The sequence below is a fragment of the Phasianus colchicus genome, unplaced genomic scaffold (genome assembly GCF_987193195.1).
Source record: "Phasianus colchicus unplaced genomic scaffold, bPhaCol1.hap1.1 HAP1_SCAFFOLD_44, whole genome shotgun sequence".
In the NCBI taxonomy this organism is placed as follows: domain Eukaryota; kingdom Metazoa; phylum Chordata; class Aves; order Galliformes; family Phasianidae; genus Phasianus; species Phasianus colchicus.
Window position 1 is genome coordinate 836,019 of NW_028325224.1, and position 136,955 is coordinate 972,973.

At 52.8% G+C, this 136,955-nt stretch overlaps 8 protein-coding genes, 3 long non-coding RNA genes and 3 pseudogenes across 15 annotated transcripts in view; 8 read left to right on the top strand and 6 right to left on the bottom strand.

Moving 5' to 3' along the window:
* The first annotated feature begins 12,849 nt into the window (after window positions 1-12,849).
* Window positions 12,850-16,920, top strand: LOC149912048 (uncharacterized; annotated as a pseudogene).
* A 53-nt stretch (window positions 16,921-16,973) lies between these two features.
* Window positions 16,974-21,621, top strand: LOC149912049 (uncharacterized). The gene is made up of 3 exons (XR_016462443.1): window positions 16,974-18,199; window positions 18,278-18,992; window positions 19,203-21,621. It is a non-coding gene; the product is annotated as an uncharacterized LOC149912049 (long non-coding RNA).
* Window positions 21,622-21,703: 82 nt separating this feature from the next.
* Window positions 21,704-23,932, top strand: LOC149912050 (uncharacterized). Its single transcript, XM_090132802.1, has 2 exons — window positions 21,704-21,712; window positions 21,844-23,932. The coding sequence occupies exons 1-2, from the start codon at window positions 21,704-21,706 to the stop codon at window positions 23,113-23,115; spliced, it is 1,281 nt and encodes a 426-aa protein (XP_089988928.1). The 3' UTR covers window positions 23,116-23,932.
* A 7,026-nt stretch (window positions 23,933-30,958) lies between these two features.
* On the top strand, window positions 30,959-44,464 carry LOC149912051 (uncharacterized). Of its 2 annotated transcripts, none has more exons than XR_016462427.1 (7): window positions 30,959-32,704; window positions 32,959-33,076; window positions 33,241-33,331; window positions 34,232-36,665; window positions 37,529-38,062; window positions 39,343-40,928; window positions 41,727-44,464. It is a non-coding gene; the product is annotated as an uncharacterized LOC149912051 (long non-coding RNA). The 2 variants fall into 2 exon arrangements; XR_016462428.1 differs by having other exon boundaries at window positions 39,343-39,588; window positions 40,704-44,464.
* A 1,584-nt stretch (window positions 44,465-46,048) lies between these two features.
* On the bottom strand, window positions 46,049-50,536 carry LOC149912052 (coiled-coil domain-containing protein 81-like). 3 transcript variants are annotated; one of them, XM_090132821.1, is made up of 6 exons: window positions 49,624-50,104; window positions 49,176-49,432; window positions 48,890-48,975; window positions 48,285-48,379; window positions 47,657-47,768; window positions 46,049-47,358 (listed from the first exon to the last, which is right to left on the bottom strand). In XM_090132821.1, exons 1-6 carry the CDS (start codon window positions 49,901-49,903, stop codon window positions 46,806-46,808), a joined length of 1,383 nt encoding a protein of 460 aa, XP_089988947.1. In that variant the 5' UTR covers window positions 49,904-50,104; the 3' UTR covers window positions 46,049-46,805. The 3 variants fall into 3 exon arrangements, with proteins under 3 accessions (XP_089988947.1, XP_089988949.1, XP_089988948.1); XM_090132823.1 differs by lacking the exons at window positions 46,049-47,358; window positions 47,657-47,768 and adding exons at window positions 50,199-50,260; window positions 50,416-50,536 and having other exon boundaries at window positions 47,790-48,975; window positions 49,624-49,777; XM_090132822.1 differs by lacking the exons at window positions 46,049-47,358; window positions 47,657-47,768 and having other exon boundaries at window positions 47,790-48,379; window positions 49,624-50,112.
* Window positions 50,537-53,996: 3,460 nt separating this feature from the next.
* Window positions 53,997-58,471, bottom strand: LOC149912053 (uncharacterized). Its single transcript, XM_090132803.1, has 8 exons — window positions 58,363-58,471; window positions 58,146-58,207; window positions 57,571-57,724; window positions 57,123-57,379; window positions 56,837-56,922; window positions 56,232-56,326; window positions 55,604-55,715; window positions 53,997-55,305 (listed from the first exon to the last, which is right to left on the bottom strand). Exons 1-8 carry the CDS (start codon window positions 58,469-58,471, stop codon window positions 54,753-54,755), a joined length of 1,428 nt encoding a protein of 475 aa, XP_089988929.1. The 3' UTR covers window positions 53,997-54,752.
* Window positions 58,472-62,703: 4,232 nt separating this feature from the next.
* LOC149912054 (uncharacterized) lies at window positions 62,704-64,716 on the bottom strand. The gene is made up of 3 exons (XM_090132805.1): window positions 64,183-64,716; window positions 63,555-63,666; window positions 62,704-63,256 (listed from the first exon to the last, which is right to left on the bottom strand). The coding sequence occupies exons 1-3, from the start codon at window positions 64,376-64,378 to the stop codon at window positions 62,704-62,706; spliced, it is 861 nt and encodes a 286-aa protein (XP_089988931.1). The 5' UTR covers window positions 64,379-64,716.
* Window positions 64,717-64,783: 67 nt separating this feature from the next.
* On the bottom strand, window positions 64,784-66,434 carry LOC149912055 (coiled-coil domain-containing protein 81-like). The gene is made up of 5 exons (XM_090132812.1): window positions 66,314-66,434; window positions 66,097-66,158; window positions 65,522-65,675; window positions 65,074-65,330; window positions 64,784-64,873 (listed from the first exon to the last, which is right to left on the bottom strand). Exons 1-5 carry the CDS (start codon window positions 66,432-66,434, stop codon window positions 64,784-64,786), a joined length of 684 nt encoding a protein of 227 aa, XP_089988938.1.
* Window positions 66,435-70,650: 4,216 nt separating this feature from the next.
* LOC149912056 (uncharacterized) lies at window positions 70,651-74,369 on the bottom strand. The gene is made up of 8 exons (XM_090132806.1): window positions 74,261-74,369; window positions 74,044-74,147; window positions 73,469-73,622; window positions 73,021-73,277; window positions 72,735-72,820; window positions 72,130-72,224; window positions 71,502-71,613; window positions 70,651-71,203 (listed from the first exon to the last, which is right to left on the bottom strand). The coding sequence occupies exons 1-8, from the start codon at window positions 74,367-74,369 to the stop codon at window positions 70,651-70,653; spliced, it is 1,470 nt and encodes a 489-aa protein (XP_089988932.1).
* Window positions 74,370-89,430: 15,061 nt separating this feature from the next.
* Window positions 89,431-94,853, top strand: LOC149912057 (uncharacterized; annotated as a pseudogene).
* Window positions 94,854-98,786: 3,933 nt separating this feature from the next.
* On the top strand, window positions 98,787-100,296 carry LOC149912058 (uncharacterized). The gene has a single exon (XM_090132811.1). It carries the CDS (start codon window positions 98,825-98,827, stop codon window positions 99,881-99,883), a length of 1,059 nt encoding a protein of 352 aa, XP_089988937.1. The 5' UTR covers window positions 98,787-98,824; the 3' UTR covers window positions 99,884-100,296.
* Window positions 100,297-113,484: 13,188 nt separating this feature from the next.
* Window positions 113,485-121,289, top strand: LOC149912059 (uncharacterized). The gene is made up of 3 exons (XR_016462424.1): window positions 113,485-114,875; window positions 116,156-117,741; window positions 118,552-121,289. It is a non-coding gene; the product is annotated as an uncharacterized LOC149912059 (long non-coding RNA).
* Window positions 121,290-122,874: 1,585 nt separating this feature from the next.
* Window positions 122,875-127,349, bottom strand: LOC149912060 (uncharacterized). The gene is made up of 8 exons (XM_090132807.1): window positions 127,241-127,349; window positions 127,024-127,085; window positions 126,449-126,602; window positions 126,001-126,257; window positions 125,715-125,800; window positions 125,110-125,204; window positions 124,482-124,593; window positions 122,875-124,183 (listed from the first exon to the last, which is right to left on the bottom strand). Exons 1-8 carry the CDS (start codon window positions 127,347-127,349, stop codon window positions 123,631-123,633), a joined length of 1,428 nt encoding a protein of 475 aa, XP_089988933.1. The 3' UTR covers window positions 122,875-123,630.
* A 5,658-nt stretch (window positions 127,350-133,007) lies between these two features.
* LOC149912061 (uncharacterized) overlaps window positions 133,008-136,955 on the top strand; it is a 4,200-nt pseudogene continuing 252 nt past the window's right edge. Inside the window, exons 1-3 of the transcript XR_016462429.1 lie at window positions 133,008-133,094; window positions 133,456-133,816; window positions 133,923-136,955. The exon at window positions 133,923-136,955 is cut by the window's right edge and continues 252 nt beyond it. The product of XR_016462429.1 is annotated as an uncharacterized LOC149912061 (transcript). The remainder of the gene's footprint in view (window positions 133,095-133,455; window positions 133,817-133,922) is intronic.

Here is a 136,955-nt window from a genome sequence, read left to right on the forward strand (position 1 = left end):
TCATACTTGAAAGGTTCAGGATAAGAAAAAGAGAGAGAAATATCCTTCTGAAAGTCCTGCAGCTGTAGTAATTATGGAAATAAAAGATCTCAGACAAACATTTGAAATTAAGACAGGATACAGGGATGTGAATGCCTGGGTAGAATGGATTAAGTAGACTGTCCTGAGTCTCAACCATAGCAATTGCTGTGCTTGCACATCAGGACAGCCTGTAGCTCAGGTAGTACCCCTTCCTCTGGGATGGACCAGGGATTCCCAAGGAATGCAATGTATGATCGCCCTGTACGAGGAGAAAACCGCCTGGGGAAATGAAGCCTGAAAACCACTCTCCCTATTGTTTCCCCCGATATTGGAGATGGGTGCCAAAATCCCTCCTGCATTCTCTATGGCCATAGGTAACCATACAGCTTGTCTCTCAAGGCAGGGTGTGAGGGCTACCAGGCCTATATTTCTCACTATGCAGTGAAACCTTGGATGTTACGAAGGATTTAGCGGGAAACTATTCAAGGCTGGAAATCCCTAGAGCGGATCTCTGGTGGTATTGTGGTGGGAAGATCTTATGGTCCATTCTCCCATCTAATTGGGGAGGTACCTGTGCACTTGTTCAACTGGCTATACCGTTCACTTTGGCATTTGAGAAGGATCTATCACACATTCAAAAAAGGAACAAAAGGATCCTGGGAGCCCCATTTGATGATGATACAATATATATGGATTCAATTGGGGTGCCTAGAGGTGTCCCTGATGAATTTAAGGCTAGAAATCAATTTCTGCAGGATTTGAATCTCTATTCTGGTGGGTGACAATTAACAAAAATGAAGATCGGATAAACTACATCTATTACAATCAGTAGAGATTTATAAACTATACAAAGGAGGCAATAAAGGGAACTGCAGAACAACTGGATGCTACAAGCAGGATGGCCTATAGCCATATAGAATAGGATCGCCCTAGACGTGATACTAGCTGAAGAAGGGTGTGTGTGTGTAACTTTGGGCACTCATTGCTGTACTTTTATCGCAAATAACACAGCCCCAGATAGCATGATAACTAAAGCATTACGGGGCTTACTACTTTGGCTAATGAACTAGCTGAGAACTCCAGAATAGATAGTTCGCTCACCGGATGGCTGGAATCCTGGTTTGGGAAGTGGAAAGGAATGGTTGTGTCTGTATTTACCTCTCTGATTGTGGTAGCAGGAGCCCTAGCAGCTATCAGTTGCTGTATCATCCCCTGTGTGAGAAGATTGGTACAGCGGTTAATTGAAACTGCCCTGATGAAGCAAACAGAGCCCACATCATATTTCGGTAGAATAACGATATTAGAAGAAGAGGAAGACGAAGAAAGTAAAGAAGGTTTTGTAATTGTACCTTAGAAAAGGATTGCAGAAATCAACATTGTAAAAGAAAAAGAGGGGGGAATTTGTGGAAAGTGAAAGTGTTGTTTCTGCAGTGAACAATGGAGAAGGGCAATTGATCTAAAGAATTAAGTTGTAGCATATTCTTAGAAATAATTAGTACGAAAAGTAAGAATAATATACACATATTGGTAACATTTTTAGAAACTTAATTACTGAATTACCTAACAAATTCGTTCTCACAGCAGATTTTGAATGTTCTAAACAATGTGTGTATAGTGTTTGGAACTAGAGAATATATTGTAACGTTGTTCATTAGACCGGCAGAAGTGAAATACATTTAACAAACTTACAAAGAGTCAGGGCCTTTACACAAAGCAAAACTGTCACACTCTGTGGGAATATCGGGATGCCATAAACAGGCTCCAGAATACTCCCTTCTATCCTCCTTCCGAGCTTATCTCTGGAAGGACAGATGAATGACCAGAACAATGACTTAGTGTAAAGGGGTACAAATGTTAAAGGGGGGGGGTCATAAAACAATCAAGGGGCTATGTTTATGTTATAAAACAGATATCCAAAAACCGTGACCAAATGTCTGTTGAGAAAACAACTGTTAGAAGGTAATTAAACAATTAAGATATATGTTTAGGCGTCAGGAGATTTATATTTACTCGGTATTTGTATAACTAGTGGAGCGTCGCGAAGAGTGTGAACCTGCAGTACTCAGCCAATGAGGAACCAGGGCAGAAAGAGATAAGCGTCGGGCAGTAGGGGATAAAAAGATGTAACCTTTTTTCTCGGGGCTCTCCTGCTTGCAGGAGGCCCGCCATTGCAATTGCGAATAAAATCTGCTTTATCAGAGATACCGTCCTAGAAAATTATTTGGATATTTCCTACAATTTGGGGGCTCGTCCGGGATAATTATCGCCCCTCGGGAGTTTCCCCCGCTGCCTTGGACAGGATAGGTGCACCCCGCTGATTTCAGTGGTCCTGTCTGGTTGGTGAGGTGACTCCTTGGGACAGCCGATAAGTAACCGAGGCTGTTACATACAGGACGGGCTCTGAGAAAGCCAAGGGGCAGGTAGGCACGGGTATTGACCCCTGGAGACCCGGTACCTTCGTGCACGGACCAAGGTAAGGGAGTTTGATTCTTGCCTTGGGGGTCGGTGGAGACTTGGGTGAGTCTCAGCAGGGAGCTGTTGGTGTGCGGTACCCTGTGCACTTGACGAAGTGCCAGCAGTACACCCCTATTAATCCAGGAATCTGAGCAAGATGCTCCAGAGGGATTGGCCCTAGATCTGAGAATCGGAGTGTGGTAACCTGTGAGCTGGGTAGTTCACAGCAGCATTCCGAAGGGATGGGGAATAGGAGCTCCGTAGAACAGGGGAAAGGGGTCCCCAAATTCGTGCCTAGAGATAGCCTCTTGGGAAAGAAGCTTCAGAATTGGAAAATAATCCCCAGACTGGGGAAAAGAACAGGGAAAAGATGTTTGAATACTGTATATAGACATAGCCTAGAGAGCCACTACAGGGAAAATCATGATTTTGACCAAAATAGGGGTCTGACAAAGATTGGGCCTGTCAGACTTTGTATTTATACGTAAACAGTAAGATTCCTTTTTCTGAAACAGAATTGGCTTATGTTGCTGAATGGGTGCAAGAAGTAAAAATAAATAAATAAATAAATAAATAAATCCTCCTCAAAAGGAGGAGTCATATTTCAAAAGAAAAAGGAAAGAGAAGCAGAAAGATCATACATGAGATCCCTTAGATAACTCCCGCCCCCCCCTCAATTTCTAAAGCAATGCAAGCGACAGAGAAGATGCACTCTCGATTACTGAGGGAGTTAGAGTAATGTGAATGGGACCTGGAGAGTTTTCCTTTCTCTAACACTAACCTTACTAATACTTCACTTTATCCTTTATGGCAGTCTCCTTAGGTCAAAGGAAAATAGGATATGCTCATGCTTGCTTTTTTTTACTAGAAGAAAAGTCAGGAATTTCAAGAATTTCTTAATTAAGGATCCTATAAGTGTCGCAGAACAATTAGATCAATTTCTAGGGCCTAATTTCTACTTATGGATGGAAATGATGTTTATCATTGATATGTTGTTTATTGGAGAAGGAGGTGGGCAGCTATGCAAGTGTGGGAAATGAATACAGAGGGAAGGTTGGACCCTGGAGGGAGGCAAAGAGAGGAAGGATCCTGAGGATAAACTGTACTGATTACTGTCACTGTCTTTGTGATTGTTAAATGTGTATGTCGTGAAAGTGTTATGTCATGTTATGTTACGTTATGTTATGTCGTGTATGAGGTTGTTATGGAACAGAGGGTGTCTAAAGTGATACCAAGAAGACCCCCTGGGTTGTATTTAGGCTCACTGGAGGAATATTGCTGGTGAGCCAGGGGGAAATATTGAATTAAAAAAAACAAAAACAAAACCCAACCAGAACATAAATGAGTAATGGGACCAGTTTTAACAATTGAGTACCCTAATCATGAGACCAAGTGCTGGGTGTTTGTAGAAGTTGAAGAACTGTATTGTTTGATTTGTGGGTTTTGAAGGCAGTAGGAGAAACTGTCTCGATGCTGTATGGAAGTGCATTTGTTAATGGTACATGGAAATGTAATTGAGGGTACAAATAGTGGAATTGTAAAAATTAACAAACAAATTGGCAACAAGGTTAAGGAAAACAGTGAGTTTGAGATATTAGAGTTTGGGTCGGCACGAGGACACATCCCCCGCACTAACCCCCCCACTGCGGTTTGTAAGAACACCTCGGAGTGAGAGAAAGAGCTGAGGGCGAGAGCTTCCCGCTGTAACTGTGCAGGGTGTGTGACTTGTGAATGGGGATGGGACGGGACAGTGAGAGTGAGAATAGCCGTCATCTGCAGAGATCTCGGGAAACCCGACATCCCACTGTAAGCACCGGAATCCTGGGGAGGGAAGGGGGTGAAACAGAAATTACTAACATTGTATTTCAGTAATGATGAAAGTCTGGAAAGTGAAAAGGGTTTGGGAAAAACACGGGCTGAGGAAGGCAAAGTTGAACAAGGTGTAACAGGGATGTCCTTACCTAGAAGAAGAGGTAAGGGGGAGCCTGGAAGGGCTCAGGGTGAGTTCCACCCCCATTGGACCGAAAGCAGCTGGGGAAGCAGGGTAAAGAGTTTGTTTTCTGATATGGGTGCCTCTTAACTCTGTGCTACATCAAGAATTATTACCCGTAGATGATTTTTGTAATAGTTGTAGGAGCTCTGGCAAGAGAAGTTTACTTTTTAGGGACTAATTAAATACAGGCTAGGAGAACAAGTAGGAATACATAAATTCTTGTACATGCCAGGTTCTCTAAAACCATTACTTGGGCATGATGTATTAGAATAGTTGAATGTAGAGATTAAATTCAGTAAAAAAATTGGAGCTAAGTGTCAAGCAAGGCCAATTGACTGAAAATTTTAAGTCTGGCTTTAACACAAACTGGGAAAAGCAATGTTGTACCCCCAGAAGTTATGTAAATCCTAAATCAGGTATATACAGGATTGCAGGCATCAGGAATGCCTGGCAGAGAGAAAAAAAAATAATAATAAAAATAATAATTAAAAAAAAAAAAAAGGCAAGGCAACTCAATAAAGGTTAAGTTATAGACAGGAGTCAGCCCAGCCAGGGTAAAGCAATGCTCTTTTAGGATACAAGATTGTAGGAGGGAAGATAAAAGAAATAACAAATAACTTTTTGGATTGGCAAGAGCTATAGTTTGGTAAAAGACTTGAGGGCAATTAATAGAAATGTTTAAGATATGCAACCCATGGTGGTAAATCCATGCACTTTATTAACCAAGTTGAGGAATGAGTGGGTGGGGTTTGCCGTTCTGGATTTGGAGTACACCTTTTTCTGCCTGGTTTTGCTAAAGAAAGTCAAAAATTATTTGCCTTTGAATAAGAAAACTTCAATATGGGGAGAAAAATAAATAAAATAATAATAATAATAAAATTAAAATATATATATATATAAATAAAAATTCAGTTAACCTGGACAGTGTTACCCAGTGTTGTGAGAACAACCCACTGATTTTTGAGAACTGGTTAGCTTGTGAGCCTGAGATTTGAGTTCCTCTATCCCACGGTGGAACTTTACTGCAGTACGTGGATGCCACAGTGACCAAGGAGGACTGTGTACGATGGACTGTGGGTTTGCTGAATTTCTTGATTTAAATGGCTATCAAGTTTCTCAACAGAAAGCACAACTGATCAAAGAGAAGGAAGCAGTTTGCTGAACACCCAGAACACCAACAAAGAGCTCCCTCCAAGCCAGCAGTGTGCGACTGCATGAGACTGTTTGTGCCAGTTGGTCGGACCTACAGGAGGAACCACTGGACGGCGATGGGGATTCCTGGATTCACTGACGGAAGCAGCTTTGTGAGACAAGGAAACTGTAAGGATATGCAGTAACTGCTACTGATAAGGTAAATGAAGCAAAACCATTACCTGTGAGGACTTCCGCTCAGAAGGCTGAGGGGACTGCCTTGACAAGAGCCTTAAATATATGGACAGATGCTAAATATGCTTTTGGGGTGGTACCCACTCATGGTACCATCTGCAAAGAGCGAGGGTTGCTTACACACAAGGAAAACAAATTCAGCATGATGTGGGTCTACCAAAGAGCAGCATGGCTGTTATCCATTGTGGAGGACATCAGAATAGTGATACTGTACAGGAAACTGGGAATATGATAGTGGATCAGGTGGCAGAACAGGCAGCTACGGGAGAAGAAATTGGTGAACTGGCTTTAATTACAGATGGTAAACTTAAAATATCTGAACCCCAATCAGTACCTATAAGGTATTTTAAAGAGGATAGGAATCTAATTAATGATTTAGAAGGGAAGAGAGCAAGCTGACACATGGGTGTATACCCAGATGGACACATTGTTGTGCCCTGTATTATTTTATGGAGATTGGTTCTAAGGGAACATAATAAAACATATGGGGGGGTAGAGACACCAGAAAGTAACTGTATAATCCTAGTACCAGGAACAGGGTACAAGTGGGGTAGAGAGAAAAAGGATGACCTGCAGAGGGGAGCAGGAGGATACCCTGTTAAGATGTGGGTGAACGTAACAAGGAGAGAAACGCCTCAGACTGTCACATTTGATGCTTGCAGTGTGATAGCCTGCAGGGACTTAAGTGCCCAACGACAACTGAGTCACAAAGAGAAATACCTGTGTCCTGAATTAGGTATGAATAAGAGATCCCCTTGTGGGGGATGGAATAATGTATGGTGGACAACTGCCTATCAAGGCTGGACATGTATCCCATTTGATACAATGCAATCACGCACCCTAAAAGAACGGATTAGTATGTTTAGGGGAATTGTCCAACCAGACTGCCAGGCCTTGCAGTGTAATTCAATGACAACAATTAGCAAGGCCGATAGCCTTGTTAACATCACTTTTGGGATTGGAATAAACGTTTGAGGAAGAGACCCAGTAGCTAGATTCAGAGTAGCTGTATGGGATTCATTGCCTGATCATACTTGAAAGGTTCAGGATAAGAAAAAGAGAGAGAAATATCCTTCTGAAAGTCCTGCAGCTGTAGTAATTATGGAAATAAAAGATCTCAGACAAACATTTGAAATTAAGACAGGATACAGGGATGTGAATGCCTGGGTAGAATGGATTAAGTAGACTGTCCTGAGTCTCAACCATAGCAATTGCTGTGCTTGCACATCAGGACAGCCTGTAGCTCAGGTAGTACCCCTTCCTCTGGGATGGACCAGGGATTCCCAAGGAATGCAATGTATGATCGCCCTGTACGAGGAGAAAACCGCCTGGGGAAATGAAGCCTGAAAACCACTCTCCCTATTGTTTCCCCCGATATTGGAGATGGGTGCCAAAATCCCTCCTGCATTCTCTATGGCCATAGGTAACCATACAGCTTGTCTCTCAAGGCAGGGTGTGAGGGCTACCAGGCCTATATTTCTCACTATGCAGTGAAACCTTGGATGTTACGAAGGATTTAGCGGGAAACTATTCAAGGCTGGAAATCCCTAGAGCGGATCTCTGGTGGTATTGTGGTGGGAAGATCTTATGGTCCATTCTCCCATCTAATTGGGGAGGTACCTGTGCACTTGTTCAACTGGCTATACCGTTCACTTTGGCATTTGAGAAGGATCTATCACACATTCAAAAAAGGAACAAAAGGATCCTGGGAGCCCCATTTGATGATGATACAATATATATGGATTCAATTGGGGTGCCTAGAGGTGTCCCTGATGAATTTAAGGCTAGAAATCAATTTCTGCAGGATTTGAATCTCTATTCTGGTGGGTGACAATTAACAAAAATGAAGATCGGATAAACTACATCTATTACAATCAGTAGAGATTTATAAACTATACAAAGGAGGCAATAAAGGGAACTGCAGAACAACTGGATGCTACAAGCAGGATGGCCTATAGCCATATAGAATAGGATCGCCCTAGACGTGATACTAGCTGAAGAAGGGTGTGTGTGTGTAACTTTGGGCACTCATTGCTGTACTTTTATCGCAAATAACACAGCCCCAGATAGCATGATAACTAAAGCATTACGGGGCTTACTACTTTGGCTAATGAACTAGCTGAGAACTCCAGAATAGATAGTTCGCTCACCGGATGGCTGGAATCCTGGTTTGGGAAGTGGAAAGGAATGGTTGTGTCTGTATTTACCTCTCTGATTGTGGTAGCAGGAGCCCTAGCAGCTATCAGTTGCTGTATCATCCCCTGTGTGAGAAGATTGGTACAGCGGTTAATTGAAACTGCCCTGATGAAGCAAACAGAGCCCACATCATATTTCGGTAGAATAACGATATTAGAAGAAGAGGAAGACGAAGAAAGTAAAGAAGGTTTTGTAATTGTACCTTAGAAAAGGATTGCAGAAATCAACATTGTAAAAGAAAAAGAGGGGGGAATTTGTGGAAAGTGAAAGTGTTGTTTCTGCAGTGAACAATGGAGAAGGGCAATTGATCTAAAGAATTAAGTTGTAGCATATTCTTAGAAATAATTAGTACGAAAAGTAAGAATAATATACACATATTGGTAACATTTTTAGAAACTTAATTACTGAATTACCTAACAAATTCGTTCTCACAGCAGATTTTGAATGTTCTAAACAATGTGTGTATAGTGTTTGGAACTAGAGAATATATTGTAACGTTGTTCATTAGACCGGCAGAAGTGAAATACATTTAACAAACTTACAAAGAGTCAGGGCCTTTACACAAAGCAAAACTGTCACACTCTGTGGGAATATCGGGATGCCATAAACAGGCTCCAGAATACTCCCTTCTATCCTCCTTCCGAGCTTATCTCTGGAAGGACAGATGAATGACCAGAACAATGACTTAGTGTAAAGGGGTACAAATGTTAAAGGGGGGGGGTCATAAAACAATCAAGGGGCTATGTTTATGTTATAAAACAGATATCCAAAAACCGTGACCAAATGTCTGTTGAGAAAACAACTGTTAGAAGGTAATTAAACAATTAAGATATATGTTTAGGCGTCAGGAGATTTATATTTACTCGGTATTTGTATAACTAGTGGAGCGTCGCGAAGAGTGTAAACCTGCAGTACTCAGCCAATGAGGAACCAGGGCAGAAAGAGATAAGCGTCGGGCAGTAGGGGATAAAAAGATGTAACCTTTTTTCTCGGGGCTCTCCTGCTTGCAGGAGGCCCGCCATTGCAATTGCGAATAAAATCTGCTTTATCAGAGATACCGTCCTAGAAAATTATTTGGATATTTCCTACAGGGGGGTTATGGGGTAATGTGGGGGAATATCAGGGGATGTGGGGGAGTGTCGGGGGATGTGAGGGTATAGGCACTGTGTGGGGAATATGGGGTTGGGGGGCTCTCAGGAGGGATGTGGGGCCATGAGGCGCTTTAGGGGGGCTTTAGAGGGATATAGGGCTGCGTGGGTGATAGGAGGGTATGGGGCTCTAGGGCTTCGGGGGCCTTAGGGGTGGATATAGGGGTTTGTGGGGCTATAGGGTGCTTTATTGTGGCTACAGGGAGATTTGGGGCAATAGCAAGCTGTGGGGACTCTAGAAGTGGTATGGGGGATATGGGAGAAAATGGGGCTATGAGGGGGATAGAGGGGGATATGTGGCTATAAGGCACTGGGGGGGCTTTAGGGGGTGTTTTAGGGCTGTTGAGGGATATAGGGTGCTATGGGTCTATGGGAGCTGGGGGGGCGTGGGACTGTCGGTGGCTATTTGGGGAGCTATACAGTTGTAAGGGAAGATCATAAGGGGATATGCATGGGCTATCAAAGTGTTACGGAGGATATGGGAGTATAGGGGGCTTTATTGTGGCTATAGGGTGTTATGGGGCTATAGGAAAATGTGGGGGGACTATAGACGGGTTATAAGGGGATATGGGAGGGGTATAAAAGACTGGGGGGCTCTTGGGGGAGTCTATAAGGGGTAGTGGGATGGCTATAGGAGAGTTCTTATGGGATATGGGACTACAAGTCGGTGTATGGGGGATATGGTTCTCTATGGGGCTGTGTGGGGCCATAGGGTGATCGGAGGCTCTAGGGTGGGCTCTAAGGGCTGTGGGGCTAGAAGGCTCCCCCCTTCCTTTCATAGAATCACCAAGGATGGAAAAGACCTAAAAGATCATCCAGTCCAACTGTTCACCCACTACCAATAGCTCCTACTAAACCATGTCCCTCAACACAACATCCAGTCTTTCCTTGAACACCCCCAGGGTCGGTGACGCCTCCATGGGCTGTCCATTCCAGTGCCTGATCACCCCTTCTGAAAAGTAATACTTCCTAATGTCCAGCTTGAATCTCCCGTGCCATAGCTTGAAACCGTTCCCTCTGGTCCTATCACTAATGACACGAGAGAAGAGGCCGACCCCCAGCTCACTACAACCTCCCTTCAGGAAGTTATAGACCTTTAGAGGGTTAATGGGACTATAGGGGTTTGTGGTGGGCAGTGGGAGGGTCTATAGGATGATAGGGGGCTGGGGAGGGTCTATAGAGAGGGTTGTTATGCTATAGGAAGTTTTGGGGGGACGTAGAGGGGCTGAGAGGGGCAGTGGGGGAATATAGGAAGATATGGGCCTATAGGAGGTGTATGGCAGATGTGGTTCCATAAGTGGCTGTGTGGGACCATAGGGTGATGGTAGGCTATAAGGGGACGTTGGGCTATAAGGCTTACCCTCCTCTCCCACCCTATAACCTATCCATAGGTTTAACCTATCCATAGCAGGGTGGCTGAAATGCCAGTCGTGAAACTTAAATCAGAACTGAAGTTTGATTGGAATGGAATAGCACTGTTTTGTGGTCTTAAATCTGACACGTGTTTTCTCCTTGGGCTTCAGGTACAGATATAGTTTCATAATGGCTTTGGAGAAGGTTTCACTATCCAGTCTCCTGATCAGGAAGAAAGAAGAAGGTTTTTGGAGGACTTAATCACGAGTGGAGCTGCTGCTGAACCTCCACTTCCAAGAAGCAGGCAGGTGAGGACGTTGTGCATCTCAGCCTTTGCTCACTGCAAGGTACCAGCGACTCAGTCTGTGCTGTGTGGTGATTTTCCATCAGCACTTCTGCTTGTGCCTGAGCACCAGGCATCCAGGCATCTGTATTTCCTCCCTCAGACCTCCCTTACCAGCTCCACAGCCCCCCTGGGATCTTGTTCCCCCTCCAGCTGGATCTGAAGAGCCCTTCCAATGTTGAGAAGGCTGCGAGTTTAGTTCAGCATCTCCTGATGTGTCACAGAGATTCAGGGCGTTCAAGAAGACGCTTCTTTAAAGTGCTTAAGATGGTGAATTCTGCCAGACAGAGCGCTTGTCTAATCAACCCTCTTAACCGCAAGGTTTCTTCTGCAGGTCCCGATGATGGCACAGGCATTAAACAGCACAGAGCTCGTCGCTGGGGAGAGGCTGTGCATTGTGTATGAAGGGAGAGATGGAGGAGGGGTTTGAACAGCGTTGTGCAGGAATGGAAAGCTGGTAAGAGAAGCGGTGTGTGTTCTGAGAGCAAGGGCTGTACAGCTCATCTCTGTGTTCTAACAGGAAACGCACGGCAGAGCTCTCTGCTCTCTGTTCTTTCTTGCAAGGTTACTGCCCTTCAAAGTGCGCTGTGGATGGGCAGCACAATGACAACCCAAGGATGGCAGCAGGAGATGCAGCACAGCCCTCTCCAGCAGCAACGTGCATTGATTCATCTTGCTAATTCTCAAAGGAGAAGGTGTGTGTAGCTTCCAAAGTTGGTGGCAAGATAGCATGTTTTGAAGGCTTTGGGGCTCTTCCTCTTCCGCATCCTAAGGCAGTGAAGGAGTTCCCTTGCTGTGTGGGAATGGTTCCTGTGCAAGGGCACGGTCGTCAGCCTGTAACAGATACTGAAGGTGATGGTTTTGTGTCTGCAATTATGGAGTTGGCCTTGTAGTGGCAGTTGCACCCACTAACATGCAGCTCTTTCTGACACAGGCAGCTGAATGGGCAGCGGTACTGCAGCTTCTCTGGCAGTCTTGCAGCTACGTCAGGAAGTAGAAGATGTGGATTTGAAAGAAGAACTCAGTTCCTGGGACGTTCCCCTGTTCTTCCCCTAGCTGTCCCCTTGCCCCAGCCCAGATTCCCCTTGCATTCCTGCAGGTGTTCCTTCCATCCCCCGTGGCTGCCCCTTGCTTTCCCCAAGATAACCCATTACCTTTCCATTACAGCCCACCCATAATTCCCTCAGAGCCCCGACACCTCCCTCCTCCCTCAATACTTTCCCTGCAAGATCCCAGTAGCCCAGCACAGACCCCATTTCCTCTTAATGACCTCATCAGACTAGGAACTTCTCCACTACAGCTGGCCAAAAACCTCACATACCTCCATAGCCCCCAGCAGCACCCCATATTCCCCACTAGACTCCAGCTGACCCCCATTATTTCCTCCCTCAGATCTCCCTTATCGTGTCCAGGGCTCCTTAGCAACGTCAGAGACCTCCACAGTCCTTGACAGAACCCCTGCCACTATTCCAGGACCCCAATAGCCAACCTGGGCCCCTCCTCACCCCCTTCTCCCTCCAGAACCCATACAACCAAATAATACTGGGGCAGGGGCAGCTGCTGCTGGAGAGGAATGTGGAGCTGCAGCACTTCCTGCACAACACAGATGTGGGTGAAAGTGATGTGGGAGCACTGGGGATATGGGCCACAGGCTGCAGGAGCAGAGTGCTGCGCAGGAGAAGGCAACGTGTGAGGTAAAGGTGGGACTTGTGGGTGTGGGGACATGGGGTGGCATGGGGATGTAGGGGGTCTGGGGGCATGTGGGGAAGGGTTTGGGGTGAGAATGGGGGATGTGGGGTGGTGCTGGAATGCATTTTTTGATTTCTTCCTGAGAGGGGATTGGGGTTCCCTGTGGCCCTGATCTATAACCCCACATGACCCCAAAACCACATAGAGCTCGGCATGACCGCAAGGCTCCACATGACCCATATCCCTGTGAGCACCATAACCCCGGATGAGGCTGTGGACAGTGGTGGGTCTGTTCTGGGGTCGTTCAGGGGACGCTACAGGGTGGCTCTGGGGTCGCTGTACATCAGCTGCCTATAACATCTGCTGACCCCCGGCTTGCTCCCATCTTGCTGGGCAAGCTGGGAGTCCAGGGGGCAGCAGGGGGCTATGGGAGAGGTTCCATGATCAGAGCAGATTGACCACCAGCTCTGTGTGCGGGAACATCAACCCCACTGAGCTGTGGCTGTGTCCCATAGCTGCCCCATTTCATAGCAGCCCCAGAGCCATCCTAGAGCAGCCCAGAACAGCCCCATCACTGCCCACGGCCCGTGGCCAGCAGCAGTTCCACCACCAGCGGTGTGTTGGGTAAAGGCAGCTCCTAGGTGTGGCTGTGCCCCATAGCTGCCCCAAAGTGCCCCTTTGGTTCCTCCCATCCGTGTCCTTTGTCTGTCCCACAGCTTTGTAGGGCTTCCCCCATCCCAGCAGATCCCCCCAAGTGCCCGTGGGCTGTGTGAGAAACGCTCTCATCACTGCTCTTCCATCAGGCACAGCTCTCCCTGCAGCAGCAAAGCTCATCTGTTATTGCTATGGCTTCTCTGCACTCTGCCTCCTTGTGGTGAGGGAGAAAAGGCGCAGCTGCTCACTGAGCTCCTTCTGCTCCTGTAGCTCTCCTCCCTTGGCAGTCCCTGCTCTCCTGTTCCCTCTTGGCTGGGGACTGCAGGCTCACAGTCTAGGCCACGCATCCGCTCTGCTGTTTCTCTAGGTGAGGTCTGTGGCCAACCTGGTCCTTTTGGTGTTATTGTTTGCTTTCCTATGCAGACAGGCAGTCAGGATTTCTGACAGCTGTTGCCATTGCATTGTGCATTGTGTCTCATGCTCTGTCCTGCACCTGTGCCTTCCCTCGTGTGCAGTCTCCACCTTACTTTGGTCCGAACAACCTGGCCCTGCTGTGCTCTGCTCAGCATCTGTCTGCTGAACAACAGCACAGCTCTCACTCTGATCCTACTTATCCTGCTATCCGTGCAGATGTTAGAATGTTTCCTGACCGCAACAGCTCAGATGATTGCCAGCAGCACCCAGCTGACACACACAGCCGTGCTGACCACAGCAGGGTGCAGCTTCTTGTTGCAGAGTCCCGTAGCGGTGGGTGACCGTGCAAAAGGGGAATCCCACCGCTGCTGTTCTCCATCCTTCTCCTTCTGCACCACCATGCATTCCTTCCTCCTCGTGCTGCGCTGCCATCAGAGCTCTTTGTCCATTTCTCGGGGTCTTTGCAGTAATTGCTCCAAGACCTGATGTTGGAGCCATTTCTTTACCACTGTCCCAACTGCTCCAACGTCCCCAGTCTGGGACGCCTTTTTGTAAGGAGGTCTGCTGTTCCTTCTGCAGCTGACTTGGATTTCTTCTCCCACTGTCGCCATTAAGGAGTTGATTTCCTGCAGTCCATCCCAGCTCCATCCCTGGTTCAAGTCTTCTTCATTGCCACGCAGCACCCAAGCTCCAGCCCCTTCCTCAGTCTCGGTGGGATCGCTTTGTCACCAAACCTTGTGACAGGTGTTTCCCTGCAGAAGCATTCATGTCCTCCTTCTGGCTCTTTTGGACAGTTCCCATCTCTCCAAACTGAGAGAAACGGCTGCAGCCCACCCCATGTCGCCTTTGGGGCAGCTCTGGGGCAGTCCCACCCCGAGGAGAAGATGCCTTTTCCCCACACACAGATGGTTCTATGGCCACATGGGGTTAGCACAGGGGGTCGTGGGTCACAGGGGGGTCCTGCAGGTCACAGAATTATGGGGTGACGTAGGGTCAGATGGCACTGCACAGAGTTATGTGGTCAGATGGGGTTCTGGGTCACAGCAATGGGGTCAGAAGGGATTGTAGGGTCAGGTTGGGTGATAGGGAGTTATGGGTCTCAGAGTGTTATATGGTGGGGGTGAGGTGGGGGCAGGGATCCCAGAGTTCTGGGGCCACATGGCAGTGGGTCGCAGCGTGATGGGGGCAGGCAGGGTCAGGGAGTGCCAGGGTCGTGTGGGGGTATGGTTCACACAGGGCAGCCATGGGGTCACGCACGTACAGGGTTATGTGGTCATCTTGGGGTATGGCTCATGTGGGGTCATGGATCGTGGCCCCACCTTTGGGCTACAGGGACCCCCAGTCCCATCTCAGGAAGAAATAAAGGCATTCCAACACCGCCCCACCTTTTTACCTCAGACCACTCCTCACATCCCCCCCTTCCCTCTATGTCCCCATACCTCCCCATATGTCTGTGTCCCACCTGCAGTGTATATCTTGCCTTCTCCTGAAGAGCATTCTGCTCCTGCAGGCTCTGTTTCCACATCCATCCCATGTCCCCCACATGTATATTCATACAACCCCCCACAGATCTCCATAGCTCATTAAGGACCTCCTCAGACCTGGTACTCCTCCCTCACATCCAGCCCAGGACCTCACAGCGACCCACAGTTCCCATCAACAACCCTTATCCCTGCTCTGGGCTTCCTCCTTATCCCCTCCCTGTTTCCTCCTTCGGACCTCCCTTACCCATTCCAGGACCCCCTTGGATCTCACAGATCCCCACAGTTTCTGACTGGACACCCATCACTGTCCCAGGACCCCTGTAGCCCACGTGGGGCTGCTGAACCTGGCGTCCTCACTGTATTGTGCCACAGTGCTGCACCCTGAGCCCTTCTGCAGTGCTGCAGATCCCAGGGCAGCGGGCACTGCTCTGTATGTCTCCGCCCGGCCCAGGAACGCCATCCCTGCGCTGCCTGTGGAAGTCTTTTCTTTGCTCCTGGCACATCTTCCATCTGCAGAGCACATGAGGAGTGTCCCTCAGACTGCGCTCCAGGTTAACCTGCAGCGTCCAAACGAGGAATCCCGCAGCAGCCCTCATCTCAGGATGGGGCTACAGCTGTGCCCCAGTGCCTTCATTAAAGAGAGGAGATTGAATTAGCGTAATGGGGCATCTTTCCTCCTGACATTTCCCACCGTCTGCGTGTTGGCTGTGTCCTGGGAGTGGCATTTGGTCATAGAGCTGTGAGTGCAGGTACGTGTGCAAACAGGGGTGTGCAGAGATCATAGAATCATAGAATGGCCTGGGTTTTTAGTTTTCCATGAGTGTGTGTGCACATGGCTGTGTGCAAGTCTGCAGCTGCGCTCTTGTACTCCTGCATGTGGGTGTGCAAAGTGATGGGTCTGCACACGTGTATGTATATGAACACTGATGTGTGCATCAAGGTCTTTGCACACGGCTGTGTGTTTTTTCACACATTTGCATGCACATGGGTGGAGTGTGCATGCAGGTGTGCAAGGATGTGCTTGCATGTGCATGTAAATGCACAGGTTTGTGTGCGGGGAAGTCTTTGCACATGGGTGTGTGGTTCTGCACACCTATGTGCATGCAGATGTGTGTGCAGGGGAGCAGCTGAGGTTCCTGGGAACAGGAGATTCCTGGGAGAGGCGGAACTCACACGAGAGTGCTGGAGAGCACAGGGCCGGGAAGCAGAGCTCTGCAGCTCTGCGCTCTGCACAACAGCCTGCAGGATGGCCTGGAGCGCTGATAGAAGCAGGATAGAGTCACAGAATCACACAGAATGGCCCAGGTTGGAATGGACTTTGAGCATCATCTCTACCACCTTCCCACCACAGGCAGGGCCACCAACCTCCACATTTCATACCAGACCAGGCTGCCCAGGGCCCCATCCAACCTGGCCTTGAACACCTCCAGGGATGGATGGGGCATCCACAGCCTCTCTGGGCAGCTGTTCCAGCACTGCAAGTAAAGAATGTCTCCCTGACATCCAACCTAAATCTTCCCTGCCTCAACTTCAAACCATTTCCCCTTGTCCTGCTGTTCTTTACCCTTTCAGAGAGTTGACTTCCCTCCTCTTTAGAGGCTCCCTTTAGGTCCTGAAAGGCTGCCATTCGCTCACCCCACAGCCTTCTTTTCTCCAAGCTGAACCAGCCCAGCTCCCTTGGCCTGTCTTCTTAGGAGAGGTGCTGCAGCATTCTGATCATCTTTGTGGCACTCCTCTGCACCTTCTCAACATCTCTCTGCCTTCCTTGTATTGAGGGCCCTAGACCTGGATGCACTACTCCAGATGGGGAATGTGCACCGCCTCAGCTTCTACAGGTGGGTGTTTGGGGGGATAGGGGGGCACCAAGATGGGGACTGGGGCTAAGGGAGCCAGGGGCCGCGTGCTGCTCTGCTTTGCCCCCGTGGGGCTTCTGTGTCACTCAGGGCCTCAGCTCGGTGGCAGGAGGTGCTCTGTGTCCCCCCCAGTGGTTTACCCACAACCCCCCAGTCCCTCTTTCTGACCTCCAGGGTCATACCCTCCTCTGTGCTCCCCTTCCCACCTGAATACTGGAGCACCCTCCCAACTCCAGTTCCCCCATTCTGATCCCTGCAGTCCTCCTCCACCCCCCACCTCACTGCCCCCTTCTCAGTTCCCTCCCCATTCCCCATTCTGACCCCCAGGGTGCCTTTCCTCGTCCCCTTCCCCTGTCCCACCCCTTCTATTCCCCCATTCTGATGCTCCCCTCCGCCCCCTCCGCCAGTGTACCCCCTGAATCCCCCATCCAGAATCACACCATCACACCATCACCAGGGTTGAAATCACCAATAGCTCTCACTAATCCGTGTCCCTCAACACAACGTCTCAGTGTTCCTTGACCACCTCCAGGGCTGGTGACTCCACCACTCCCAGTGCAGCCCATTCCAGCACCCAACCACTCTGTTGGAGCAGTAATATTTCCTAACGTCCAGCCTGAATCTCCCCTGGTGCAACTTGAGGCCATTCCCTCTCGTCCTATCGCTGTTACATGAGAGAAGAGACCAGCCCCCAGCTCACCACGGCCTCCCTTCAGGAGTTACAGAGGGCAGTGAGGTCTCCCTGAGATCCTTCTTGCAATGAGGGGCCCAGAACTGAACACAGCGCTCGAGCTGCAGCCTCACCAGAGCTGAGTGCAGCGGGACAATCACTTCCCTGCTCTGCTGCCATCACCATTTCTGATACAGGCCAGGATGCCACTGGTCTTCTTGGCCACTTGGGCACATTGCTGGCTCAGCTGCGTGCCAACCAGTAACCCCAGGTCCGTTTCCTCTACGTTGACTTCCAGCTGCTCTGCCCCACGCCCATAGCGGTGCCTGGGGTTGTGGTGGCCAAAGTGCCTCTCCAGTTGACCAGGAAGGCTGACAGATGATGGAAAGCAGCTTGGCTTTTCACCTCCCCCAGCTCCCCAGCACGCTTGGATGAATCTCATCTGGCCCAGTGGACTTGTGGCAGTCCAGGTGGAACAGGATGTGAACTTTGGTTGGAAATGCAATGCCAAGGGCTGCACAAGCGTGGGACAGCTCTGAGTGTAAGGAAGGGCATCTGCTGGGTGAGTGCTTTGCTGGGTGAGCATCGCCCTGCTGAAGAGCAGCCGTTGTCTTTGCAGACAGCCACATCCACGGGGATTGGAAGCTTTTTCTGCCTTCCGGCTCTTGGCTGTTGCTCTGAGAGTGGAGGTTCTTGCCTGGAGAGAACCACCAGCAGAAAGGATCCCACGCGTGGCCTCTGAGCCCCTTCAGACAAAGCAGCTGGATGAGCGTGGCCTGTGACCTTGGCTTGGAGTTAAGCCAGCAGGCTTTGCCCAAAGCAGAATGACCTGTGGGCACAGCGTCCAGCAGGGGGAAGTGACCAACAGCTGGAGACAGCAGCAGCTTGAGCAGCGCTCTTGAGGGAAAGCCTCACTGTGAACACAGGCCCAGCAGAAGAGTAGCTTGTCCCTGTGCTCACATAGTAAGGTCTTCCTTTCTGACCTGTTACCTCTCAGCTGGTGCCTACAGCTGTGTGATGTGCTCTGCAGGAAGTGCTGACGTTTTGCATTTCACCTTGTCTTTCATCTTGCTTAAAAGCTTAGAGGCCACCTTAATTTCCACAGCCGTGAGCTTCGTGCCACAAGAGCTCTCCAGCTTCTACCTGTGATGTGAGGCTGTATTGTATCTACTTTAAGTCATGCTCTTTTCCCTTTTCATTTTAAGGTAGGAAAATTCATTTCTGGGCCGGGAGGAGAAGAAATGCAACAATCTTCCCTGCACTGTTCAGCTTGCCTGAGTTGCCAAGTGTTCCTCGTTTTTCTTGTACCCTTCAATTCCAACTCCAGGTCAGAGGTAAGCACCTACAGTTAAGTAAGCGATTTCACTATTTATTTCTGACTGTGGCAATTCAGATCACAAGTCACACTTCATTTACAGTGCCTGCCTTAATTCTGACAAAGCTTGCAGTTGCAGCTGACTTCCCAAGGCTGCAGTACATGGTGGTGGCACAGCCTTGGGCTTCTGCATTTGTGCTAAGGCCACATTTCCTTTCCTGTCTTGCAGGTCAGCTGGCGCTAGAAGTGGACGGTATCCCAGTGTGAATGAAGGTCAGTAGGAGCAGCTGCTGATGGGAGGAAGGAAGTGCAGGCTAATGGACCTGAAGCATCTCCCGGTACGGTAGCAGAGGAGGCGGTAGTGATGCTGGGGGGCAGTTGCAGAAGAACGGGAGGAACTCCTCAGCAGGAAGCCACAACCCCTGCAGCAAGCTGCAGGAGACTCAGCACGTGTGGATGCCCAGGAAGAAATGCAGGCCCGGTGTTTGAGCAGCGCTGGCCACGGAGTGCTGCAGCCCAAGAACAAAGCTATTCTGCCTTTGCCGAGATGGCTTTTCAGGGTGGACTAGTCTGTTCTCACAAAAACCAGAGGGCTGACTCATCCAAATGCTTGCTGGTTGCTTGGAAGCCCAAATCCTTCAGTCTCCAAGCTGGGGGCAGCCTGGGGGCAACATCTCCTGCGTGTGATCATGCGGTGCCTGAGCGAGAGGATGAGCCAGGCTGCTTACACAACAGGCATCTTAATTTCTCTGTTTTGTTACTTCAGATCACGCCATTGGGTGGCCCTCGTGTCGTTTTCTTAAAATTTGGTACCAGCCCTGGTGACTCTGGGCCAGAGCCCAAAAGGCAGGAACCAGTCCAGGAGCTTAAAGTCACGGCCCCAGTTAGAGAGGCTGGCGCCAGCCCTGGGACATAAAGATGCTGCCAGAGAAGCCAGCAGTGGCCCTGGGGCCTACAAACAGAGCCAGAGAGACTGGCCCTGGCCACGGGACCTGAAGCCACAGCCTGAGTGGCCAGCACCGACCCTGGGGATTAAAGCCCAGCCCCAGCCAGAGAGGCTGGCACGAGTCCTGGGCCTAAACCTGAAGCCACAACACAAGAAGCCAGCACCAGCTTCGGGCCTGAAGCCACAGCCTGAGAGGCTGGTGCCGGCCCTGAAGTCTGCAGCTCCAGCCAGAGAGCCCAGCACCAGCCCTGGGGCCCAAAGCCAGAGGCAGAGGCCGGCACCGGCCCTGGGGCACACAGATGTGCTTCCCACTGGTTTCTACTCATTCCTATAGGACTCCACTGACCACTCTGAGCCCATACTGGTCCTCACTGGGTTTTACTTTGCCACACTGGACTTCTCTGGTCCATACTGCTGTGCACTCCTCCCAGTTCCCACTACTTCCTCTGGGACTCCTCTGACAACTGCGAGGCCATACTGCATTTTCACTGGGCTGCACAAGAGTCATCTTCACTTCTCTGTTGCTTTCCTTCAATTAACCCCCATTCAATCACCCCCATTCACCCCACTGGGTGACCCTGGCGTTGGTTTCCTAAAACGTGGGTCTAGGAGGTGACCACTCCCTTTGCCTGTGATGAAAGCACAGAAGCGATGCAGGCACTCGCTGAGGTCACAGTCGGTGCCAGGGTGGGAGCGTTTGTGCCACAGCTGGTGAGCAGAGCTGGTGCTCTGGTGAGCGTGCTGCACGCAGAGACTGAGCTCTGTGCTTTTCTTGAGAGAGATCACCCTGTGAGAGCCCACTGGAAGCAGCGCTGCGGCGTGTGTGTGAGCTGGGCACAGCTCGGGCTGAGCAGTGACCAGGTGAGCTGGGTTTGGTGCTGGCTGGTTGCCGGGAGGTGTCTCAGCAGAAAAGCTGGGCTGGGGAGGAGTTCCCAGCTCCAGCAGTGCCCTTCTGGCTGTATCCAGAGGAAATGGGTTCTTGTTGAGATTCCATCCCACGATTCGGTGAGGATGATGAAATGTCATTCCTCCCCTGGAAAACTGCTGCCGAGCCCCCCCTTCATGTCAGACCTTTCCAAGGAAGCAGAGCGCAGACTTCACAGAGTGCAACTTGTGGCTCACTGCTCCATGGATTGCTTGGTGTGCCATACCCAGCAGGTTTTCACCACACCGCGCTGCAGTCACGGCAGAGAGCCAGCTGCTCAGCTGTGGACATGGACGCTCAGCACAGCTGTGGGGGAAAAGGGGACCGGGGGGCACTTGCTGACAGAAGCCATGGCAGTCAGACACAAGCTGGAGCTAGTGATGGGCAGCTGTTGCAGCCAGCTGATGTCCAAGCATTGCCCTCCTCCAGAGACTACATTGCATGGCAGAAGAAAGCTGGGACAATGCTTCTTCCTTGTGACTTTTCACTTGTTGATACTTTCTGTAGGGTTCCTGTCCAGAAGGAGAACTCAGGAGTCAAGGCAGCTGAAGATTGCAGTTGCAGTGCTGTAGGCGATGTCAAGTAAGCATCCGTTTGGAGTGCAGGAAGGGGCAGTGAGAAGTGTTTGTGTCAGTTTGTGTTTGGGCTATCAAAGTAGCACCTTTCTGCTTTCCGGGGGGACATGGGCTTACTGGACAATACTTCTCTGCCTGCTGGTGTCTGTGAAATCAACATACAATCTGTTGTTGTAGGGACAAAAGCAGTGCATCTGTGGAATGGTGCAGGGATTTACGGTTACCTTTCCTGTCCTGATTGATAGTGGGAAGCCAGTGTTTAGCCTAGATCCCTTACTGTGAACATGGTACGGGTGAGCTGGCATTGACTCTTTGGGATTTTGTTGCTTTTCCCTGCAGTGGCGACCAGCTCGGATGTGCTGGAGGACATCACGGACATCCAGGGTTTGCTGTCTTGGATCAACGGTGAGTTTGGGGGCTGCAGAGCTGCAGGTGCGTGTTTGCACAGAGTGGGTGCGGGAAGGCTATCATCACCATTCTGGGGGATGTTCTTGCATTTTCAGATGTGGCAAGAGCTGTAGAGGTCCCCCATGAGAACCCCGGCAGCCCTGCCCCAGGATGCTTCGTCGCTGAGCTCCCTGACAACCCCAGGGACAGCAGAGAGCTCAGCACACAGCCTGCCTCCGGGACGCCCGCCGACCCCTTCTGGGGGCTCCCACCATCCCCCGGGTTCCTGCCTGAGCTGCAGTGTGGGTTGTCGCAGCTGCGCCCCATCACGCCACCTGCGAGTGCCCGGCTCAGTCCACGGCCGACCACGCTGGCTGTCACCACGCCTCCCTCAGCCCAAAGCGCACAGCCCACCGAGGAGGTGCAGCAGATGGAGCCCCAGGAGGTTCAGGCTCACTCGCCCCCGTCACCGGGCTCTGTCCCCAGCCGGGCGGCCGAAAAGAAGAAGAGGGGCAGCACCAAGCGGGCCAAGCGCCCTGCGCCTGCCGGCACCCCCCAGAAAGGGGAGAGCTCCCAGCAGGAGCAGCCCACCACCAGCGCTCCAGCCAAGAAAAGGAAGCTGCCGCCGCGCAGGGAAAGAGCAGAGAGAAAAGGCCGCAAGCGCCCGTGCCAAGCGGAGCTGTCTGGGGCCAGCGCAGGAGCCAGCAGCAGCGGGCAAGCGGGCACTGCCAGCGAGCTGCGCGTGCACTTGTGTAAATCCATCCAGGTCGTGCACCCGCTGGGGCAGAGGGTGACTGTGGTGGGCCCGGTGCGCCAGCCACCCTCTGCGCAGCCCCAACCCTCGGCCAGCACCGGCCCTGCTGCCCTCCGGCCCCAAGACAGCGGCACAGACAAGGCAGCGCCGGCATCTCCAGGCAGCGCGGGGCAAGAGGGGGGCACTGCCGAGAAGACGGCGCCGAGCTGCCTGCGCCCGTCCCCGCAGAGGAGCTCACCGCTGCGGAGGGACCCACCATCACCACCACCACCACCACCACCACCAGCAGTGCTGCACCAGCAGCAGCCTCGGCCGCAGCGCCCCGGGGACTTTGTGCCCTGCGTGGGGCCACGGGCGGGCGGCGGTGCGGTACCCATAGTGATGGAGGTGTCGCTGCCCATCACAGCCGAGCAGCGGCCCGAGCGGGAGCGCATGAAGAAGCTGGCCCAGGAGGAGCGGCAGCGGGCGGCCCAGCAGATGAAGATCGGCCCCGTGCAGTTCCTGGTGCAGCGGGAGATAGACATGGCCATAGCCGACCAGTATGGCTACCCGTAACCCTGCGCTCCTCGCCGGCCCCACAGCACCAGGCAGCAGCGGCAGCGTTCCAGAGGCACCGCCAGCGGCCCCATCCCTCCTTTCCAGAACCAAGCTGTCCTCCGGAGTCATCGCGGCAGTGGGATGGGACGTCATCTGGCAATGAACTCTTGTGGGATGGGAATTTTAGGATTATCGTCCTTCCTGTTACTCCTTGTTTTCTATGATACGTTATTAAAAGCTTTGTGTTCCCTTTGCTGTGTCCCTGTGCCTGCAGTCATTTGGGCCCTGTCACAGCCCCCAGCTCCTCATACCTGCCTCTGGGGCAGGATGGGGCACCACAGATGGCCGTGTCCCTCTGCTGCCACCACCAGCCCCAGCCTTCCTCTCTCCCTGCAGTCCTTTGTGCAGCGGGATGCAGAGGGTGTTTCACACAGCTTCCTGTGCTGCCCAGTACCATGAATTGCTGTGGGGATGGGCAGCAGGCACGGGTAGATGGAGGGGAATTGCCCTGGCCAGAAGAGACTCCGACAGGGGCAGTTCCCATGCAGGGGTGAAGCAGGAGCAGCAGGGCCTGACGTGCAGAAAGGCATAAAGACAGCTCCCAGCCATGGCTCTTCTGCCCCCACGTTGTTTGGGTCCTGCCGGTTTTGTCTTCAGACAGGGACCCAACCAACTCTGTACACACACAGCAGGATTTGCCATCTGGCTGCCGCTCACGAGTGCTGCCCCCCAGGGCTCAGTACTGGGGCTGCTGCTGTTGAACACCTTCATCAATGATTTGATGAGGGGACTGAGGACACCCTCAGTGCCAAATCTCACATTCCAAGCCCACAGTCAACATCCCAACCCCACATCCTACAGCCCACATCCCAATCCCAGTTCCAAACCTCATTCCCAGGCCCTCATCCCAAGGCCATCACCCACCTGTCAATCTCAATCCCTCATCCCAATCCCATCCCCTATGGCAATAGAGAGCACCCCAAGGCCCCGCCCCCACAGCCGCTCCACCCAAGTTTAGTTGCAGTCAAGAAAAAACAGTCACAATTAGGGATTGAGAAAGAGCGCACGGCCTGATTTGTCCAGCGACATTCCATGAGCTGCTGCACTACTACTGGTCCGGAGTAGAAACTGTGCAGCTTTGGACCACCAAGCTGCCATCCTGGCACTGCTCTTGTTGGAGGCAGTGCTCCAAGTTCTCCTGCTGTTGCTGACACCTGACGTTGCCCAGGGAGGACTCGGCCACTGCGCTCGGCTCCACCCCCTGTGCCACACACACGTGTACAGCCCACCACCCTTCCACCTGCTGTGCAAAAACACCATCCCATCTTGCACACTGCGGCCATATTGCCTTCCTCCTCCTCCCCCCACCAGTTCCCATTCCTGCTTCTCTTCCTGTGCCCCCCCCGCTTCGTTGCTGTGGCCCCAATAGCCTGCCACCCCCCTTAGCCCTCCGGTTTGCATGAGGCTTTGCATCGCTTCCTTTGTGCACAACCCCCCATTGCTGTGCCCCTTCTTGCACCCCTCTTTTGCAGCACCGTTTAGCCATCCCCCCCTACTAAAAGCACAGCTAACTCAGAAATCCAGATTGTTTTTAATTAGCGTTTTTAATTAAAACACAGCTTGCAGCCAGTGCTGTGAATCTTTATCACCGGACTGTGAGCTACTCCTGGCAGGGAATTCTCTCTCTGTACCATTGGTTTTGTAGCAGTCACTGTTACCTTTGCCTCAGTATCCCTCTGGGTTCTCTGTACGTGTCCCTTTCTGGAATCTTACCTCTCATTGGGAAACCCCTCACAACCTTTCCTCTTTGCTTTTCTGTACGGAACATCTGTACTTTATCCTCCTTTATATGAACTTTATTATAACCTTTGGGCTGTAATACCCCTGGCAATGAAACACAAATTGCATTTTAAAGTGACGCTGCTGTGTTTTGTACCAATTTCCAAATTTTTACTTTATTATTATTATTATTATTTTTTTAATCAGGACACATTATACCTGTTGCGGAGCACTGTGGCTCCGCAGCTGCACAGCACAGCATCTTAGGGACAGCTTTTATTGAGCTGGCAGGCATAACTGCCGGACGCCGGACAGGCGGTACATCCCTTGCACCACGCCTTGCTGCTCAGTGAATGCAGCGCCGCCCTGCAGGACCTGGGGGACTACAGAACAAGCGCCAGCCTTCAGCTGAGCTCGTTAGTCAAGACCTGGTTCAGGCTGCGCTCTTCTCTCATAAAAAATCATACATCATAAAATCAATTGAGCTGGAAGGGACCCTTAACGGCCACCTGGTCCAACCCCCCTACAGGGAGCAGGGACCCCCACAGCTCCATCAGGTGCTCAGAGACTCATCCAGCCTGACCTTGGGTGTCTGCAGGGATGGGACAACCACCACCTCTCTGGGCAACTTGTGCCAGTACTGCACTACTCTTACCATAAAACAATGTTTTCCTTATATCCAGTCTAAATCTCCCTTCTTTTCGTTTGAAATCATCCCATCCACCAAGCCCAGCCGGGCTACTGCTTGGTTCTTCCTCGGAGGAGAAAGCTGTCAGAGATGTCACTGCAGGAGCTGGTGAGAAAACTGGACGCAGATGTGTACTTGGCTTTAAAGAAGTGCCAGGACCTAGGAATCAGCCCGGAGAAAGTAATTCTGGGGAAGCCAGAGACACTGCAAGTCTCAACGCAGCTCCCACAAGAGCGGTGGTGTTAAATCGCACAGAATCATAGAGCCATAGAATTGCTCAGGTTGGAAAAGACATTAGAGATCACCGAGTCCAACCGCAACCTGACCATACTCCCCTCACTCTAACAACCCACCACTAAATCATGTCCCTGAGCACCACAGCCAGACGTCTTTTGGACGCATTCAGGGACGGTCAGGGACACATCCCCGCTTAGCCAGGGCTGCTGAAGGATGATGGAGAGCGGCTTTGCAGCCACATCTGCCAACTCCCTCAGCACCCCCGGCTGCAATCCATCCGGCCCCATGGACTTGTGGGTGTGCAGCTTTCGGAGCAGGTCCAAAGCCATCTCGCCGTGGGTTATGCCTATTCTGTTCCCCATCCCTATCTACCAGCACAAAGGGCTGTGTGCCTCACTGGGAAGGACTGAGGCAAAGAAGGCACTGAGTACCTCAGCCTGATCCTGATCCTTGCTCGCTGCGTTCCCCCCTGCGTCCAACAGGAGATGGAGATTCCCCTTCCCTTTCTTCCCTTCCCCTTCCCCTTCCCCTTCCCTTTCCCTTCCTTCCCTTCCCTTTCCTCCCTCCCTTCCCCCCTTCCTCCCTTCTTCCTTTCTCTCTCTCTCTCTTTCCTGTCTTTCTTCCCTTTCTTTGCCCTTCTTTCTTCTCTTTTTCACTTTCTTCCCTTCCTTTCCCTGCTTCCTTTCAGCCTAGCTCTCACCGTGTTGTCCAGATCCCGGTGCTCCTTTTTCCATATCTCCACGTTCTGCCCGGATCCCAGCGTTCCACTGCGTCTCCCTGCGGATCTCCCACCCCACAGCCCCACTCCCTCCGGGCCGCCATCCCCGGAGCTCCGCCCTTCCCCTCCCCCAGCTCCGCAGGAGATCCCTGAGAGCTCTCCGTTCCCCCCCACTCATCTTCGCCCCCCGCCGTCCCTCCAGCCCCACTCCGGCTTCAGGCCGTGCGTGCAGGCCGCGTTGCCGTGGCGACGGCGCATGCGCGACGGCGTCGCCGGAGCGACGGCGCCTCAGCGCGCCTGCGCCGCTCCGTCGCCGCGGCGCCTGCGCCGTCCCCGCCGAGTGACGTCATCAGCCCCGCGACCCGAGCGGGAGGCGGCCGTGCGGAAGTGGTGCGGGGCACCGCGGGGCTCCGAGCGCCGCCTCGGCTTCGACGGGTGGGCGTTCGGGGGGGCACCGGGGCGGGGGCCGGGGTGAAGGGGGTTTGGGGCCGCGTGCCGCTCCGCGTTGGCCCCGTGGGGTCTCTGTGCCGCTCGGGGCTTCCGCTCGGCGGGGGCGGCTGCCCTGTGTCTCCCCGCCTCCCCCACCCCGTGTGTTTCACTGCCCTCCTCCCCTCCCCCTGCCGCTGGTCGCCCACAACCCCCCCGTCCCTCCGTGTGACCCCCGGGGTTGCACCTCCGCCCCCCCGTTTACTCCCCTTCCAGTTCCCCCGTTCTGATCACTGTAGTCCTCTTCTACCCCTCCCCTCTGTGCCTCCCCCATTCTGACCCCCAGGGTCCACCTGTCTGCACCTTCCCCCCCCGATCCCTCCCCAGCCCCCCGTTCTAAATCCCTCGTGTCCCCCCACCCCCTCACGAGTCTCCCCATTCTGTCCCCGAGAGTTCCCCCACTTTCCCAGTCCCCTCTATCTGACCCCCAGAATCCCCTCTCCTCCCCCAGGTACTCCCACTCCAATTCCCCCATTCTGATCCACAGAGCCTCCGATTATTCCCCTATTCCCCTCTCTTTGACCCCCAGGGTCCCATGTCCTCCCTTCTCCCCCCACCTCCTGGCCCCTTTTTCTGACCTTAGAGCCCCCTGTACCCCCCCCGTGTACTCCTCCCTGACCCCTGGAGTCTGTTTCCCCCACTTGGACCTCCATTCCCCCCAACCGGACTCCTTTTCTGTCCAGTAGAAGCCCCCGCAACCCCTGGCTCTCTCCTCCCACCCCTCCCTCCGGCCTCAGATGCACTTCCTGCCTTGTAGAGGCTCTGTTCACCCCTTTCCCTTCCACAGCCCACTAAATTCCCCTCCAACTCTTTTTCAACCCCATAGGCAAGCCACTCTCCTCTTCTCCCCCCAGTACTCCCCTGAGGTCTACCCCAGACTCCCCTTCCAACCCGTAGAAGCCCCCCACAACCACCCAGATTTCCCCTGCCACCCTCTCTCCACTCCTATACCCCCTTTCCTCCCAGTAGAGACCCCACTCACCTTTTTTTTCCCCCTCACAATCCCCTGTCCACTCCCAGACCCCCCTTTCTGCCCTACAAAAGCCCCCTTTTCCCCTTTCAACCCCTCAAGTTCCCCTCCAAAATATTCCCCACCACAGTGTACCCCTCCACCCCCAGATCCCCTTTCCACTCACAGAAGCCTTTCTCCCCTTTTCCCCCTCAAAATCCCCTCTCTCTACCCTCAGGCCCCCTTTCCACATCACAGGGCTTCGGGCTCACTACAATTCCCCAGTTTCCCTGTTCCACCCTTTCTCCAACTCCAGACCCTGTTTCCACCTGATAGAAGCCCCACTCACACCTTTCCCCCCATAGATCCCAGAGATGTCCCAGAGGGGTACTCTATGTCAATCTCATACTGTGTCAATTTTGTTGTATTTTTTCCCCGCTTCCTTTCAGAAATGGATGGTTCTCGCCAATCCCCCGTGCTAGGCACCAAGGAAACAACTCTCCCCAGGGCCACCAGGTGACACCAGGACAACCACTGGCGGTGCCAGCACTGGGACAACCACCTGTCCCCAAAGTTCTCACTGTCACTGTGACCGTGGAACCCGGGGCCGTACCAACGTACCTCGAGAGCCCCATCAGCATCCTGCAGCTCCTGGAGCCGGGTGACGCTGTCACCCTGGCTGTCCAAGACTGTCCCCAGCTGTCTCCCCTGCCATGGTGGCACAACTGCAGCGCGGTGACATCCTCATCGAAGAGGTGGCGAGGAGGGGTTCAGGGAGGGGGGCTGGGGACAGTTGGGGGACACGTGGGCTGTGACATGGGGTTGGTGGTGTCACCTTCACTGGATGGCACTGGGTGTCACTGAGTGTCACTGTCTTCAGGGGACACCGTGACACAGGGTGACCTCGATGTGGAACAGCCGTGACGCTGTTCCACATCAAAATACAACAGAATACAACAAAATATAAGAAAATTGACGTATTTATTTTAATGGGAACAGACATTTTTGGGGGCAATCTCACGGGGACAGAGCAGCCCGAGAACATGTCACTATGTGAGGTTGTCCTGAAAATCCCCATTCGAGAACTCTGGAGCACAGCAGGAACCACTAGGGACACTCTGGTCACCCCGACACCCGTCTGGGACATCTCCAGACCCTTCTGGATGAGTCCAGGAGCCCCAGACACCTCAAGACATCTCTGGGACATCTCCAGAGCCTTTCAGAAGACTACAGATCCTTGCAGAAGAATACAGGACCCTCTGAACCCACTTGAGGACTCCGTGGACCCCACAGGCTCATTCCGGGACATCTGCAGGCCCTTCTGGATGAATCCGAGGACTCCCTGGATCAACGTGAGGATCCCCTGGACCCTCCAAGTTCTCTCTGGGAATCCCCAGACCCTTCTGGATGAATCCAGGACCACTCAGCCCCACATGACGATTCTCTGGACCCTACCAGACTCTACTGGTGGGACATCTCCAGATCATCCCAGTGGCTCCTGGGAACTCCTGGGCCCATCCTCGGAGCTTCCAGGTCCTTCAAGGGATCCCTGGGACTATCCTGGACACCCCCTGGGCACCCTCAAGACCCTACCTGGACATCTGCAGACCCTTCTGGATGAATCCAAGGACTCCCTGGACCTACCTGGGCCCCCCCCCGCACGCCCCAAACCCCTCCAGGACATCTCCAGATTCTTCTCCATGACTCCAGGGGTGGATAGGGGAGGTCGTGGGAGGGAGAAAGGGGTTAGTGAAGCTTCTAGAGGTGGAAAGAAAATCCGGGGGTGGATAGGGGGGTTGTGGGGAATCCACGGGGGGAGAGGTGTGAGCGGGGCTTCTGTGAGGTGGAAACGGGGTCTGGAGCTGGAGAAAGGGTGGAACAGGGAAACTGGGGGATTGTGGCGTGCACCGTCTGCACGTGCTCTGCAGCATGCCTAGTGCAAGCAGGGAGCAGCAGCGCGGCGGTGGCAGCATGGCACGGGAACCTGCTGTGCTGCAGCGCGAGCCTCCGGTCCTGCTGCTGGGCAGCGCCGGGCGCAGCCTGGCTCCCTGCTCTCCGCACCTCCCTGCAGGGACCGACGGCCGTGCCCGGGATCTGCCCGAGCCTCTTCTGCAGGCTGAGCCGCCCCAGCTCTCCCAGAATCCCGCCCCAACATTTCCCACGCGGTGCTGAGGAGGGCAGGGGACGCGGGGGGAGGAACGGGGCTGGTGGTCGCAGCCCTACGACGCGGCCGTTTGCGCCGCCCCGTCCTTCCCCAGCGGCGGGCACTGGACGCGGTGGGTTCCTGGAGCTGCAGAAACGACCGCGGGCAGAGACGTAGCAAAACGAACGCTGAACGTTTAATCGTTGAACACGCAGAGCAACCCACAGAGAAATGACCGCATTCCCAGCCGGCTCCCATCCGAACGATCGTTCCCCCCTCACAGCTTCCCTCCTCGGGGCCAACACGAAGCGGCTCCACGTCGGCTTCGCGCAGCTCCGGGAGCTCCGCGCGGGGACAGACGGACAGACGGAAAGCGGCGCTTGGAGACGGCAGCTGCGGGGCAGCAGCGCAGCACGGCGCCGCCGACGATCGGAGCCGAGCGAGAAGCGAAGGCGCCCGCCGGACTCCGTGCCGGGCTCGAACGCGAGTCGATCCGTGGGATCGCTCCCTCTCTTTCGGGGCCGCCCGGCTCAGCCGGGAGCCGCTCCCGGGCACCGGGCGGGTCCCGCCGCTCGCGGTCAGCCGCCGCTTCTCGCAGCCCGGCAGCGCCTCGCCGCCACGACGGAGGACGGCGCGGTTCCCCCTCCGAGATCGGCTGCGTTCCGACGGGGGACGGACGGGGGCGGCGGCGGTGCCCGCGGCCGCGGCCGCCGTTGGCGGAGAGCCCGCGCTCGGCCCCGCCTCCTCCGCTCTGCCATTGGTCGGTGTGCCGAGCGGGGCGGGCGCATCGCGCGGGGTCCTTTCCTCCCGCGGTCGCGCCGTCATTGCGTCACCAGCGCGCGCGCCCCGGACGGCCCCGGCCCGGCTGCCCGCGGCGATGCCTGCGGTCGTCGTGGCGCCGGAACTCGGCGCGGCTTCTCTGGAAAAAGGATTTTTGCAGATCAGCTCTCTGGGCGCGCTGCTCCCTCCTGGTTCAGCCCACAGGGTTCCGCCCGTGCAGTGGTTGTTCCCGTGCCTGTTTTCCGAAGCCCCGGCTCCGTGGAGCTGAGCGCTGTTTTGCCGTTGATCTTCGTTGGAGCAGAGATGGATCGTAGGAGGCAGTGCGATCCCACAGAGATGCACCGAGCAGGAGGCAGCAGAAACCTGTTTGTGAGCGGCCGTTTTGAGCCAAACGCGGCGCGGCGCGGTGCGCTGTGGAAGCGCAGGATGGCTGACGTGGGAAGGGACCTCTGGGTCCGCCTGGTCCAGCCCTGCTCCAACAGGGCCACCAGAACTGGTGCCCGGGACACATCCAGCTGGGTTTGGAGATCTCCAGGAGGAGACGCCGCAACCTCTCTGGTCCCTGTGCCAGTGCTGCAGCGCTTACAGTGCAGGAGTGCTCCTGATGTGTGGTGGCAACCTCTGGTCCTGGCGCTGGGCTCCGCTGGATGCAGCCTGGCTCCGTCCTCTGTGCCCCTCCCTGCAGGGATTGGTGGCCGTGGGTGGGATCCCCTGAGCTGCCCTTCTCCAGGCTGAGCAGCCCCTCTCTCTCGGCCTCTTGTGGTAGAAGAGGTGCTCCAGTCCCTTCACCACCTTGGTAGCCCTCCGCTGGACTCTTTCCAGTATGTCCAGCTGTCTCTTGTACTGGGAGCCCAGACCTGGACGCTGTTCTCCAGGTGCAGCCTCACCAGCGTCGAGCAGAGCAAAAGCAATGGTGCAGAATAACGGTCCTTACCTGCTACAAGTCAGGACTAGGGCTATGATGGGAGCACGCTGCTTTATGACTGACATGGAGAACTGCTAGCAAGAGGGCCTGGTGGGCCTGAACACAGATGGCAGGTGGTCCAGCTTTTGTTTCACTGGAAACCAGATAACTCCATTGGCAGCAATGTGGAGAAATGTTCTCCGTGTAGTTGTGTCCCTGTGGCTTCTTTCTGATGTGCTTGGAAAGTCCCACTAGAATAGGCTGCTGCGTGAGACAGAAGCCTGATACATATCACTTGTGTGGGTGGAGTTTTATTATCTCTGTGTTCATCTTTTATGTTTGTTTTTTTTCATTTCAACTCTATGTGTGCATCGGGGCAAGCCTTCCTTTGCTAAATCCTTTTCTTGTGGCCTTAGGCAACAATCAAGGGGGTCTCAGGTTTTAGTGCTGAGCAAGAAGCGCAGGCTCTCAGGAAGGCCATGAAGGGCTTTGGTAAGTCGATCTCCCTCCCTCCTCGGGTCAGCTTTTATTTTTTCCCCAGCACTGGGAATGGCTGCTCTGGTGGTTTGTTAGAGGGAAGCGTAGCTGCTTGCATTGCTCTGCTGCACAGCTGCCCTAAAGATGTTTGGAAAGTGGAAACAGAACTGCCCTTCATGTCCTGAAATGCAGCTGCCCTGGAGGTGTGGGTCCTGGCAGCTTTGTGTGCATAGCTGTAGTCCTGGGGCTGTGGAGAGCTGGCTGTGTAGGGGACTGGAGGTGGCACAAGAGCAGAGGGCACTTGTGATTCTTGTGCGAGCAGCCTGACTAGCTTCCATTTGTTTCTTGCAGGCACGGATGAAGATGCCATCATCGACGTCTTGACCAAACTAAACGTTTCCCAACATCAGTGAGTTCTGGTCACCTCTAAGAGCACCAGTGGCAGGGTAGGTGGTCTGCAGAGATGTGTGAACGTGGCTGTGTCACTTGGGTGAAAAGCAAAAAAAACGACCCAATCTCCCTAAGAGAAAGGTCAGCAGAGACTTTACCTGACCAAGGTTGTTTTGTTCTTGTTCAGTTCAGAGCAGTTGTTGATGCAAGGAGGGTTGGAGCCTGAAGAGGAGTGGTGAACAGCTCAGTTCCTTCTGTCCTCGAAGGCCGTACCTTCTGCCAACTCCTTTCTCCTCTCTTGGCCTTCTAGGATTTGATTGATGACTTGAAGTGACTTGAAGCTGAGTGGGAGTTTTGAGAGAGTGATCACTGGGATGATGACTGCCACCACCATGTATGACGTGCACACACTAAGGAGGGCTGTGAAGGTTTGGAAGTCTTCCTTTCGTATTGCTTAAGTTCTGGCCAAGGACTTACTGCTTTGTTATGTATGTCTTCTTATTTATTGTTAACCTAAATTATTATTAAAGAAACCTGGTTGCACGTCACGAGCAGTTGCTGGTATCTTAAATCTTGCCTTGGTGATTCCTAGGGAGCAGGAACAGATGAAAGTTGCCTGATTGAAACTGTGGCTTCTCACACCGATGAAGAGATTCGTCACATGGATGAGAACCACAAGCTTCGTAAGTAGAGCAAAAGGCCAGGCCTTGTCCTGCTGTCTGACAGTCAGTTTGTGTGTGTGCAGGCAGACGTGAAGAGGAAGGAGTCTGGGGAGCTTTTAGGTGTGACACACTGGCCGACCTGGGTGTTGCTGTTTGTCCAGAGAGAAGCTAGACTAGAATTGCACCAGCAACTGAGCTGGTGTAAATAGAACGGGGAGGAGCGTTCTGTCTGTCAGGGGGATGTGTGGCTCTCTTGCCCGTTTCTTACTGTCTGTGCTTCTTAATTGGAGGCTGTAGCACTAATGATGATGGCTGGAGTGCTGCAGTGATGCTGAGAGCCCTGGGCCCAGTTCTGTACTTAGCAGGTTATGGCTGGTAAATGCTGTGGGCAGCACCCAGGTGGTGGCCCTGCTCCTAATGGGTGCTGTGTGTGTGTTCTTGCTGGAATCTGGCTGCTCCCTTGAGGATGACATCGTATCTGACACATCTTCCATGTTTCGAAGGGTCCTCGTGTCCCTTGCAGCGCTGAGCCACGCTGAGGGGAGGAGGGGGTGAATCTTCAGAGCTGTGGGCACAGCTCTGCACTCAGTGGTGAGGAGCTCCAGGCTGGCTTTTTCTCTCCCTGTGTGTCCCATGGCCTGCTCCTCAAACCCAGCTTCTGCAGGGAGGAGACTCTGACTCTGGGTGTGCATGAGTGCTGTGGGCCCTTTTTTAAACATCCCAGTAAAGTGGGTTGCTGCTTGTTTCAGAAGGAAGCCCGAAGCACACCTGAGCTGTGTTTCACTGTGTTTGTAAGCTAGTGTTCCCTTTGGTGCACTCCATTATCCATCTCCAGCAGCTGTTCCTGAATGGGGAGTTCTCAGGAGTTGTTTCCAGTAGATGCTCTGGTGAACTGAGTCTTCTATCCTTGTGTCTTTGCAGGCAAACAGAGATGGGGGAGTGATGCCTTTGCTCAGCAGGATGCTCAGGTGTGTAAGTAACATGAAGTAATGTGCTTCCCAATCTATTCTTGTGCATGTGATGCGTGGTGAAGAGAAGCCAACCTGTGAAATGGGCATAATGGTTCTAGTCTTGTTTGCAAGTCTCTAATGAGAGGTCTCTAGACAGGCTGGTTACTTGGCAGGGGCAATGACATTTTGGTTGTGGGTTGCCGTGCCTGGTTGGTGCTTGTTGGAAAATATCCCTGATGTAGACAAGTACGGGCCAGCAGTGCTCTAGCTCCAAGGAATTAAAGATCTCCTGTACACCCAGTCTTCTCCATGAGCCTTACTTTGTCATCCATGTCTGTAAGTGCCTATAGGAAGTGGGGGAGAAGAAATGGGGAACAGATGAGGTGCAGTTTATGTCCATCCTCTGTACACGGAACAGGGATCACCTGCTGAGAGGTAGGACCCCTGCACAGTGTCCTGGGTTTTTCTTTCCTTCCTTGTTTGTGTGGGATGCTTTTGTAGGAGCTCCATAGCTGTTCAGGAGATGGGAACTCTTCTGAGGCAGCAGGTGTCCTAGAGAGAGCCCCATTGCATCCATTGCATTTGGGCTGTGTTATTCCCTCCTGAGACTGAAAGGGGCTTCAGAAACCTAAGTACAACTGGCTGTTGCTCCAGCATGGAAGGCAGAGATCATGAAGTGATCTCCACGTCCTTGTAAAGCTCCAACTTGTCAACCTGCTGTCTGAGTGTGGAGCACGACCAGCCGTGCTGCGCTTTGTGTGTACGTTGCCTGTAGGGCTGGAGGTGGGGAAGCTGCCCAGTGACTGCAGAAGGAACTTGAGCTGCACTGTGCCTGGTTACAGGTCAGCCTCATAGTCTTGGTCTGTTTGCCCTGACTGGTGGGAGTGTAAACCATCAGGTGTGTGTGTCAAGCCTTTGCTCTCAGTTAATTGCTGTCATGGAATGGTACCTATGAAAGAATGACTTGTCCATAATGCACATCTCATCAGCTCTGCCTGATGTCTCATGCTGAGCTGCCTTGTGCTGGGGTCACGTACCAAATGTGCCAGCACCTCCTGCTGGGACTCCTGGATAGCACTGCCGTTAGAAACTCTGCTGGTGCTGCCTTCATGATGTGAAATTCTCTACCAGCCTCTGAGATACAACTTCCTCCCAAGCCCTGCGCTCCTGTCTGCTAAGCTGTGCGTTCTTATCACTACAGGACGTGGTTCCTGTTTGCTTTTGCAGGTGTTTGTAACTGTTGGTGATGTTGGAAATGTCCAAATAATTTTCCAGGACGGTATCTCTGATAAAGCAGATTTTAGTTGCAGTTGCCATGTTGGGCCTCCTGCAAGCAGGAGCGCGCAGAAAACAGTGCTCCACCTTTTATCCCCTGTTGCCCAACGCTGATCTCTTTCTGCCCTGGTTCCTCACTGGCTGAGTACTGCAGGTTCACACTCTTTCGGGACGCTTCACTGATCACACAAATACCAAGCAAACACAAATCCTTGCCATCCAAACACAAATATCTTAATTGGTGAATTGCCTTCTAACCATGGCTTTCTTAACAAACATCCGATCATCACTTTCGGATGCCTGCTTTACAACATAAACATAAACCTAACCTCTTAATTGTTTAATTACCCCCCTGGCATTTGTGCCCTTTACACTGGGTCATTGTTCTGCTCACCCGTCTGTCCTTGCATAGAGATGAGCTTGGAGGGAGGATAGAGGGGAGTATCCTGGAGTCTGCCTGTGGCATCCTGACATTGCCACAGAGTGGGACAGTTCTGCTTTGTGTAAAGGCCCTGGCTCCTGGAAAGCTTGTTAAATGTATTTCACGTTTGCTGGCTTACCAGTCGTACAATATGTTTTCCAGATCAGAATACTATACCTACATTGTTTAAAAGATTTAAGACCTATTGCAACTTTGTAAGAAAGAATTTGTGGCATAGCTCAGTAATTACGTTTCTAAAAGATGTTACTAATATGTACATGATATTTCTGCTTTTCACACCAGCTACTCCTAAAGACAAGCTACAGAACACAAACGCGTTATGTTCCACTTCTTTAACTCAACTGTCCATCTCAATATCCAGTGCAGAAACAACATGTCTCTCCCACAGCGAATAACACTGTGAAGGCATCACAGAGCGCCTGCTTGTCTCCGCAGTGCTCAGGGGCTTTTCTGAGCTGCAGGCCCCGCACTGCAGCCCCACGGCACAGCCTCACAGCTGGTGACGGACTGAAGCTGGAGAATCCTGGCAGCAGAGGACGCTCCTGCCCCACAGAAGGGCCGGCAGCTCCAGCGCAGCTCCAGCGCCCTCAGTGCTGGAGAGGAGGCTGAGGTGCCTCCAAGCGATGGATGCGGTCCATCCAACCTTCCACCTCGTGTGGTTCACCGTGCAAGGCCAGCAGGAAGAAAGGTGGGCACGGGTAACACTGCATCCAAAGGGACTGCAGAGCTCTCGGGCTGGGAGTCCAGGGTGTGGGGGCCCAGGGGTGCTGTGGGACAGGGGTGAAAGGAGGTGGTGCGTGCCAGTCCTTGGCTGCAGGACTGGTGCTGGTGGCAGGGCCTTGGGTTCTGTGTCTGCAGCACCTATTTGCGGATTGGTGTCTGCTTGGAAGGGATGGGACCCACCTCCCTAAGGGAGGCGAGGATATTTTTGTCAGTAGGATGGCAGCTTCACAAGGGAGGCTTTCAACTAAGAATGGGGAGGGCTGCTGAGCAAAGGGATGGGGTGATGCAAGGGAGAGGGACCAGAAAATGAGCACTTGCAGGAGAGCAAGAAAATGCCTGAAGGCACCATTCTGGGGAGATCCCCAAAGCTCCAGAGGAGGTTCTGGTGGGTAACAGGGGGAGGCTGCTGGGACAGAGGAACAGATGGACAGAGGGACCAATGGAGGAGGGATGGATGGAAAAACGGATTGAAGGATCACTGGATGGATGGAACGATTGTTGGATGAAAGGATGGATGCAAATACAGGTGGATGGAGGGATCAACAGGAAAATATGATTTCTGCCTCAACGAGCAGCGTGCCCCCAGGCCCCACTCCCTCCATGGGGACCAGTGGGGGTGGCCCCGGGGGTACAGGACCCACGTCCCATTGTTTGGAGCCACTCCCTTGGCTGCTAAAGAACCCGGAACCTGTAAGAGGAGTTACACTGTAAAAGGAGGTCTCTTCCCAGGCTAAAACACCTCCCGTGTACATTGAGATAAAGCAAATTAGTAACCGACTCATCTTTTCTTTATGAGTTTAACTTCCAGCCCTGCACTTTCCTTGACAGCACAAGTAGTTCCCAGGCATCCTGGAGTAACCTCCTGCAACAACACTTCAGTTACCTCCTGTGCCTTATTAGTTCTACAAGGGAATGCCTGCAGCCACCCTAAGAAGCTACCAGTACCAACACACAGCAATACCCCCCTTTTCTTGGGAGTTCCGAGAAATCAATTTGCCATTGTTGCCCCAGAAGGCTCCCTTTCCCAGTAGCCCCACTTGTGCCCTGTTCCTGGTACTAGGATTGTCCTTTGTAGTGTCTGTTCCCCGAGTACGTTTTATCACCTTCCTTGGAACCCACTCCCATAAGATACTGAAGGGCATAACAGTGTGTCCATCTGGGCGCGCACCCCTCTGTCAGCTTGCTCTCTTCCCTCCTAAATCATTAATTAGATTCCTGTCCTCTCTGGAATATTTTACAGGTTCCGCCTCAGGTTCAGAGATGTTAAGTTTGCCATCTGGAATTAAAGCCTTTGCCAACTGCCTGTTCTGTCACCTGGTCCACCGTCTTATTTCCAGTTTCCTGCCCAGAGCCTTGTCTTGAGTAAGATTACTTTTAGTAGAGCAAAAGCTTTGAATCACCTTTAAAATACAGAGAAACAAATAATACTGTACTATTTTTTGTTTTATTTTCATATTGTTATTATCAGGTAAAGAGGCAGACAAGTCACATCTCAGAAACGACTTGATTTCAGTGGCCTTAAACGGTCCCTCTGTGATGGTTATTTTCTTACTGACTCGCTGTCAAACACAGCCAGTGGATCTCTGCAGCTTAGAGTTCCTAGCTAAAATGAATTGCATAAATGCAGATTACAAATATTCTTATCTCAGCACACTTTTGAGATGCAATTGGAATGCTCCAAGACCTTCAGTCTACTGTTTTAATCTGACCCAGCTGGAAAACTTCACTATAGTTAGTTTCCTTGATTCCTGTGCAATTTTATTTCAGAACTGAAGCTTGATTTAAACAATTTTTTGCAAAGTCTGAAATGAAAGTTGCATTTCTGCTTATATATAGCTGCTTTGATCCACGGTGAATGAAGTCATAAAACAGAGTATAAGGGGAGTTTCTAAACTGCCTGTTGTTGAGTTCATTGTTGAAGGCAACAGGAGAGCCCAGAATGTGGCTTTTGAGAGTAGATTTGCCTCTGCCTCTTACTGAGTTTTGTATTGCATTTTTCTGTGTGTGCAATTCTTTTGACTCAGAAATACAAGTTATAATGAAGGTGAGGTACTTCACAGCACATTAGAGATTTTCAACAAAAATGCATTTGGAAAACACATTATAAACCTAAATGCTGCAGAAGGACATTGATTAGGATTCTATTTAAGGGCAATAGATTCTATTGTTGCACACAGCCAGAAAATGCTCCTTCTACATTTCATTGATCACCATGTCAGCGCCTCTAGGGATCAGCCCGTCGGTTCATTGCAATAGCAGTACACTGACAAAGTGCTGCTGTAATCCTGGAAACCACGGAATGCTCATGGATTTTGTCAGCCAATTTACAGCCTGGTTTCAGCATTGCTGAATAGGCATTTGTTCTCCAGCAGAACATTTCAGAATCTACAGAACATTGCAAATAACTGCAGTGGAACAGGGAGGAATGGTGAAAACAGATTTCTGCTTAGAATGCTTTCCAATTTAGTAACTAATGCATTTTTACTTTCATAGAATTATCATGAGCTCTAGATATGCAGTTACATTTGAAAATGCTAAACGAGATAGCAAAACTGAATCATAAACACAGGAAACAGATTCTGTATTCAGTTTCCTGCTTTTCTGTCCTGCTAGCATGTTTGTTGTGCTTTCTACCATTTCAGAACCACAGGAGCTAAAACAGTCTGAACAACAAGAGTCCAAATCCTTGTCTTTGGAAGGCCCACCCAGTTACCCAACCCCCAAGCAAAGAAAAAGAAGAATCAAGTCCTCAGTCACCACACATACTCAAGTCAGTCAGCTCTGACATAAAAGCTACCTTTTTCATGCACCTCCACATATGCGTGGGAGAAAAGCGTTCTGGGCATTCAGCAAATGGCTTCCTTCCTTCTGATCACTCAGGCTTTCTGGTGAGAAACTTGATAATGGTTTAAACCAAGCCATTCAGCAAACTCACAGTCCATTGCACACAGTCCTCTTCTGTTGCTGTGGCATCCACAAATGCAGTAAGGTTCCACCCTGGATGGAGGCGCCCAAGTCTCAGGCTCACGAGTTGACCAGCTCTCACAGCTCACTGGGCTGTTCTCACAGCCCTGGCTAACACTGTCCAGGTTAACTGAGTCTTTCCTCCCCGGATTGGGGTTCTCCTCTTCAAAGAGAAATGATGTTAGGTTTCATTTGGTCAAAGCAGGCAAAAATCAATTTGAAAAAAGGCACCTTTCAAATCCAGAAGGTCAACTCCACCTACTCATTCATAAGTTGGTTAATTAAGTGTATGGATTTGCCACAGCTGGGAGCATACCTTCAACCGTTCTATTACTTGCCCTCAAGTCTTACATACCAAAGTACAGCTCTTGCCATCCAGTTTTTCATCATCAAGATTGGGGTGCTGTATTTGGATTCACATTCAATTAGTAATCCAAACTCCAGAAGTTATTTATGATTTCTATCCTTCTCCAGTCTCATATCCTCAAAGGGCACTGCTTTACAGTGGCTGGGCTGGCTCCTGCCTTTAACTTCACTTCCTTTGGGGCTGCATTTTGGCTCTGCCAGGCATCCCTGATAGCCACACTCCTAACTAATTTAGGATTTAAGATCTCAGTAACTTCTGGGGGTACAGCCTTGTTTTTCCCAGTTTGTGCTAAAGCCAGAGGAGGAGGAGATGGTGGGGAGGGAATGGGGGAGATGGGCGATGGGGAGATGGAAGGGTTGGAGGGGGGGGATATAGGGGTTGGAGGTGGGAGGATGGGGGGGAGGAGAGTGGGATGGAGAACAGAGGTGAAAGGATGGATGGAGAAGAGGATGGATGGAGAAGGTGGAAGGAGGGGTGGGCAGAAGTGAAAGGATGGATAAGGGGAGGGATGGAGAACAAGGAAGGAGGGAGGGACACGCACCAGGCCACGTGCTTGGCTCACGTGCTTGGACAGAGAAGGACCACGGCGGCGCTGGAAGCGATGGGCAGAGCCAGCACGGCGTCCCTGCTGCAAAGGGCACTTTTCCTCTCTCCTGCTTTGATTCTCACCAGGCTCTGCAGGGTTTCTTCCACGCCGTACCCGCTCAAAGTGTCATACAGAGCCAAAGTGGAAAACCTGCTTGCAAAACAAGTCTTGGCACAACCAAGATGAACTGCCAAGCTCAGCTCTCTCTACAGAACCAGTTATTTGTGACTACACCTACAACTATCAGCCCCCATCAGACTGGCAAAAGTGCTTCTTCCATCCCAGGATCACTCATCAGTCAGGGGCCTCAGGTAACTGCTACACAGTAAGGTTTCATATTTGCCTTCCCTGTATTTGTTGCAATCCACTGTTTTTAATTATTAAGCTCATTCCTTTCTTCACTGCATGCTTTTTTCATAATTTTTTTTAACAACCCCTCCCACCCAACACCCTTCCAAGCCCCAACTTAACTTTCCTGCTATTCACTGTCTTCTTGATTCTCTTGGCTTTTGCTGCTACTCTTGCCTTGCTTTCCTTTGCAGTGCCATGCACTGCTCTCTCTCTATTTGTTGCCACCCATTCTTTTCTTAGGTGTTCTTCTTTACTTTTTACTTGACTTTCTTTTCTCCTCTTTACCTTTTGTCTCTTTTCTTTATTCAGATTTCCTTTTTGTCTTTTTTCATATGTTATTTTTCTTTTTTTCTTTTCTTTTTTTTCCCCTTTTTTTCTCATTTCCCCCCTTTTTTTTTCTTTTTTTAAATCATAGCTTTTTCTTTAACCCTCCCCTTTTCCTCTTCTCCCACCCCCTACCCTCCCCTTCCCCCTGCCTTAGCCTATCATTACCTTGCCTGCCCTTCACTTACCTTCTCCTCACTTCCTCCTCCTTGATGCTCTTGGCTTTTGCTGCTACCTTGATGCCCAATCTCAACACTTGCCTGCTCTGCTCGCTGCTCTGCCAAGTGGCTCTCAGCTCTGCTCACAGCTTCACGCCTACTGCCTCCCTTCTCTATTCCCTTCTCGTGCCCTCCAGGCTTTTCCTCCCCTTGCTGAGCAAGGCCATGCCCAGTAGCTCCCCTTCGACCTCCTCTGCCCTTTGCCTTCCTCCACAGAGATGCTTGCTTGGCCAGCACTCCTGCCCGCCGCCTAGCCCACAGCCCTCATCTCTTGGGGAGACAGCAAGGTGGCCTGGAGCTACCCACACCTCCTGCCAGGCATGGCTTCTCAGCTTTGCTTCAAGCCCACAACCCAAAGGATTATAACTTACAATAGCAGGTTGAGAGCTGTCTGAGAGACTGTGAGAAAATAAATAGAAGCATTCATTTTCTATACATCAAATAAGTACAAAAATGATGAAGCTAAATGTTCCACAAATTATATTGACTGGTATTAATAAAGAGACATTCACTTCTGAAATACTCAACTACATTTCCATTCGTTGGTACTAGAGATCACGTCTGGACCACAACTGCCCTGGGGATCCTGAAAGGCACCTAAGATTTGTGCACTGTATTTCTGAACTCTCTTCAAGCACTCAGCGAAGCTGAGATGATGGACAGCTGGACTGAAAATGCTGCAGTATCGTACTGATACAAGAATTTCCTGCCTCTGTTTAAGCAGGAGCAGTTTTGAGCACAGAATTATTTCACTGTAACACTTAAATTAGATTACTTCTAAAGCTTTCTGTCAGACGTGGGTTTTAGAGAGGGTTTTTAAAATGAGAGTACAGTACCTGGCAAATCAACCTGTGCCCTATGACCATGGAATCTAACATGCAGGAGTCTGCCATCAGACACAAGTTCCTGAATCACGCAGCAAAATTCAGAAGCAGGGAAAAGCTCTTCATTCACAGTTAGCTTCTAAAAAGTTGTTACGTGCCCGTAACACCTGGGCACAGAACTGTACTTTTGTGCCTACTCACCATGAAATGCCTCCACTGCTGCTTCTGGTCAGCTTAAGGCCTCTTTGTTTAGAGGCTGAATCCAACGTGCTGGCTCTGTTTTACTGATGCAGAGCAGGTTCTGAAAGGCAACCAGAAACGTGAACAGAGGTTATGTTGGAAGCAAAAAAGCAGCAACAGAGCTTCCAGTGCACAGGCAAACCAAATGCACGCTTGGATTCCCTTTTTGCAAAAAGGGAAGCTAAGAATAGAAACTGACATTATTCCCAGTATTTATTTCCTTTTCCATGAAAATTGGAGCTAGGTAACTTGACAGATTCCTTGACCTATGTCTTCCATAGGTGTTTTTCTTTGGACGGTTTTTTGTTTCTCTGTTGTATTTTTCTTCCTTCCCTTCCCCTCCCTACAGACTCCCCTCCTGATATATCAGCAATCCAGAAAGGGCTTCAGGTGCTTATCTTTGATAGCTCGAGGATAAGTGAATTTGAAATTGTACAACTGGTTTCTAAAGAGCTGACCACACAGAGACACAAAGCTTTAAACACGGCTGTGAAAACCAACTCTGCCAACAAATATATGGATTTTTGAGTACTCAATAAAAATAAGTAAATCACAGAATGGTTGAGGTGGGAGACACCTCTGGATCCATGTGCTCAGCAGACTCAGGGCAAGGTTGCTGGGACCACGTCACGACTGCTTTTGGAGATCCCCATGGATCCACCCCACAACCTCTCCAGGCAACCTTTGCCACTGCTCTGACATCTGCACAGCACAGAAGTGCTTCCTGATGGTCAGACAGAACCGGTGTTCCAGGCTGTGCCTACTGCCTCTTGCCCTGGCGCTGGGCACCACCCAAATGAGCCTGTCTCTGACCTCTCTGAGTGCTCTCTTCAGGCCTCTATAGACATTGCACACTTAGGCATCCCAGCTCTCTCAGCCTTACCTCCTACAAGGGATGCTCCAGGACTTTCATCACCATGGTAGCCCTTTTGGAGCCTTTCTTGTACGTTCGAGTGTCAGAGGAGTCAGAATTGGACCAAGCACTCAGGTGCAGACTCACCAACACTGAGCATAGGGGAAGAATCACCTCCCATCACACGCTGGCAATATTCTGCCTAATGCAGCCAGGAAGCCATCAGCCTTCTTAGCGGCAAGGACACAGTGCTAGCTCATGTTCCCCTTGGTGTCCACCAGGAGCCCCAGGCTCTTTCCTGCAGAGCTGCTCTCCAGCCGAGTGCCACCAGCATACACTGGTGCCCGGGCTCGTTTCTCCCCAGATGCAGGACTCTGCACTTCTCAAGGAACTCCATGAGACTCTCTATAATGAAGTTACTCCGGGAGGGATCCTGTTTTAGCAGGGGCGTTGGACTAGGCGATCTCCAGAGGTTCTTTCCAGCCCCTACAGTTCCACGATTCCATGATCCTGTGTCAGCCACCTCACAGCCTGGTGAGTGCACTCTGGATGGCTGCATGGCCCTCTGGTCAGTCAGTCACTGCCCCCAGTTTTGTGCCAGCTGGCAATCTCCTGAGGGTTCGCTCTGCCCCGCTATCCAGATCCTTAGTGAAGATATTAGAACAGGACCCACTACCGACCTCTCAGGAACTCCTATCATTCCTGGCCTCCAGCAAGACTTGCATCACTGAAATCCTCTTAAGTACCCTTTTCTTCTTAAACATTCCCCTCCTATACTTTCTTAGAGATACATGATTTCATTTCCTTCATCAACATTTTAAACCCACTACCCATTTGTCAGGTCCCCATGCCTGGGGGTGCTCTTAGCAAAATGAGATTGTTTAGCTATTATTTAGCAGCTGAACATGAGCTGGATGACGGGGAACGTAACTCCTCTGTTACCTGCTGCTCTTGCAACAAGGAACAGTTATCAGACTGCAGAAACTGAGTGGTTTGAAATCAGAATTGATTCCACACTGTCATTTACTCCATTTTCAGCATCCGTTACCACGGAAACTTGTACAGAGAACAGTAGGGGGGAAGTCAGACTCCCTCATTTGTTCCCAACAGCTCTGGGCAAGAGAGATCGTGACAGTGCAGGTCCAACAGTACACAGTCCTTTCTACTTGGCTCCTTGTGTGAATTCACTCTCTTCAACAACAGCCACCAAGCAAAATAACACAACCAACAATTTCACCCAGGGGTTCCCAGACTCTTCAGGTTATTACCAACTCCAACGGCATAAAATCAAGAACAATAATAAATAAGAACACTCTTTAATTATGGCATTTTTAGGCAGAATCAGAAATACATTTACTTACTCACACAGTCATTACACAGCACTGAGCTGCCTGCTGCACTTTCAGCCCCAGTTTGCTTTAACAAATCTTAGCCCACACAACAACACAGGCAGTCATCAGCACAATGATCTTCAGGTAAGAGTAGAAGAAGGAAAGAGACAAAAGTCCCACGAAAGAACAAACAGAAAGCCTAGGCAGAAAGACAGTGCTGCAGCACTACAACTCACAGCATGTTCTTACCCAAAGGGGCTTTCCCTTTCCCCCATTCCACAGTACGATTCAATCAAACCCCAGGCTCCTGCCCTAAAATGAGGTACAGTTAATCCATGCCACAGAAACCAGCTGCCAATACAAGGCTTGGGCTGTCACCTCATGGCCACCAACAGTCCCTCCAACACAGCATTTCCACTGCCAAGCCTAACTAACTTCTCAGCTGCAGTGCGCTTTCAGAAGGCATTACTAGTCTCACTGCTGCTGGGAGAGTGGCAAAGGAACCCAAGTCTGCCTGACAGCTCCACATCGCTCACAGCAAAGCTGCACGAGCAAACAAAACGCTCTCAGCTGCAGAAACGGAGAAACATACTTCACTCCTGCCTTGCACAACTAGAAGCAGAAGGACCTCCACGCCGTTTGGCCTCGCCAAGGAATTCACACAGCTCTAAGCACCACCATTCACACACACACTCAGATCACTCTACAACTAACAACTGCCACTGACTAATGCTCAAAGCCAGAGACCCTCAGGGGCCTCCTGAGACCCAGCCCACAAACTCTAAAGAAGAACCTTCACCCAAAACAACAACTGGATACCCAGGCAACAGCAGACACAGCTTCTCGTTACCCCCAAGAGGCAAAGAACTCAAGCCGAACACAAAGACAAAACTGCTTAACCCACTCTGAAGATCAGGGCACACAGAACACCAACAAAGAACACACCTCCATGCTGACAGCCCTCACAGCTGGCAGCCAGCCCCTACGTGAGGGTAGGGAGGGCTGGAACCAGGCTCCACCCTTTGCCAGACAAGTGAATTGCTTCCAGCTGTCCTCCACAGCAGAACAAGGCCTAATGAAGATCAAAGGCCAGTCGGCTGGGGGCAGCCTGCCAGGCCTGCTCTTCTTGGTGCTCTGCCTGGGCAGTTGGAGTGCTCCACGAGGCAGCTGTGGCAGCCTGGATGGTCTGCCTTGGGGCTGCGTGGAGCGGCTGCACTCAGGCCTTGAGGGAGATCCGGAATCTCTGGTGAAGCTGGCTGACTGGCTGGGGAAGCCTTCCGAGGCCTGAAGCCTCCTGGCCGGCCAGTTGGGCCAGGCCGAAAGCCGGCTGGCCGTTCAGGGGAGCACTGCCAGGCGAGAGGTGGCCGGCCGGCTGGCCCATGGAGCTCTGCATTTGCAGACCTCTCCAAGCCGGCCAAAGGGGCCCTGCCAGGCCAAAAGCCCGTAAGTTGTGATCCAGATAAGACAGAAGAGACTGTGCTGGATTTCCCTGGGCATCCAAGCACCGTGAGACGCTCTGATGCCCTCTCGCAATTCTTTCTCCCTCCACCAGCACAAGAGCTGGCGTCAAAAGGCGCAATGACACTGTCACAGGCGTTCTGGAGGTTTTTAAAGGGTAGGCCCCTGATAAGGCTTTATTGATGGTTTTGCCCCTCTACATTTCACTCTAGATCTCCTTGTTGGCCTGGAGAAGGGAAGGCAGCGGGGTGACCTCCTTGCAGCCTTCCAGTACATAAAGGGAGCCTACAAACAGGAGGGGAGTCAACTCTTTGATGGTGTAGCTAATGGCAGGCCAAGGGGAAGTGGTTTTGAGTTGAAGATTGGATGCCAGATTGGATTGTTCTTTCCAGAGAGAGTGGTGGGATACTGGAACAGGCTGCCCAGAGATGTCAGTTGTGGAAGCCCCGTCCTTGGAGGTGTTCAAGGCCAGGTTGGATGGGGCCCTGGGCAGCCTGCTTTAGTAGTAGATATGATGCAGATGGGATTGACGCATCTGTTTTGCAGCCTCCATTGTTGCTCTGTCTGTCCTGGGCCCCCCATGCCCGCATCAGCGTGGGTAGGGTGTGGCCTTCCTGCAGAGTGAGGGTTTGGTCTTTGGAGGCTGGCACTCGGGAGACCCCGTTTCTTCTTTTATGGGTGGCAGCAGTCCAGGTCGGGTGATGGAAGACTCCTCAGGCAGCCTGGACTCCCCACGAAGTGGTGATGCTGCCATCTGCCCCAGTGCATCCTGCACTGGCCAGATCTTCCTTGCCCTCTGCCTGAGAAGTTTAAGTGAGTCGCATGCCACTCGGAACCTGGATGGTTGGTCTTGAGGCTCCGTGGACTCAGCCCTTGAGGAAGATCTTCTTGAATCTTTTATGAAAGATGTTATTGGCCTCAAGGTGATGTGATGGGCTAAGCCCTTGGCTGTCTGCAGTTTTCGCGTCGCACCCTCACGATGGGCTTTTCCTGCTCCCTGTTCTTCATCAGGGGAGCTCACGTGTTTGGTTCCCGGTGCTCGACGCAGGTCTTGTTGGCTTGCTGTTACTGCCTCCCCCTGCAGCTGGCAGGTCAGCGGCTGCTTTTGGGCTTCAGACGCCCTCCGGATGGGTGGCAGCGGACTGAAAGGACAGAGCGGGAGGGGTCCGCGTGAGTGGCTGATGGCTTTGGGGCCACATGCTGCAAGCCTGAGAGCCCTCCCCACAGACTGCTCGCCGGCTGCCCCGTGGCTCTCCTGAGATGCGGAGAGGGGCCAGCCCTGTGAGCCGCGGGGCTCCTGGCGTCCCCATCCCAGCACGGTGGGTGCTGCGTTCAGCACTGCTGGGCAGCCACCAAGAGTGACTGACCCTTTGGGGCTTGGGAATGGGCTCTCATTAGGTCACCCCCATGCACATCCCAGCCCAGAGCCTCCAGCCTCACCTGGCCTTGGAGCTCTCCTTCAGCAGTAAGCTCCGTATCCTTCTCAAGTGTCCTCCATCAACGCTGTCTATGCTCAACCGTTTGATATAGGTTGGAGTGTCAGCAAATCTCACTGGAATGGAGAAGGCAGAGGAGATTCACCGTAAACCCTTTGGCTCACTCACAAGGGGCTCTCAGGCTTGTTCCCAGAACATCCGAGAGGGACGCTCTGCTCCCCCACTGCTGACATCTGCACCGCCCTCGGACCCTCCCTGACACCATCCCTGGCCCCACTCCTCCTCTCTGCAATTCAGCTCTGTTTTGGGACTGCATTAGTGACGTTGGCTTTGGGAAAGAGGAGCTGGGTGGTGATGATGAGGTGGCAGGGTGGCTTTTGGGGACCATATCCTTCTGCTAGGGAAGGGCAGGGCCTAAGATCCGCACATCCTCCTGCCATAGCCAGGGATGAGGGCACGTCACACCCAGCACCTTAGTTTGTGAGAGGCCAACAATTCCTCATGGGAAGAGGCCGTGCTGAGTTGGCGTGAAGATTTGACACGAGTCAGAGCCCTTGGCTGATGGTCAGCAAGGGATTTCCCATCTCAAGCTGGTTGCCCGTGCCACGGACAGGAGCTGACAGCTGCTTTACCTCTCTTGCCCTTTGGTTTCTCCTGACCATGGATGCTTCCTGAGGACCTGCGGTTTATTGCGGGCGGTGGTTTGGGTACAAACTCCATTTGAAACCTGTACGAGAGGAGAAGACAGCGACCAGTGTGACGCAGCGCTCCAGCAATCCTTGTTGCTCTCTCAGATTGTCTGTTCCCAGGCACATTGTCATGCTGCATGAAGCACACTACTTTCTAGAGTCTTTAGCAGGGCCAGTCAGGATAGGTAAAGGGGAAATAGTTTCAAACGGCAGGAGGGAAGATTTAGATTGGATATAAGGAAGAAGTTTTTGACAGATGGATGGCAGGCACCAGAGCGTCTTGCCCAGAGAGGTGCTGGGTGCCTGGAAGGGCATTCAAGGTCGGGCTGGACCAGGCTCAGTGCAACCTCATCTGGCTGTAGGTGTCCCTGTTCCCTGCAGGGGAGTGGGACTAGGTGTCCTTTCAGGGTTCCTTCCAGCTCAAATCATTCTATGATTCTGTGACATATGCTCATGGGCAGGACACTCATGGACATAAGGAACAAGCGTTATGGAATGAGAGCCGAGCAGCTGCATCAAGCAGCAGCTACAGCCACCAACATACTCACATGGGAAAGACGACAGCGCAGCCAGAGAGCACCATGGAGGCCACCGGTGCCACCTGGGACACCACCGTGTCCAGAAGCCAGGGGGCCTGCAGGGAAGAAATGGGGAGGATGTGGAACGTCCTCATCAAGGCTGAGGCACTGGGGACACGAGGAGCCCAAGGCAGGGAGAACTGACAGCACACAGCACCTGCACGGCCCGAGCAGCTGGCCAGGTCCTGGTGGGCCGTGTGCGGGCACAGCAAGGGTCACGGCAGTGCCTGGGCCACGGAGAAACCACACAGCTCACCTTGAAAACAGCTCTTCTGAATGTATCTTTCCCTGATAGCTTCTCGAGGAAGTCAAAGAAGAATTTCATTTGGAATGTCAGTCCGTCAATGAGGAGCACACCAATGTCCTTTAGGACAACAGCAACGTTCTCCCCTTTCTTCAGGCAGCTGGAGAGCAGAGACACGGTGCTCTGGATGCAAGTCCTGAGTGTCTCCCAGCTCAGAGAGGCAGCTGCGGCTGCCTTGCTGTATTTCAGGGGCTCCATCTTCCTATGGACTGAAAAATGTGAGAGGGACAGAGTTGATGATACGGGTGGTTTTCCACAGGTGCTTGCCTAGATGGACATCAGCCAGAACGGCCCCATGTTTGGACAGGCTCCTCAGAGGGGGAGGTTTGCTTTTGAGAATGGAAGTGATGGCCGTTTGCCCTGTTCATGAAGCCAACAAAAGTTGATTCCCCCCTCCTACCTGGCAGGGACTCCCTGCAGGCCTTGAGGTGGTGCGTGGCTATGAGGTTTGTAGCCAGGTGAAACACGGGCCACCGCAGAGTCAGGGTCTCATCCTCAGTCCGGACGTCTTTGGAGACAGTGTCAAAGGAGCCGAAGGTGGGAATCCAGACCCCCTGCAAATGGAAGGGAAAGGAAGGGCGAAGGGTTATGGGACGGCTGGAGGAAGAGCCAGAGGGGTCCAAGGTAGGGACAGAGCTCAGGAGCCCTCTGCCGCTGTTCAGAGGCACAAGCCAGGGCATGGGGAATGGCTTTGGGAAGGGGCTGCACAGTCCTCTCCTTCCCCTCGCCGTCCCAAATGCAGCACAGCAGGCAGGGCAGAAGCAGCCTCATGGGATCCAGAGGCTTCCAGAGACCGGCATCAGCCCTGAGATAGACAGTGCCCAGCACAAGTGATCGTGCAGGATTTGCAGGAAGCCCGTGGGATGCCCAGGAGAGAAATGTGGGGGCAGTTTCCTGCTTTCTGTGGAGGGGAAGACTCAGAGGAAGTCCAGGCTGAGCTGGACAGGGAGAGGAGGAACCCGACAGCCAACACACCTTCTGCACCAGGAGCTGCTCCCGTACGTAGGCGGCCACCGCATCCCAGACGGCAACTCGCTCTGGAGGGCAAAGGAAAAGCAGGTCACACTCTGCATCTGCCGCTTCCCGGCACCGCTACCGCTGCCAGGCGGGAGCGAGGTGGCAGATGGAAAGTGTCATCTCGTGCCAAGGTTGGCTGCAGCACCGCTCCTGTGCTGGCTGTGGACCCGTGTACCTTCGGTGTCGGTGCATGTCGGTCTGGAGGCACGCCTCGCTGCGGGGCCGACCTCGCTCATCCCGTTCCGCCTCTTGCCAGCGGCTTGCTCCTTGTTGGCGCCAGCCATGCCGGAGCTCATCCTTCAGATGCGTCTGCTCTCTGCCAGATGCTCCTTCAGGATGCAGGACCCACCAGCGTGCTCTGCCTTTACACCCCTCCCGGGTGCCCGTGTCACAAACGTCGCCACGGCGACGCGATGACAGCGTGGCCGGTGCTGGCCGCTGCCCATTGTGACGCTGGCACCAGCAGCCTGCTGCCCGCCCCGGGTGGGAGCGCTGACCCCTCTCTGTTTTCTCTCTCTTTTCATTGCTCTCCATGCGGTATTAGTCGTTTTCCTTTAGTGGCCGTTGCCTGAAGTGATGTTCAAGAAGGAGATAGGGAAACAAGTACTGTTCCAAAGTACTCTACCCGTTACGCTGATGACCTGTGGTCAGAAAGTTGCTTAGTTTTGCCCGGAAGTCGTTGATTCCTTGTTAGAACGCTCCATAAATTACCCGGCATTGATCCTCTGTGTCACAGTCATGACTCCATGGCTCCCGCGACCCTGCCGGGCAGGGAGTGCTTTGTTTGGGGGATCCCAGAGATTCGCTTTCCTCACAGCCTTCCAAGCGGGATGAGACATTTCACATGGACATTGTGGGCAGGATCACCTGAAGGAAGGAAGAGGAACGAAGAGGGGATATCGGCTGAGTTAAGAAAGCGGGACGTTGGATTGGATGACATCAGATTTGTGAACAGAAAGTAGAACCCGGGATCGTAGGGGTTGGAAGGGACCAGCGGGGGTTCACCACGTTCACCACCCCTGCCAAAACAGGTTCCCAGCAGTAGGTTGCCAGCTATCACTTGTCTTTGTACAATTTCTGAGCGGATGTCACTCTGTGGTGTCTGTGGGAATGGAATGTTGTTTCTGCATTAGATACTAAAAAGGGCAACTGGTTTGAAGAAGAACTTTCCTCCTTCCGAGCTTATCTCTATGCAAGGGAGGTCAAGCAGATATCCAGAAACAATAACCAAGTGTGGAGTGAGGGTCAGACGTTAATTAATTAATTAGAAGTTTACACTTAGCCAGCAGAGATCTATGTTTGTCCAGTGTTTGTATGTTTAGTGAAGCGTTGAGAAGATTGGGAACCTAAAGTATTCAGCCAATGAGGAACTGGGGGAGAAAGAGAGAAGCATCGGGCAATAGGGAATAAAAGATGTAACGCTGTTTTCTGAGTGCTGTCCTGCTTGCAGGAGGCCCGCCATTGCAATTGCAAATAAAATCTGCTTTATCAGAGATACCGTCCTGATAAAGTATTTGGATATTTCCAACATACCTGTGGTGGAAGAGGAAGCGATCAGGGAATGCTCAAGCAAACAGGATGCAGGGAATCCTGACTGGAAAGGAACCACACGGGTGATGGAATCATTGAATAGCTTGGATTGGTAGGGACCTTCAAGCCCATCAAGTTCCAACCCCCGTGTCATTGTCAGAGTTGCCACCCAGGAAATCAGGCTGTCCAGGGCTCCATGGGACCTTGCCTTGAGCATGGGGCATCCACAACTTCTCTGGGCAATCTGTTCCATTGCCTCACAACCTGATGTTAAGGACATTAGGAATTCCCTCCTAACATCTAATCTTATTTTCTCTTTTAGTGTGTAACCATTTTCCTTGGGCCTATCACTGTCAAAGATGGGTTTTTTTCTGTTGTTTTGTTTGTTTGTGTGTTTGTTTTGAGGCTGTAGGTGTGAAAGATGTTATGTAATGTAAAACTGGAACAAAGAACTGAAGAGAAAGATCCAAATCACAGAAAATGTGCCAACACACCTCTCAGTTTCTAAACTGCTTTGGGGCCTGGTTTCTCTCCTTATTGGAAATACCAGTCTTTGAGGAGATTTATTGTGTCACTGTTTTCCAGAACTGTGTTTGGAGGACACAAAAGCATTCAGGTGCTGGGACACAGGCAGCTGCTAGCCCTGCTTGGTCTCACCTCTGTATTTCATCTCCCTCTCCCTGCAGGTGTTTCCAGCTCTCCTGAATAAATGACCATGGCTAAGGTCGTGTTTTCTGCAGGCAGTGTGGGCATGTGCCCTTCCCACTGCTCTCCAGATTTCCCCCTCCCTTTGCTCTTTGTTCTTTCAGATACCTCCCAGCTATCTGGTTACTCTAGGAGCTCCCATAAGTTGGAAACTTGGGCCATCTCAAAAGTCTAATGAATTCTTTACTCAACTTCTTATTTGTGTTTGTATGTACTTTCTCTGTCAGAAGTTCTTCTGGCACCGAAATTCCCCCTGGAAGGCAGACAGCTTGAACATGGCATCCAGCTGAGGAGAGTGTTTCACTCTCAATTGCATCCTGTTTATCCCCGCTTGTTGGCAACAAGGAGGAATCCCTCTGTGCCCATGTGCAGCTGGTCTCTGAGGAAAGCAAGTGGGAGTTGATGCAAAGGAAAAGCAACACTGAGCTGCAAATTTCAGAGAAGACTGATGTGAGGAAAAGGGATGAAAATCCCACGGGGCCAATGTGAGCAGTAATGGGCTTGGGAGGCTGAGGAGAAAGTCTGTCCACACAGTGAAAGAGCAAACCTCATTAGGAGATGCCTTGGATGAAGATGGACTGCAGAGTGCTGCCTTAATGTGCTATTAATGCCGGGGGAAATATAAATTAATAAATAGACTCATTAAATGTACTTTGGGCTCTTCCACTTTACATGCACTCCTGATAGCTCTCCAGCTATCTGTACAGGTTCTGAAGACTTGAGGAAGATGTCAGGAAGGCACAAAGCACTTGAGGGCTCTCGGGGTTGTACTGGTCTCCTTGGGGTGTTTGGTGCTGAGTCCATCATCCTCCAGTGCTGAGAGAAGATTGCACAAAATGCTCAGGAAGATAAAGTTGGAAGGAAGTTTCTGGGAGTATGAATGGGCCCCGCTGAGAGCCATTGCCAACACGGCCCCCAGGGACTTGTTAGAGCAGATAATTGGAAGCCATGATTACAGGGAGACAAAGGCGCTGTGCTGGTGGCTGTGATGCTGAGAACAGCATCCTTTGCCTTATGGAGCAGAAAGGCCAAACCCTGATGCCCGGGCCTTTGGAAGGGAGATCCTGTCCCTTATGCAGGATCGAGACTATTCCTGGGGCAGTGGGAGCCTTTGCATGGGGCACAAGGAGGCCACGAGAAGATCAGGGCACACAGAACACCAACAAAGAACACACCTCCATGCTGACAGCCCTCACAGCTGGCAGCCAGCCCCTACATGAGGGTAGGGAGGGCTGGAACCAGGCTCCACCCTTTGCCAGACAAGTGAATTGCTTCCAGCTGTCCTCCACAGCAGAACAAGGCCTAATGAAGATCAAAGGCCAGTCGGCTGGGGGCAGCCTGCCAGGCCTGCTCTTCTTGGTGCTCTGCCTGGGCAGTTGGAGTGCTCCACGAGGCAGCTGTGGCAGCCTGGATGGTCTGCCTTGGGGCTGCGTGGAGCGGCTGCACTCAGGCCTTGAGGGAGATCCGGAATCTCTGGTGAAGCTGGCTGACTGGCTGGGGAAGCCTTCCGAGGCCTGAAGCCTCCTGGCCGGCCAGTTGGGCCAGGCCGAAAGCCGGCTGGCCGTTCAGGGGAGCACTGCCAGGCGAGAGGTGGCCGGCCGGCTGGCCCATGGAGCTCTGCATTTGCAGACCTCTCCAAGCCGGCCAAAGGGGCCCTGCCAGGCCAAAAGCCCGTAAGTTGTGATCCAGATAAGACAGAAGAGACTGTGCTGGATTTCCCTGGGCATCCAAGCACCGTGAGACGCTCTGATGCCCTCTCGCAATTCTTTCTCCCTCCACCAGCACAAGAGCTGGCGTCAAAAGGCGCAATGACACTGTCACAGGCGTTCTGGAGGTTTTTAAAGGGTAGGCCCCTGATAAGGCTTTATTGATGGTTTTGCCCCTCTACATTTCACTCTAGATCTCCTTGTTGGCCTGGAGAAGGGAAGGCAGCGGGGTGACCTCCTTGCAGCCTTCCAGTACATAAAGGGAGCCTACAAACAGGAGGGGAGTCAACTCTTTGATGGTGTAGCTAATGGCAGGCCAAGGGGAAGTGGTTTTGAGTTGAAGATTGGATGCCAGATTGGATTGTTCTTTCCAGAGAGAGTGGTGGGATACTGGAACAGGCTGCCCAGAGATGTCAGTTGTGGAAGCCCCGTCCTTGGAGGTGTTCAAGGCCAGGTTGGATGGGGCCCTGGGCAGCCTGCTTTAGTAGTAGATATGATGCAGATGGGATTGACGCATCTGTTTTGCAGCCTCCATTGTTGCTCTGTCTGTCCTGGGCCCCCCATGCCCGCATCAGCGTGGGTAGGGTGTGGCCTTCCTGCAGAGTGAGGGTTTGGTCTTTGGAGGCTGGCACTCGGGAGACCCCGTTTCTTCTTTTATGGGTGGCAGCAGTCCAGGTCGGGTGATGGAAGACTCCTCAGGCAGCCTGGACTCCCCACGAAGTGGTGATGCTGCCATCTGCCCCAGTGCATCCTGCACTGGCCAGATCTTCCTTGCCCTCTGCCTGAGAAGTTTAAGTGAGTCGCATGCCACTCGGAACCTGGATGGTTGGTCTTGAGGCTCCGTGGACTCAGCCCTTGAGGAAGATCTTCTTGAATCTTTTATGAAAGATGTTATTGGCCTCAAGGTGATGTGATGGGCTAAGCCCTTGGCTGTCTGCAGTTTTCGCGTCGCACCCTCACGATGGGCTTTTCCTGCTCCCTGTTCTTCATCAGGGGAGCTCACGTGTTTGGTTCCCGGTGCTCGACGCAGGTCTTGTTGGCTTGCTGTTACTGCCTCCCCCTGCAGCTGGCAGGTCAGCGGCTGCTTTTGGGCTTCAGACGCCCTCCGGATGGGTGGCAGCGGACTGAAAGGACAGAGCGGGAGGGGTCCGCGTGAGTGGCTGATGGCTTTGGGGCCGCATGCTGCAAGCCTGAGAGCCCTCCCCACAGACTGCTCGCCGGCTGCCCCGTGGCTCTCCTGAGATGCGGAGAGGGGCCAGCCCTGTGAGCCGCGGGGCTCCTGGCGTCCCCATCCCAGCACGGTGGGTGCTGCGTTCAGCACTGCTGGGCAGCCACCAAGAGTGACTGACCCTTTGGGGCTAGGGAATGGGCTCTCATTAGGTCACCCCCATGCACATCCCAGCCCAGAGCCTCCAGCCTCACCTGGCCTTGGAGCTCTCCTTCAGCAGTAAGCTCCGTATCCTTCTCAAGTGTCCTCCATCAACGCTGTCTATGCTCAACCGTTTGATATAGGTTGGAGTGTCAGCAAATCTCACTGGAATGGAGAAGGCAGAGGAGATTCACCGTAAACCCTTTGGCTCACTCACAAGGGGCTCTCAGGCTTGTTCCCAGAACATCCGAGAGGGACGCTCTGCTCCCCCACTGCTGACATCTGCACCGCCCTCGGACCCTCCCTGACACCATCCCTGGCCCCACTCCTCCTCTCTGCAATTCAGCTCTGTTTTGGGACTGCATTAGTGACGTTGGCTTTGGGAAAGAGGAGCTGGGTGGTGATGATGAGGTGGCAGGGTGGCTTTTGGGGACCATATCCTTCTGCTAGGGAAGGGCAGGGCCTAAGATCCGCACATCCTCCTGCCATAGCCAGGGATGAGGGCACGTCACACCCAGCACCTTAGTTTGTGAGAGGCCAACAATTCCTCATGGGAAGAGGCCGTGCTGAGTTGGCGTGAAGATTTGACACGAGTCAGAGCCCTTGGCTGATGGTCAGCAAGGGATTTCCCATCTCAAGCTGGTTGCCCGTGCCACGGACAGGAGCTGACAGCTGCTTTACCTCTCTTGCCCTTTGGTTTCTCCTGACCATGGATGCTTCCTGAGGACCTGCGGTTTATTGCGGGCGGTGGTTTGGGTACAAACTCCATTTGAAACCTGTACGAGAGGAGAAGACAGCGACCAGTGTGACGCAGCGCTCCAGCAATCCTTGTTGCTCTCTCAGATTGTCTGTTCCCAGGCACATTGTCATGCTGCATGAAGCACACTACTTTCTAGAGTCTTTAGCAGGGCCAGTCAGGATAGGTAAAGGGGAAATAGTTTCAAACGGCAGGAGGGAAGATTTAGATTGGATATAAGGAAGAAGTTTTTGACAGATGGATGGCAGGCACCAGAGCGTCTTGCCCAGAGAGGTGCTGGGTGCCTGGAAGGGCATTCAAGGTCGGGCTGGACCAGGCTCAGTGCAACCTCATCTGGCTGTAGGTGTCCCTGTTCCCTGCAGGGGAGTGGGACTAGGTGTCCTTTCAGGGTTCCTTCCAGCTCAAATCATTCTATGATTCTGTGACATATGCTCATGGGCAGGACACTCATGGACATAAGGAACAAGCGTTATGGAATGAGAGCCGAGCAGCTGCATCAAGCAGCAGCTACAGCCACCAACATACTCACATGGGAAAGACGACAGCGCAGCCAGAGAGCACCATGGAGGCCACCGGTGCCACCTGGGACACCACCGTGTCCAGAAGCCAGGGGGCCTGCAGGGAAGAAATGGGGAGGATGTGGAACGTCCTCATCAAGGCTGAGGCACTGGGGACACGAGGAGCCCAAGGCAGGGAGAACTGACAGCACACAGCACCTGCACGGCCCGAGCAGCTGGCCAGGTCCTGGTGGGCCGTGTGCGGGCACAGCAAGGGTCACGGCAGTGCCTGGGCCACGGAGAAACCACACAGCTCACCTTGAAAACAGCTCTTCTGAATGTATCTTTCCCTGATAGCTTCTCGAGGAAGTCAAAGAAGAATTTCATTTGGAATGTCAGTCCGTCAATGAGGAGCACACCAATGTCCTTTAGGACAACAGCAACGTTCTCCCCTTTCTTCAGGCAGCTGGAGAGCAGAGACACGGTGCTCTGGATGCAAGTCCTGAGTGTCTCCCAGCTCAGAGAGGCAGCTGCGGCTGCCTTGCTGTATTTCAGGGGCTCCATCTTCCTATGGACTGAAAAATGTGAGAGGGACAGAGTTGATGATACGGGTGGTTTTCCACAGGTGCTTGCCTAGATGGACATCAGCCAGAACGGCCCCATGTTTGGACAGGCTCCTCAGAGGGGGAGGTTTGCTTTTGAGAATGGAAGTGATGGCCGTTTGCCCTGTTCATGAAGCCAACAAAAGTTGATTCCCCCCTCCTACCTGGCAGGGACTCCCTGCAGGCCTTGAGGTGGTGCGTGGCTATGAGGTTTGTAGCCAGGTGAAACACGGGCCACCGCAGAGTCAGGGTCTCATCCTCAGTCCGGACGTCTTTGGAGACAGTGTCAAAGGAGCCGAAGGTGGGAATCCAGACCCCCTGCAAGTGGAAGAGAAAAGAAGGGTGAAGGGTTATGGGACGGCTGGAGGAAGAGCCAGAGGGGTCCAAGGTAGGGACAGAGCTCAGGTGCCCTCTGCCGCTGTTCAGAGGCACAAGCCAGGGCATGGGGAATGGCTTTGGGAAGGGGCTGCACAGTCCTCTCCTTCCCCTCGCCGTCCCAAATGCAGCACAGCAGGCAGGGCAGAAGCAGCCTCGTGGGATCCAGAGGCTTCCAGAGACCGGCATCAGCCCTGAGATAGACAGTGCCCAGCACAAGTGATCGTGCAGGATTTGCAGGAAGCCCGTGGGATGCCCAGGAGAGAAATGTGGGGGCAGTTTCCTGCTTTCTGTGGAGGGGAAGACTCAGAGGAAGTCCAGGCTGAGCTGGACAGGGAGAGGAGGAACCCGACAGCCAACACACCTTCTGCACCAGGAGCTGCTCCCGTATGTAGGCGGCCACCGCATCCCAGACGGCAACTCGCTCTGGAGGGCAAAGGAAAAGCAGGTCACACTCTGCATCTGCCGCTTCCCGGCACCGCTACCGCTGCCAGGCGGGAGCGAGGTGGCAGATGGAAAGTGTCATCTCGTGCCAAGGTTGGCTGCAGCACCGCTCCTGTGCTGGCTGTGGACCCGTGTACCTTCGGTGTCGGTGCATGTCGGTCTGGAGGCACGCCTCGCTGCGGGGCCGACCTCGCTCATCCCGTTCCGCCTCTTGCCAGCGGCTTGCTCCTTGTTGGCGCCAGCCATGCCGGAGCTCATCCTTCAGATGCGTCTGCTCTCTGCCAGATGCTCCTTCAGGATGCAGGACCCACCAGCGTGCTCTGCCTTTACACCCCTCCCGGGTGCCCGTGTCACAAACGTCGCCACGGCGACGCGATGACAGCGTGGCCGGTGCTGGCCGCTGCCCATTGTGACGCTGGCACCAGCAGCCTGCTGCCCGCCCCGGGTGGGAGCGCTAACCCCTCTCTGTTTTCTCTCTCTTTTCATTGCTCTCCATGCGGTATTAGTCGTTTTCCTTTAGTGGCCGTTGCCTGAAGTGATGTTCAAGAAGGAGATAGGGAAACAAGTACTGTTCCAAAGTACTCTACCCGTTACGCTGATGACCTGTGGTCAGAAAGTTGCTTAGTTTTGCCCGGAAGTCGTTGATTCCTTGTTAGAACGCTCCATAAATTACCCGGCATTGATCCTCTGTGTCACAGTCATGACTCCATGGCTCCCGCGACCCTGCCGGGCAGGGAGTGCTTTGTTTGGGGGATCCCAGAGATTTGCTTTCCTCACAGCCTTCCAAGCGGGATGAGACATTTCACATGGACATTGTGGGCAGGATCACCTGAAGGAAGGAAGAGGAACGAAGAGGGGATATCGGCTGAGTTAAGAAAGCGGGACGTTGGATTGGATGACATCAGATTTGTGAACAGAAAGTAGAACCCGGGATCGTAGGGGTTGGAAGGGACCAGCGGGGGTTCACCACGTTCACCACCCCTGCCAAAACAGGTTCCCAGCAGTAGGTTGCCAGCTATCACTTGTCTTTGTACAATTTCTGAGCGGATGTCACTCTGTGGTGTCTGTGGGAATGGAATGTTGTTTCTGCATTAGATACTAAAAAGGGCAACTGGTTTGAAGAAGAACTTTCCTCCTTCCGAGCTTATCTCTATGCAAGGGAGGTCAAGCAGATATCCAGAAACAATAACCAAGTGTGGAGTGAGGGTCAGACGTTAATTAATTAATTAGAAGTTTACACTTAGCCAGCAGAGATCTATGTTTGTCCAGTGTTTGTATGTTTAGTGAAGCGTTGAGAAGATTGGGAACCTAAAGTATTCAGCCAATGAGGAACTGGGGGAGAAAGAGAGAAGCATCGGGCAATAGGGAATAAAAGATGTAACGCTGTTTTCTGAGTGCTGTCCTGCTTGCAGGAGGCCCGCCATTGCAATTGCAAATAAAATCTGCTTTATCAGAGATACCGTCCTGATAAAGTATTTGGATATTTCCAACATACCTGTGGTGGAAGAGGAAGCGATCAGGGAATGCTCAAGCAAACAGGATGCAGGGAATCCTGACTGGAAAGGAACCACACGGGTGATGGAATCATTGAATAGCTTGGATTGGTAGGGACCTTCAAGCCCATCAAGTTCCAACCCCCGTGTCATTGTCAGAGTTGCCACCCAGGAAATCAGGCTGTCCAGGGCTCCATGGGACCTTGCCTTGAGCATGGGGCATCCACAACTTCTCTGGGCAATCTGTTCCATTGCCTCACAACCTGATGTTAAGGACATTAGGAATTCCCTCCTAACATCTAATCTTATTTTCTCTTTTAGTGTGTAACCATTTTCCTTGGGCCTATCACTGTCAAAGATGGGTTTTTTTCTGTTGTTTTGTTTGTTTGTGTGTTTGTTTTGAGGCTGTAGGTGTGAAAGATGTTATGTAATGTCAATAAAACTGGAACAAAGAACTGAAGAGAAAGATCCAAATCACAGAAAATGTGCCAACACACCTCTCAGTTTCTAAACTGCTTTGGGGCCTGGTTTCTCTCCTTATTGGAAATACCAGTCTTTGAGGAGATTTATTGTGTCACTGTTTTCCAGAACTGTGTTTGGAGGACACAAAAGCATTCAGGTGCTGGGACACAGGCAGCTGCTAGCCCTGCTTGGTCTCACCTCTGTATTTCATCTCCCTCTCCCTGCAGGTGTTTCCAGCTCTCCTGAATAAATGACCATGGCTAAGGTCGTGTTTTCTGCAGGCAGTGTGGGCATGTGCCCTTCCCACTGCTCTCCAGATTTCCCCCTCCCTTTGCTCTTTGTTCTTTCAGATACCTCCCAGCTATCTGGTTACTCTAGGAGCTCCCATAAGTTGGAAACTTGGGCCATCTCAAAAGTCTAATGAATTCTTTACTCAACTTCTTATTTGTGTTTGTATGTACTTTCTCTGTCAGAAGTTCTTCTGGCACCGAAATTCCCCCTGGAAGGCAGACAGCTTGAACATGGCATCCAGCTGAGGAGAGTGTTTCACTCTCAATTGCATCCTGTTTATCCCCGCTTGTTGGCAACAAGGAGGAATCCCTCTGTGCCCATGTGCAGCTGGTCTCTGAGGAAAGCAAGTGGGAGTTGATGCAAAGGAAAAGCAACACTGAGCTGCAAATTTCAGAGAAGACTGATGTGAGGAAAAGGGATGAAAATCCCACGGGGCCAATGTGAGCAGTAATGGGCTTGGGAGGCTGAGGAGAAAGTCTGTCCACACAGTGAAAGAGCAAACCTCATTAGGAGATGCCTTGGATGAAGATGGACTGCAGAGTGCTGCCTTAATGTGCTATTAATGCCGGGGGAAATATAAATTAATAAATAGACTCATTAAATGTACTTTGGGCTCTTCCACTTTACATGCACTCCTGATAGCTCTCCAGCTATCTGTACAGGTTCTGAAGACTTGAGGAAGATGTCAGGAAGGCACAAAGCACTTGAGGGCTCTCGGGGTTGTACTGGTCTCCTTGGGGTGTTTGGTGCTGAGTCCATCATCCTCCAGTGCTGAGAGAAGATTGCACAAAATGCTCAGGAAGATAAAGTTGGAAGGAAGTTTCTGGGAGTATGAATGGGCCCCGCTGAGAGCCATTGCCAACACGGCCCCCAGGGACTTGTTAGAGCAGATAATTGGAAGCCATGATTACAGGGAGACAAAGGCGCTGTGCTGGTGGCTGTGATGCTGAGAACAGCATCCTTTGCCTTATGGAGCAGAAAGGCCAAACCCTGATGCCCGGGCCTTTGGAAGGGAGATCCTGTCCCTTATGCAGGATCGAGACTATTCCTGGGGCAGTGGGAGCCTTTGCATGGGGCACAAGGAGGCCACGAGAAGATCAGGGCACACAGAACACCAACAAAGAACACACCTCCATGCTGACAGCCCTCACAGCTGGCAGCCAGCCCCTACATGAGGGTAGGGAGGGCTGGAACCAGGCTCCACCCTTTGCCAGACAAGTGAATTGCTTCCAGCTGTCCTCCACAGCAGAACAAGGCCTAATGAAGATCAAAGGCCAGTCGGCTGGGGGCAGCCTGCCAGGCCTGCTCTTCTTGGTGCTCTGCCTGGGCAGTTGGAGTGCTCCACGAGGCAGCTGTGGCAGCCTGGATGGTCTGCCTTGGGGCTGCGTGGAGCGGCTGCACTCAGGCCTTGAGGGAGATCCGGAATCTCTGGTGAAGCTGGCTGACTGGCTGGGGAAGCCTTCCGAGGCCTGAAGCCTCCTGGCCGGCCAGTTGGGCCAGGCCGAAAGCCGGCTGGCCGTTCAGGGGAGCACTGCCAGGCGAGAGGTGGCCGGCCGGCTGGCCCATGGAGCTCTGCATTTGCAGACCTCTCCAAGCCGGCCAAAGGGGCCCTGCCAGGCCAAAAGCCCGTAAGTTGTGATCCAGATAAGACAGAAGAGACTGTGCTGGATTTCCCTGGGCATCCAAGCACCGTGAGACGCTCTGATGCCCTCTCGCAATTCTTTCTCCCTCCACCAGCACAAGAGCTGGCGTCAAAAGGCGCAATGACACTGTCACAGGCGTTCTGGAGGTTTTTAAAGGGTAGGCCCCTGATAAGGCTTTATTGATGGTTTTGCCCCTCTACATTTCACTCTAGATCTCCTTGTTGGCCTGGAGAAGGGAAGGCAGCGGGGTGACCTCCTTGCAGCCTTCCAGTACATAAAGGGAGCCTACAAACAGGAGGGGAGTCAACTCTTTGATGGTGTAGCTAATGGCAGGCCAAGGGGAAGTGGTTTTGAGTTGAAGATTGGATGCCAGATTGGATTGTTCTTTCCAGAGAGAGTGGTGGGATACTGGAACAGGCTGCCCAGAGATGTCAGTTGTGGAAGCCCCGTCCTTGGAGGTGTTCAAGGCCAGGTTGGATGGGGCCCTGGGCAGCCTGCTTTAGTAGTAGATATGATGCAGATGGGATTGACGCATCTGTTTTGCAGCCTCCATTGTTGCTCTGTCTGTCCTGGGCCCCCCATGCCCGCATCAGCGTGGGTAGGGTGTGGCCTTCCTGCAGAGTGAGGGTTTGGTCTTTGGAGGCTGGCACTCGGGAGACCCTGTTTCTTCTTTTATGGGTGGCAGCAGTCCAGGTCGGGTGATGGAAGACTCCTCAGGCAGCCTGGACTCCCCACGAAGTGGTGATGCTGCCATCTGCCCCAGTGCATCCTGCACTGGCCAGATCTTCCTTGCCCTCTGCCTGAGAAGTTTAAGTGAGTCGCATGCCACTCGGAACCTGGATGGTTGGTCTTGAGGCTCCGTGGACTCAGCCCTTGAGGAAGATCTTCTTGAATCTTTTATGAAAGATGTTATTGGCCTCAAGGTGATGTGATGGGCTAAGCCCTTGGCTGTCTGCAGTTTTCGCGTCGCACCCTCACGATGGGCTTTTCCTGCTCCCTGTTCTTCATCAGGGGAGCTCACGTGTTTGGTTCCCGGTGCTCGACGCAGGTCTTGTTGGCTTGCTGTTACTGCCTCCCCCTGCAGCTGGCAGGTCAGCGGCTGCTTTTGGGCTTCAGACGCCCTCCGGATGGGTGGCAGCGGACTGAAAGGACAGAGCGGGAGGGGTCCGCGTGAGTGGCTGATGGCTTTGGGGCCGCATGCTGCAAGCCTGAGAGCCCTCCCCACAGACTGCTCGCCGGCTGCCCCGTGGCTCTCCTGAGATGCGGAGAGGGGCCAGCCCTGTGAGCCGCGGGGCTCCTGGCGTCCCCATCCCAGCACGGTGGGTGCTGCGTTCAGCACTGCTGGGCAGCCACCAAGAGTGACTGACCCTTTGGGGCTAGGGAATGGGCTCTCATTAGGTCACCCCCATGCACATCCCAGCCCAGAGCCTCCAGCCTCACCTGGCCTTGGAGCTCTCCTTCAGCAGTAAGCTCCGTATCCTTCTCAAGTGTCCTCCATCAACGCTGTCTATGCTCAACCGTTTGATATAGGTTGGAGTGTCAGCAAATCTCACTGGAATGGAGAAGGCAGAGGAGATTCACCGTAAACCCTTTGGCTCACTCACAAGGGGCTCTCAGGCTTGTTCCCAGAACATCCGAGAGGGACGCTCTGCTCCCCCACTGCTGACATCTGCACCGCCCTCGGACCCTCCCTGACACCATCCCTGGCCCCACTCCTCCTCTCTGCAATTCAGCTCTGTTTTGGGACTGCATTAGTGACGTTGGCTTTGGGAAAGAGGAGCTGGGTGGTGATGATGAGGTGGCAGGGTGGCTTTTGGGGACCATATCCTTCTGCTAGGGAAGGGCAGGGCCTAAGATCCGCACATCCTCCTGCCATAGCCAGGGATGAGGGCACGTCACACCCAGCACCTTAGTTTGTGAGAGGCCAACAATTCCTCATGGGAAGAGGCCGTGCTGAGTTGGCGTGAAGATTTGACACGAGTCAGAGCCCTTGGCTGATGGTCAGCAAGGGATTTCCCATCTCAAGCTGGTTGCCCGTGCCACGGACAGGAGCTGACAGCTGCTTTACCTCTCTTGCCCTTTGGTTTCTCCTGACCATGGATGCTTCCTGAGGACCTGCGGTTTATTGCGGGCGGTGGTTTGGGTACAAACTCCATTTGAAACCTGTACGAGAGGAGAAGACAGCGACCAGTGTGACGCAGCGCTCCAGCAATCCTTGTTGCTCTCTCAGATTGTCTGTTCCCAGGCACATTGTCATGCTGCATGAAGCACACTACTTTCTAGAGTCTTTAGCAGGGCCAGTCAGGATAGGTAAAGGGGAAATAGTTTCAAACGGCAGGAGGGAAGATTTAGATTGGATATAAGGAAGAAGTTTTTGACAGATGGATGGCAGGCACCAGAGCGTCTTGCCCAGAGAGGTGCTGGGTGCCTGGAAGGGCATTCAAGGTCGGGCTGGACCAGGCTCAGTGCAACCTCATCTGGCTGTAGGTGTCCCTGTTCCCTGCAGGGGAGTGGGACTAGGTGTCCTTTCAGGGTTCCTTCCAGCTCAAATCATTCTATGATTCTGTGACATATGCTCATGGGCAGGACACTCATGGACATAAGGAACAAGTGTTATGGAATGAGAGCCGAGCAGCTGCATCAAGCAGCAGCTACAGCCACCAACATACTCACATGGGAAAGACGACAGCGCAGCCAGAGAGCACCATGGAGGCCACCGGTGCCACCTGGGACACCACCGTGTCCAGAAGCCAGGGGGCCTGCAGGGAAGAAATGGGGAGGATGTGGAACGTCCTCATCAAGGCTGAGGCACTGGGGACACGAGGAGCCCAAGGCAGGGAGAACTGACAGCACACAGCACCTGCACGGCCCGAGCAGCTGGCCAGGTCCTGGTGGGCCGTGTGCGGGCACAGCAAGGGTCACGGCAGTGCCTGGGCCACGGAGAAACCACACAGCTCACCTTGAAAACAGCTCTTCTGAATGTATCTTTCCCTGATAGCTTCTCGAGGAAGTCAAAGAAGAATTTCATTTGGAATGTCAGTCCGTCAATGAGGAGCACACCAATGTCCTTTAGGACAACAGCAACGTTCTCCCCTTTCTTCAGGCAGCTGGAGAGCAGAGACACGGTGCTCTGGATGCAAGTCCTGAGTGTCTCCCAGCTCAGAGAGGCAGCTGCGGCTGCCTTGCTGTATTTCAGGGGCTCCATCTTCCTATGGACTGAAAAATGTGAGAGGGACAGAGTTGATGATACGGGTGGTTTTCCACAGGTGCTTGCCTAGATGGACATCAGCCAGAACGGCCCCATGTTTGGACAGGCTCCTCAGAGGGGGAGGTTTGCTTTTGAGAATGGAAGTGATGGCCGTTTGCCCTGTTCATGAAGCCAACAAAAGTTGATTCCCCCCTCCTACCTGGCAGGGACTCCCTGCAGGCCTTGAGGTGGTGCGTGGCTATGAGGTTTGTAGCCAGGTGAAACACGGGCCACCGCAGAGTCAGGGTCTCATCCTCAGTCCGGACGTCTTTGGAGACAGTGTCAAAGGAGCCGAAGGTGGGAATCCAGACCCCCTGCAAATGGAAGGGAAAGGAAGGGCGAAGGGTTATGGGACGGCTGGAGGAAGAGCCAGAGGGGTCCAAGGTAGGGACAGAGCTCAGGAGCCCTCTGCCGCTGTTCAGAGGCACAAGCCAGGGCATGGGGAATGGCTTTGGGAAGGGGCTGCACAGTCCTCTCCTTCCCCTCGCCGTCCCAAATGCAGCACAGCAGGCAGGGCAGAAGCAGCCTCATGGGATCCAGAGGCTTCCAGAGACCGGCATCAGCCCTGAGATAGACAGTGCCCAGCACAAGTGATCGTGCAGGATTTGCAGGAAGCCCGTGGGATGCCCAGGAGAGAAATGTGGGGGCAGTTTCCTGCTTTCTGTGGAGGGGAAGACTCAGAGGAAGTCCAGGCTGAGCTGGACAGGGAGAGGAGGAACCCGACAGCCAACACACCTTCTGCACCAGGAGCTGCTCCCGTACGTAGGCGGCCACCGCATCCCAGACGGCAACTCGCTCTGGAGGGCAAAGGAAAAGCAGGTCACACTCTGCATCTGCCGCTTCCCGGCACCGCTACCGCTGCCAGGCGGGAGCGAGGTGGCAGATGGAAAGTGTCATCTCGTGCCAAGGTTGGCTGCAGCACCGCTCCTGTGCTGGCTGTGGACCCGTGTACCTTCGGTGTCGGTGCATGTCGGTCTGGAGGCACGCCTCGCTGCGGGGCCGACCTCGCTCATCCCGTTCCGCCTCTTGCCAGCGGCTTGCTCCTTGTTGGCGCCAGCCATGCCGGAGCTCATCCTTCAGATGCGTCTGCTCTCTGCCAGATGCTCCTTCAGGATGCAGGACCCACCAGCGTGCTCTGCCTTTACACCCCTCCCGGGTGCCCGTGTCACAAACGTCGCCACGGCGACGCGATGACAGCGTGGCCGGTGCTGGCCGCTGCCCATTGTGACGCTGGCACCAGCAGCCTGCTGCCCGCCCCGGGTGGGAGCGCTGACCCCTCTCTGTTTTCTCTCTCTTTTCATTGCTCTCCATGCGGTATTAGTCGTTTTCCTTTAGTGGCCGTTGCCTGAAGTGATGTTCAAGAAGGAGATAGGGAAACAAGTACTGTTCCAAAGTACTCTACCCGTTACGCTGATGACCTGTGGTCAGAAAGTTGCTTAGTTTTGCCCGGAAGTCGTTGATTCCTTGTTAGAACGCTCCATAAATTACCCGGCATTGATCCTCTGTGTCACAGTCATGACTCCATGGCTCCCGCGACCCTGCCGGGCAGGGAGTGCTTTGTTTGGGGGATCCCAGAGATTTGCTTTCCTCACAGCCTTCCAAGCGGGATGAGACATTTCACATGGACATTGTGGGCAGGATCACCTGAAGGAAGGAAGAGGAACGAAGAGGGGATATCGGCTGAGTTAAGAAAGTGGGACGTTGGATTGGATGACATCAGATTTGTGAACAGAAAGTAGAACCCGGGATCGTAGGGGTTGGAAGGGACCAGCGGGGGTTCACCACGTTCACCACCCCTGCCAAAACAGGTTCCCAGCAGTAGGTTGCCAGCTATCACTTGTCTTTGTACAATTTCTGAGCGGATGTCACTCTGTGGTGTCTGTGGGAATGGAATGTTGTTTCTGCATTAGATACTAAAAAGGGCAACTGGTTTGAAGAAGAACTTTCCTCCTTCCGAGCTTATCTCTATGCAAGGGAGGTCAAGCAGATATCCAGAAACAATAACCAAGTGTGGAGTGAGGGTCAGACGTTAATTAATTAATTAGAAGTTTACACTTAGCCAGCAGAGATCTATGTTTGTCCAGTGTTTGTATGTTTAGTGAAGCGTTGAGAAGATTGGGAACCTAAAGTATTCAGCCAATGAGGAACTGGGGGAGAAAGAGAGAAGCATCGGGCAATAGGGAATAAAAGATGTAACGCTGTTTTCTGAGTGCTGTCCTGCTTGCAGGAGGCCCGCCATTGCAATTGCAAATAAAATCTGCTTTATCAGAGATACCGTCCTGATAAAGTATTTGGATATTTCCAACATACCTGTGGTGGAAGAGGAAGCGATCAGGGAATGCTCAAGCAAACAGGATGCAGGGAATCCTGACTGGAAAGGAACCACACGGGTGATGGAATCATTGAATAGCTTGGATTGGTAGGGACCTTCAAGCCCATCAAGTTCCAACCCCCGTGTCATTGTCAGAGTTGCCACCCAGGAAATCAGGCTGTCCAGGGCTCCATGGGACCTTGCCTTGAGCATGGGGCATCCACAACTTCTCTGGGCAATCTGTTCCATTGCCTCACAACCTGATGTTAAGGACATTAGGAATTCCCTCCTAACATCTAATCTTATTTTCTCTTTTAGTGTGTAACCATTTTCCTTGGGCCTATCACTGTCAAAGATGGTTTTTTTTCTGTTGTTTTGTTTGTTTGTGTGTTTGTTTTGAGGCTGTAGGTGTGAAAGATGTTATGTAATGTAAAACTGGAACAAAGAACTGAAGAGAAAGATCCAAATCACAGAAAATGTGCCAACACACCTCTCAGTTTCTAAACTGCTTTGGGGCCTGGTTTCTCTCCTTATTGGAAATACCAGTCTTTGAGGAGATTTATTGTGTCACTGTTTTCCAGAACTGTGTTTGGAGGACACAAAAGCATTCAGGTGCTGGGACACAGGCAGCTGCTAGCCCTGCTTGGTCTCACCTCTGTATTTCATCTCCCTCTCCCTGCAGGTGTTTCCAGCTCTCCTGAATAAATGACCATGGCTAAGGTCGTGTTTTCTGCAGGCAGTGTGGGCATGTGCCCTTCCCACTGCTCTCCAGATTTCCCCCTCCCTTTGCTCTTTGTTCTTTCAGATACCTCCCAGCTATCTGGTTACTCTAGGAGCTCCCATAAGTTGGAAACTTGGGCCATCTCAAAAGTCTAATGAATTCTTTACTCAACTTCTTATTTGTGTTTGTATGTACTTTCTCTGTCAGAAGTTCTTCTGGCACCGAAATTCCCCCTGGAAGGCAGACAGCTTGAACATGGCATCCAGCTGAGGAGAGTGTTTCACTCTCAATTGCATCCTGTTTATCCCCGCTTGTTGGCAACAAGGAGGAATCCCTCTGTGCCCATGTGCAGCTGGTCTCTGAGGAAAGCAAGTGGGAGTTGATGCAAAGGAAAAGCAACACTGAGCTGCAAATTTCAGAGAAGACTGATGTGAGGAAAAGGGATGAAAATCCCACGGGGCCAATGTGAGCAGTAATGGGCTTGGGAGGCTGAGGAGAAAGTCTGTCCACACAGTGAAAGAGCAAACCTCATTAGGAGATGCCTTGGATGAAGATGGACTGCAGAGTGCTGCCTTAATGTGCTATTAATGCCGGGGGAAATATAAATTAATAAATAGACTCATTAAATGTACTTTGGGCTCTTCCACTTTACATGCACTCCTGATAGCTCTCCAGCTATCTGTACAGGTTCTGAAGACTTGAGGAAGATGTCAGGAAGGCACAAAGCACTTGAGGGCTCTCGGGGTTGTACTGGTCTCCTTGGGGTGTTTGGTGCTGAGTCCATCATCCTCCAGTGCTGAGAGAAGATTGCACAAAATGCTCAGGAAGATAAAGTTGGAAGGAAGTTTCTGGGAGTATGAATGGGCCCCGCTGAGAGCCATTGCCAACACGGCCCCCAGGGACTTGTTAGAGCAGATAATTGGAAGCCATGATTACAGGGAGACAAAGGCGCTGTGCTGGTGGCTGTGATGCTGAGAACAGCATCCTTTGCCTTATGGAGCAGAAAGGCCAAACCCTGATGCCCGGGCCTTTGGAAGGGAGATCCTGTCCCTTATGCAGGATCGAGACTATTCCTGGGGCAGTGGGAGCCTTTGCATGGGGCACAAGGAGGCCACGAGAAGATCAGGGCACACAGAACACCAACAAAGAACACACCTCCATGCTGACAGCCCTCACAGCTGGCAGCCAGCCCCTACGTGAGGGTAGGGAGGGCTGGAACCAGGCTCCACCCTTTGCCAGACAAGTGAATTGCTTCCACCTGTCCTCCACAGCAGAACAAGGCCTAATGAAGATCAAAGGCCAGTCGGCTGGGGGCAGCCTGCCAGGCCTGCTCTTCTTGGTGCTCTGCCTGGGCAGTTGGAGTGCTCCACGAGGCAGCTGTGGCAGCCTGGATGGTCTGCCTTGGGGCTGCGTGGAGCGGCTGCACTCAGGCCTTGAGGGAGATCCGGAATCTCTGGTGAAGCTGGCTGACTGGCTGGGGAAGCCTTCCGAGGCCTGAAGCCTCCTGGCCGGCCAGTTGGGCCAGGCCGAAAGCCGGCTGGCCGTTCAGGGGAGCACTGCCAGGCGAGAGGTGGCCGGCCGGCTGGCCCATGGAGCTCTGCATTTGCAGACCTCTCCAAGCCGGCCAAAGGGGCCCTGCCAGGCCAAAAGCCCGTAAGTTGTGATCCAGATAAGACAGAAGAGACTGTGCTGGATTTCCCTGGGCATCCAAGCACCGTGAGACGCTCTGATGCCCTCTCGCAATTCTTTCTCCCTCCACCAGCACAAGAGCTGGCGTCAAAAGGCGCAATGACACTGTCACAGGCGTTCTGGAGGTTTTTAAAGGGTAGGCCCCTGATAAGGCTTTATTGATGGTTTTGCCCCTCTACATTTCACTCTAGATCTCCTTGTTGGCCTGGAGAAGGGAAGGCAGCGGGGTGACCTCCTTGCAGCCTTCCAGTACATAAAGGGAGCCTACAAACAGGAGGGGAGTCAACTCTTTGATGGTGTAGCTAATGGCAGGCCAAGGGGAAGTGGTTTTGAGTTGAAGATTGGATGCCAGATTGGATTGTTCTTTCCAGAGAGAGTGGTGGGATACTGGAACAGGCTGCCCAGAGATGTCAGTTGTGGAAGCCCCGTCCTTGGAGGTGTTCAAGGCCAGGTTGGATGGGGCCCTGGGCAGCCTGCTTTAGTAGTAGATATGATGCAGATGGGATTGACGCATCTGTTTTGCAGCCTCCATTGTTGCTCTGTCTGTCCTGGGCCCCCCATGCCCGCATCAGCGTGGGTAGGGTGTGGCCTTCCTGCAGAGTGAGGGTTTGGTCTTTGGAGGCTGGCACTCGGGAGACCCTGTTTCTTCTTTTATGGGTGGCAGCAGTCCAGGTCGGGTGATGGAAGACTCCTCAGGCAGCCTGGACTCCCCACGAAGTGGTGATGCTGCCATCTGCCCCAGTGCATCCTGCACTGGCCAGATCTTCCTTGCCCTCTGCCTGAGAAGTTTAAGTGAGTCGCATGCCACTCGGAACCTGGATGGTTGGTCTTGAGGCTCCGTGGACTCAGCCCTTGAGGAAGATCTTCTTGAATCTTTTATGAAAGATGTTATTGGCCTCAAGGTGATGTGATGGGCTAAGCCCTTGGCTGTCTGCAGTTTTCGCGTCGCACCCTCACGATGGGCTTTTCCTGCTCCCTGTTCTTCATCAGGGGAGCTCACGTGTTTGGTTCCCGGTGCTCGACGCAGGTCTTGTTGGCTTGCTGTTACTGCCTCCCCCTGCAGCTGGCAGGTCAGCGGCTGCTTTTGGGCTTCAGACGCCCTCCGGATGGGTGGCAGCGGACTGAAAGGACAGAGCGGGAGGGGTCCGCGTGAGTGGCTGATGGCTTTGGGGCCGCATGCTGCAAGCCTGAGAGCCCTCCCCACAGACTGCTCGCCGGCTGCCCCGTGGCTCTCCTGAGATGCGGAGAGGGGCCAGCCCTGTGAGCCGCGGGGCTCCTGGCGTCCCCATCCCAGCACGGTGGGTGCTGCGTTCAGCACTGCTGGGCAGCCACCAAGAGTGACTGACCCTTTGGGGCTAGGGAATGGGCTCTCATTAGGTCACCCCCATGCACATCCCAGCCCAGAGCCTCCAGCCTCACCTGGCCTTGGAGCTCTCCTTCAGCAGTAAGCTCCGTATCCTTCTCAAGTGTCCTCCATCAACGCTGTCTATGCTCAACCGTTTGATATAGGTTGGAGTGTCAGCAAATCTCACTGGAATGGAGAAGGCAGAGGAGATTCACCGTAAACCCTTTGGCTCACTCACAAGGGGCTCTCAGGCTTGTTCCCAGAACATCCGAGAGGGACGCTCTGCTCCCCCACTGCTGACATCTGCACCGCCCTCGGACCCTCCCTGACACCATCCCTGGCCCCACTCCTCCTCTCTGCAATTCAGCTCTGTTTTGGGACTGCATTAGTGACGTTGGCTTTGGGAAAGAGGAGCTGGGTGGTGATGATGAGGTGGCAGGGTGGCTTTTGGGGACCATATCCTTCTGCTAGGGAAGGGCAGGGCCTAAGATCCGCACATCCTCCTGCCATAGCCAGGGATGAGGGCACGTCACACCCAGCACCTTAGTTTGTGAGAGGCCAACAATTCCTCATGGGAAGAGGCCGTGCTGAGTTGGCGTGAAGATTTGACACGAGTCAGAGCCCTTGGCTGATGGTCAGCAAGGGATTTCCCATCTCAAGCTGGTTGCCCGTGCCACGGACAGGAGCTGACAGCTGCTTTACCTCTCTTGCCCTTTGGTTTCTCCTGACCATGGATGCTTCCTGAGGACCTGCGGTTTATTGCGGGCGGTGGTTTGGGTACAAACTCCATTTGAAACCTGTACGAGAGGAGAAGACAGCGACCAGTGTGACGCAGCGCTCCAGCAATCCTTGTTGCTCTCTCAGATTGTCTGTTCCCAGGCACATTGTCATGCTGCATGAAGCACACTACTTTCTAGAGTCTTTAGCAGGGCCAGTCAGGATAGGTAAAGGGGAAATAGTTTCAAACGGCAGGAGGGAAGATTTAGATTGGATATAAGGAAGAAGTTTTTGACAGATGGATGGCAGGCACCAGAGCGTCTTGCCCAGAGAGGTGCTGGGTGCCTGGAAGGGCATTCAAGGTCGGGCTGGACCAGGCTCAGTGCAACCTCATCTGGCTGTAGGTGTCCCTGTTCCCTGCAGGGGAGTGGGACTAGGTGTCCTTTCAGGGTTCCTTCCAGCTCAAATCATTCTATGATTCTGTGACATATGCTCATGGGCAGGACACTCATGGACATAAGGAACAAGCGTTATGGAATGAGAGCCGAGCAGCTGCATCAAGCAGCAGCTACAGCCACCAACATACTCACATGGGAAAGACGACAGCGCAGCCAGAGAGCACCATGGAGGCCACCGGTGCCACCTGGGACACCACCGTGTCCAGAAGCCAGGGGGCCTGCAGGGAAGAAATGGGGAGGATGTGGAACGTCCTCATCAAGGCTGAGGCACTGGGGACACGAGGAGCCCAAGGCAGGGAGAACTGACAGCACACAGCACCTGCACGGCCCGAGCAGCTGGCCAGGTCCTGGTGGGCCGTGTGCGGGCACAGCAAGGGTCACGGCAGTGCCTGGGCCACGGAGAAACCACACAGCTCACCTTGAAAACAGCTCTTCTGAATGTATCTTTCCCTGATAGCTTCTCGAGGAAGTCAAAGAAGAATTTCATTTGGAATGTCAGTCCGTCAATGAGGAGCACACCAATGTCCTTTAGGACAACAGCAACGTTCTCCCCTTTCTTCAGGCAGCTGGAGAGCAGAGACACGGTGCTCTGGATGCAAGTCCTGAGTGTCTCCCAGCTCAGAGAGGCAGCTGCGGCTGCCTTGCTGTATTTCAGGGGCTCCATCTTCCTATGGACTGAAAAATGTGAGAGGGACAGAGTTGATGATACGGGTGGTTTTCCACAGGTGCTTGCCTAGATGGACATCAGCCAGAACGGCCCCATGTTTGGACAGGCTCCTCAGAGGGGGAGGTTTGCTTTTGAGAATGGAAGTGATGGCCGTTTGCCCTGTTCATGAAGCCAACAAAAGTTGATTCCCCCCTCCTACCTGGCAGGGACTCCCTGCAGGCCTTGAGGTGGTGCGTGGCTATGAGGTTTGTAGCCAGGTGAAACACGGGCCACCGCAGAGTCAGGGTCTCATCCTCAGTCCGGACGTCTTTGGAGACAGTGTCAAAGGAGCCGAAGGTGGGAATCCAGACCCCCTGCAAATGGAAGGGAAAGGAAGGGCGAAGGGTTATGGGACGGCTGGAGGAAGAGCCAGAGGGGTCCAAGGTAGGGACAGAGCTCAGGAGCCCTCTGCCGCTGTTCAGAGGCACAAGCCAGGGCATGGGGAATGGCTTTGGGAAGGGGCTGCACAGTCCTCTCCTTCCCCTCGCCGTCCCAAATGCAGCACAGCAGGCAGGGCAGAAGCAGCCTCATGGGATCCAGAGGCTTCCAGAGACCGGCATCAGCCCTGAGATAGACAGTGCCCAGCACAAGTGATCGTGCAGGATTTGCAGGAAGCCCGTGGGATGCCCAGGAGAGAAATGTGGGGGCAGTTTCCTGCTTTCTGTGGAGGGGAAGACTCAGAGGAAGTCCAGGCTGAGCTGGACAGGGAGAGGAGGAACCCGACAGCCAACACACCTTCTGCACCAGGAGCTGCTCCCGTATGTAGGCGGCCACCGCATCCCAGACGGCAACTCGCTCTGGAGGGCAAAGGAAAAGCAGGTCACACTCTGCATCTGCCGCTTCCCGGCACCGCTACCGCTGCCAGGCGGGAGCGAGGTGGCAGATGGAAAGTGTCATCTCGTGCCAAGGTTGGCTGCAGCACCGCTCCTGTGCTGGCTGTGGACCCGTGTACCTTCGGTGTCGGTGCATGTCGGTCTGGAGGCACGCCTCGCTGCGGGGCCGACCTCGCTCATCCCGTTCCGCCTCTTGCCAGCGGCTTGCTCCTTGTTGGCGCCAGCCATGCCGGAGCTCATCCTTCAGATGCGTCTGCTCTCTGCCAGATGCTCCTTCAGGATGCAGGACCCACCAGCGTGCTCTGCCTTTACACCCCTCCCGGGTGCCCGTGTCACAAACGTCGCCACGGCGACGCGATGACAGCGTGGCCGGTGCTGGCCGCTGCCCATTGTGACGCTGGCACCAGCAGCCTGCTGCCCGCCCCGGGTGGGAGCGCTGACCCCTCTCTGTTTTCTCTCTCTTTTCATTGCTCTCCATGCGGTATTAGTCGTTTTCCTTTAGTGGCCGTTGCCTGAAGTGATGTTCAAGAAGGAGATAGGGAAACAAGTACTGTTCCAAAGTACTCTACCCGTTACGCTGATGACCTGTGGTCAGAAAGTTGCTTAGTTTTGCCCGGAAGTCGTTGATTCCTTGTTAGAACGCTCCATAAATTACCCGGCATTGATCCTCTGTGTCACAGTCATGACTCCATGGCTCCCGCGACCCTGCCGGGCAGGGAGTGCTTTGTTTGGGGGATCCCAGAGATTTGCTTTCCTCACAGCCTTCCAAGCGGGATGAGACATTTCACATGGACATTGTGGGCAGGATCACCTGAAGGAAGGAAGAGGAACGAAGAGGGGATATCGGCTGAGTTAAGAAAGTGGGACGTTGGATTGGATGACATCAGATTTGTGAACAGAAAGTAGAACCCGGGATCGTAGGGGTTGGAAGGGACCAGCGGGGGTTCACCACGTTCACCACCCCTGCCAAAACAGGTTCCCAGCAGTAGGTTGCCAGCTATCACTTGTCTTTGTACAATTTCTGAGCGGATGTCACTCTGTGGTGTCTGTGGGAATGGAATGTTGTTTCTGCATTAGATACTAAAAAGGGCAACTGGTTTGAAGAAGAACTTTCCTCCTTCCGAGCTTATCTCTATGCAAGGGAGGTCAAGCAGATATCCAGAAACAATAACCAAGTGTGGAGTGAGGGTCAGACGTTAATTAATTAATTAGAAGTTTACACTTAGCCAGCAGAGATCTATGTTTGTCCAGTGTTTGTATGTTTAGTGAAGCGTTGAGAAGATTGGGAACCTAAAGTATTCAGCCAATGAGGAACTAGGGGAGAAAGAGAGAAGCATCGGGCAATAGGGAATAAAAGATGTAACGCTGTTTTCTGAGTGCTGTCCTGCTTGCAGGAGGCCCGCCATTGCAATTGCAAATAAAATCTGCTTTATCAGAGATACCGTCCTGATAAAGTATTTGGATATTTCCAACATACCTGTGGTGGAAGAGGAAGCGATCAGGGAATGCTCAAGCAAACAGGATGCAGGGAATCCTGATTGGAAAGGAACCACACGGGTGATGGAATCATTGAATAGCTTGGATTGGTAGGGACCTTCAAGCCCATCAAGTTCCAACCCCCGTGTCATTGTCAGAGTTGCCACCCAGGAAATCAGGCTGTCCAGGGCTCCATGGGACCTTGCCTTGAGCATGGGGCATCCACAACTTCTCTGGGCAATCTGTTCCATTGCTTCACAACCTGATGTTAAGGACATTAGGAATTCCCTCCTAACATCTAATCTTATTTTCTCTTTTAGTGTGTAACCATTTTCCTTGGGCCTATCACTGTCAAAGATGGGTTTTTTTCTGTTGTTTTGTTTGTTTGTGTGTTTGTTTTGGGGCTGTAGGTGTGAAAGATGTTATGTAATGTCAATAAAACTGGAACAAAGAACTGAAGAGAAAGATCCAAATCACAGAAAATGTGCCAACACACCTCTCAGTTTCTAAACTGCTTTGGGGCCTGGTTTCTCTCCTTATTGGAAACACCAGTCTTTGAGGAGATTTATTGCGTCACTGTTTTCCAGAACTGTGTTTGGAGGACACAAAAGCATTCAGGTGCTGGGACACAGGCAGCTGCTAGCCCTGCTTGGTCTCACCTCTGTATTTCATCTCCCTCTCCCTGCAGGTGTTTCCAGCTCTCCTGAATAAATGACCATGGCTAAGGTCGTGTTTTCTGCAGGCAGTGTGGGCATGTGCCCTTCCCACTGCTCTCCAGATTTCCCCCTCCCTTTGCTCTTTGTTCTTTCAGATACCTCCCAGCTATCTGGTTACTCTAGGAGCTCCCATAAGTTGGAAACTTGGGCCATCTCAAAAGTCTAATGAATTCTTTACTCAACTTCTTATTTGTGTTTGTATGTACTTTCTCTGTCAGAAGTTCTTCTGGCACCGAAATTCCCCCTGGAAGGCAGACAGCTTGAACATGGCATCCAGCTGAGGAGAGTGTTTCACTCTCAATTGCATCCTGTTTATCCCCGCTTGTTGGCAACAAGGAGGAATCCCTCTGTGCCCATGTGCAGCTGGTTCTCTGAGGAAAGCAAGTGGGAGTTGATGCAAAGGAAAAGCAACACTGAGCTGCAAATTTCAGAGAAGACTGATGTGAGGAAAAGGGATGAAAATCCCACGGGGCCAATATAAAATATAAATAAATAAAGAGACTCGTTAAATGTACCTTAGGGTCCTCCTCTTTAAGTGCACTCCTGATAGCTCTCCAGTTAGCTGTACAGGTTCTGAAGACTTGAGGAAGATGTCAGGAAGGCACAAAGCACTTGAGGGCTCTCGGGGTTGTACTGGTCTCCTTGGGGTGTTTGGTGCTGAGTCCATCATCCTCCAGTGCTGAGAGAAGACTGCACAAAGTGCTCAGGAAGATAAAGTTGGAAGTTTCTGGGAGTATGAATGGGCCCCGCTGAGAGCCATTGCCAACACAGCCCCCAGGGACTTGTTAGAGCAGATAATTGGAAGCCATGATTACAGGGAGACAAAGGCACTGTGCCGGTGGCTGTGATGCTGAGAACAGCATCCTTTGCCTTATGGAGCAGAAAGGCCAAACCACCACGTGCTGTCCTACACTGTCCCATGCAGTCTGCACCCGTTTCCCTGCAGGACGTCGGCACCAAGCCTGCTTCCCACCACAGCATCTCCCTGCCTGGACTGCTGCCCCTGACCTCAGTGGCTGTTCTTTGGAACACACAGCTGTGGGCTGATCACAGAGTGACTCCGGGTGACCTCAGGCATCACAGCCCTGCCCTCAGATCCCACATCCATATTCCCACAGCCCAGTCCCAAATCTCACATTCCAAGCCCACAGTCAACATCCCAACCCCACATCCTACAGCCCACATCCCAATCCCAGTTCCAAATCTCATTCCCAGACCCTCATCCCAAGCCCATCACCCACCTGTCAATCTCAAGCCCTCATCCCAATCGCAATCCCACATCCCCGATCCCAATTCCGATCCCAATCCCATCCCCTATGGCAATAGAGAGCACCCCGAGGCCCCGCCCCCACAGCCGCTCCGCCCCGCCCCCGGCCTCTCATTGGTTGGGGGCACTTCCGGTCCGTTCGCGCCTCTCATTGGTCGGCGGCAGGTCCGGCCCGCCTCCGCTCTCGGATTGGTCGGCGGCAGCGCCGCCGGCTCCGATTGGCTGAGGCGCCGAGCGCGGGAGCGGCCGTTGCCTCCGGCTCGGCGCCCGCCGTCTTTCCTCTCCGACGCCGCCGGTCCCGCAGGCGCAGGCGCTGCGCGCCGGAGCTGTGCGGGCAGCACCGAGACGGAGCCGCGGCACGACGGGAGCGGTGCTGAGGAAAGCGGCACAAGCCGCTTTGGGACTCGGGGCCCAACCGCCGCAGCGCTGCTGCCCGCATCCGGGCCGTGCCCCCCCGAGGCCTCCGGCGCTGCTCCCGGTGCCCCCCGGGGCTGAGGTGAGCTGTGGGTCCGGGGGGCGGTGGGGGAGATCCGGGGGGATGTGGGAGTTTAAGGGCTGTGGCGGCTACAGGGGGGCTGTGGGGTAATATGGGGCTTGGGGGTGTGGAAAGTGAAAGTGTTGTTTCTGCAGTGAACAACGGAGAAGGGCAATTGATCTAAAGAATTAAGTTGTAGCATATTCTTAGAAATAATTAGTACGAAAAGTAAGAATAATATACACATATTGGTAACATTTTTAGAAACTTAATTACTGAATTACCTAACAAATTCGTTCTCACAGCAGATTTTGAATGTTCTAAACAATGTGTGTATAGTGTTTGGAACTAGAGAATATATTGTAACGTTGTTCATTAGACCGGCAGAAGTGAAATACATTTAACAAACTTACAAAGAGTCAGGGCCTTTACACAAAGCAAAACTGTCACACTCTGTGGGAATATCAGGATGCCATAAACAGGCTCCAGAATACTCCCTTCTATCCTCCTTCCGAGCTTATCTCTGGAAGGACAGATGAATGACCAGAACAATGACTTAGTGTAAAGGGGTACAAATGTTAAAGGGGGGGGGTCATAAAACAATCAAGGGGCTATGTTTATGTTATAAAACAGATATCCAAAAACCGTGACCAAATGTCTGTTGAGAAAACAACTGTTAGAAGGTAATTAAACAATTAAGATATATGTTTAGGCGTCAGGAGATTTATATTTACTCGGTATTTGTATAACTAGTGGAGCGTCGCGAAGAGTGTGAACCTGCAGTACTCAGCCAATGAGGAACCAGGGCAGAAAGAGATAAGCGTCGGGCAGTAGGGGATAAAAAGATGTAACCTTTTTTCTCGGGGCTCTCCTGCTTGCAGGAGGCCCGCCATTGCAATTGCGAATAAAATCTGCTTTATCAGAGATACCGTCCTAGAAAATTATTTGGATATTTCCTACAATTTGGGGGCTCATCCGGGATAATTATCGCCCCTCGGGAGTTTCCCCCGCTGCCTTGGACAGGATAGGTGCACCCCGCTGATTTCAGTGGTCCTGTCTGGTTGGTGAGGTGACTCCTTGGGACAGCCGATAAGTAACCGAGGCTGTTACATACAGGACGGGCTCTGAGAAAGCCAAGGGGCAGGTAGGCACGGGTATTGACCCCTGGAGACCCGGTACCTTCGTGCACGGACCAAGGTAAGGGAGTTTGATTCTTGCCTTGGGGGTCGGTGGAGACTTGGGTGAGTCTCAGCAGGGAGCTGTTGGTGTGCGGTACCCTGTGCACTTGACGAAGTGCCAGCAGTACACCCCTATTAATCCAGGAATCTGAGCAAGATGCTCCAGAGGGATTGGCCCTAGATCTGAGAATCGGAGTGTGGTAACCTGTGAGCTGGGTAGTTCACAGCAGCATTCCGAAGGGATGGGGAATAGGAGCTCCGTAGAACAGGGGAAAGGGGTCCCCAAATTCGTGCCTAGAGATAGCCTCTTGGGAAAGAAGCTTCAGAATTGGAAAATAATCCCCAGACTGGGGAAAAGAACAGGGAAAAGATGTTTGAATACTGTATATAGACATAGCCTAGAGAGCCACTACAGGGAAAATCATGATTTTGACCAAAATAGGGGTCTGACAAAGATTGGGCCTGTCAGACTTTGTATTTATACGTAAACAGTAAGATTCCTTTTTCTGAAACAGAATTGGCTTATGTTGCTGAATGGGTGCAAGAAGTAAAAATAAATAAATAAATAAATAAATAAATCCTCCTCAAAAGGAGGAGTCATATTTCAAAAGAAAAAGGAAAGAGAAGCAGAAAGATCATACATGAGATCCCTTAGATAACTCCCGCCCCCCCCTCAATTTCTAAAGCAATGCAAGCGACAGAGAAGATGCACTCTCGATTACTGAGGGAGTTAGAGTAATGTGAATGGGACCTGGAGAGTTTTCCTTTCTCTAACACTAACCTTACTAATACTTCACTTTATCCTTTATGGCAGTCTCCTTAGGTCAAAGGAAAATAGGATATGCTCATGCTTGCTTTTTTTTACTAGAAGAAAAGTCAGGAATTTCAAGAATTTCTTAATTAAGGATCCTATAAGTGTCGCAGAACAATTAGATCAATTTCTAGGGCCTAATTTCTACTTATGGATGGAAATGATGTTTATCATTGATATGTTGTTTATTGGAGAAGGAGGTGGGCAGCTATGCAAGTGTGGGAAATGAATACAGAGGGAAGGTTGGACCCTGGAGGGAGGCAAAGAGAGGAAGGATCCTGAGGATAAACTGTACTGATTACTGTCACTGTCTTTGTGATTGTTAAATGTGTATGTCGTGAAAGTGTTATGTCATGTTATGTTACGTTATGTTATGTCGTGTATGAGGTTGTTATGGAACAGAGGGTGTCTAAAGTGATACCAAGAAGACCCCCTGGGTTGTATTTAGGCTCACTGGAGGAATATTGCTGGTGAGCCAGGGGGAAATATTGAATTAAAAAAAACAAAAACAAAACCCAACCAGAACATAAATGAGTAATGGGACCAGTTTTAACAATTGAGTACCCTAATCATGAGACCAAGTGCTGGGTGTTTGTAGAAGTTGAAGAACTGTATTGTTTGATTTGTGGGTTTTGAAGGCAGTAGGAGAAACTGTCTCGATGCTGTATGGAAGTGCATTTGTTAATGGTACATGGAAATGTAATTGAGGGTACAAATAGTGGAATTGTAAAAATTAACAAACAAATTGGCAACAAGGTTAAGGAAAACAGTGAGTTTGAGATATTAGAGTTTGGGTCGGCACGAGGACACATCCCCCGCACTAACCCCCCCACTGCGGTTTGTAAGAACACCTCGGAGTGAGAGAAAGAGCTGAGGGCGAGAGCTTCCCGCTGTAACTGTGCAGGGTGTGTGACTTGTGAATGGGGATGGGACGGGACAGTGAGAGTGAGAATAGCCGTCATCTGCAGAGATCTCGGGAAACCCGACATCCCACTGTAAGCACCGGAATCCTGGGGAGGGAAGGGGGTGAAACAGAAATTACTAACATTGTATTTCAGTAATGATGAAAGTCTGGAAAGTGAAAAGGGTTTGGGAAAAACACGGGCTGAGGAAGGCAAAGTTGAACAAGGTGTAACAGGGATGTCCTTACCTAGAAGAAGAGGTAAGGGGGAGCCTGGAAGGGCTCAGGGTGAGTTCCACCCCCATTGGACCGAAAGCAGCTGGGGAAGCAGGGTAAAGAGTTTGTTTTCTGATATGGGTGCCTCTTAACTCTGTGCTACATCAAGAATTATTACCCGTAGATGATTTTTGTAATAGTTGTAGGAGCTCTGGCAAGAGAAGTTTACTTTTTAGGGACTAATTAAATACAGGCTAGGAGAACAAGTAGGAATACATAAATTCTTGTACATGCCAGGTTCTCTAAAACCATTACTTGGGCATGATGTATTAGAATAGTTGAATGTAGAGATTAAATTCAGTAAAAAAATTGGAGCTAAGTGTCAAGCAAGGCCAATTGACTGAAAATTTTAAGTCTGGCTTTAACACAAACTGGGAAAAGCAATGTTGTACCCCCAGAAGTTATGTAAATCCTAAATCAGGTATATACAGGATTGCAGGCATCAGGAATGCCTGGCAGAGAGAAAAAAAAATAATAATAAAAATAATAATTAAAAAAAAAAAAAAGGCAAGGCAACTCAATAAAGGTTAAGTTATAGACAGGAGTCAGCCCAGCCAGGGTAAAGCAATGCTCTTTTAGGATACAAGATTGTAGGAGGGAAGATAAAAGAAATAACAAATAACTTTTTGGATTGGCAAGAGCTATAGTTTGGTAAAAGACTTGAGGGCAATTAATAGAAATGTTTAAGATATGCAACCCATGGTGGTAAATCCATGCACTTTATTAACCAAGTTGAGGAATGAGTGGGTGGGGTTTGCCGTTCTGGATTTGGAGTACACCTTTTTCTGCCTGGTTTTGCTAAAGAAAGTCAAAAATTATTTGCCTTTGAATAAGAAAACTTCAATATGGGGAGAAAAATAAATAAAATAATAATAATAATAAAATTAAAATATATATATATATAAATAAAAATTCAGTTAACCTGGACAGTGTTACCCAGTGTTGTGAGAACAACCCACTGATTTTTGAGAACTGGTTAGCTTGTGAGCCTGAGATTTGAGTTCCTCTATCCCACGGTGGAACTTTACTGCAGTACGTGGATGCCACAGTGACCAAGGAGGACTGTGTACGATGGACTGTGGGTTTGCTGAATTTCTTGATTTAAATGGCTATCAAGTTTCTCAACAGAAAGCACAACTGATCAAAGAGAAGGAAGCAGTTTGCTGAACACCCAGAACACCAACAAAGAGCTCCCTCCAAGCCAGCAGTGTGCGACTGCATGAGACTGTTTGTGCCAGTTGGTCGGACCTACAGGAGGAACCACTGGACGGCGATGGGGATTCCTGGATTCACTGACGGAAGCAGCTTTGTGAGACAAGGAAACTGTAAGGATATGCAGTAACTGCTACTGATAAGGTAAATGAAGCAAAACCATTACCTGTGAGGACTTCCGCTCAGAAGGCTGAGGGGACTGCCTTGACAAGAGCCTTAAATATATGGACAGATGCTAAATATGCTTTTGGGGTGGTACCCACTCATGGTACCATCTGCAAAGAGCGAGGGTTGCTTACACACAAGGAAAACAAATTCAGCATGATGTGGGTCTACCAAAGAGCAGCATGGCTGTTATCCATTGTGGAGGACATCAGAATAGTGATACTGTACAGGAAACTGGGAATATGATAGTGGATCAGGTGGCAGAACAGGCAGCTACGGGAGAAGAAATTGGTGAACTGGCTTTAATTACAGATGGTAAACTTAAAATATCTGAACCCCAATCAGTACCTATAAGGTATTTTAAAGAGGATAGGAATCTAATTAATGATTTAGAAGGGAAGAGAGCAAGCTGACACATGGGTGTATACCCAGATGGACACATTGTTGTGCCCTGTATTATTTTATGGAGATTGGTTCTAAGGGAACATAATAAAACATATGGGGGGGTAGAGACACCAGAAAGTAACTGTATAATCCTAGTACCAGGAACAGGGTACAAGTGGGGTAGAGAGAAAAAGGATGACCTGCAGAGGGGAGCAGGAGGATACCCTGTTAAGATGTGGGTGAACGTAACAAGGAGAGAAACGCCTCAGACTGTCACATTTGATGCTTGCAGTGTGATAGCCTGCAGGGACTTAAGTGCCCAACGACAACTGAGTCACAAAGAGAAATACCTGTGTCCTGAATTAGGTATGAATAAGAGATCCCCTTGTGGGGGATGGAATAATGTATGGTGGACAACTGCCTATCAAGGCTGGACATGTATCCCATTTGATACAATGCAATCACGCACCCTAAAAGAACGGATTAGTATGTTTAGGGGAATTGTCCAACCAGACTGCCAGGCCTTGCAGTGTAATTCAATGACAACAATTAGCAAGGCCGATAGCCTTGTTAACATCACTTTTGGGATTGGAATAAACGTTTGAGGAAGAGACCCAGTAGCTAGATTCAGAGTAGCTGTATGGGATTCATTGCCTGATCATACTTGAAAGGTTCAGGATAAGAAAAAGAGAGAGAAATATCCTTCTGAAAGTCCTGCAGCTGTAGTAATTATGGAAATAAAAGATCTCAGACAAACATTTGAAATTAAGACAGGATACAGGGATGTGAATGCCTGGGTAGAATGGATTAAGTAGACTGTCCTGAGTCTCAACCATAGCAATTGCTGTGCTTGCACATCAGGACAGCCTGTAGCTCAGGTAGTACCCCTTCCTCTGGGATGGACCAGGGATTCCCAAGGAATGCAATGTATGATCGCCCTGTACGAGGAGAAAACCGCCTGGGGAAATGAAGCCTGAAAACCACTCTCCCTATTGTTTCCCCCGATATTGGAGATGGGTGCCAAAATCCCTCCTGCATTCTCTATGGCCATAGGTAACCATACAGCTTGTCTCTCAAGGCAGGGTGTGAGGGCTACCAGGCCTATATTTCTCACTATGCAGTGAAACCTTGGATGTTACGAAGGATTTAGCGGGAAACTATTCAAGGCTGGAAATCCCTAGAGCGGATCTCTGGTGGTATTGTGGTGGGAAGATCTTATGGTCCATTCTCCCATCTAATTGGGGAGGTACCTGTGCACTTGTTCAACTGGCTATACCGTTCACTTTGGCATTTGAGAAGGATCTATCACACATTCAAAAAAGGAACAAAAGGATCCTGGGAGCCCCATTTGATGATGATACAATATATATGGATTCAATTGGGGTGCCTAGAGGTGTCCCTGATGAATTTAAGGCTAGAAATCAATTTCTGCAGGATTTGAATCTCTATTCTGGTGGGTGACAATTAACAAAAATGAAGATCGGATAAACTACATCTATTACAATCAGTAGAGATTTATAAACTATACAAAGGAGGCAATAAAGGGAACTGCAGAACAACTGGATGCTACAAGCAGGATGGCCTATAGCCATATAGAATAGGATCGCCCTAGACGTGATACTAGCTGAAGAAGGGTGTGTGTGTGTAACTTTGGGCACTCATTGCTGTACTTTTATCGCAAATAACACAGCCCCAGATAGCATGATAACTAAAGCATTACGGGGCTTACTACTTTGGCTAATGAACTAGCTGAGAACTCCAGAATAGATAGTTCGCTCACCGGATGGCTGGAATCCTGGTTTGGGAAGTGGAAAGGAATGGTTGTGTCTGTATTTACCTCTCTGATTGTGGTAGCAGGAGCCCTAGCAGCTATCAGTTGCTGTATCATCCCCTGTGTGAGAAGATTGGTACAGCGGTTAATTGAAACTGCCCTGATGAAGCAAACAGAGCCCACATCATATTTCGGTAGAATAACGATATTAGAAGAAGAGGAAGACGAAGAAAGTAAAGAAGGTTTTGTAATTGTACCTTAGAAAAGGATTGCAGAAATCAACATTGTAAAAGAAAAAGAGGGGGGAATTTGTGGAAAGTGAAAGTGTTGTTTCTGCAGTGAACAATGGAGAAGGGCAATTGATCTAAAGAATTAAGTTGTAGCATATTCTTAGAAATAATTAGTACGAAAAGTAAGAATAATATACACATATTGGTAACATTTTTAGAAACTTAATTACTGAATTACCTAACAAATTCGTTCTCACAGCAGATTTTGAATGTTCTAAACAATGTGTGTATAGTGTTTGGAACTAGAGAATATATTGTAACGTTGTTCATTAGACCGGCAGAAGTGAAATACATTTAACAAACTTACAAAGAGTCAGGGCCTTTACACAAAGCAAAACTGTCACACTGTGGGAATATCGGGATGCCATAAACAGGCTCCAGAATACTCCCTTCTATCCTCCTTCCGAGCTTATCTCTGGAAGGACAGATGAATGACCAGAACAATGACTTAGTGTAAAGGGGTACAAATGTTAAAGGGGGGGGGTCATAAAACAATCAAGGGGCTATGTTTATGTTATAAAACAGATATCCAAAAACCGTGACCAAATGTCTGTTGAGAAAACAACTGTTAGAAGGTAATTAAACAATTAAGATATATGTTTAGGCGTCAGGAGATTTATATTTACTCGGTATTTGTATAACTAGTGGAGCGTCGTGAAGAGTGTAAACCTGCAGTACTCAGCCAATGAGGAACCAGGGCAGAAAGAGATAAGCGTCGGGCAGTAGGGGATAAAAAGATGTAACCTTTTTTCTCGGGGCTCTCCTGCTTGCAGGAGGCCCGCCATTGCAATTGTGAATAAAATCTGCTTTATCAGAGATACCGTCCTAGAAAATTATTTGGATATTTCCTACAGGGGGGTTATGGGGTAATGTGGGGGAATATCAGGGGATGTGGGGGAGTGTCGGGGGATGTGAGGGTATAGGCACTGTGTGGGGAATATGGGGTTGGGGGGCTCTCAGGAGGGATGTGGGGCCATGAGGCGCTTTAGGGGGGCTTTAGAGGGATATAGGGCTGCGTGGGTGATAGGAGGGTATGGGGCTCTAGGGCTTCGGGGGCCTTAGGGGTGGATATAGGGGTTTGTGGGGCTATAGGGTGCTTTATTGTGGCTACAGGGAGATTTGGGGCAATAGCAAGCTGTGGGGACTCTAGAAGTGGTATGGGGGATATGGGAGAAAATGGGGCTATGAGGGGGATAGAGGGGGATATGTGGCTATAAGGCACTGGGGGGGCTTTAGGGGGTGTTTTAGGGCTGTTGAGGGATATAGGGTGCTATGGGTCTATGGGAGCTGGGGGGGCGTGGGACTGTCGGTGGCTATTTGGGGAGCTATACAGTTGTAAGGGAAGATCATAAGGGGATATGCATGGGCTATCAAAGTGTTACGGAGGATATGGGAGTATAGGGGGCTTTATTGTGGCTATAGGGTGTTATGGGGCTATAGGAAAATGTGGGGGGACTATAGACGGGTTATAAGGGGATATGGGAGGGGTATAAAAGACTGGGGGGCTCTTGGGGGAGTCTATAAGGAGTAGTGGGATGGCTATAGGAGAGTTCTTATGGGATATGGGACTACAAGTCGGTGTATGGGGGATATGGTTCTCTATGGGGCTGTGTGGGGCCATAGGGTGATCGGAGGCTCTAGGGTGGGCTCTAAGGGCTGTGGGGCTAGAAGGCTCCCCCCTTCCTTTCATAGAATCACCAAGGATGGAAAAGACCTAAAAGATCATCCAGTCCAACTGTTCACCCACTACCAATAGCTCCTACTAAACCATGTCCCTCAACACAACATCCAGTCTTTCCTTGAACACCCCCAGGGTCGGTGACGCCTCCATGGGCTGTCCATTCCAGTGCCTGATCACCCCTTCTGAAAAGTAATACTTCCTAATGTCCAGCTTGAATCTCCCGTGCCATAGCTTGAAACCGTTCCCTCTGGTCCTATCACTAATGACACGAGAGAAGAGGCCGACCCCCAGCTCACTACAACCTCCCTTCAGGAAGTTATAGACCTTTAGAGGGTTAATGGGACTATAGGGGTTTGTGGTGGGCAGTGGGAGGGTCTATAGGATGATAGGGGGCTGGGGAGGGTCTATAGAGAGGGTTGTTATGCTATAGGAAGTTTTGGGGGGACGTAGAGGGGCTGAGAGGGGCAGTGGGGGAATATAGGAAGATATGGGCCTATAGGAGGTGTATGGCAGATGTGGTTCCATAAGTGGCTGTGTGGGACCATAGGGTGATGGTAGGCTATAAGGGGACGTTGGGCTATAAGGCTTACCCTCCTCTCCCACCCTATAACCTATCCATAGGTTTAACCTATCCATAGCAGGGTGGCTGAAATGCCAGTCGTGAAACTTAAATCAGAACTGAAGTTTGATTGGAATGGAATAGCACTGTTTTGTGGTCTTAAATCTGACACGTGTTTTCTCCTTGGGCTTCAGGTACAGATATAGTTTCATAATGGCTTTGGAGAAGGTTTCACTATCCAGTCTCCTGATCAGGAAGAAAGAAGAAGGTTTTTGGAGGACTTAATCACGAGTGGAGCTGCTGCTGAACCTCCACTTCCAAGAAGCAGGCAGGTGAGGACGTTGTGCATCTCAGCCTTTGCTCACTGCAAGGTACCAGCGACTCAGTCTGTGCTGTGTGGTGATTTTCCATCAGCACTTCTGCTTGTGCCTGAGCACCAGGCATCCAGGCATCTGTATTTCCTCCCTCAGACCTCCCTTACCAGCTCCACAGCCCCCCTGGGATCTTGTTCCCCCTCCAGCTGGATCTGAAGAGCCCTTCCAATGTTGAGAAGGCTGCGAGTTTAGTTCAGCATCTCCTGATGTGTCACAGAGATTCAGGGCGTTCAAGAAGACGCTTCTTTAAAGTGCTTAAGATGGTGAATTCTGCCAGACAGAGCGCTTGTCTAATCAACCCTCTTAACCGCAAGGTTTCTTCTGCAGGTCCCGATGATGGCACAGGCATTAAACAGCACAGAGCTCGTCGCTGGGGAGAGGCTGTGCATTGTGTATGAAGGGAGAGATGGAGGAGGGGTTTGAACAGCGTTGTGCAGGAATGGAAAGCTGGTAAGAGAAGCGGTGTGTGTTCTGAGAGCAAGGGCTGTACAGCTCATCTCTGTGTTCTAACAGGAAACGCACGGCAGAGCTCTCTGCTCTCTGTTCTTTCTTGCAAGGTTACTGCCCTTCAAAGTGCGCTGTGGATGGGCAGCACAATGACAACCCAAGGATGGCAGCAGGAGATGCAGCACAGCCCTCTCCAGCAGCAACGTGCATTGATTCATCTTGCTAATTCTCAAAGGAGAAGGTGTGTGTAGCTTCCAAAGTTGGTGGCAAGATAGCATGTTTTGAAGGCTTTGGGGCTCTTCCTCTTCCGCATCCTAAGGCAGTGAAGGAGTTCCCTTGCTGTGTGGGAATGGTTCCTGTGCAAGGGCACGGTCGTCAGCCTGTAACAGATACTGAAGGTGATGGTTTTGTGTCTGCAATTATGGAGTTGGCCTTGTAGTGGCAGTTGCACCCACTAACATGCAGCTCTTTCTGACACAGGCAGCTGAATGGGCAGCGGTACTGCAGCTTCTCTGGCAGTCTTGCAGCTACGTCAGGAAGTAGAAGATGTGGATTTGAAAGAAGAACTCAGTTCCTGGGACGTTCTCCTGTTCTTCCCCTAGCTGTCCCCTTGCCCCAGCCCAGATTCCCCTTGCATTCCTGCAGGTGTTCCTTCCATCCCCCGTGGCTGCCCCTTGCTTTCCCCAAGATAACCCATTACCTTTCCATTACAGCCCACCCATAATTCCCTCAGAGCCCCGACACCTCCCTCCTCCCTCAATACTTTCCCTGCAAGATCCCAGTAGCCCAGCACAGACCCCATTTCCTCTTAATGACCTCATCAGACTAGGAACTTCTCCACTACAGCTGGCCAAAAACCTCACATACCTCCATAGCCCCCAGCAGCACCCCATATTCCCCACTAGACTCCAGCTGACCCCCATTATTTCCTCCCTCAGATCTCCCTTATCGTGTCCAGGGCTCCTTAGCAACGTCAGAGACCTCCACAGTCCTTGACAGAACCCCTGCCACTATTCCAGGACCCCAATAGCCAACCTGGGCCCCTCCTCACCCCCTTCTCCCTCCAGAACCCATACAACCAAATAATACTGGGGCAGGGGCAGCTGCTGCTGGAGAGGAATGTGGAGCTGCAGCACTTCCTGCACAACACAGATGTGGGTGAAAGTGATGTGGGAGCACTGGGGATATGGGCCACAGGCTGCAGGAGCAGAGTGCTGCGCAGGAGAAGGCAACGTGTGAGGTAAAGGTGGGACTTGTGGGTGTGGGGATATGGGGTGGCATGGGGATGTAGGGGGTCTGGGGGCATGTGGGGAAGGGTTTGGGGTGAGAATGGGGGATGTGGGGTGGTGCTGGAATGCATTTTTTGATTTCTTCCTGAGAGGGGATTGGGGTTCCCTGTGGCCCTGATCTATAACCCCACATGACCCCAAAACCACATAGAGCTCGGCATGACCCCAAGGCTCCACATGACCCATATCCCTGTGAGCACCATAACCCCGGATGAGGCTGTGGACAGTGGTGGGTCTGTTCTGGGGTCGTTCAGGGGACGCTACAGGGTGGCTCTGGGGTTGCTGTACATCAGCTGCCTATAACATCTGCTGACCCCCGGCTTGCTCCCATCTTGCTGGGCAAGCTGGGAGTCCGGGGGGCAGCAGGGGGCTATGGGAGAGGTTCCATGATCAGAGCAGATTGACCACCAGCTCTGTGTGCGGGAACATCAACCCCACTGAGCTGTGGCTGTGTCCCATAGCTGCCCCATTTCATAGCAGCCCCAGAGCCATCCTAGAGCAGCCCAGAACAGCCCCATCACTGCCCACGGCCCGTGGCCAGCAGCAGTTCCACCACCAGCGGTGTGTTGGGTAAAGGCAGCTCCTAGGTGTGGCTGTGCCCCATAGCTGCCCCAAAGTGCCCCTTTGGTTCCTCCCATCCGTGTCCTTTGTCTGTCCCACAGCTTTGTAGGGCTTCCCCCATCCCAGCAGATCCCCCCAAGTGCCCGTGGGCTGTGCAAGAAACGCTCTCATCACTGCTCTTCCATCAGGCACAGCTCTCCCTGCAGCAGCAAAGCTCATCTGTTATTGCTATGGCTTCTCTGCACTCTGCCTCCTTGTGGTGAGGGAGAAAAGGCGCAGCTGCTCACTGAGCTCCTTCTGCTCCTGTAGCTCTCCTCCCTTGGCAGTCCCTGCTCTCCTGTTCCCTCTTGGCTGGGGACTGCAGGCTCACAGTCTAGGCCACGCATCCGCTCTGCTGTTTCTCTAGGTGAGGTCTGTGGCCAACCTGGTCCTTTTGGTGTTATTGTTTGCTTTCCTATGCAGACAGGCAGTCAGGATTTCTGACAGCTGTTGCCATTGCATTGTGCATTGTGTCTCATGCTCTGTCCTGCACCTGTGCCTTCCCTCGTGTGCAGTCTCCACCTTACTTTGGTCCGAACAACCTGGCCCTGCTGTGCTCTGCTCAGCATCTGTCTGCTGAACAACAGCACAGCTCTCACTCTGATCCTACTTATCCTGCTATCCGTGCAGATGTTAGAATGTTTCCTGACCGCAACAGCTCAGATGATTGCCAGCAGCACCCAGCTGACACACACAGCCGTGCTGACCACAGCAGGGTGCAGCTTCTTGTTGCAGAGTCCCGTAGCGGTGGGTGACCGTGCAAAAGGGGAATCCCACCGCTGCTGTTCTCCATCCTTCTCCTTCTGCACCACCATGCATTCCTTCCTCCTCGTGCTGCGCTGCCATCAGAGCTCTTTGTCCATTTCTCGGGGTCTTTGCAGTAATTGCTCCAAGACCTGATGTTGGAGCCATTTCTTTACCACTGTCCCAACTGCTCCAACGTCCCCAGTCTGGGACGCCTTTTTGTAAGGAGGTCTGCTGTTCCTTCTGCAGCTGACTTGGATTTCTTCTCCCACTGTCGCCATTAAGGAGTTGATTTCCTGCAGTCCATCCCAGCTCCATCCCTGGTTCAAGTCTTCTTCATTGCCACGCAGCACCCAAGCTCCAGCCCCTTCCTCAGTCTCGGTGGGATCGCTTTGTCACCAAACCTTGTGACAGGTGTTTCCCTGCAGAAGCATTCATGTCCTCCTTCTGGCTCTTTTGGACAGTTCCCATCTCTCCAAACTGAGAGAAACGGCTGCAGCCCACCCCATGTCGCCTTTGGGGCAGCTCTGGGGCAGTCCCACCCCGAGGAGAAGATGCCTTTTCCCCACACACAGATGGTTCTATGGCCACATGGGGTTAGCACAGGGGGTCGTGGGTCACAGGGGGGTCCTGCAGGTCACAGAATTATGGGGTGACGTAGGGTCAGATGGCACTGCACAGAGTTATGTGGTCAGATGGGGTTCTGGGTCACAGCAATGGGGTCAGAAGGGATTGTAGGGTCAGGTTGGGTGATAGGGAGTTATGGGTCTCAGAGTGTTATATGGTGGGGGTGAGGTGGGGGCAGGGATCCCAGAGTTCTGGGGCCACATGGCAGTGGGTCGCAGCGTGATGGGGGCAGGCAGGGTCAGGGAGTGCCAGGGTCGTGTGGGGGTATGGTTCACACAGGGCAGCCATGGGGTCACGCACGTACAGGGTTATGTGGTCATCTTGGGGTATGGCTCATGTGGGGTCATGGATCGTGGCCCCACCTTTGGGCTACAGGGACCCCCAGTCCCATCTCAGGAAGAAATAAAGGCATTCCAACACCGCCCCACCTTTTTACCTCAGACCACTCCTCACATCCCCCCCTTCCCTCTATGTCCCCATACCTCCCCATATGTCTGTGTCCCACCTGCAGTGTATATCTTGCCTTCTCCTGAAGAGCATTCTGCTCCTGCAGGCTCTGTTTCCACATCCATCCCATGTCCCCCACATGTATATTCATACAACCCCCCACAGATCTCCATAGCTCATTAAGGACCTCCTCAGACCTGGTACTCCTCCCTCACATCCAGCCCAGGACCTCACAGCGACCCACAGTTCCCATCAACAACCCTTATCCCTGCTCTGGGCTTCCTCCTTATCCCCTCCCTGTTTCCTCCTTCGGACCTCCCTTACCCATTCCAGGACCCCCTTGGATCTCACAGATCCCCACAGTTTCTGACTGGACACCCATCACTGTCCCAGGACCCCTGTAGCCCACGTGGGGCTGCTGAACCTGGCGTCCTCACTGTATTGTGCCACAGTGCTGCACCCTGAGCCCTTCTGCAGTGCTGCAGATCCCAGGGCAGCGGGCACTGCTCTGTATGTCTCCGCCCGGCCCAGGAACGCCATCCCTGCGCTGCCTGTGGAAGTCTTTTCTTTGCTCCTGGCACATCTTCCATCTGCAGAGCACATGAGGAGTGTCCCTCAGACTGCGCTCCAGGTTAACCTGCAGCGTCCAAACGAGGAATCCCGCAGCAGCCCTCATCTCAGGATGGGGCTACAGCTGTGCCCCAGTGCCTTCATTAAAGAGAGGAGATTGAATTAGCGTAATGGGGCATCTTTCCTCCTGACATTTCCCACCGTCTGCGTGTTGGCTGTGTCCTGGGAGTGGCATTTGGTCATAGAGCTGTGAGTGCAGGTACGTGTGCAAACAGGGGTGTGCAGAGATCATAGAATCATAGAATGGCCTGGGTTTTTAGTTTTCCATGAGTGTGTGTGCACATGGCTGTGTGCAAGTCTGCAGCTGCGCTCTTGTACTCCTGCATGTGGGTGTGCAAAGTGATGGGTCTGCACACGTGTATGTATATGAACACTGATGTGTGCATCAAGGTCTTTGCACACGGCTGTGTGTTTTTTCACACATTTGCATGCACATGGGTGGAGTGTGCATGCAGGTGTGCAAGGATGTGCTTGCATGTGCATGTAAATGCACAGGTTTGTGTGCGGGGAAGTCTTTGCACATGGGTGTGTGGTTCTGCACACCTATGTGCATGCAGATGTGTGTGCAGGGGAGCAGCTGAGGTTCCTGGGAACAGGAGATTCCTGGGAGAGGCGGAACTCACACGAGAGTGCTGGAGAGCACAGGGCCGGGAAGCAGAGCTCTGCAGCTCTGCGCTCTGCACAACAGCCTGCAGGATGGCCTGGAGCGCTGATAGAAGCAGGATAGAGTCACAGAATCACACAGAATGGCCCAGGTTGGAATGGACTTTGAGCATCATCTCTACCACCTTCCCACCACAGGCAGGGCCACCAACCTCCACATTTCATACCAGACCAGGCTGCCCAGGGCCCCATCCAACCTGGCCTTGAACACCTCCAGGGATGGATGGGGCATCCACAGCCTCTCTGGGCAGCTGTTCCAGCACTGCAAGTAAAGAATGTCTCCCTGACATCCAACCTAAATCTTCCCTGCCTCAACTTCAAACCATTTCCCCTTGTCCTGCTGTTCTTTACCCTTTCAGAGAGTTGACTTCCCTCCTCTTTAGAGGCTCCCTTTAGGTCCTGAAAGGCTGCCATTCGCTCACCCCACAGCCTTCTTTTCTCCAAGCTGAACCAGCCCAGCTCCCTTGGCCTGTCTTCTTAGGAGAGGTGCTGCAGCATTCTGATCATCTTTGTGGCACTCCTCTGCACCTTCTCAACATCTCTCTGCCTTCCTTGTATTGAGGGCCCTAGACCTGGATGCACTACTCCAGATGGGGAATGTGCGCCGCCTCAGCTTCTACAGGTGGGTGTTTGGGGGGATAGGGGGGCACCAAGATGGGGACTGGGGCTAAGGGAGCCAGGGGCCGCGTGCTGCTCTGCTTTGCCCCCGTGGGGCTTCTGTGTCACTCAGGGCCTCAGCTCGGTGGCAGGAGGTGCTCTGTGTCCCCCCCAGTGGTTTACCCACAACCCCCCAGTCCCTCTTTCTGACCTCCAGGGTCATACCCTCCTCTGTGCTCCCCTTCCCACCTGAATACTGGAGCACCCTCCCAACTCCAGTTCCCCCATTCTGATCCCTGCAGTCCTCCTCCACCCCCCACCTCACTGCCCCCTTCTCAGTTCCCTCCCCATTCCCCATTCTGACCCCCAGGGTGCCTTTCCTCGTCCCCTTCCCCTGTCCCACCCCTTCTATTCCCCCATTCTGATGCTCCCCTCCGCCCCCTCCGCCAGTGTACCCCCTGAATCCCCCATCCAGAATCACACCATCACACCATCACCAGGGTTGAAATCACCAATAGCTCTCACTAATCCGTGTCCCTCAACACAACGTCTCAGTGTTCCTTGACCACCTCCAGGGCTGGTGACTCCACCACTCCCAGTGCAGCCCATTCCAGCACCCAACCACTCTGTTGGAGCAGTAATATTTCCTAACGTCCAGCCTGAATCTCCCCTGGTGCAACTTGAGGCCATTCCCTCTCGTCCTATCGCTGTTACATGAGAGAAGAGACCAGCCCCCAGCTCACCACGGCCTCCCTTCAGGAGTTACAGAGGGCAGTGAGGTCTCCCTGAGATCCTTCTTGCAATGAGGGGCCCAGAACTGAACACAGCGCTCGAGCTGCAGCCTCACCAGAGCTGAGTGCAGCGGGACAATCACTTCCCTGCTCTGCTGCCATCACCATTTCTGATACAGGCCAGGATGCCACTGGTCTTCTTGGCCACTTGGGCACATTGCTGGCTCAGCTGCGTGCCAACCAATAACCCCAGGTCTGTTTCCTCTACATTGACTTCCAGCTGCTCTGCCCCACGCCCATAGCGGTGCCTGGGGTTGTGGTGGCCAAAGTGCCTCTCCAGTTGACCAGGAAGGCTGACAGATGATGGAAAGCAGCTTGGCTTTTCACCTCCCCCAGCTCCCCAGCACGCTTGGATGAATATCATCTGGCCCCACGGACTTGTGGCAGTCCAGGTGGAACAGGATGTGAACTTTGGTTGGAAATGCAATGCCAAGGGCTGCACAAGCATGGGACAGCTCTGAGTGTAAGGAAGGGCATCTGCTGGGTGAGTGCTTTGCTGGGTGAGCATCGCCCTGTTGAAGAGCAGCCGTTGTCTTTGCAGACAGCCACATCCACGGGGATTGGAAGCTTTTTCTGCCTTCCGGCTCTTGGCTGTTGCTCTGAGAGTGGAGGTTCTTGCCCGGAGAGAACCACCAGCAGAAAGGATCCCACGCGTGGCCTCTGAGCCCCTTCAGACAAAGCAGCTGGATGAGCGTGGCCTGTGACCTTGGCTTGGAGTTAAGCCAGCAGGCTTTGCCCAAAGCAGAATGACCTGTGGGCACAGCGTCCAGCAGGGGGAAGTGACCAACAGCTGGAGACAGCAGCAGCTTGAGCAGCGCTCTTGAGGGAAAGCCTCACTGTGAACACAGGCCCAGCAGAAGAGTAGCTTGTCCCTGTGCTCACATAGTAAGGTCTTCCTTTCTGACCTGTTACCTCTCAGCTGGTGCCTACAGCTGTGTGATGTGCTCTGCAGGAAGTGCTGATGTTTTGCATTTCACCTTGTCTTTCATCTTGCTTAAAAGCTTAGAGGCCACCTTAATTTCCACAGCCGTGAGCTTCGTGCCACAAGAGCTCTCCAGCTTCTTCCTGTGATGTGAGGCTGTATTGTGTCTACTTTAAGTCATGCTCTTTTCCCTTTTCATTTTAAGGTAGGAAAATTCATTTCTGGGCCGGGAGGAGAAGAAATGCAACAATCTTCCCTGCACTGTTCAGCTTGCCTGAGTTGCCAAGTGTTCCTCATTTTTCTTGTACCCTTCAATTCCAACTCCAGGTCAGAGGTAAGCACCTACAGTTAAGTAAGCGATTTCACTATTTATTTCTGACTGTGGCAATTCAGATCACAAGTCACACTTCATTTACAGTGCCTGCCTTAATTCTGACAAAGCTTGCAGTTGCAGCTGACTTCCCAAGGCTGCAGTACATGGTGGTGGCACAGCCTTGGGCTTCTGCATTTGTGCTAAGGCCACATTTCCTTTCCTGTCTTGCAGGTCAGCTGGCGCTAGAAGTGGACGGTATCCCAGTGTGAATGAAGGTCAGTAGGAGCAGCTGCTGATGGGAGGAAGGAAGTGCAGGCTAATGGACCTGAAGCATCTCCCGGTACGGTAGCAGAGGAGGCGGTAGTGATGCTGGGGGGCAGTTGCAGAAGAACGGGAGGAACTCCTCAGCAGGAAGCCACAACCCCTGCAGCAAGCTGCAGGAGACTCAGCACGTGTGGATGCCCAGGAAGAAATGCAGGCCCGGTGTTTGAGCAGCGCTGGCCACGGAGTGCTGCAGCCCAAGAACAAAGCTATTCTGCCTTTGCCGAGATGGCTTTTCAGGGTGGACTAGTCTGTTCTCACAAAAACCAGAGGGCTGACTCATCCAAATGCTTGCTGGTTGCTTGGAAGCCCAAATCCTTCAGTCTCCAAGCTGGGGGCAGCCTGGGGGCAACATCTCCTGCGTGTGATCATGCGGTGCCTGAGCGAGAGGATGAGCCAGGCTGCTTACACAACAGGCATCTTAATTTCTCTGTTTTGTTACTTCAGATCACGCCATTGGGTGGCCCTCGTGTCGTTTTCTTAAAATTTGGTACCAGCCCTGGTGACTCTGGGCCAGAGCCCAAAAGGCAGGAACCAGTCCAGGAGCTTAAAGTCACGGCCCCAGTTAGAGAGGCTGGCGCCAGCCCTGGGACATAAAGATGCTGCCAGAGAAGCCAGCAGTGGCCCTGGGGCCTACAAACAGAGCCAGAGAGACTGGCCCTGGCCACGGGACCTGAAGCCACAGCCTGAGTGGCCAGCACCGACCCTGGGGATTAAAGCCCAGCCCCAGCCAGAGAGGCTGGCACGAGTCCTGGGCCTAAACCTGAAGCCACAACACAAGAAGCCAGCACCAGCTTCGGGCCTGAAGCCACAGCCTGAGAGGCTGGTGCCGGCCCTGAAGTCTGCAGCTCCAGCCAGAGAGCCCAGCACCAGCCCTGGGGCCCAAAGCCAGTGGCAGAGGCCGGCACCGGCCCTGGGGCACACAGATGTGCTTCCCACTGGTTTCTACTCATTCCTATAGGACTCCACTGACCACTCTGAGCCCATACTGGTCCTCACTGGGTTTTACTTTGCCACACTGGACTTCTCTGGTCCATACTGCTGTGCACTCCTCCCAGTTCCCACTACTTCCTCTGGGACTCCTCTGACAACTGCGAGGCCATACTGCATTTTCACTGGGCTGCACAAGAGTCATCTTCACTTCTCTGTTGCTTTCCTTCAATTAACCCCCATTCAATCACCCCCATTCACCCCACTGGGTGACCCTGGCGTTGGTTTCCTAAAACGTGGGTCTAGGAGGTGACCACTCCCTTTGCCTGTGATGAAAGCACAGAAGCGATGCGGGCACTCGCTGAGGTCACAGTCGGTGCCAGGGTGGGAGCGTTTGTGCCACAGCTGATGAGCAGAGCTGGTGCTCTGGTGAGCGTGCTGCACGCAGAGACTGAGCTCTGTGCTTTTCTTGAGAGAGATCACCCTGTGAGAGCCCACTGGAAGCAGCGCTGCGGCGTGTGTGTGAGCTGGGCACAGCTCGGGCTGAGCAGTGACCAGGTGAGCTGGGTTTGGTGCTGGCTGGTTGCCGGGAGGTGTCTCAGCAGAAAAGCTGGGCTGGGGAGGAGTTCCCAGCTCCAGCAGTGCCCTTCTGGCTGTATCCAGAGGAAATGGGTTCTTGTTGAGATTCCATCCCATGATTCGGTGAGGATGATGAAATGTCATTCCTGCCCTGGAAAACTGCTGCCGAGCCCCCCCTTCATGTCAGACCTTTCCAAGGAAGCAGAGCGCAGACTTCACAGAGTGCAACTTGTGGCTCACTGCTCCATGGATTGCTTGGTGTGCCATACCCAGCAGGTGTTTCACCGCACCGCGCTGCAGTCACGGCAGAGAGCCAGCTGCTCAGCTGTGGACATGGACGCTCAGCACAGCTGTGGGGGAAAAGGGGACCGGGGGGCACTTGCTGACAGAAGCCATGGCAGTCAGACACAAGCTGGAGCTAGTGATGGGCAGCTGTTGCAGCCAGCTGATGTCCAAGCATTGCCCTCCTCCAGAGACTACATTGCATGGCAGAAGAAAGCTGGGACAATGCTTCTTCCTTGTGACTTTTCACTTGTTGATACTTTCTGTAGGGTTCCTGTCCAGAAGGAGAACTCAGGAGTCAAGGCAGCTGAAGATTGCAGTTGCAGTGCTGTAGGCGATGTCAAGTAAGCATCCGTTTGGAGTGCAGGAAGGGGCAGTGAGAAGTGTTTGTGTCAGTTTGTGTTTGGGCTATCAAAGTAGCACCTTTCTGCTTTCCGGGGGGACATGGGCTTACTGGACAATACTTCTCTGCCTGCTGGTGTCTGTGAAATCAACATACAATCTGTTGTTGTAGGGACAAAAGCAGTGCATCTGTGGAATGGTGCAGGGATTTACGGTTACCTTTCCTGTCCTGATTGATAGTGGGAAGCCAGTGTTTAGCCTAGATCCCTTACTGTGAACATGGTACGGGTGAGCTGGCATTGACTCTTTGGGATTTTGTTGCTTTTCCCTGCAGTGGCGACCAGCTCGGATGTGCTGGAGGACATCACGGACATCCAGGGTTTGCTGTCTTGGATCAACGGTGAGTTTGGGGGCTGCAGAGCTGCAGGTGCGTGTTTGCACAGAGTGGGTGCGGGAAGGCTATCATCACCATTCTGGGGGATGTTCTTGCATTTTCAGACGTGGCAAGAGCTGTAGAGGTCCCCCATGAGAACCCCGGCAGCCCTGCCCCAGGATGCTTCGTCGCTGAGCTCCCTGACAACCCCAGGGACAGCAGAGAGCTCAGCACACAGCCTGCCTCCGGGATGCCCGCCGACCCCTTCTGGGGGCTCCCACCATCCCCCGGGTTCCTGCCTGAGCTGCAGTGTGGGTTGTCGCAGCTGCGCCCCATCACGCCACCTGCGAGTGCCCGGCTCAGTCCACGGCCGACCACGCTGGCTGTCACCACGCCTCCCTCAGCCCAAAGCGCACAGCCCACCGAGGAGGTGCAGCAGATGGAGCCCCAGGAGGTTCAGGCTCACTCGCCCCCGTCACCGGGCTCTGTCCCCAGCCGGGCGGCCGAAAAGAAGAAGAGGGGCAGCACCAAGCGGGCCAAGCGCCCTGCGCCTGCCGGCACCCCCCAGAAAGGGGAGAGCTCCCAGCAGGAGCAGCCCACCACCAGCGCTCCAGCCAAGAAAAGGAAGCTGCCGCCGCGCAGGGAAAGAGCAGAGAGAAAAGGCCGCAAGCGCCCGTGCCAAGCGGAGCTGTCTGGGGCCAGCGCAGGAGGCAGCAGCAGCGGGCAAGCAGGCACTGCCAGCGAGCTGCGCGTGCACTTGTGTAAATCCATCCAGGTCGTGCACCCGCTGGGGCAGAGGGTGACTGCGGTGGGCCCGGTGCGCCAGCCACCCTCTGCGCAGCCCCAACCCTCGGCCAGCACCGGCCCTGCTGCCCTCCGGCCCCAAGACAGCGGCACAGACAAGGCAGCGCCGGCATCTCCAGGCAGCGCGGGGCAAGAGGGGGGCACTGCCGAGAAGACGGCGCCGAGCTGCCTGCGCCCGTCCCCGCAGAGGAGCTCACCGCTGCGGAGGGACCCACCATCACCACCACCACCACCAGCAGTGCTGCACCAGCAGCAGCCTCGGCCGCAGCGCCCCGGGGACTTTGTGCCCTGCGTGGGGCCACGGGCGGGCGGCGGTGCGGTACCCATAGTGATGGAGGTGTCGCTGCCCATCACAGCCGAGCAGCGGCCCGAGCGGGAGCGCATGAAGAAGCTGGCCCAGGAGGAGCGGCAGCGGGCGGCCCAGCAGATGAAGATCGGCCCCGTGCAGTTCCTGGTGCAGCGGGAGATAGACATGGCCATAGCCGACCAGTATGGCTACCCGTAACCCTGCGCTCCTCGCCGGCCCCACAGCACCAGGCAGCAGCGGCAGCGTTCCAGAGGCACCGCCAGCGGCCCCATCCCTCCTTTCCAGAACCAAGCTGTCCTCCGGAGTCATCGCGGCAGTGGGACGGGACGTCATCTGGCAATGAACTCTTGTGGGATGGGAATTTTAGGATTATCGTCCTTCCTGTTACTCCTTGTTTTCTATGATACGTTATTAAAAGCTTTGTGTTCCCTTTGCTGTGTCCCTGTGCCTGCAGTCATTTGGGCCCTGTCACAGCCCCCAGCTCCTCATACCTGCCTCTGGGGCAGGATGGGGCACCACAGATGGCCGTGTCCCTCTGCTGCCACCACCAGCCCCAGCCTTCCTCTCTCCCTGCAGTCCTTTGTGCAGCGGGATGCAGAGGGTGTTTCACACAGCTTCCTGTGCTGCCCAGTACCATAAATTGCTGTGGGGATGGGCAGCAGGCACGGGTAGATGGAGGGGAATTGCCCTGGCCAGAAGAGACTCCGACAGGGGCAGTTCCCATGCAGGGGTGAAGCAGGAGCAGCAGGGCCTGACGTGCAGAAAGGCATAAAGACAGCTCCCAAGCCATGGCTCTTCTGCCCCCACGTTGTTTGGGTCCTGCCGGTTTTGTCTTCAGACAGGGACCCAACCAACTCTGTACACACACAGCAGGATTTGCCATCTGGCTGCCGCTCATGAGTGCTGCCCCCCAGGGCTCAGTACTGGGGCTGCTCCTATTGAACACCTTCATCAATGATTTGATGAGGGGACTGAGGACACCCTCAGTGCCAAATCTCACATTCCAGGCCCACAGTCAACATCCCAACCCCACATCCTACAGCCCACATCCCAATCCCAGTTCCAAACCTCATTCCCAGGCCCTCATCCCAAGCCCATCACCCACCTGTCAATCTCAATCCCTCATCCCAATCGCAATCCCACATCCCCGATCCCAATTCCGATCCCAATCCCATCCCCTATGGCAATAGAGAGCACCCCGAGGCCCCGCCCCCACAGCCGCTCCACCCAAGTTTAGTTGCAGTCAAGAAAAAACAGTCACAATTAGGGATTGACAAAGAGCGCACGGCCTGATTTGTCCAGCGACATTCCATGAGCTGCTGCACTACTACTGGTCCGGAGTAGAAACTGTGCAGCTTTGGACCACCAAGCTGCCATCCTGGCACTGCTCTTGTTGGAGGCAGTGCTCCAAGTTCTCCTGCTGTTGCTGACACCTGATGTTGCCCAGGGAGGACTCGGCCACTGCGCTCGGCTCCACCCCCTGTGCCACACACACGTGTACAGCCCACCACCCTTCCACCTGCTGTGCAAAAACACCATCCCATCTTGCACACTGCGGCCATATTGCCTTCCTCCTCCTCCCCCCACCAGTTCCCATTCCTGCTTCCCTTCCTGTGCCCCCCCCGCTTCGTTGCTGTGGCCCCAATAGCCTGCCACCCCCCTTAGCCCTCCGGTTTGCATGAGGCTTTGCATCGCTTCCTCTGTGCACAACCCCCCATTGCTGTGCCCCTTCTTGCACCCCTCTTTTGCAGCACCGTTTAGCCATCCCCCCCTACTAAAAGCACAGCTAACTCAGAAATCCAGATTGTTTTTAATTAGCGTTTTTAATTAAAACACAGCTTGCAGCCAGTGCTGTGAATCTTTATCACCGGACTGTGAGCTACTCCTGGCAGGGAATTCTCTCTCTGTACCATTGGTTTTGTAGCAGTCACTGTTACCTTTGCCTCAGTATCCCTCTGGGTTCTCTGTACGTGTCCCTTTCTGGAATCTTACCTCTCATTGGGAAACCCCTCACAACCTTTCCTCTTTGCTTTTCTGTACGGAACATCTGGATTTTTTCCTCCTTTATATGAACTTCTTTATAACCTTTGGGCTGTAATACCCCTGGCAATGAAACACAAATTGCATTTTAAAGTGACGCTGCTGTGTTTTGTACCAATTTCCAAATTTTTACTTTATTATTATTATTATTATTTTTTTAATCAGGACACATTATACCTGTTGCGGAGCACTGTGGCTCCGCAGCTGCACAGCACAGCATCTTAGGGACAGCTTTTATTGAGCTGGCAGGCATAACTGCCGGACGCCGGACAGGCGGTACATCCCTTGCACCACGCCTTGCTGCTCAGTGAATGCAGCGCCGCCCTGCAGGACCTGGGGGACTACAGAACAAGCGCCAGCCTTCAGCTGAGCTCGTTAGTCAAGACCTGGTTCAGGCTGCGCTCTTCTCTCATAAAAAATCATACATCATAAAATCAATTGAGCTGGAAGGGACCCTTAACAGCCACCTGGTCCAACCCCCCTACAGGGAGCAGGGACCCCCACAGCTCCATCAGGTGCTCAGAGACTCATCCAGCCTGACCTTGGGTGTCTGCAGGGATGGGACAACCACCACCTCTCTGGGCAACTTGTGCCAGTACTGCACTACTCTTACCATAAAACAATGTTTTCCTTATATCCAGTCTAAATCTCCCTTCTTTTCGTTTGAAATCATCCCATCCACCAAGCCCAGCCGGGCTACTGCTTGGTTCTTCCTCGGAGGAGAAAGCTGTCAGAGATGTCACTGCAGGAGCTGGTGAGAAAACTGGACGCAGATGTGTACTTGGCTTTAAAGAAGTGCCAGGACCTAGGAATCAGCCCGGAGAAAGTAATTCTGGGGAAGCCAGAGACACTGCAAGTCTCAACGCAGCTCCCACAAGAGCGGTGGTGTTAAATCGCACAGAATCATAGAGCCATAGAATTGCTCAGGTTGGAAAAGACATTAGAGATCACCGAGTCCAACCGCAACCTGACCATACTCCCCTCACTCTAACAACCCACCACTAAATCATGTCCCTGAGCACCACAGCCAGACGTCTTTTGGACGCATTCAGGGACGGTCAGGGACACATCCCCGCTTAGCCAGGGCTGCTGAAGGATGATGGAGAGCGGCTTTGCAGCCACATCTGCCAACTCCCTCAGCACCCCCGGCTGCAATCCATCCGGCCCCATGGACTTGTGGGTGTGCAGCTTTCGGAGCAGGTCCAAAGCCATCTCGCCGTGGGTTATGCCTATTCTGTTCCCCATCCCTATCTACCAGCACAAAGGGCTGTGTGCCTCACTGGGAAGGACTGAGGCAAAGAAGGCACTGAGTACCTCAGCCTGATCCTGATCCTTGCTCGCTGCGTTCCCCCCTGCGTCCAACAGGAGATGGAGATTCCCCTTCCCTTTCTTCCCTTCCCCTTCCCCTTCCCCTTCCCCTTCCCTTTCCCTTCCTTCCCTTCCCTTTCCTCCCTCCCTTCCCCCCTTCCTCCCTTCTTCCTTTCTCTCTCTCTCTCTTTCCTGTCTTTCTTCCCTTTCTTTGCCCTTCTTTCTTCTCTTTTTCACTTTCTTCCCTTCCTTTCCCTGCTTCCTTTCAGCCTAGCTCTCACCGTGTTGCCCAGATCCCGGTGCTCCTTTTCCCATATCTCCACGTTCTGCCCGGATCCCAGCGTTCCACTGCGTCTCCCTGCGGATCTCCCACCCCACAGCCCCACTCCCTCCGGGCCGCCATCCCCGGAGCTCCGCCCTTCCCCTCCCCCAGCTCCGCAGGAGATCCCTGAGAGCTCTCCGTTCCCCCCCACTCATCTTCGCCCCCCGCCGTCCCTCCAGCCCCACTCCGGCTTCAGGCCGTGCGTGCAGGCCGCGTTGCCGTGGCGACGGCGCATGCGCGACGGCGTCGCCGGAGCGACGGCGCCTCAGCGCGCCTGCGCCGCTCCGTTGCCGCGGCGCCTGCGCCGTCCCCGCCGAGTGACGTCATCAGCCCCGCGACCCGAGCGGGAGGCGGCCGTGCGGAAGTGGTGCGGGGCACCGCGGGGCTCCGAGCGCCGCCTCGGCTTCGACGGGTGGGCGTTCGGGGGGGCACCGGGGCGGGGGCCGGGGTGAAGGGGGTTGGGGGCCGCGTGCCGCTCCGCGTTGGCCCCGTGGGGTCTCTGTGCCGCTCGGGGCTTCCGCTCGGCGGGGGCGGCTGCCCTGTGTCTCCCCGCCTCCCCCACCCCGTGTGTTTCACTGCCCTCCTCCCCTCCCCCTGCCGCTGGTCGCCCACAACCCCCCCGTCCCTCCGTGTGACCCCCGGGGTTGCACCTCCGCCCCCCCGTTTACTCCCCTTCCAGTTCCCCCGTTCTGATCACTGTAGTCCTCTTCTACCCCTCCCCTCTGTGCCTCCCCCATTCTGACCCCCAGGGTCCACCTGTCTGCACCTTCCCCCCCCGATCCCTCCCCAGCCCCCCGTTCTAAATCCCTCGTGTCCCCCCACCCCCTCACGAGTCTCCCCATTCTGTCCCCGAGAGTTCCCCCACTTTCCCAGTCCCCTCTATCTGACCCCCAGAATCCCCTCTCCTCCCCCAGGTACTCCCACTCCAATTCCCCCATTCTGATCCACAGAGCCTCCGATTATTCCCCTATTCCCCTCTCTTTGACCCCCAGGGTCCCATGTCCTCCCTTCTCCCCCCACCTCCTGGCCCCTTTTTCTGACCTTAGAGCCCCCTGTACCCCCCCCGTGTACTCCTCCCTGACCCCTGGAGTCTGTTTCCCCCACTTGGACCTCCATTCCCCCCAACCGGACTCCTTTTCTGTCCAGTAGAAGCCCCCGCAACCCCTGGCTCTCTCCTCCCACCCCTCCCTCCGGCCTCAGATGCACTTCCTGCCTTGTAGAGGCTCTGTTCACCCCTTTCCCTTCCACAGCCCACTAAATTCCCCTCCAACTCTTTTTCAACCCCATAGGCAAGCCACTCTCCTCTTCTCCCCCCAGTACTCCCCTGAGGTCTACCCCAGACTCCCCTTCCAACCCGTAGAAGCCCCCCACAACCACCCAGATTTCCCCTGCCACCCTCTCTCCACTCCTATACCCCCTTTCCTCCCAGTAGAGACCCCACTCACCTTTTTTTTCCCCCTCACAATCCCCTGTCCACTCCCAGACCCCCCTTTCTGCCCTACAAAAGCCCCCTTTTCCCCTTTCAACCCCTCAAGTTCCCCTCCAAAATATTCCCCACCACAGTGTACCCCTCCACCCCCAGATCCCCTTTCCACTCACAGAAGCCTTTCTCCCCTTTTCCCCCTCAAAATCCCCTCTCTCTACCCTCAGGCCCCCTTTCCACATCACAGGGCTTCGGGCTCACTACAATTCCCCAGTTTCCCTGTTCCACCCTTTCTCCAACTCCAGACCCTGTTTCCACCTGATAGAAGCCCCACTCACACCTTTCCCCCCATAGATCCCAGAGATGTCCCAGAGGGGTACTCTATGTCAATCTCATACTGTGTCAATTTTGTTGTATTTTTTCCCCGCTTCCTTTCAGAAATGGATGGTTCTCGCCAATCCCCCGTGCTAGGCACCAAGGAAACAACTCTCCCCAGGGCCACCAGGTGACACCAGGACAACCACTGGCGGTGCCAGCACTGGGACAACCACCTGTCCCCAAAGTTCTCACTGTCACTGTGACCGTGGAACCCGGGGCCGTACCAACGTACCTCGAGAGCCCCATCAGCATCCTGCAGCTCCTGGAGCCGGGTGACGCTGTCACCCTGGCTGTCCAAGACTGTCCCCAGCTGTCTCCCCTGCCATGGTGGCACAACTGCAGCGCGGTGACATCCTCATCGAAGAGGTGGCGAGGAGGGGTTCAGGGAGGGGGGCTGGGGACAGTTGGGGGACACGTGGGCTGTGACATGGGGTTGGTGGTGTCACCTTCACTGGATGGCACTGGGTGTCACTGAGTGTCACTGTCTTCAGGGGACACCGTGACACAGGGTGACCTCGATGTGGAACAGCCGTGACGCTGTTCCACATCAAAATACAACAGAATACAACAAAATATAAGAAAATTGACGTATTTATTTTAATGGGAACAGACATTTTTGGGGGCAATCTCACGGGGACAGAGCAGCCCGAGAACATGTCACTATGTGAGGTTGTCCTGAAAATCCCCATTCGAGAACTCTGGAGCACAGCAGGAACCACTAGGGACACTCTGGTCACCCCGACACCCGTCTGGGACATCTCCAGACCCTTCTGGATGAGTCCAGGAGCCCCAGACACCTCAAGACATCTCTGGGACATCTCCAGAGCCTTTCAGAAGACTACAGATCCTTGCAGAAGAATACAGGACCCTCTGAACCCACTTGAGGACTCCGTGGACCCCACAGGCTCATTCCGGGACATCTGCAGGCCCTTCTGGATGAATCCGAGGACTCCCTGGATCAACGTGAGGATCCCCTGGACCCTCCAAGTTCTCTCTGGGAATCCCCAGACCCTTCTGGATGAATCCAGGACCACTCAGCCCCACATGACGATTCTCTGGACCCTACCAGACTCTACTGGTGGGACATCTCCAGATCATCCCAGTGGCTCCTGGGAACTCCTGGGCCCATCCTCGGAGCTTCCAGGTCCTTCAAGGGATCCCTGGGACTATCCTGGACACCCCCTGGGCACCCTCAAGACCCTACCTGGACATCTGCAGACCCTTCTGGATGAATCCAAGGACTCCCTGGACCTACCTGGGCCCCCCCCCGCACGCCCCAAACCCCTCCAGGACATCTCCAGATTCTTCTCCATGACTCCAGGGGTGGATAGGGGAGGTCGTGGGAGGGAGAAAGGGGTTAGTGAAGCTTCTAGAGGTGGAAAGAAAATCCGGGGGTGGATAGGGGGGTTGTGGGGAATCCACGGGGGGAGAGGTGTGAGCGGGGCTTCTGTGAGGTGGAAACGGGGTCTGGAGCTGGAGAAAGGGTGGAACAGGGAAACTGGGGGATTGTGGCGTGCACCGTCTGCACGTGCTCTGCAGCATGCCTAGTGCAAGCAGGGAGCAGCAGCGCGGCGGTGGCAGCATGGCACGGGAACCTGCTGTGCTGCAGCGCGAGCCTCCGGTCCTGCTGCTGGGCAGCGCCGGGCGCAGCCTGGCTCCCTGCTCTCCGCACCTCCCTGCAGGGACCGACGGCCGTGCCCGGGATCTGCCCGAGCCTCTTCTGCAGGCTGAGCCGCCCCAGCTCTCCCAGAATCCCGCCCCAACATTTCCCACGCGGTGCTGAGGAGGGCAGGGGACGCGGGGGGAGGAACGGGGCTGGTGGTCGCAGCCCTACGACGCGGCCGTTTGCGCCGCCCCGTCCTTCCCCAGCGGCGGGCACTGGACGCGGTGGGTTCCTGGAGCTGCAGAAACGACCGCGGGCAGAGACGTAGCAAAACGAACGCTGAACGTTTAATCGTTGAACACGCAGAGCAACCCACAGAGAAATGACCGCATTCCCAGCCGGCTCCCATCCGAACGATCGTTCCCCCCTCACAGCTTCCCTCCTCGGGGCCAACACGAAGCGGCTCCACGTCGGCTTCGCGCAGCTCCGGGAGCTCCGCGCGGGGACAGACGGACAGACGGAAAGCGGCGCTTGGAGACGGCAGCTGCGGGGCAGCAGCGCAGCACGGCGCCGCCGACGATCGGAGCCGAGCGAGAAGCGAAGGCGCCCGCCGGACTCCGTGCCGGGCTCGAACGCGAGTCGATCCGTGGGATCGCTCCCTCTCTTTCGGGGCCGCCCGGCTCAGCCGGGAGCCGCTCCCGGGCACCGGGCGGGTCCCGCCGCTCGCGGTCAGCCGCCGCTTCTCGCAGCCCGGCAGCGCCTCGCCGCCACGACGGAGGACGGCGCGGTTCCCCCTCCGAGATCGGCTGCGTTCCGACGGGGGACGGACGGGGGCGGCGGCGGTGCCCGCGGCCGCGGCCGCCGTTGGCGGAGAGCCCGCGCTCGGCCCCGCCTCCTCCGCTCTGCCATTGGTCGGTGTGCCGAGCGGGGCGGGCGCATCGCGCGGGGTCCTTTCCTCCCGCGGTCGCGCCGTCATTGCGTCATCAGCGCGCGCGCCCCGGACGGCCCCGGCCCGGCTGCCCGCGGCGATGCCTGCGGTCGTCGTGGCGCCGGAACTCGGCGCGGCTTCTCTGGAAAAAGGATTTTTGCAGATCAGCTCTCTGGGCGCGCTGCTCCCTCCTGGTTCAGCCCACAGGGTTCCGCCCGTGCAGTGGTTGTTCCCGTGCCTGTTTTCCGAAGCCCCGGCTCCGTGGAGCTGAGCGCTGTTTTGCCGTTGATCTTCGTTGGAGCAGAGATGGATCGTAGGAGGCAGTGCGATCCCACAGAGATGCACCGAGCAGGAGGCAGCAGAAACCTGTTTGTGAGCGGCCGTTTTGAGCCAAACGCGGCGCGGCGCGGTGCGCTGTGGAAGCGCAGGATGGCTGACGTGGGAAGGGACCTCTGGGTCCGCCTGGTCCAGCCCTGCTCCAACAGGGCCACCAGAACTGGTGCCCGGGACACATCCAGCTGGGTTTGGAGATCTCCAGGAGGAGACGCCGCAACCTCTCTGGTCCCTGTGCCAGTGCTGCAGCGCTTACAGTGCAGGAGTGCTCCTGATGTGTGGTGGCAACCTCTGGTCCTGGCGCTGGGCTCCGCTGGATGCAGCCTGGCTCCGTCCTCTGTGCCCCTCCCTGCAGGGATTGGTGGCCGTGGGTGGGATCCCCTGAGCTGCCCTTCTCCAGGCTGAGCAGCCCCTCTCTCTCGGCCTCTTGTGGTAGAAGAGGTGCTCCAGTCCCTTCACCACCTTGGTAGCCCTCCGCTGGACTCTTTCCAGTATGTCCAGCTGTCTCTTGTACTGGGAGCCCAGACCTGGACGCTGTTCTCCAGGTGCAGCCTCACCAGCGTCGAGCAGAGCAAAAGCAATGGTGCAGAATAACGGTCCTTACCTGCTACAAGTCAGGACTAGGGCTATGATGGGAGCACGCTGCTTTATGACTGACATGGAGAACTGCTAGCAAGAGGGCCTGGTGGGCCTGAACACAGATGGCAGGTGGTCCAGCTTTTGTTTCACTGGAAACCAGATAACTCCATTGGCAGCAATGTGGAGAAATGTTCTCCGTGTAGTTGTGTCCCTGTGGCTTCTTTCTGATGTGCTTGGAAAGTCCCACTAGAATAGGCTGCTGCGTGAGACAGAAGCCTGATACATATCACTTGTGTGGGTGGAGTTTTATTATCTCTGTGTTCATCTTTTATGTTTGTTTTTTTTCATTTCAACTCTATGTGTGCATCGGGGCAAGCCTTCCTTTGCTAAATCCTTTTCTTGTGGCCTTAGGCAACAATCAAGGGGGTCTCAGGTTTTAGTGCTGAGCAAGAAGCGCAGGCTCTCAGGAAGGCCATGAAGGGCTTTGGTAAGTCGATCTCCCTCCCTCCTCGGGTCAGCTTTTATTTTTTCCCCAGCACTGGGAATGGCTGCTCTGGTGGTTTGTTAGAGGGAAGCGTAGCTGCTTGCATTGCTCTGCTGCACAGCTGCCCTAAAGATGTTTGGAAAGTGGAAACAGAACTGCCCTTCATGTCCCGAAATGCAGCTGCCCTGGAGGTGTGGGTCCTGGCAGCTTTGTGTGCATAGCTGTAGTCCTGGGGCTGTGGAGAGCTGGCTGTGTAGGGGACTGGAGGTGGCACAAGAGCAGAGGGCACTTGTGATTCTTGTGCGAGCAGCCTGACTAGCTTCCATTTGTTTCTTGCAGGCACGGATGAAGATGCCATCATCGACGTCTTGACCAAACTAAACGTTTCCCAACATCAGTGAGTTCTGGTCACCTCTAAGAGCACCAGTGGCAGGGTAGGTGGTCTGCAGAGATGTGTGAACGTGGCTGTGTCACTTGGGTGAAAAGCAAAAAAAACGACCCAATCTCCCTAAGAGAAAGGTCAGCAGAGACTTTACCTGACCAAGGTTGTTTTGTTCTTGTTCAGTTCAGAGCAGTTGTTGATGCAAGGAGGGTTGGAGCCTGAAGAGGAGTGGTGAACAGCTCAGTTCCTTCTGTCCTCGAAGGCCGTACCTTCTGCCAACTCCTTTCTCCTCTCTTGGCCTTCTAGGATTTGATTGATGACTTGAAGTGACTTGAAGCTGAGTGGGAGTTTTGAGAGAGTGATCACTGGGATGATGACTGCCACCACCATGTATGACGTGCACACACTAAGGAGGGCTGTGAAGGTTTGGAAGTCTTCCTTTCGTATTGCTTAAGTTCTGGCCAAGGACTTACTGCTTTGTTATGTATGTCTTCTTATTTATTGTTAACCTAAATTATTATTAAAGAAACCTGGTTGCACGTCACGAGCAGTTGCTGGTATCTTAAATCTTGCCTTGGTGATTCCTAGGGAGCAGGAACAGATGAAAGTTGCCTGATTGAAACTGTGGCTTCTCACACCGATGAAGAGATTCGTCACATGGATGAGAACCACAAGCTTCGTAAGTAGAGCAAAAGGCCAGGCCTTGTCCTGCTGTCTGACAGTCAGTTTGTGTGTGTGCAGGCAGACGTGAAGAGGAAGGAGTCTGGGGAGCTTTTAGGTGTGACACACTGGCCGACCTGGGTGTTGCTGTTTGTCCAGAGAGAAGCTAGACTAGAATTTCACCAGCAACTGAGCTGGTGTAAATAGAACGGGGAGGAGCGTTCTGTCTGTCAGGGGGATGTGTGGCTCTCTTGCCCGTTTCTTACTGTCTGTGCTTCTTAATTGGAGGCTGTAGCACTAATGATGATGGCTGGAGTGCTGCAGTGATGCTGAGAGCCCTGGGCCCAGTTCTGTACTTAGCAGGTTATGGCTGGTAAATGCTGTGGGCAGCACCCAGGTGGTGGCCCTGCTCCTAATGGGTGCTGTGTGTGTGTTCTTGCTGGAATCTGGCTGCTCCCTTGAGGATGACATCGTATCTGACACATCTTCCATGTTTCGAAGGGTCCTCGTGTCCCTTGCAGCGCTGAGCCACGCTGAGGGGAGGAGGGGGTGAATCTTCAGAGCTGTGGGCACAGCTCTGCACTCAGTGGTGAGGAGCTCCAGGCTGGCTTTTTCTCTCCCTGTGTGTCCCATGGCCTGCTCCTCAAACCCAGCTTCTGCAGGGAGGAGACTCTGACTCTGGGTGTGCATGAGTGCTGTGGGCCCTTTTTTAAACATCCCAGTAAAGTGGGTTGCTGCTTGTTTCAGAAGGAAGCCCGAAGCACACCTGAGCTGTGTTTCACTGTGTTTGTAAGCTAGTGTTCCCTTTGGTGCACTCCATTATCCATCTCCAGCAGCTGTTCCTGAATGGGGAGTTCTCAGGAGTTGTTTCCAGTAGATGCTCTGGTGAACTGAGTCTTCTATCCTTGTGTCTTTGCAGGCAAACAGAGATGGGGGAGTGATGCCTTTGCTCAGCAGGATGCTCAGGTGTGTAAGTAACATGAAGTAATGTGCTTCCCAATCTATTCTTGTGCATGTGATGCGTGGTGAAGAGAAGCCAACCTGTGAAATGGGCATAATGGTTCTAGTCTTGTTTGCAAGTCTCTAATGAGAGGTCTCTAGACAGGCTGGTTACTTGGCAGGGGCAATGACATTTTGGTTGTGGGTTGCCGTGCCTGGTTGGTGCTTGTTGGAAAATATCCCTGATGTAGACAAGTACGGGCCAGCAGTGCTCTAGCTCCAAGGAATTAAAGATCTCCTGTACACCCAGTCTTCTCCATGAGCCTTACTTTGTCATCCATGTCTGTAAGTGCCTATAGGAAGTGGGGGAGAAGAAATGGGGAACAGATGAGGTGCAGTTTATGTCCATCCTCTGTACACGGAACAGGGATCACCTGCTGAGAGGTAGGACCCCTGCACAGTGTCCTGGGTTTTTCTTTCCTTCCTTGTTTGTGTGGGATGCTTTTGTAGGAGCTCCATAGCTGTTCAGGAGATGGGAACTCTTCTGAGGCAGCAGGTGTCCTAGAGAGAGCCCCATTGCATCCATTGCATTTGGGCTGTGTTATTCCCTCCTGAGACTGAAAGGGGCTTCAGAAACCTAAGTACAACTGGCTGTTGCTCCAGCATGGAAGGCAGAGATCATGAAGTGATCTCCACGTCCTTGTAAAGCTCCAACTTGTCAACCTGCTGTCTGAGTGTGGAGCACGACCAGCCGTGCTGCGCTTTGTGTGTACGTTGCCTGTAGGGCTGGAGGTGGGGAAGCTGCCCAGTGACTGCAGAAGGAACTTGAGCTGCACTGTGCCTGGTTACAGGTCAGCCTCATAGTCTTGGTCTGTTTGCCCTGACTGGTGGGAGTGTAAACCATCAGGTGTGTGTGTCAAGCCTTTGCTCTCAGTTAATTGCTGTCATGGAATGGTACCTATGAAAGAATGACTTGTCCATAATGCACATCTCATCAGCTCTGCCTGATGTCTCATGCTGAGCTGCCTTGTGCTGGGGTCACGTACCAAATGTGCCAGCACCTCCTGCTGGGACTCCTGGATAGCACTGCCGTTAGAAACTCTGCTGGTGCTGCCTTCATGATGTGAAATTCTCTACCAGCCTCTGAGATACAACTTCCTCCCAAGCCCTGCGCTCCTGTCTGCTAAGCTGTGCGTTCTTATCACTACAGGACGTGGTTCCTGTTTGCTTTTGCAGGTGTTTGTAACTGTTGGTGATGTTGGAAATGTCCAAATAATTTTCCAGGACGGTATCTCTGATAAAGCAGATTTTAGTTGCAGTTGCCATGTTGGGCCTCCTGCAAGCAGGAGCGCACAGAAAACAGTGCTCCACCTTTTATCCCCTGTTGCCCAACGCTGATCTCTTTCTGCCCTGGTTCCTCACTGGCTGAGTACTGCAGGTTCACACTCTTTCGGGACGCTTCACTGATCACACAAATACCAAGCAAACACAAATCCTTGCCATCCAAACACAAATATCTTAATTGGTGAATTGCCTTCTAACCATGGCTTTCTTAACAAACATCCGATCATCACTTTCGGATGCCTGCTTTACAACATAAACATAAACCTAACCTCTTAATTGTTTAATTACCCCCCTGGCATTTGTGCCCTTTACACTGGGTCATTGTTCTGCTCACCCGTCTGTCCTTGCATAGAGATGAGCTTGGAGGGAGGATAGAGGGGAGTATCCTGGAGTCTGCCTGTGGCATCCTGACATTGCCACAGAGTGGGACAGTTCTGCTTTGTGTAAAGGCCCTGGCTCCTGGAAAGCTTGTTAAATGTATTTCACGTTTGCTGGCTTACCAGTCGTACAATATGTTTTCCAGATCAGAATACTATACCTACATTGTTTAAAAGATTTAAGACCTATTGCAACTTTGTAAGAAAGAATTTGTGGCATAGCTCAGTAATTACGTTTCTAAAAGATGTTACTAATATGTACATGATATTTCTGCTTTTCACACCAGCTACTCCTAAAGACAAGCTACAGAACACAAACGCGTTATGTTCCACTTCTTTAACTCAACTGTCCATCTCAATATCCAGTGCAGAAACAACATGTCTCTCCCACAGCGAATAACACTGTGAAGGCATCACAGAGCGCCTGCTTGTCTCCGCAGTGCTCAGGGGCTTTTCTGAGCTGCAGGCCCCGCACTGCAGCCCCACGGCACAGCCTCACAGCTGGTGACGGACTGAAGCTGGAGAATCCTGGCAGCAGAGGACGCTCCTGCCCCACAGAAGGGCCGGCAGCTCCAGCGCAGCTCCAGCGCCCTCAGTGCTGGAGAGGAGGCTGAGGTGCCTCCAAGCGATGGATGGGGTCCATCCAACCTTCCACCTCGTGTGGTTCACCGTGCAAGGCCAGCAGGAAGAAAGGTGGGCACGGGTAACACTGCATCCAAAGGGACTGCAGAGCTCTCGGGCTGGGAGTCCAGGGTGTGGGGGCCCAGGGGTGCTGTGGGACAGGGGTGAAAGGAGGTGGTGCGTGCCAGTCCTTGGCTGCAGGACTGGTGCTGGTGGCAGGGCCTTGGGTTCTGTGTCTGCAGCACCTATTTGCGGATTGGTGTCTGCTTGGAAGGGATGGGACCCACCTCCCTAAGGGAGGCGAGGATATTTTTGTCAGTAGGATGGCAGCTTCACAAGGGAGGCTTTCAACTAAGAATGGGGAGGGCTGCTGAGCAAAGGGATGGGGTGATGCAAGGGAGAGGGACCAGAAAATGAGCACTTGCAGGAGAGCAAGAAAATGCCTGAAGGCACCATTCTGGGGAGATCCCCAAAGCTCCAGAGGAGGTTCTGGTGGGTAACAGGGGGAGGCTGCTGGGACAGAGGAACAGATGGACAGAGGGACCAATGGAGGAGGGATGGATGGAAAAACGGATTGAAGGATCACTGGATGGATGGAACGATTGTTGGATGAAAGGATGGATGCAAATACAGGTGGATGGAGGGATCAACAGGAAAATATGATTTCTGCCTCAACGAGCAGCGTGCCCCCAGGCCCCACTCCCTCCATGGGGACCAGTGGGGGTGGCCCCGGGGGTACAGGACCCACGTCCCATTGTTTGGAGCCACTCCCTTGGCTGCTAAAGAACCCGGAACCTGTAAGAGGAGTTACACTGTAAAAGGAGGTCTCTTCCCAGGCTAAAACACCTCCCGTGTACATTGAGATAAAGCAAATTAGTAACCGACTCATCTTTTCTTTATGAGTTTAACTTCCAGCCCTGCACTTTCCTTGACAGCACAAGTAGTTCCCAGGCATCCTGGAGTAACCTCCTGCAACAACACTTCAGTTACCTCCTGTGCCTTATTAGTTCTACAAGGGAATGCCTGCAGCCACCCTAAGAAGCTACCAGTACCAACACACAGCAATACCCCCCTTTTCTTGGGAGTTCCGAGAAATCAATTTGCCATTGTTGCCCCAGAAGGCTCCCTTTCCCAGTAGCCCCACTTGTGCCCTGTTCCTGGTACTAGGATTGTCCTTTGTAGTGTCTGTTCCCCGAGTACGTTTTATCACCTTCCTTGGAACCCACTCCCATAAGATACTGAAGGGCATAACAGTGTGTCCATCTGGGCGCGCACCCCTCTGTCAGCTTGCTCTCTTCCCTCCTAAATCATTAATTAGATTCCTGTCCTCTCTGGAATATTTTACAGGTTCCGCCTCAGGTTCAGAGATGTTAAGTTTGCCATCTGGAATTAAAGCCTTTGCCAACTGCCTGTTCTGTCACCTGGTCCACCGTCTTATTTCCAGTTTCCTGCCCAGAGCCTTGTCTTGAGTAAGATTACTTTTAGTAGAGCAAAAGCTTTGAATCACCTTTAAAATACAGAGAAACAAATAATACTGTACTATTTTTTGTTTTATTTTCATATTGTTATTATCAGGTAAAGAGGCAGACAAGTCACATCTCAGAAACGACTTGATTTCAGTGGCCTTAAACGGTCCCTCTGTGATGGTTATTTTCTTACTGACTCGCTGTCAAACACAGCCAGTGGATCTCTGCAGCTTAGAGTTCCTAGCTAAAATGAATTGCATAAATGCAGATTACAAATATTCTTATCTCAGCACACTTTTGAGATGCAATTGGAATGCTCCAAGACCTTCAGTCTACTGTTTTAATCTGACCCAGCTGGAAAACTTCACTATAGTTAGTTTCCTTGATTCCTGTGCAATTTTATTTCAGAACTGAAGCTTGATTTAAACAATTTTTTGCAAAGTCTGAAATGAAAGTTGCATTTCTGCTTATATATAGCTGCTTTGATCCACGGTGAATGAAGTCATAAAACAGAGTATAAGGGGAGTTTCTAAACTGCCTGTTGTTGAGTTCATTGTTGAAGGCAACAGGAGAGCCCAGAATGTGGCTTTTGAGAGTAGATTTGCCTCTGCCTCTTACTGAGTTTTGTATTGCATTTTTCTGTGTGTGCAATTCTTTTGACTCAGAAATACAAGTTATAATGAAGGTGAGGTACTTCACAGCACATTAGAGATTTTCAACAAAAATGCATTTGGAAAACACATTATAAACCTAAATGCTGCAGAAGGACATTGATTAGGATTCTATTTAAGGGCAATAGATTCTATTGTTGCACACAGCCAGAAAATGCTCCTTCTACATTTCATTGATCACCATGTCAGCGCCTCTAGGGATCAGCCCGTCGGTTCATTGCAATAGCAGTACACTGACAAAGTGCTGCTGTAATCCTGGAAACCACGGAATGCTCATGGATTTTGTCAGCCAATTTACAGCCTGGTTTCAGCATTGCTGAATAGGCATTTGTTCTCCAGCAGAACATTTCAGAATCTACAGAACATTGCAAATAACTGCAGTGGAACAGGGAGGAATGGTGAAAACAGATTTCTGCTTAGAATGCTTTCCAATTTAGTAACTAATGCATTTTTACTTTCATAGAATTATCATGAGCTCTAGATATGCAGTTACATTTGAAAATGCTAAACGAGATAGCAAAACTGAATCATAAACACAGGAAACAGATTCTGTATTCAGTTTCCTGCTTTTCTGTCCTGCTAGCATGTTTGTTGTGCTTTCTACCATTTCAGAACCACAGGAGCTAAAACAGTCTGAACAACAAGAGTCCAAATCCTTGTCTTTGGAAGGCCCACCCAGTTACCCAACCCCCAAGCAAAGAAAAAGAAGAATCAAGTCCTCAGTCACCACACATACTCAAGTCAGTCAGCTCTGACATAAAAGCTACCTTTTTCATGCACCTCCACATATGCGTGGGAGAAAAGCGTTCTGGGCATTCAGCAAATGGCTTCCTTCCTTCTGATCACTCAGGCTTTCTGGTGAGAAACTTGATAATGGTTTAAACCAAGCCATTCAGCAAACTCACAGTCCATTGCACACAGTCCTCTTCTGTTGCTGTGGCATCCACAAATGCAGTAAGGTTCCACCCTGGATGGAGGCGCCCAAGTCTCAGGCTCACGAGTTGACCAGCTCTCACAGCTCACTGGGCTGTTCTCACAGCCCTGGCTAACACTGTCCAGGTTAACTGAGTCTTTCCTCCCCGGATTGGGGTTCTCCTCTTCAAAGAGAAATGATGTTAGGTTTCATTTGGTCAAAGCAGGCAAAAATCAATTTGAAAAAAGGCACCTTTCAAATCCAGAAGGTCAACTCCACCTACTCATTCATAAGTTGGTTAATTAAGTGTATGGATTTGCCACAGCTGGGAGCATACCTTCAACCGTTCTATTACTTGCCCTCAAGTCTTACATACCAAAGTACAGCTCTTGCCATCCAGTTTTTCATCATCAAGATTGGGGTGCTGTATTTGGATTCACATTCAATTAGTAATCCAAACTCCAGAAGTTATTTATGATTTCTATCCTTCTCCAGTCTCATATCCTCAAAGGGCACTGCTTTACAGTGGCTGGGCTGGCTCCTGCCTTTAACTTCACTTCCTTTGGGGCTGCATTTTGGCTCTGCCAGGCATCCCTGATAGCCACACTCCTAACTAATTTAGGATTTAAGATCTCAGTAACTTCTGGGGGTACAGCCTTGTTTTTCCCAGTTTGTGCTAAAGCCAGAGGAGGAGGAGATGGTGGGGAGGGAATGGGGGAGATGGGCGATGGGGAGATGGAAGGGTTGGAGGGGGGGGATATAGGGGTTGGAGGTGGGAGGATGGGGGGGAGGAGAGTGGGATGGAGAACAGAGGTGAAAGGATGGATGGAGAAGAGGATGGATGGAGAAGGTGGAAGGAGGGGTGGGCAGAAGTGAAAGGATGGATAAGGGGAGGGATGGAGAACAAGGAAGGAGGGAGGGACACGCACCAGGCCACGTGCTTGGCTCACGTGCTTGGACAGAGAAGGACCACGGCGGCGCTGGAAGCGATGGGCAGAGCCAGCACGGCGTCCCTGCTGCAAAGGGCACTTTTCCTCTCTCCTGCTTTGATTCTCACCAGGCTCTGCAGGGTTTCTTCCACGCCGTACCCGCTCAAAGTGTCATACAGAGCCAAAGTGGAAAACCTGCTTGCAAAACAAGTCTTGGCACAACCAAGATGAACTGCCAAGCTCAGCTCTCTCTACAGAACCAGTTATTTGTGACTACACCTACAACTATCAGCCCCCATCAGACTGGCAAAAGTGCTTCTTCCATCCCAGGATCACTCATCAGTCAGGGGCCTCAGGTAACTGCTACACAGTAAGGTTTCATATTTGCCTTCCCTGTATTTGTTGCAATACACTGTTTTTAATTATTAAGCTCATTCCTTTCTTCACTGCATGCTTTTTTCATAATTTTTTTTAACAACCCCTCCCACCCAATACCCTTCCAAGCCCCAACTTAACTTTCCTGCTATTCACTGTCTTCTTGATTCTCTTGGCTTTTGCTGCTACTCTTGCCTTGCTTTCCTTTGCAGTGCCATGCACTGCTCTCTCTCTATTTGTTGCCACCCATTCTTTTCTTAGGTGTTCTTCTTTACTTTTTACTTGACTTTCTTTTCTCCTCTTTACCTTTTGTCTCTTTTCTTTATTCAGATTTCCTTTTTGTCTTTTTTCATATGTTATTTTTCTTTTTTTCTTTTCTTTTTTTTCCCCTTTTTTTCTCATTTCCCCCCTTTTTTTTTCTTTTTTTAAATCATAGCTTTTTCTTTAACCCTCCCCTTTTCCTCTTCTCCCACCCCCTACCCTCCCCTTCCCCCTGCCTTAGCCTATCATTACCTTGCCTGCCCTTCACTTACCTTCTCCTCACTTCCTCCTCCTTGATGCTCTTGGCTTTTGCTGCTACCTTGATGCCCAATCTCAACACTTGCCTGCTCTGCTCGCTGCTCTGCCAAGTGGCTCTCAGCTCTGCTCACAGCTTCACGCCTACTGCCTCCCTTCTCTATTCCCTTCTCTATTCCCTTCTCGTGCCCTCCAGGCTTTTCCTCCCCTTGCTGAGCAAGGCCATGCCCAGTAGCTCCCCTTCGACCTCCTCTGCCCTTTGCCTTCCTCCACAGAGATGCTTGCTTGGCCAGCACTCCTGCCCGCCGCCTAGCCCACAGCCCTCATCTCTTGGGGAGACAGCAAGGTGGCCTGGAGCTACCCACACCTCCTGCCAGGCATGGCTTCTCAGCTTTGCTTCAAGCCCACAACCCAAAGGATTATAACTTACAATAGCAGGTTGAGAGCTGTCTGAGAGACTGTGAGAAAATAAATAGAAGCATTCATTTTCTATACATCAAATAAGTACAAAAATGATGAAGCTAAATGTTCCACAAATTATATTGACTGGTATTAATAAAGAGACATTCACTTCTGAAATACTCAACTACATTTCCATTCGTTGGTACTAGAGATCACGTCTGGACCACAACTGCCCTGGGGATCCTGAAAGGCACCTAAGATTTGTGCACTGTATTTCTGAACTCTCTTCAAGCACTCAGCGAAGCTGAGATGATGGACAGCTGGACTGAAAATGCTGCAGTATCGTACTGATACAAGAATTTCCTGCCTCTGTTTAAGCAGGAGCAGTTTTGAGCACAGAATTATTTCACTGTAACACTTAAATTAGATTACTTCTAAAGCTTTCTGTCAGACGTGGGTTTTAGAGAGGGTTTTTAAAATGAGAGTACAGTACCTGGCAAATCAACCTGTGCCCTATGACCATGGAATCTAACATGCAGGAGTCTGCCATCAGACACAAGTTCCTGAATCACGCAGCAAAATTCAGAAGCAGGGAAAAGCTCTTCATTCACAGTTAGCTTCTAAAAAGTTGTTACGTGCCTGTAACACCTGGGCACAGAACTGTACTTTTGTGCCTACTCACCATGAAATGCCTCCACTGCTGCTTCTGGTCAGCTTAAGGCCTCTTTGTTTAGAGGCTGAATCCAACGTGCTGGCTCTGTTTTACTGATGCAGAGCAGGTTCTGAAAGGCAACCAGAAACGTGAACAGAGGTTATGTTGGAAGCAAAAAAGCAGCAACAGAGCTTCCAGTGCACAGGCAAACCAAATGCACGCTTGGATTCCCTTTTTGCAAAAAGGGAAGCTAAGAATAGAAACTGACATTATTCCCAGTATTTATTTCCTTTTCCATGAAAATTGGAGCTAGGTAACTTGACAGATTCCTTGACCTATGTCTTCCATAGGTGTTTTTCTTTGGACGGTTTTTTGTTTCTCTGTTGTATTTTTCTTCCTTCCCTTCCCCTCCCTACAGACTCCCCTCCTGATATATCAGCAATCCAGAAAGGGCTTCAGGTGCTTATCTTTGATAGCTCGAGGATAAGTGAATTTGAAATTGTACAACTGGTTTCTAAAGAGCTGACCACACAGAGACACAAAGCTTTAAACACGGCTGTGAAAACCAACTCTGCCAACAAATATATGGATTTTTGAGTACTCAATAAAAATAAGTAAATCACAGAATGGTTGAGGTGGGAGACACCTCTGGATCCATGTGCTCAGCAGACTCAGGGCAAGGTTGCTGGGACCACGTCACGACTGCTTTTGGAGATCCCCATGGATCCACCCCACAACCTCTCCAGGCAACCTTTGCCACTGCTCTGACATCTGCACAGCACAGAAGTGCTTCCTGATGGTCAGACAGAACCGGTGTTCCAGGCTGTGCCTACTGCCTCTTGCCCTGGCGCTGGGCACCACCCAAATGAGCCTGTCTCTGACCTCTCTGAGTGCTCTCTTCAGGCCTCTATAGACATTGCACACTTAGGCATCCCAGCTCTCTCAGCCTTACCTCCTACAAGGGATGCTCCAGGACTTTCATCACCATGGTAGCCCTTTTGGAGCCTTTCTTGTACGTTCGAGTGTCAGAGGAGTCAGAATTGGACCAAGCACTCAGGTGCAGACTCACCAACACTGAGCATAGGGGAAGAATCACCTCCCATCACACGCTGGCAATATTCTGCCTAATGCAGCCAGGAAGCCATCAGCCTTCTTAGCGGCAAGGACACAGTGCTAGCTCATGTTCCCCTTGGTGTCCACCAGGAGCCCCAGGCTCTTTCCTGCAGAGCTGCTCTCCAGCCGAGTGCCACCAGCATACACTGGTGCCCGGGCTCGTTTCTCCCCAGATGCAGGACTCTGCACTTCTCAAGGAACTCCATGAGACTCTCTATAATGAAGTTACTCCGGGAGGGATCCTGTTTTAGCAGGGGCGTTGGACTAGGCGATCTCCAGAGGTTCTTTCCAGCCCCTACAGTTCCACGATTCCATGATCCTGTGTCAGCCACCTCACAGCCTGGTGAGTGCACTCTGGATGGCTGCATGGCCCTCTGGTCAGTCAGTCACTGCCCCCAGTTTTGTGCCAGCTGGCAATCTCCTGAGGGTTCGCTCTGCCCCGCTATCCAGATCCTTAGTGAAGATATTAGAACAGGACCCACTACCGACCTCTCAGGAACTCCTATCATTCCTGGCCTCCAGCAAGACTTGCATCACTGAAATCCTCTTAAGTACCCTTTTCTTCTTAAACATTCCCCTCCTATACTTTCTTAGAGATACATGATTTCATTTCCTTCATCAACATTTTAAACCCACTACCCATTTGTCAGGTCCCCATGCCTGGGGGTGCTCTTAGCAAAATGAGATTGTTTAGCTATTATTTAGCAGCTGAACATGAGCTGGATGACGGGGAACGTAACTCCTCTGTTACCTGCTGCTCTTGCAACAAGGAACAGTTATCAGACTGCAGAAACTGAGTGGTTTGAAATCAGAATTGATTCCACACTGTCATTTACTCCATTTTCAGCATCCGTTACCACGGAAACTTGTACAGAGAACAGTAGGGGGGAAGTCAGACTCCCTCATTTGTTCCCAACAGCTCTGGGCAAGAGAGATCGTGACAGTGCAGGTCCAACAGTACACAGTCCTTTCTACTTGGCTCCTTGTGTGAATTCACTCTCTTCAACAACAGCCACCAAGCAAAATAACACAACCAACAATTTCACCCAGGGGTTCCCAGACTCTTCAGGTTATTACCAACTCCAACGGCATAAAATCAAGAACAATAATAAATAAGAACACTCTTTAATTATGGCATTTTTAGGCAGAATCAGAAATACATTTACTTACTCACACAGTCATTACACAGCACTGAGCTGCCTGCTGCACTTTCAGCCCCAGTTTGCTTTAACAAATCTTAGCCCACACAACAACACAGGCAGTCATCAGCACAATGATCTTCAGGTAAGAGTAGAAGAAGGAAAGAGACAAAAGTCCCACGAAAGAACAAACAGAAAGCCTAGGCAGAAAGACAGTGCTGCAGCACTACAACTCACAGCATGTTCTTACCCAAAGGGGCTTTCCCTTTCCCCCATTCCACAGTACGATTCAATCAAACCCCAGGCTCCTGCCCTAAAATGAGGTACAGTTAATCCATGCCACAGAAACCAGCTGCCAATACAAGGCTTGGGCTGTCACCTCATGGCCACCAACAGTCCCTCCAACACAGCATTTCCACTGCCAAGCCTAACTAACTTCTCAGCTGCAGTGCGCTTTCAGAAGGCATTACTAGTCTCACTGCTGCTGGGAGAGTGGCAAAGGAACCCAAGTCTGCCTGACAGCTCCACATCGCTCACAGCAAAGCTGCACGAGCAAACAAAACGCTCTCAGCTGCAGAAACGGAGAAACATACTTCACTCCTGCCTTGCACAACTAGAAGCAGAAGGACCTCCACGCCGTTTGGCCTCGCCAAGGAATTCACACAGCTCTAAGCACCACCATTCACACACACACTCAGATCACTCTACAACTAACAACTGCCACTGACTAATGCTCAAAGCCAGAGACCCTCAGGGGCCTCCTGAGACCCAGCCCACAAACTCTAAAGAAGAACCTTCACCCAAAACAACAACTGGATACCCAGGCAACAGCAGACACAGCTTCTCGTTACCCCCAAGAGGCAAAGAACTCAAGCCGAACACAAAGACAAAACTGCTTAACCCACTCTGAAGATCAGGGCACACAGAACACCAACAAAGAACACACCTCCATGCTGACAGCCCTCACAGCTGGCAGCCAGCCCCTACGTGAGGGTAGGGAGGGCTGGAACCAGGCTCCACCCTTTGCCAGACAAGTGAATTGCTTCCAGCTGTCCTCCACAGCAGAACAAGGCCTAATGAAGATCAAAGGCCAGTCGGCTGGGGGCAGCCTGCCAGGCCTGCTCTTCTTGGTGCTCTGCCTGGGCAGTTGGAGTGCTCCACGAGGCAGCTGTGGCAGCCTGGATGGTCTGCCTTGGGGCTGCGTGGAGCGGCTGCACTCAGGCCTTGAGGGAGATCCGGAATCTCTGGTGAAGCTGGCTGACTGGCTGGGGAAGCCTTCCGAGGCCTGAAGCCTCCTGGCCGGCCAGTTGGGCCAGGCCGAAAGCCGGCTGGCCGTTCAGGGGAGCACTGCCAGGCGAGAGGTGGCCGGCCGGCTGGCCCATGGAGCTCTGCATTTGCAGACCTCTCCAAGCCGGCCAAAGGGGCCCTGCCAGGCCAAAAGCCCGTAAGTTGTGATCCAGATAAGACAGAAGAGACTGTGCTGGATTTCCCTGGGCATCCAAGCACCGTGAGACGCTCTGATGCCCTCTCGCAATTCTTTCTCCCTCCACCAGCACAAGAGCTGGCGTCAAAAGGCGCAATGACACTGTCACAGGCGTTCTGGAGGTTTTTAAAGGGTAGGCCCCTGATAAGGCTTTATTGATGGTTTTGCCCCTCTACATTTCACTCTAGATCTCCTTGTTGGCCTGGAGAAGGGAAGGCAGCGGGGTGACCTCCTTGCAGCCTTCCAGTACATAAAGGGAGCCTACAAACAGGAGGGGAGTCAACTCTTTGATGGTGTAGCTAATGGCAGGCCAAGGGGAAGTGGTTTTGAGTTGAAGATTGGATGCCAGATTGGATTGTTCTTTCCAGAGAGAGTGGTGGGATACTGGAACAGGCTGCCCAGAGATGTCAGTTGTGGAAGCCCCGTCCTTGGAGGTGTTCAAGGCCAGGTTGGATGGGGCCCTGGGCAGCCTGCTTTAGTAGTAGATATGATGCAGATGGGATTGACGCATCTGTTTTGCAGCCTCCATTGTTGCTCTGTCTGTCCTGGGCCCCCCATGCCCGCATCAGCGTGGGTAGGGTGTGGCCTTCCTGCAGAGTGAGGGTTTGGTCTTTGGAGGCTGGCACTCGGGAGACCCCGTTTCTTCTTTTATGGGTGGCAGCAGTCCAGGTCGGGTGATGGAAGACTCCTCAGGCAGCCTGGACTCCCCACGAAGTGGTGATGCTGCCATCTGCCCCAGTGCATCCTGCACTGGCCAGATCTTCCTTGCCCTCTGCCTGAGAAGTTTAAGTGAGTCGCATGCCACTCGGAACCTGGATGGTTGGTCTTGAGGCTCCGTGGACTCAGCCCTTGAGGAAGATCTTCTTGAATCTTTTATGAAAGATGTTATTGGCCTCAAGGTGATGTGATGGGCTAAGCCCTTGGCTGTCTGCAGTTTTCGCGTCGCACCCTCACGATGGGCTTTTCCTGCTCCCTGTTCTTCATCAGGGGAGCTCACGTGTTTGGTTCCCGGTGCTCGACGCAGGTCTTGTTGGCTTGCTGTTACTGCCTCCCCCTGCAGCTGGCAGGTCAGCGGCTGCTTTTGGGCTTCAGACGCCCTCCGGATGGGTGGCAGCGGACTGAAAGCACAGAGCGGGAGGGGTCCGCGTGAGTGGCTGATGGCTTTGGGGCCGCATGCTGCAAGCCTGAGAGCCCTCCCCACAGACTGCTCGCCGGCTGCCCCGTGGCTCTCCTGAGATGCGGAGAGGGGCCAGCCCTGTGAGCCGCGGGGCTCCTGGCGTCCCCATCCCAGCACGGTGGGTGCTGCGTTCAGCACTGCTGGGCAGCCACCAAGAGTGACTGACCCTTTGGGGCTAGGGAATGGGCTCTCATTAGGTCACCCCCATGCACATCCCAGCCCAGAGCCTCCAGCCTCACCTGGCCTTGGAGCTCTCCTTCAGCAGTAAGCTCCGTATCCTTCTCAAGTGTCCTCCATCAACGCTGTCTATGCTCAACCGTTTGATATAGGTTGGAGTGTCAGCAAATCTCACTGGAATGGAGAAGGCAGAGGAGATTCACCGTAAACCCTTTGGCTCACTCACAAGGGGCTCTCAGGCTTGTTCCCAGAACATCCGAGAGGGACGCTCTGCTCCCCCACTGCTGACATCTGCACCGCCCTCGGACCCTCCCTGACACCATCCCTGGCCCCACTCCTCCTCTCTGCAATTCAGCTCTGTTTTGGGACTGCATTAGTGACGTTGGCTTTGGGAAAGAGGAGCTGGGTGGTGATGATGAGGTGGCAGGGTGGCTTTTGGGGACCATATCCTTCTGCTAGGGAAGGGCAGGGCCTAAGATCCGCACATCCTCCTGCCATAGCCAGGGATGAGGGCACGTCACACCCAGCACCTTAGTTTGTGAGAGGCCAACAATTCCTCATGGGAAGAGGCCGTGCTGAGTTGGCGTGAAGATTTGACACGAGTCAGAGCCCTTGGCTGATGGTCAGCAAGGGATTTCCCATCTCAAGCTGGTTGCCCGTGCCACGGACAGGAGCTGACAGCTGCTTTACCTCTCTTGCCCTTTGGTTTCTCCTGACCATGGATGCTTCCTGAGGACCTGCGGTTTATTGCGGGCGGTGGTTTGGGTACAAACTCCATTTGAAACCTGTACGAGAGGAGAAGACAGCGACCAGTGTGACGCAGCGCTCCAGCAATCCTTGTTGCTCTCTCAGATTGTCTGTTCCCAGGCACATTGTCATGCTGCATGAAGCACACTACTTTCTAGAGTCTTTAGCAGGGCCAGTCAGGATAGGTAAAGGGGAAATAGTTTCAAACGGCAGGAGGGAAGATTTAGATTGGATATAAGGAAGAAGTTTTTGACAGATGGATGGCAGGCACCAGAGCGTCTTGCCCAGAGAGGTGCTGGGTGCCTGGAAGGGCATTCAAGGTCGGGCTGGACCAGGCTCAGTGCAACCTCATCTGGCTGTAGGTGTCCCTGTTCCCTGCAGGGGAGTGGGACTAGGTGTCCTTTCAGGGTTCCTTCCAGCTCAAATCATTCTATGATTCTGTGACATATGCTCATGGGCAGGACACTCATGGACATAAGGAACAAGCGTTATGGAATGAGAGCCGAGCAGCTGCATCAAGCAGCAGCTACAGCCACCAACATACTCACATGGGAAAGACGACAGCGCAGCCAGAGAGCACCATGGAGGCCACCGGTGCCACCTGGGACACCACCGTGTCCAGAAGCCAGGGGGCCTGCAGGGAAGAAATGGGGAGGATGTGGAACGTCCTCATCAAGGCTGAGGCACTGGGGACACGAGGAGCCCAAGGCAGGGAGAACTGACAGCACACAGCACCTGCACGGCCCGAGCAGCTGGCCAGGTCCTGGTGGGCCGTGTGCGGGCACAGCAAGGGTCACGGCAGTGCCTGGGCCACGGAGAAACCACACAGCTCACCTTGAAAACAGCTCTTCTGAATGTATCTTTCCCTGATAGCTTCTCGAGGAAGTCAAAGAAGAATTTCATTTGGAATGTCAGTCCGTCAATGAGGAGCACACCAATGTCCTTTAGGACAACAGCAACGTTCTCCCCTTTCTTCAGGCAGCTGGAGAGCAGAGACACGGTGCTCTGGATGCAAGTCCTGAGTGTCTCCCAGCTCAGAGAGGCAGCTGCGGCTGCCTTGCTGTATTTCAGGGGCTCCATCTTCCTATGGACTGAAAAATGTGAGAGGGACAGAGTTGATGATACGGGTGGTTTTCCACAGGTGCTTGCCTAGATGGACATCAGCCAGAACGGCCCCATGTTTGGACAGGCTCCTCAGAGGGGGAGGTTTGCTTTTGAGAATGGAAGTGATGGCCGTTTGCCCTGTTCATGAAGCCAACAAAAGTTGATTCCCCCCTCCTACCTGGCAGGGACTCCCTGCAGGCCTTGAGGTGGTGCGTGGCTATGAGGTTTGTAGCCAGGTGAAACACGGGCCACCGCAGAGTCAGGGTCTCATCCTCAGTCCGGACGTCTTTGGAGACAGTGTCAAAGGAGCCGAAGGTGGGAATCCAGACCCCCTGCAAGTGGAAGAGAAAAGAAGGGCGAAGGGTTATGGGACGGCTGGAGGAAGAGCCAGAGGGGTCCAAGGTAGGGACAGAGCTCAGGTGCCCTCTGCCGCTGTTCAGAGGCACAAGCCAGGGCATGGGGAATGGCTTTGGGAAGGGGCTGCACAGTCCTCTCCTTCCCCTCGCCGTCCCAAATGCAGCACAGCAGGCAGGGCAGAAGCAGCCTCGTGGGATCCAGAGGCTTCCAGAGACCGGCATCAGCCCTGAGATAGACAGTGCCCAGCACAAGTGATCGTGCAGGATTTGCAGGAAGCCCGTGGGATGCCCAGGAGAGAAATGTGGGGGCAGTTTCCTGCTTTCTGTGGAGGGGAAGACTCAGAGGAAGTCCAGGCTGAGCTGGACAGGGAGAGGAGGAACCCGACAGCCAACACACCTTCTGCACCAGGAGCTGCTCCCGTATGTAGGCGGCCACCGCATCCCAGACAGCAACTCGCTCTGGAGGGCAAAGGAAAAGCAGGTCACACTCTGCATCTGCCGCTTCCCGGCACCGCTACCGCTGCCAGGCGGGAGCGAGGTGGCAGATGGAAAGTGTCATCTCGTGCCAAGGTTGGCTGCAGCACCGCTCCTGTGCTGGCTGTGGACCCGTGTACCTTCGGTGTCGGTGCATGTCGGTCTGGAGGCACGCCTCGCTGCGGGGCCGACCTCGCTCATCCCATTCCGCCTCTTGCCAGCGGCTTGCTCCTTGTTGGCGCCAGCCATGCCGGAGCTCATCCTTCAGATGCGTCTGCTCTCTGCCAGATGCTCCTTCAGGATGCAGGACCCACCAGCGTGCTCTGCCTTTACACCCCTCCCGGGTGCCCGTGTCACAAACGTCGCCACGGCGACGCGATGACAGCGTGGCCGGTGCTGGCCGCTGCCCATTGTGACGCTGGCACCAGCAGCCTGCTGCCCGCCCCGGGTGGGAGCGCTGACCCCTCTCTGTTTTCTCTCTCTCCTTTTCTTTGCTCTCAGTGTAGTATTACTTGTTTTCCTTTAGTGGCCGTTGCCTGAAGTGATGTTCAAGAAGGAGATAGGGAAACAAGTACTGTTCCAAAGTACTCTACCCGTTACGCTGATGACCTGTGGTCAGAAAGTTGCTTAGTTTTGCCCGGAAGTCGTTGATTCCTTGTTAGAACGCTCCATAAATTACCCGGCATTGATCCTCTGTGTCACAGTCATGACTCCATGGCTCCCGCGACCCTGCCGGGCAGGGAGTGCTTTGTTTGGGGGATCCCAGAGATTTGCTTTCCTCACAGCCTTCCAAGCGGGATGAGACATTTCACATGGACATTGTGGGCAGGATCACCTGAAGGAAGGAAGAGGAACGAAGAGGGGATATCGGCTGAGTTAAGAAAGCGGGACGTTGGATTGGATGACATCAGATTTGTGAACAGAAAGTAGAACCCGGGATCGTAGGGGTTGGAAGGGACCAGCGGGGGTTCACCACGTTCACCACCCCTGCCAAAACAGGTTCCCAGCAGTAGGTTGCCAGCTATCACTTGTCTTTGTACAATTTCTGAGCGGATGTCACTCTGTGGTGTCTGTGGGAATGGAATGTTGTTTCTGCATTAGATACTAAAAAGGGCAACTGGTTTGAAGAAGAACTTTCCTCCTTCCGAGCTTATCTCTATGCAAGGGAGGTCAAGCAGATATCCAGAAACAATAACCAAGTGTGGAGTGAGGGTCAGACATTAATTAATTAATTAGAAGTTTACACTTAGCCAGCAGAGATCTATGTTTGTCCAGTGTTTGTATGTTTAGTGAAGCGTTGAGAAGATTGGGAACCTAAAGTATTCAGCCAATGAGGAACTGGGGGAGAAAGAGAGAAGCATCGGGCAATAGGGAATAAAAGATGTAACGCTGTTTTCTGAGTGCTGTCCTGCTTGCAGGAGGCCCCTCCATTGCAATTGCAAATAAAATCTGCTTTATCAGAGATACCGTCCTGATAAAGTATTTGGATATTTCCAACATACCTGTGGTGGAAGAGGAAGCGATCAGGGAATGCTCAAGCAAACAGGATGCAGGGAATCCTGACTGGAAAGGAACCACACGGGTGATGGAATCATTGAATAGCTTGGATTGGTAGGGACCTTCAAGCCCATCAAGTTCCAACCCCCGTGTCATTGTCAGAGTTGCCACCCAGGAAATCAGGCTGTCCAGGGCTCCATGGGACCTTGCCTTGAGCATGGGGCATCCACAACTTCTCTGGGCAATCTGTTCCATTGCCTCACAACCTGATGTTAAGGACATTAGGAATTCCCTCCTAACATCTAATCTTATTTTCTCTTTTAGTGTGTAACCATTTTCCTTGGGCCTATCACTGTCAAAGATGGGTTTTTTTCTGTTGTTTTGTTTGTTTGTGTGTTTGTTTTGAGGCTGTAGGTGTGAAAGATGTTATGTAATGTCAATAAAACTGGAACAAAGAACTGAAGAGAAAGATCCAAATCACAGAAAATGTGCCAACACACCTCTCAGTTTCTAAACTGCTTTGGGGCCTGGTTTCTCTCCTTATTGGAAACACCAGTCTTTGAGGAGATTTATTGCGTCACTGTTTTCCAGAACTGTGTTTGGAGGACACAAAAGCATTCAGGTGCTGGGACACAGGCAGCTGCTAGCCCTGCTTGGTCTCACCTCTGTATTTCATCTCCCTCTCCCTGCAGGTGTTTCCAGCTCTCCTGAATAAATGACCATGGCTAAGGTCGTGTTTTCTGCAGGCAGTGTGGGCATGTGCCCTTCCCACTGCTCTCCAGATTTCCCCCTCCCTTTGCTCTTTGTTCTTTCAGATACCTCCCAGCTATCTGGTTACTCTAGGAGCTCCCATAAGTTGGAAACTTGGGCCATCTCAAAAGTCTAATGAATTCTTTACTCAACTTCTTATTTGTGTTTGTATGTACTTTCTCTGTCAAAAGTTCTTCTGGCACCGAAATTCCCCCTGGAAGGCAGACAGCTTGAACATGGCATCCAGCTGAGGAGAGTGTTTCACTCTCAATTGCATCCTGTTTATCCCCGCTTGTTGGCAACAAGGAGGAATCCCTCTGTGCCCATGTGCAGCTGGTCTCTGAGGAAAGCAAGTGGGAGTTGATGCAAAGGAAAAGCAACACTGAGCTGCAAATTTCAGAGAAGACTGATGTGAGGAAAAGGGATGAAAATCCCACGGGGCCAATGTGAGCAGTAATGGGCTTGGGAGGCTGAGGAGAAAGTCTGTCCACACAGTGAAAGAGCAAACCTCATTAGGAGATGCCTTGGATGAAGATGGACTGCAGAGTGCTGCCTTAATGTGCTATTAATGCCGGGGGAAATATAAATTAATAAATAGACTCATTAAATGTACTTTGGGCTCTTCCACTTTACATGCACTCCTGATAGCTCTCCAGCTATCTGTACAGGTTCTGAAGACTTGAGGAAGATGTCAGGAAGGCACAAAGCACTTGAGGGCTCTCGGGGTTGTACTGGTCTCCTTGGGGTGTTTGGTGCTGAGTCCATCATCCTCCAGTGCTGAGAGAAGATTGCACAAAGTGCTCAGGAAGATAAAGTTGGAAGGAAGTTTCTGGGAGTATGAATGGGCCCCGCTGAGAGCCATTGCCAACACAGCCCCCAGGGACTTGTTAGAGCAGATAATTGGAAGCCATGATTACAAGGAGACATAGGCGCTGTGCTGGTGGCTGTGATGCTGAGAACAGCATCCTTTGTCTTATGGCGCAGCAAGGCCAGGCCCTGATGCCCAGACCTTTGGAAGGGAGATCCTGTCCCTTATGCAGGATCGAGACTATTCCTGGAGCAGTGGGAGCCTTTGCATGGGGCACAAGGAGGCCATGAGACCCCAGTGCCACGAGGACAGCGTGTCCCTCACAGTTCTCTGTACCACAGACACCATCCACGGCCTGCTGGACAAAGACCTTGGCTCCGTCAGGGCCTTCCAGCGTTGCCAGCCCCTCAGCCATCTCCACCACGTGCTGTCCTACACTGTCCCATGCAGTCTGCACCCGTTTCCCTGCAGGACGTCGGCACCAAGCCTGCTTCCCACCACAGCATCTCCCTGCCTGGACTGCTGCCCCTGACCTCAGTGGCTGTTCTTTGGAACACACAGCTGTGGGCTGATCACAGAGTGACTCCAGGTGACCTCAGGCATCACAGCCCTGCCCTCAGATCCCACATCCATATTCCCACAGCCCAGTCCCAAATCTCACATTCCAAGCCCACAGTCAACATCCCAACCCCGCATCCTACAGCCCACATCCCAATCCCAGTTCCAAACCTCATTCCCAGGCCCTCATCCCAAGGCCATCACTCACCTGTCAATCTCAATCCCTCATCCCAATCGCAATCCCACATCCCCGATCCCAATTCCGATCCCAATCCCATCCCCTATGGCAATAGAGAGCACCCCGAGGCCCCGCCCCCACAGCCGCTCCGCCCCGCCCCCGGCCTCTCACTGGTCGGCGACACTTCCGGTCCGTTCGCGCCTCTCATTGGTCGGCGGCAGTTCCGGCCCGCCTCCGGTCTCGGATTGGTCGGCGGCAGCGCCGCCGGCTCCGATTGGCTGAGGCGCCGAGCGCGGGAGCGGCCGTTGCCTCCGGCTCGGCGCCCGCCGTCTTTCCTCTCCGACGCCGCCGGTCCCGCAGGCGCAGGCGCTGCGCGCCGGAGCTGTGCGGGCAGCACCGAGACGGAGCCGCGGCACGACGGGAGCGGTGCTGAGGAAAGCGGCACAAGCTTTCCTCAGGTGTGCGGGAGAACGGCTCGGGCCGGGGCCGGGGAGAGGAACCGTGCGCGGGATGCGGGGCTTTGGGACGGCTGAAGGACTCGGGGCCCAACCGCCGCAGCGCTGCTGCCCGCATCCGGGCCGTGCCCCCCCGAGGCCTCCGGCGCTGCTCCCGGTGCCCCCCGGGGCTGAGGTGAGCTGTGGGTCCGGGGGGCGGTGGGGGAGATCCGGGGGGATGTGGGAGTTTAGGGGCTGCGGGAGCTACAGGGGGGCTGTGGGGTAATATGGGGTTTGGGGAGGTATGGGGTAATGTGGGGGAATATCAGGGGATGTGGGGGAGTGTCGGGGGATGTGAGGGTGTAGGTACTGTGTGGGGAATATTGGGGAATAGGGGGTTGGGGGGCTATCAGGAGGGATGTGGGGCTATGAGGCGCTTTAGGGGGGCTGTAGAGGGATATGGGGCTGCGTGGGTGATAGGAGGGTATGGGGCTCTAGGGCTTCGGGGGCCTTAGGGGTGGATATAGGGGTTTGTGGGGCTATAGGGTGCTTTATTGTGGCTACAGGGAGATTTGGGGCAGTAGCAAGCTGGGGGGACTCTAGAAGTGGTATGGGGGATATGGGAGAAAATGGGGCTATGAGGGGGATAGAGGGGGATATGTGGCTATAAGGCACTGGGGGGGCTTTAGGGGGTGTTTTAGGGCTATAGAGGGATATAGGGTGCTATGGGAGCTGGGGGGGCGTGGGACTGTTGGTGGCTATTTGGGGAGCTATACAGTTGTAAGGGAAGATCATAAGGGGATATGCATGGGCTATCAAAGTGTTACGGGGGATATGGGAGTAATAGGGGGCTTTATTGTGGCTATAGGGTGTTATGGGGCTATAGGAAAATGTGGGGGGACTATAGACGGGTTATAAGGGGATATGGGAGGGGTATAAAAGACTGGGGGGCTCTTGGGGGAATCTATAAGGGGTAGTGGGATGGCTATAGGAGAGTTCTTATGGGATATGGGACTACAAGGCGGTGTATGGGGGATATGGTTCTCGAAGGGGCTGTGTGGGGCCATAGGGTGATAGGAGGCTCTAGGGTGGGCTCTAAGGGCTGTGGGGCTAGAAGGCTCCCCCCTTCCTTTCATAGAATCACCAAGGTTGGAAAAGACCTAAAAGATCATCCAGTCCAACCGTTCACCCACTACCAATAGCTCCTACTAGACCATGTCCCTCAACGCAACATCCAGTCTTTCCTTGAACACCCCCAGGGTCGGTGACACCTCCATGGGCTGTCCATTCCAGTGCCTGATCACCCCTTCTGAAAAGTAATACTTCCTAATGTCCAGCTTGAATCTCCCGTGCCATAGCTTGAAACCGTTCCCTCTGGTCCTATCACTAATGACACGAGAGAAGAGGCCGACCCCCAGCTCACTACAACCTCCCTTCAGGAAGTTATAGACCTTTAGAGGGTTAATGGGACTATAGGGGTTTGTGGTGGGCAGTGGGAGGGTCTATAGGATGATAGGGGGCTGGGGAGGGTCTATAGAGAGGGTTGTTATGCTATAGGAAGTTTTGGGGGGATGTAGAGGGGTCTGTTTTGTGGTCTTAAATCTGACACGTGTTTTCTCCTTGGGCTTCAGGTACAGATATAGTTTCATAATGGCTTTGGAGAAGGTTTCACTATCCAGTCTCCTGATCAGGAAGAAAGAAGAAGGTTTTTGGAGGACTTAATCACGAGTGGAGCTGCTGCTGAACCTCCACTTCCAAGAAGCAGGCAGGTGAGGACGTTGTGCATCTCAGCCTTTGCTCACTGCAAGGTACCAGCGACTCAGTCTGTGCTGTGTGGTGATTTTCCATCAGCACTTCTGCTTGTGCCTGAGCACCAGGCATCTGTATTTCCTCCCTCAGACCTCCCTTACCAGCTCCACAGCCCCCCTGGGATCTTGTTCCCCCTCCAGCTGGATCTGAAGAGCCCTTCCATTGTTGAGAAGGCTGCGAGTTTAGTTCAGCATCTCCTGATGTGTCACAGAGATTCAGGGCGTTCAAGAAGACGCTTCTTTAAAGTGCTTAAGATGGTGAATTCTGCCAGACAGAGCGCTTGTCTAATCAACCCTCTTAACCGCAAGGTTTCTTCTGCAGGTCCCGATGATGGCACAGGCATTAAACAGCACAGAGCTCGTCGCTGGGGAGAGGCTGCGCATTGTGTATGAAGGGAGAGATGGAGGAGGGGTTTGAACAGCGTTGTGCAGGAATGGAAAGCTGGTAAGAGAAGCGGTGTGTGTTCTGAGAGCAAGGGCTGTACAGCTCATCTCTGTGTTCTAACAGGAAACGCACGGCAGAGCTCTCTGCTCTCTGTTCTTTCTTGCAAGGTTACTGCCCTTCAAAGTGCGCTGTGGATGGGCAGCACAATGACAACCCAAGGATGGCAGCAGGAGATGCAGCACAGCCCTCTCCAGCAGCAACGTGCATTGATTCATCTTGCTAATTCTCAAAGGAGAAGGTGTGTGTAGCTTCCAAAGTTGGTGGCAAGATAGCATGTTTTGAAGGCTTTGGGGCTCTTCCTCTTCCACATCCTAAGGCAGTGAAGGAGTTCCCTTGCTGTGTAGGAATGGTTCCTGTGCAAGGGCACGGTCGTCAGCCTGTAACAGATACTGAAGGTGATGGTTTTGTGTCTGCAATTATGGAGTTGGCCTTGTAGTGGCAGTTGCACCCACTAACATGCAGCTCTTTCTGACACAGGCAGCAGAATGGGCAGCGGTACTGCAGCTTCTCTGGCAGTCTTGCAGCTACGTCAGGAAGTAGAAGATGTGGATTTGAAAGAAGAACTCAGTTCCTGGGACGTTCCCCTGTTCTTCCCCTAGCTGTCCCCTTGCCCCAGCCCAGACTCCCCTTGCATTCCTGTAGGTGTTCCTTCCATCCCCCGTGGCTGCCCCTTGCTTTCCCCAAGATAACCCATTACCTTTCCATTACAGCCCACCCATAATTCCCTCAGAGCCCCGACACCTCCCTCCTCCCTCAATACTTTCCCTGCAAGATCCCAGTAGCCCAGCACAGACCCCTTTTCCCCTTAATGACCTCCTCAGACCTGGAACTTCACCATAGCTGTCCCAAAACCTCACATACCTCCATAGCCCCCAGCAGCACCCCATAGTCCCCACTAGACTCCAGCTGATCCCCATTATTTCCTCCCTCAGATCTCCCTTGTCGCCTCCAGGGCTCCTTAGCAACATCAGAGACCTCCACAGTCCTTGACAGGACCCCTGCCACTATTCCAGGAACCCAGTAGCCAACCTGGGCCCCTCCTCACCCCCTTCTCCCTCCAGAACCCATACAACCAAATAATACTGGGGCAGGGGCAGCTGCTGCTGGAGAGGAATGTGGAGCTGCAGCACTTCCTGCACAACACAGATGTGGGTGAAAGTGATGTGGGAGCACTGGGGATATGGGCCACAGGCTGCAGGAGCAGAGTGCTGCGCAGGAGAAGGCAACGTGTGAGGTAAAGGTGGGACTTGTGGGTGTGGGGACATGGGGTGGCATGGGGATGTAGGGGGTCTGGGGGCATGTGGGGAAGGGTTTGGGGTGAGAATGGGGGATGTGGGGTGGTGCTGGAATGCATTTTTTGATTTCTTCCTGAGAGGGGATTGAGGTTCCCTGTGGCCCAAAGGTGGGGCCCTGATCCATAACCCCACATGACCCCAAAACCACATAGAGCTCGGCATGACCCCAAGGCTCCACATGACCCATATCCCTGTGAGCACCATAACCCCGGATGAGGCTGTGGACAGTGGTGGGTCTGTTCTGGGGTCGTTCAGGGGACGCTACAGGGTGGCTCTGGGGTCGCTGTACATCAGCTGCCTATAACATCTGCTGACCCCCGGCTTGCCCCCATCTTGCTGGGCAAGCTGGGAGTCCAGGGGGCAGCGGGGGGCTATGGGAGAGGTTCCATGATCAGAGCAGATTGACCACCAGCTCTGTGTGCGGGAACATCAACCCCACTGAGCTGTGGCTGTGTCCCATAGCTGCCCCATTTCAATAGCAGCCCCAGAGCCATCCTAGAGCAGCCCAGAACAGCCCCATCACTGCCCACAGCCCGTGGCCAGCAGCAGTTCCACCACCAGTGGTTTGTTGGGTAAAGGGAGCTCCTAGGTGTGGCTGTGCCCCATAGCTGCCCCAAAGTGCCCCTTTGGGGTCCTCCCATCCGTGTCCTTTGGCTGTCCCACAGCTTTGTAGGGCTTCCCCCATCCCAGCAGATCCCCCCAAGTGACCGTGGGCTGTGTGAGAAACACTCTCATCACTGCTCTTCCATCAGGCACAGCTCTCCCTGCAGCAGCAAAGCTTATCTGTTATTGCTATGGCTTCTCTGCACTCTGCCTCCTTGTGGTGAGGGAGAAAAGGCGCAGCTGCTCACTGAGCTCCTTCTGCTCCTGTAGCTCTCCTCCCTTGGCAGTCCCTGCTCTCCTGTTCCCTCTTGGCTGGGGACTGCAGGCTCACAGTCTAGGCCACGCATCTGCTCTGCTGTTTCTCCAGGTGAGGTCTGTGGCCAACCTGGTCCTTTTGGTGTGATTGTGTGCTTTCCTATGCAGACAGGCAGGCAGGATTTCTGACAGCTGTTGCCATTGCTGTGTCTCATGCTCTGTCCTGCACCTGTGCCTTCCCTTGTGTGCAGTCTCCACCTTACTTTGGTCCGAACATCCTGACCCTGCTGTGCTCTGCTCAGCATCTGTCTGCTGAACAACAGCACAGCTCTCACTCTGATCCTACCTATCTTGCTATCCGTGCAGATGTTAGAATGTTTCCTGACCGCAACAGCTCAGATGATTGCCAGCAGCACCCAGCTGACACACACAGCCATGCTGACCACAGCAGGGTGCAGCTTCTTGTTGCAGAGTCTTGCAGCAATTGCTCCAAGACCTGATGTTGGAACCATTTCTTTACCACTGTCCCAACTGCTCCAACGTCCCCAGTCTGGGACGCCTTTTTGAAAGGAGGTCTGCTGTTCCTTCTGCAGCTGATTTGGATTTCTTCTCCCACTGTCTCCATTAAGGAGTTGATTTCCTGCAGTCCATCCCAGCTCCATCCCTGGTTCAAGTCTCCTTCATTGCCACGCAGCACCCAAGCTCCAGCCCCTTCCTCAGTCTCGGTGGGATCGCTTTGTCACCAAACCTTGTGACAGGTGTTTCCCTGCAGAAGCATTCATGTCCTTCTTCTGGCTCTTTTGGACAGTTCCCATCTCTCCAAACTGAGAGAAACGGCTGCAGCCCACCCCATGTCGCCTTTGGGGCAGCTCTGGGGCAGTCCCACCCTGAGGAGAAGATGCCTTTTCCCCACACACAGATGGTTCTATGGCCACATGGGGTTAGCACAGGGGGTCGTGGGTCACAGGGGGGTCCTGCAGGTCACAGAGTTATGGGGTGACGTAGGGTCAGATGGCACTGCACAGAGTTATGTGGTCAGATGGGGTTCTGGGTCACAGCAATGGGGTCAGAAGGGATTGTAGGGTCAGGTTGGGTGATAGGGAGTTATGGGTCTCAGAGTGTTATATGGTGGGGGTGAGGTGGGGGCAGGGATCCCAGAGTTCTGGGGCCACATGGCAGTGGGTCGCAGCGTGATGGGGGCAGGCAGGGTCAGGGAGTGCCGGG

Excerpts from the sequence above, each read along its gene's own strand:
- LOC149912052 (XM_090132821.1), bottom strand. The coding sequence starts at position 49,903 with ATGCCCTGGCTTGTGCCTCTGAACAGCGGCAGAGGGCTCCTGAGCTCT. Across the intron at positions 48,380-48,889 it reads TGCGCTGTCGTCTTTCCCAT|GTTTCAAATGGAGTTTGTAC; the intron begins GTGAGTATGTTG and ends CCTCTCGTACAG. Across the intron at positions 47,359-47,656 it reads AAGGAGAGCTCCAAGGCCAG|TCCGCTGCCACCCATCCGGA; the intron begins GTGAGGCTGGAG and ends CTGTCCTTTCAG.
- LOC149912053 (XM_090132803.1), bottom strand. The coding sequence starts at position 58,471 with ATGGCTGGCGCCAACAAGGAGCAAGCCGCTGGCAAGAGGCGGAACGGG. Across the intron at positions 56,923-57,122 it reads TCAGAAGAGCTGTTTTCAAG|GCCCCCTGGCTTCTGGACAC; the intron begins GTGAGCTGTGTG and ends TCTTCCCTGCAG. Across the intron at positions 55,716-56,231 it reads GAAACCAAAGGGCAAGAGAG|TGAGATTTGCTGACACTCCA; the intron begins GTAAAGCAGCTG and ends TCTCCATTCCAG.
- LOC149912054 (XM_090132805.1), bottom strand. The coding sequence starts at position 64,378 with ATGCAGCATGACAATGTGCCTGGGAACAGACAATCTGAGAGAGCAACA. Across the intron at positions 63,667-64,182 it reads GAAACCAAAGGGCAAGAGAG|TGAGATTTGCTGACACTCCA; the intron begins GTAAAGCAGCTG and ends TCTCCATTCCAG. Across the intron at positions 63,257-63,554 it reads AAGGAGAGCTCCAAGGCCAG|TCCGCTGCCACCCATCCGGA; the intron begins GTGAGGCTGGAG and ends CTGTCCTTTCAG.
- LOC149912055 (XM_090132812.1), bottom strand. The coding sequence starts at position 66,434 with ATGAGCTCCGGCATGGCTGGCGCCAACAAGGAGCAAGCCGCTGGCAAG. Across the intron at positions 65,676-66,096 it reads AGCAGCTCCTGGTGCAGAAG|GGGGTCTGGATTCCCACCTT; the intron begins GTGTGTTGGCTG and ends TTCCATTTGCAG. Across the intron at positions 64,874-65,073 it reads TCAGAAGAGCTGTTTTCAAG|GCCCCCTGGCTTCTGGACAC; the intron begins GTGAGCTGTGTG and ends TCTTCCCTGCAG.
- LOC149912056 (XM_090132806.1), bottom strand. The coding sequence starts at position 74,369 with ATGGCTGGCGCCAACAAGGAGCAAGCCGCTGGCAAGAGGCGGAACGGG. Across the intron at positions 74,148-74,260 it reads GACATGCACCGACACCGAAG|CGGCAGATGCAGAGTGTGAC; the intron begins GTACACGGGTCC and ends GGTGCCGGGAAG. Across the intron at positions 71,614-72,129 it reads GAAACCAAAGGGCAAGAGAG|TGAGATTTGCTGACACTCCA; the intron begins GTAAAGCAGCTG and ends TCTCCATTCCAG.
- LOC149912058 (XM_090132811.1), top strand. The coding sequence starts at position 98,825 with ATGCCCGCCGACCCCTTCTGGGGGCTCCCACCATCCCCCGGGTTCCTG.
- LOC149912060 (XM_090132807.1), bottom strand. The coding sequence starts at position 127,349 with ATGGCTGGCGCCAACAAGGAGCAAGCCGCTGGCAAGAGGCGGAATGGG. Across the intron at positions 126,603-127,023 it reads AGCAGCTCCTGGTGCAGAAG|GGGGTCTGGATTCCCACCTT; the intron begins GTGTGTTGGCTG and ends TTCCACTTGCAG. Across the intron at positions 125,205-125,714 it reads TGCGCTGTCGTCTTTCCCAT|GTTTCAAATGGAGTTTGTAC; the intron begins GTGAGTATGTTG and ends CCTCTCGTACAG.